This window comes from Ursus arctos, unplaced genomic scaffold (genome assembly GCF_023065955.2).
Source record: "Ursus arctos isolate Adak ecotype North America unplaced genomic scaffold, UrsArc2.0 scaffold_22, whole genome shotgun sequence".
NCBI classification, from domain to species: Eukaryota; Metazoa; Chordata; class Mammalia; order Carnivora; family Ursidae; genus Ursus; species Ursus arctos.
In genome coordinates, this window is record NW_026622897.1 from 52,053,967 (window position 1) to 52,196,462 (window position 142,496).

General features: G+C 49.5%; 2 protein-coding genes across 4 annotated transcripts; one reads left to right on the forward strand and one right to left on the reverse strand.

Annotated features, from left to right (window-relative positions):
• Positions 1 to 426: 426 nt before the first annotated feature.
• Positions 427 to 27,859, reverse strand: GVQW3 (GVQW motif containing 3). 2 transcript variants are annotated; one of them, XM_057316604.1, is made up of 2 exons: positions 26,842 to 27,396; positions 427 to 860 (listed from the first exon to the last, which is right to left on the reverse strand). In XM_057316604.1, the coding sequence occupies exons 1-2, from the start codon at positions 27,308 to 27,310 to the stop codon at positions 589 to 591; spliced, it is 741 nt and encodes a 246-aa protein (XP_057172587.1). In that variant the 5' UTR covers positions 27,311 to 27,396; the 3' UTR covers positions 427 to 588. The 2 variants fall into 2 exon arrangements, with proteins under 2 accessions (XP_057172587.1, XP_048073071.1); XM_048217114.2 differs by lacking the exon at positions 427 to 860 and having other exon boundaries at positions 22,275 to 27,859.
• Positions 27,860 to 28,051: 192 nt separating this feature from the next.
• Positions 28,052 to 50,812, forward strand: THAP12 (THAP domain containing 12). Of its 2 annotated transcripts, XM_026518129.4 has the most exons (5): positions 28,054 to 28,408; positions 38,966 to 39,086; positions 42,432 to 42,539; positions 46,348 to 46,384; positions 47,939 to 50,812. In XM_026518129.4, the coding sequence occupies exons 1-5, from the start codon at positions 28,320 to 28,322 to the stop codon at positions 49,870 to 49,872; spliced, it is 2,289 nt and encodes a 762-aa protein (XP_026373914.2). In that variant the 5' UTR covers positions 28,054 to 28,319; the 3' UTR covers positions 49,873 to 50,812. The 2 variants fall into 2 exon arrangements, with proteins under 2 accessions (XP_057172586.1, XP_026373914.2); XM_057316603.1 differs by lacking the exon at positions 42,432 to 42,539 and having other exon boundaries at positions 28,052 to 28,408.
• The last annotated feature ends 91,684 nt before the right edge of the window (positions 50,813 to 142,496 follow it).

A 142,496-nucleotide genomic window follows, 5' to 3' on the forward strand; every position in this document is an offset into this window, starting at 1 on the left:
AGAGCTGGGACTCAAACCCAGATCTGTTGACTCCAAATCCCACGCTCTTGACATTGTAGAGGTGACAAGGACACGGTCTCTCCTTCTTTTGATAAACATTTGCAGAAGGGCGCCCACGGCTTAAGCCCCGGTAAGGTGCATGGGGATCAGGCCCCAGTTGTTCCTCTCATGCATGTTTATCTGCTTATCTAGGGGTTTAGCCCCTCAAGGGGAAGGACCGGTCCTATTCCTTTATTTTGTGCCCCCAAAGCCTCAGGTCTTTGGCAAACCCCACACTTTTGCTGGGTCTTGGTTTCCGTGTCTGTAAAATGAGGAGGCTGAGCTGGAAGTTTAAATTGGGTCCCATTCCCACCAGCACCCACCACCTTCCCCGCGGCCGACTCCCAGCTCCAACACTAGAGGCCTCCAGGACTCCAGCTGACAAGCCGGAGTGTGTCCCCTGCACGGCGCGGCCTCTTCCCAGGCTGGCTGTGGAAACGGAGCCTCCTCCAGACAGCGGGGCTGCTCCGCTCACACGGATCAAGTCGGGAGCCTCATGAGTCATGACAGATGACATAGTTAACGCTCGGGGCCGGCCCAGCCAGTTCATCAAAAGCTCCTGTGTGCCTGGCTCCACGGGCACAGCCACGGAACTACGGTGTGTGCGGCGCAGGAGCAGCGCCAGAGCGCTTCCAAATTGGTTTTGATTAATTGCATAGACATGTCTTTAATTGGTGCCAGGGTAGCAGCCAGAGAACTTATGGGAAAGCAGGATGTTATGCTTTCATTCCCTGAAGTCCCATAAAGCCGTGAAAGATGAGGAACAGAATCACTGCTCGTTGAAAATTTATTGACCGTGCAGACCCAGAAAACACAAATAACTATCTGAATCGAAACCTAACCTCATTTTCCCAACTCATTGGAAGCCAGGCATGTTCCTCTCTGCACCCCTGCTTGCCTGCTGAGATGTATAACTGACCAAAAGGTGTGATTTCTACGAAATGAGTGCCCTCGTACAGAGACGGTATACTCAGCTTTCCCAGGTGGGCGCAGAGGTGATCTGGGAAGGCGCCTCCCCTCGGAAACGTCTCTCCCTCCAGCCCATTACCATCCCGTGAAAGTGATATTAGAGGCTGATTCACTTTGGGTGAAAGGTTCATTCATACGTTCATTCTTTCTTTTCCACCTCTTGGAGATTTAAGACACATGGACTGAGTAGGCATGAAATGCAAACACTGTGTTGGTGTCCGGAGGAATGTAGGAGGCAGTGACGCACAGACCCCTCTGTCGAGCACGTGGTTATCTAGAAGAAAAGAGAGGACTGGTCCACAGACGAACTCATGCGTGGTGAGCACATCACATAAAAGGTGAAGCTTTGGGATTTGGCACCAAGAGGACTTGGTTTGACTCCTAGCTCTGAATCGTATGACTGAGCCACCGCAGAAGTCACTTTGGGGGGCGCCTGGGTGGCTCAGTTGGTTAAGCATCTGCCTGCGACTCAGGTCGAAATCTTGGGGTCCTGAGATCAAGCCTGCATCGGGCTCCCTGCTTGGCGGGGAGCCTGCTTCTCCCTCTCCCTCTGCCTGCAGCTCCTCCTGCTTGCGCTCTCTCTTTCTCGAATAAATAAATAGAATCTTTTCTTTTTTTTAAGAAGTCACTTTGATTCTCTGAGTTTTAACCACAAAATAGGATAATAACACAGCACACGGCGATCATGAGGCTTGTGAGAGCAGAGCTGAAAGTCCCCAGCACAGGGCCTGGCACTGATCAGTAAGTGGTTGCTAATTCTTACTGTCACTAGAGAGGTTCTGATAGAGGACCATGTGACAGCTCGTTTATTCGAGGAGCAAACAAATGTTTCCCAATCACAGCCTCTGTGCCAGGCTCCGTGCTGGGCATTAGGAGTTTAGACAGGAAGCTCTGCCCTGGATGAGACTGAGCTCCATAGTAGCCATGTTATAGTATGGAAGGGATTGCAAGTTGTTACAGGTGTGCTGACAGAAGTGTGCTCAGTGACAGTGCGGAGGAAAGGAGACAGTCACTTCGACCTGGGGAAGTCCGGATACATTTGCCTAAACAGGTGATGCTTGAGCCACGTCCTAAAGACAAAAGGATTTTCACTTGCAGATAAATGCAAGAAAGTGCAAGAGAAAGCATTTTATACACAATGCCAGTTTCTGTCTTTTTTGCTCCTCACCCCTTGATCTTGGAATCAGCTGCTTTCTTTGTATGGAAAGTTCTTCCCTTAGATATTCCCAAAGCTGCCTCCTTCTTGACCTGATATTTTCTAATTTGTTCCTTTGTTTATTGTATGTGTCCCCCACTAGAATGACAGGTCCATGAGAACATGAGATCTGGGCTGGCTTTTTCTCCACTCTATTACAACATATAGAACATTGCCTGGGGGCGCCTGGGTGGCACAGCGGTTAAGCGTCTGCCTTCGGCTCAGGGCGTGATCCCGGCGTTATGGGATCGAGCCCCACGTCAGGCTCCTCCGCTATGAGCCTGCTTCTTCCTCTCCCACTCCCCCTGCTTGTGTTCCCTCTCTCGCTGGCTGTCTCTATCTCTGTTGAATGAATAAATAAAATCTTAAAAAAAAAAAAAAAAAAGAACATTGCCTGGCACAGTGTCGGTGTTGAATGCGTGTTAGTTGCATGAATAAAAAACAATAGGAAGCACGGGAGGGCACACTGAAATCAAGGGACTACGACCACCGCGTGTGGCGCACAGTGGGCATTGACTTTTTTTCTCATAAAGTTGAACAACGAGTTACGCTTGAAGCATAGCCCAGAGGAATCGAGGTGGCAGGTAATCGAAGAGGTGGCCTCCGAGCTTTGCCGCGAAGGCAGAGAAGGATGACAATGGGTGGGAATGTTGGGGAAGGGATTGGCAGGATGAAATGAGATAATTTACAAATCCTTTCCAACCTTGAGCCTCTAGGGATGTATCGCAAACAACTCGTCTCTTGCTACCTTTCCTGGTGCCCTCACCCCTATCCCTCCTTTCCACTCCACCCTGTCTGGAGGCTGTAAGGGCATCTGACACACCATTTCCTGCCAATGTAAATCATGGGCTGATGTGTGATGCTCATTCTTGGTTTTTACCATCCCCCAGGTGGAGATGGTCCCATAACTCAGGGTGGAGGCCCCAGGCGAAGCCAGCCTTTCCACAGGGTGGCAAATAAGGGGAACTGTTTACCCACCAGCACCTTCCTGGCCCTGCTCCAGATAATTTTATGTCCTCAGGTCCTGAATCTGCCCCGTAGCTGGATGCACCTCGGTTCACTTGCTGGAGCACTGACGTGTGACTGTTTAACTGCTGCTGCTCCCTGGCCCGGGGATCCTGGGCTTCAGGGAGCATGGGAAAGAGACAAGAAAGAGAGCTTTATATGAGGTGAGCTTTGACAGTAATAATAACGGCCCCAAACTAACTTACGCTTACATAGTGCTTAACAATTTACAAAGCCCTAGAGAACTCCTATTCATCCTTCAAGACCCTGTGCAAATGTTACCGCTTTTCACCAACCTTCAACTCTCCCAGGCAGAGCTAATCCTTCCCTCCACACTTTGTAAAACCTCCATTATACCCCTAACTACCTTGTAATAAATTTATTTGTGTACATGTCTCATTTCCTCCATTAAACCATCAGCTCCTCAGGGGCAGATCTCTTCTCTCCTAGTAAAACCCATTTCTTTCTTTCATAAAAAGTTATTTTCATGATACATATTTTTCTAATTATAAAATTAATACTTATAGTTACAATGATCAAAAATTGCATATATAAAAGTATAATGAAGAAAATTTAAGGGCGCCTGGGTGGCCCAGTTGGTTGGGGGTCCCATCCTGATCTCGGCTCTGGTGTTGATATCAGGGTCTTGAGTTCAAGCCCCATGCTGGGTGTGGAACCTACTTTAAAAAAAAATGTTATCAGTGTCTTTATCTGGGTGATGAAATTATAGGTGACTTTGTTTTTTAATTTTTATTTATTTATTTATTTATTTATTTATTTATTTGACAGAGAGAGAGACAGCCAGCAAGAGAAGGAACACAAGCAGGGGGAGAGGGAGAGGAAGAAGCAGGCTCCCAGCAGAGCAGGGAACCCGATGCGGGGCTCGATCCCAGGACCCTGGGATCAGGCCCTGAGCCGAAGGCAGACGCTTAAGGACTAAGCCATCCAGGTGCCCCTATAGGTGACATTAAATTTTTTCTTTCTTTTTTTTTTTTAAGGAGGCTCCACACCCAGCGTGGAGCCCAGTGTGGGGCTTGAGCTCACGATCCTGAGATTAAGACCTGAACTGAGATCAACGGTCAGATGCTCAACTGACTGAGCCGCCCAGGCGCTCCAGCACTGATACACATTTTAAGTATATCTTGAGCCTTTTTTTTAGCATACAGAAAGTCAATCTGGGTTTATATAATGCACGTAGTTTTACATCCTATTTATCACCTATTCTATTACGAACGTCTTTAAACATCATTGATGATTTTTCAAAATCATCATTTTAAATGACTGCATTATTTCATTTAATGAATATACCACAATTTACCCGACAATTTCCCCCACTGTGGGACATTCGGGTTAGCTGCTTCTTTTTACTATTTTGCAATAAAATGAATAGCTGCATACGTAAATCTTTGTCTCCGTCTTTGACCATTTCCCTAAGAAAGATACCTAGAAAGGGAATTTCTAGGTCAACTGGTTTCAACTCTTTAAAGGTTATCAACACTTCATGCCAAATTGCTCTGAGAAAGTGATAGCATTTATAATTTCACCAAAACATGAGTGGGCCCATGGCCCAGTGCTCTGACCTGCATTAGGCATTATCCCACTGGTATCTTTACCAAGTCCAGTGGTCTTCTCACCATGCCCCTCAAGGTGAGTATTTTTTCTTAAACACAGCAGAAAGTATACAGCCAAACTCAGTCTTCTTCCAATATTTCAACCTGGGAGGGTATATTTATCGCAACAGTGACTCAGCTACTTTAAACATTTCTGTTCTTTGCTTTGAAAATTGCCTGGGAAGCAGACAACCTGGGCTTTCATATCTAAATTGTACAATTCTGTCTTTGGAGAATGATTTTTTCTTACTTTTGGCAACGGTCAGAAGGCATTTGGAACTCACAGCAAATGAGATGACGAGCTGCCCCTGGAGGTAGGGCTGAAAATGAGGTATAATTTGACAGTAATGACTGAGGTCTTTTCATGACCTGCAAAGGGGTGTCTCACTGGAGTGCCGGGCAGTGGCGGCATCACTCAGGTGGAGGCATGGGGCGAGCACATGGAAGTTATGGAACCTCTTCTCATGACGTCACGGTTACTCCGTGTACAGCCCCGGCGTTAGGCACCAACTTATTTTAGAGCTGATCCCTTTCCACCTTCTCTCTTTGTCAAGCCCGCTTGGGCCCGATATGTCTCCAAGACCCAGAGCTTAAGGGCCAGTTTAGTGGAGAGGGAGTGCATGGCGTGGCAATGGAAAGAGCCCTCAGAATGCGGTCGGAAAGAACTGGGTCTGAGGCCTGGCTCTGCCTATTACCAGCTGTGTTAGGTCTCATTTGTAAAAGATCTTATTTCACAGGATTGTTACGGAGAAATGGAGAACGCATATAACCACACGCAGACACGGGTAGGCAGGCAGACAGACAGACAGACACACACACAGATGCATAAAATATGTATTGAGCACTTTTCTTCTGTCAAGTCTTGCTAAGTACCATGTTTTTTGTTTGTTTGTTTGTTAAAGATTTTATTTATTTATTTGACAGAGACAGCCAGCGAGAGAGGGAACACAAGCAGGGGGAGTGGGAGAGGAAGAAGCAGGGTCCTAGGAAGGAGCCTGATGTGGGGCTCGATCCCAGAATGCTGGGATCACGCCCTGAGCCTAAGGCAGACGCTTAGCGACTGCGCCACCCAGGCGCCCCTGAGTACCATGTTTTATACGGAGTTGGCCATCCAGAAGCCATTTCTCCTATGCTACCTCCCACCACCTCTCCCTTGTTGTTGGGGTGGTCGTGCGGCCCAGCTCTGGCCAATGAGATTTAGGTAGCACTCTGCTGGGAGTTACTGGGGGAGCTTTTGCTTTCCTGATGAAACAGGACTGCGGAGTCTGAACTGCCACTCACCCCCACCGCTTCCTGCCTTGAACTTGGAGGTGAAAGCTGAGCACTGCAGTCATCTTGTAATCAAGATGGAGAGGACAAAGGAGCCTCTCAGGATTCTTGGTATGTCAGAAAATAACTACCTGTTTGTTCAAGTCACTGCTCGTCATCATGACTTGCAGCTAGAAATATTCCAAGGCACACCCACAAAAAGTGTCCATACATAATATATGCTCAATAAAGGGTTTCTCCTTACACTCTTATTTACATACAATTCCTCCCTCTAAAGAGCTAATGATACTGATGATGGTTATCTCGTATTTATGCAGTACTTGGCAATTTTCATAAGATTTTCACATCCATCGTTTTCATGTGATCCTCACAATTCTGCAAGGAAGGCAACTTTTTATCCTGAAGACTCTTCTCAATTGCAAAAGGATATATCAAACGTATTCTAGAATGCTTATATGTTACATATAGGCTTGTCTTCTCTCCTCTCCTTTTCCCCTTCCTTCCTTCCTTCCTTCCTTCCTTCCTTCCTTCCTTCCCTCCTTCCTGCCAGTCCTGGGCCTGTTTTCCTCAGACCTATTCCCTAGCCCTCTCCTGCTCTGTTCTGTTCTGGAACACAGGCGGGCAGATCCATTTAGCCTGTGAATCCAGGCTCTAAGACATCTGGCTTCCAGCTGTTTGGCCAAAGGGAGGTACAAGCCAGAGACTGGGAGTAGGCGTGTGGGGGTGTTTCTTCTCCTTTCCAACTGCCTCAGGTAGCATCTCTGGCTACCTGAATTATCGTTTCTGATCTGGCAACTTCCAGAAACATGACCAGGTCTGCTAATATAGATAGGTTTCCCATCCCACTCCCTGCTACGGACACATAAAGATGCTGGGTGAACTATAACAGAAATGTTTTATTTTTACCGCCCAATTCGAAAAATGTAAAGAGAAATCCCTAGACGTCGGAAATAAAAAAGAAATGAAAATGCAAAGCCAGAACCGGGTACAGGTGACATGCCTTAGCAGAGCCCAGGGATTTCGCACTTAGCTACAGACCCTGAGAGCTGCAGGCTAGGGTTCCACTGCACGCCAAGGAGTACGAGATGGGGCTTCAGTCCCAGCCAGGTGAGGAAGCTGGAACGGAGCCCCCCCCCCCACCCTCCCCACCCCCCGCATAAAGCCCTGACATTGGAAGCTCCGCCCCCGTCCACGAAAAGGAGACTGGGAAAAGTGTACCCCAGCGTTAGTGAAGTCGCAAGGAAGCTTGACGTCTGAAGAGGACTTACGTGGGGAACAATGACACTCATGAGAAATAAAAACCCTAACCTCTGCCAAAAGCATATGGAGGTCTAAATTTATTTTGCGTGTATGCACAGGCACCTACTGAGATAAATTAACGTAAAAAGTGGTCCAGACCATTAAAAATCTTAGGTTAGGGCTGAAGTAAGACCTATGAAAATTCTTAGGTCAGAGCTGATGGTGTATTCAGAACAGCCCCGTAGGGATGCTTAACAAGCCAGAGCTTGAGGAATCCACGAGGAAAAACAACTCCTATTGGAGATGCTCACAAAACGTAAGAAACCACATGTGGAAAGAAACGACCAAAATGGAGCGTCAACACACACGGCTAACTAACTGGAAAAAGGGTAAAAACAGAACCATCTGAAAGAGACTATGAATTCAGGTGATTAAAATAGAGATGAGAGAAGGAATAGAGGCATTAAAAAAAAAAAAAAAACCCAGAATAGTATGAGAGAGTTGGGAGATTTGAAAAAGACCCATGTAGAACTTCCAGAAATGAAAAACAGCCCCTGAAATTAAAAACTCAAAGGATGAGTTGAACTACATATGAGAGCTAGCTGAAGACGGAATTAGAAGAGAGATGGAGGAAATCACCCAAAATGGAGTAAAGACAGAAAGGGTTAGAAGACCTGAGTAAGAGTTTAAGAGATATGAAGGATAAAAAGAGAAAGTCAAGCATATGGCTAATAGGAGTTCCAGAAAGATTTAATAGAGGGAAAGGTAGAAAGTCATTATTAAAAATATTATAGCTGTATTAGTAAGGGTTCTCCAGAGAAACAGAACTAACGTGTGTGCGTGTGTATATGTGTATGTTTGTATGCGTATGCACACACACACACACACATACACACACACACACACATAAATTCATTTTGAGGAATTGGCTTACACGACTATGGCAGCTGACAAGTCCCAAGATTTGCAGTCGGCAAGCTGGAGACCCTGAGACCTGGTGATATAGTTCCAGTTTGAAGGCCCAAGAACCAGGAGAGCCCGTGGTGTAAGTTCCAGTCTGGAAGCCAACAGGCTTGAGACCCAGGAGAAGCCAATGTTTCAGTTTGAATCTGGAGGCCAGAAAGGGCCAATGTCTCAACACAAACGGCTAGGCAGGAAGGGTTTTCTTACCTGTTGGCTGCAGGGAGAGTAGCCTTTTTGTTCTCATCAGACCCGATCGGATGAGGGCCACCCACTGAGGGGGGACATTCTGCTATGGGTCATCCCCAAACGCCCTCAGAGACACACCCAGAATAAGATTTGGCCAAATATCGGGGTACCCCCTAGCGCATTCATACCCGGGTGAAATTGCAAAACAAGAAAAAAAATGAAAGCTCTCAGTGAAAAGGGACAGATTACCAAAAGGGGGGGTAACTACAACGACGGCAGCCTTCTCATCAGCAACAATGGAAACCAAAAGACAGGAGGGTAATATTTTCAAAGTGTGGAAAGAGAATAAATCGCAACACAGAATTCTATACACAGTTGAATTCATAAGTGAGAGCCAGATTCTCGGACATTTTCAGGCAAGCAAAGCCAATGAGCTTACCTCACACAAACTTGCTGAAAAGCGCACGAGTGGACATACTTCGCTGAGAAAATTCAGTCCAGAAAGAAGTTACAAGGAATGTGATTACAAGTGAGATTGGGGCCACAGCCAGCTCCCATCAGCCCAGAGAGCCAGCTGCTAAAATTTCAGCAATTTCGAGAACTGGTTGTTAAACATGGTCGTTATTAAGCATTAAATTGTATTAACTTACAATTAAGTGAATTATTTTTTTAAAACAAGGTTAAAAAATCCTCACAATGCATCACTTCGTAATTATTTTACTACGACGTTGCTATTATCTGTGCTTTCGAGGTAATCCCTCTCTCCCATATCTATATGGTAGAAGTCATATAGAACGGTATGCTACCGGGCATTTGTTCCCATCTCTGTATTTCAGTGACGTCACGTTGGCAGTTTGAGTATTTACAACCAGACATCAACAAATGCTACAAATCAGGGCTCCCTTACCCCCTACCACGTAAGAGCTGGTTGTAAATATCAGCACACCACGGATGACAAGAAATAACAGTTTCCACTCCTAGGTGTCTATCGAAGAGAACTGAATATATCCACGAAAATACTTGTACACAAAAGTTCACGGCAGCGTTATACATAACAGCTAAAGGGTGGACACAATTTAAATGTCCATCAACTAATGACTAGTAAATAACACGTGGTTTATCCATACAATGGAATAATATTCAGGCATAAAAAAGAATGAAGTACCCATACATGCCCCGACATGGATGAACCTTGCAAACATCACGTGGCTTGAAAGATGCCAGAATGAAAAGCCATACATTACATGATTCAATTTATGTGACATTTCTAGAATAGGAAAATCCATAGAGACAGAAAGTAGTTTAGTGGTTGCTAGGGGCTGGGGAGAGGAGGGAAGGGGAAGTGACTGCTAATGGATATGGGATTTCTTTCCTTTTTTTTTTTTTTTTTTTAGATTTTATTTATTTATGTGACAGAGAGACAGCCAGCGAGAGGGAACACAGCAGGGGAATGGGAGAGGAAGAAGCAGGCTCATAGCGGAGGAGCCCGATGTGGGACTCGATCCCATAACGCCGGGATCACGCCCTGAGCCGAAGGCAGACGCTTAATGACTGCGCTACCCAGGCGCCCCCGATATGGGATGTCTTTTGGGGATGATGAAAATGTTCTAAAATTAGTGGTGATGGTTGCACAGTTTTGTGAATATACTAAAAACTATAGAATTGTACATTTAAAGAGGGTGAATTTCATTGTATGTAAATTATATATATATTTTTAAGATTTATTATTTTTTTAAACTTTTTTTTAAAGATTTTATTTATTTATTTGAGAGAGAGAGGGCAGGGGCAGAGGGAGAAGACTCCTTGCTGAGCAGGGAGCCCAACATGGGGCTCAACCCCAGGACCCCAGGATCATGACCTGAGCCAAAGGCAGATGCTTACCTGACAGAGCACCCAGGTACCCCTAAGATTTATTTATTTTAGAGAGAGAGAGAGAGAGTGGGGGGTGCGGGGTAGGGATAGAGGGAGAGAGAGAGAGAAACTCAAGCTGACTGCGCTGAGCACAGAGCTGGACGTGGAGCTTGATCTCATGATCCTGAGGTCAGACCTGAGCTGAAACCAAGAGTCAGATGCTTAACCAACTGTGCCACCCAGGTGCCCCATGAATTGTATTTCAATAAAGAAAAGGGACTGAAGAAAGAAAGGTAGGCAAAGAAATTAATATGCAGGCTTGTAAATCTAAATAAATACTGGCTGTTAAATCATCTAATGGGGGGGGTGGTTAAAAGTAAGTTGGAACCAAAAAACTAAAACCTAAATTACTTGGAAGATAGAAGGGGGTGGAGATCAGAACTGAAGAATTCTAAGGATCCCGAAATCTTCACAATGAGCTAGAGATAGTGATTAACTTAACAAAGGTAGGTCAAGTATGCACATTCATGATGTAAGAACATCCACTGAAGGAACCGAATTAGAACGTGTAACTTCCAAACCACTCGTGAGAATAAAAAGGGAGTGAAGAGGACAACTAAACCAAATACAAGACAAAAGAATAAAGCAAACACATGGTAACAGACAAAACAAAATAATGGAAAAAAATCCCAATATGTCATCATAATAAGAAATAGAAACATGACTAAGAAAAGAAAAATATTCTCAGATATTTCTTTTTAATCCAGCCGTATGTTGATTACAAGAATACATTCACAAGGTAACGACCCAGGAATGTTAAAGGCTGGGGGGAAATACACTGGGTAAACACTAAGTGAAGTAACGCAATATAACAGATTTTAAGGCAAAAAGCATTCTTAGAGATATAGCCATATCTCTTTTTTAAAAATTTATTTTTAAAAAAAATTTTTTAAATTATTATTTATTAAGATTTTGTTTATTTGAGAGACAGAGTGAAAGAGAGAGAGCACTCAGAGGAAGAGGGAGAAGCAGACTCCCCACCGAGCAGGGAGCCGGATGCAGGGCTCGATCCCAGGACCCTGAGACCATGACCTGAGATGAAGGCAGACGCCTAAGGGACTGAGCCACCTAGGCGCCCCACAGTCATATACTTTAGTGACAAAAGGAACAGTTCATCAGGAAGATATGACCCAGAACCTCTCTGTACCAACTGGAAACACTGCCTCCAAATACATAGGAGTATGAGGAGAAATGGACAAATCCACACAGTGAGAGTTTCTAACGTATCTCCCTCAGTAGCTGGTGGAGTAAGCTGATGAAACATTTGTAAGGCTATAGAAGATTTAAAGAACACAACAGTCCAGCTTTTTCTTTTCATCTTTCCATACACACACTCTTGGCCTCGGAAGTTCCTCTTCCCTATTGCTACACACTGAGTCCATTGCCAAAATTTGTGGATTCTCACAGTACAGTGGGTTGGTTCTGTGCCGACCCCCTTTCATCCTTAGCTAGTTCTTGGCTCAGGCTTTAGTTGCCTCTTCCCCGAACCGCTATAACTGTCTCCTAATTGACCACCCCCCTATATTTATGGAGAATCGCCCAAATGACATGTGGTTGAGTAGTTTCATTTCGATGCTATAAATTTTTGGATTAAGCCAGACTAAAGGTATTGCGAGATTTCAGTCACAGTGGACGCACTTTTACTATACTGAGCTCTAGTGTGAAGTTATCGGGTATTTGGAGGGATGGTAAAGATAAAATCCTAGCAAGCTCCCTCTGGCTGGTATATTATTCCAGGTACATACGGTATTCTCTTTATGAGGAATCCTGTGGGGGGGATATTCTGAAATCTGTACTTCTCCTGTCCAAACAATTTGTATATATTTTATGGACACCGAATCACGTAACTGATATTTCCACTTTGCTAGGGCCACTAGAAAACTCACAGTCAAATTTGCTGGCTGCTTTTAACAGGTATATAAATAACTAATACCTACTGAATACTTGTTTTGACCCAAGCACTGCTCAAATCTTTACATGTTTTAATCTATTTAACCCCCATCTCATGCCAATGAAATATGACCATTACGGGCCCCATTTTAAGATGAGGAAATTGAGGCCTGGAAAGGTTATATAATTGGCCCAGGATAACAGGTAGTAAGACAGAATTTGTACCCAGGCAGTCTGGTTCCAGAGTCTATACTCTGAACCACAATAAGACATTACCTTTTTAAGTCCTATGATATGCATGCCTGTGTGCTAATCATAGCCCCTGGCTCTATTTTTTTTTAAAGATTTTATTTATTTATTTGTCAGAGAGAGAGAGTGAGAGAGAGAGAGAGAGCACAAGCAGGTGGAGCAGCTGGCAGGGGGATAAGCAGGCTCCCCACTGAGCAAGGAGCCGGATGCGGGGCTCGATCCCGGGACCCTGGGATCATGACCTGAGCCAAAGGCAGCGTTTAACCGACTAAGCCACCCAGGAGCCGCAGTCCCTGGCTCTATTAATTTCCTATGCATATACTGTGGCTTCGGGCCAAGATGTAGTAGGGACTATACTTACCTCCCTAATCGAAGCAGCTACAAATTTGGACAAGACATATGAAACAGTGATTTTTAAGACATTGGATATCAAGCAACTAAAACCAGTGATCCCTGAGAAACAGAAGACAAGCGAGGTAAACCCTATGATTGTCCCTGCTTACCTCCTAGAGAGGGTTTCTAGGCCCTACGTAGTGCTGAGAGTAAACCCAGGTGGAACCAGTGGTTTTCCCGAGTTGAAGAGATGGAGGTCAAGGTGGCAAGAGTTCACAGGGAGGAGTGCCAAAGAGAAGAAAGCTGCACCAGAAGAAAGCTCTGGCTATCTGCTGAGCTTCCCCCTTGAGTCTTCAGCATGCAGGTGAGGAAAATACCTGAGACCAGAGAGCACCATCCAAAGGAACCAGAAGGAACACAGGTCCCGTTCCTGTTCCCAACATTCAGAGCGGCAGGCATATTTTATGAGGCATCGGGGGGCTTTGCCACAATAGTGGGGCAAAATTCGCCCCAGACTAATGTTGTTCTGGCCCCATCTAACAACATTGAAAGGTAACAGCCAAAAGCTATTTCCGAAAATACAAAAATCCCTCAATTGAAACTGACCAAGATAGGTAGAATGGATTGATAAAAACATTAAAACGGCTACAACTGTATTCTATGTGATCAAGAAGCTAGAGAAGGGGGCGCCTGGGTGGCACAGTGGTTGGGCGTCTGCCTTCGGCTCAGGGCGTGATCCCAGCATTATGGGATCGAGCCCCACGTCAGGCTCCTCCGCTATGAGCCTGCTTCTTCCTCTCCCACTCCCCCTGCTTGTATTCCCTCTCTCGCTGGCTGTCTCTCTGTCGAATAAATAAATAAAATCTTAAAAAAAAAAAAAAGAAGCTAGAGAAAGCACTGAGCTTGTTAGAGACACAGAAGATGTCAAAAAGGTTAAGTCACAGAAGCAACAAACACAGTCCACGCCCATCTCTTGGTTTCTAAATACCGTTCTCCAATAAAAGGACCCAGAGTTCTTCAGAGAAATGTTTGATTGCAGATCTAGAACAGGGAAAATACAAGATGACTCTGGAGCACGCTGTAGTATTAAAAGTAAGGAAGTGTTCAAAAACAAGAGAATGGGAGCGCGTCGAAGAGACACAGAAGCCAACCCGAAAGAGCATCCGATGGCCCAAAATGGAACAATCTGAGCAACAAAATAAATAACATAGCATTGGATTATAATGCAAAATATCAAATAAATATACATGAGTCCAAAATGATATAAATAATTGAATAAATAGACTGGGAAGGAAGATAATTAGTCCATACAGAATTCCAAACAACAGATGCAGATACTCCCCTTTTGCAGGAGGCGGAACTTAATCATTCCCCTTCCCTTGAGTGTGGGCTGAACTGGGCGACTTGCTTCCAAAGAACAGAGTATGGAAAGAAAAAAATTGTGTCTTCAAAGTAGGAAAATCTATCAAAACTACCTAATCAGGTGATTATAGTGAAGGCCACCAATGATGTGATGTGGCTATCATGTGTCCTTTAATTTGATGTAATAACAAGCACACTTTCCCTGGTCTTCTTTCTCAAAACCCATAACCCCAGCTAATCATCAATCAAACCAGAAAAACATCGGCCAAACCCAAATGAAGGGCTATTCTGTAACAGACATGACCAGTGCTCTTTAAAACATTCAAGGTCATGAAAAACAAGAAAAGACTGAGAAACTGTCATGGGTCAGAAGAGACTAACAAGACATAACAAGTAAATGAGACCTGATATCTTATTGATTGCTGGGACAGAAAAAAAAGACATTGGAAAGACTGTTGAAATCTGTATAACGTGTGGGGTTTCAGTAATCGTCGTGCCCAAATGTTTGTATCTTAGTTTTGGCATAAGTGCACCACAGTAAGATAATAACATTGGGAGAAACTAAAACTGGATGAGGGGCATTTGGGAATGCCCTGTACCATCTCTGCAAGTTTTCTGTAAATCCAAAATTATTCCAAAATAAAAAATATATTTAAAAAACCCAAGTCAAATTTCTTTTTTTTGTTTTTTAAAGATTTTATTTATTTATTCGACAGAGATAGAGACAGCCAGCGAGACAGGGAACACAAGCAGGGGGAATGGGAGAGGAAGAAGCAGGCTAATAGTGGAGGAGTCTGATGTGGGGCTCGATCCCAGAATGCCGGGATCACGCCCTGAGCCGAAGGCAGACGCTTAACCGCTGTGCCACCCAGGCGCCCCCCAAGTCAAATTTCTTGAGATGGAAACCACTGTACTTGAGATGAAGAGTACACAAAATGAGATTAAAATAGAGTAGACATTTCAGAAGAAAGCAATAGTAAATTTGGGGACACAGCAATAGAAAGTAAAAGAAAGAGAAAAAAAAGGGAAAAAAATTGAACAGAGTATCAGTGAGCTGTGGGACAACTTCAAGTGGCCTACTATACATGTAATTGGGGTCCCTAAAGGAGGGAAGGTGGAAAAAATATTTGAAGAAATAATGTCCATGAATTTTCCAAATTTGGTGAAAAGTTCAGGCCCACAAATCTAAGAAGCTCAATGAACCCCAAGCACAGGAAACATGAAAAATACTATACCAGGGCATACAAAATCAAATCACTAAAGTCAGTAATACAGAAGAGGCCTTAAGAGCAGCAAAAGAGGAAACAGTACATACAGAGAAACAAAGATAAGAATTACAGCAGAAATAATGCAAGCCAGAAGACACTGGAGCAAAATCTTCAAGGGACAGAAAAAAAAACTGTCAACTTATAATTTGAAAATATCTTTCAATAACAGATGTGACAATGGGAAAAGAGTTTTTTCAATAAATGGTGCAGGAATAACTAGAGATTAACATGCAAAAGAATGAAGTCAGACGCTTACTTCACGCCATATACAAAAACAAATTCAAAATGGATCGAAGACCTAAACATAATAGCTGAAACTACAAAATTCTTGGGAGAAAACATAGGGATACATCTTCATGACTTTGGATTTGGCAATGGTTTCTTAGCACAAAGCAACTATAAAAATAAATAAATAAATAAATAAACAAACAAACAAACAAACAAACAAACTGAACTTCCTCAAAATTAAAACTCTTCTGTACCAAAGGACACTATCAAGAAAGTGAAAACACAATCCACAGAATGGCGGAAGATATTTGCAAATCATATATCAGATAAAGGTCTAGTATCCCGAATATACAAAGAGCTCTTTCAACTCAACAACAAAAAGACAACCCAAATAAAAAGTGGGCAAAGGGGTTGTATGATAGACATTTCTCCAAAGATACACACATGGCCAGAAAGTTCACCAAAGCATGCTTGACATCATTAGTTATTAGGGAAATGCAAACCAAACCACAATGAGATTCCACTTCACATGCACTAGAACGGAGATATATATATATGTAGGTATGAACCCAGGAGAATTAAAAATAGGTATTCAAACAAAAATCTGTACATACGCACATTCATAGCAGCGTTATTCACAATAGCAAAAGGTAGAAACACAAATGTATATCAATGGATGAATGGGTAAAGAAAACGTGGTGTATCAATGCAACGGAATATTATTCGGCCATAAACAGTAAGGTCTGAAGCTCCGATACGTGCTACAACATGGATGAGCCTTGAAAACATTATGCTAAATGAAAGAAGCCAGACACAAAAGGCCACATATTGCGTGATTACATTTGTATGAAAATTTCAGACTAAGCAAATCCATAGGGACAGGAAGTTGATTAGTGGTTGGTTGCCAGGGGCTTGGGAGAGTGGGTGAATGGGGAGTGTCAGCTTAATGGATCCAAGATTTCCTTTTGGAGTGATGAAAATGTTCTGGAACTAGACAGCGGTAGTGATGGTACAACACTGTGAATATACTGTCACTGAAATGTACACTTAAAAATGGTTAAAATGGTGAATTTTGTTATGTGAACTTCGCCACAATAAAAAAGCAATTACCGTAAGTCTGTTCTTTTATTCATCTATCAAACATTAATTGAACAATTCCAGACCAGCTTTATTCTGGATGCAGGGAATACAGAGAACAATCAGATATGGTCTTGGCTTTTGAGGAGTTCACGGGCTGGTAGGGGAGGAAGAACATTCTGCAAACAATTAAGTTGAATTAAGTGTTCAAGTTTCTCTGACATCAGAGTGCATACGTAAACTGGGGGTGCAGAGAACAGCAACGGTAAGGTTAAGGCTCGAGTGCTGAGTAGGAGTTTGCTGGGTGGATGGCAGCAGCAAGTGCTTCCAGGCGGAGCGCGTGACCCGCGGCAGCTCAGAAAGCTGGGGTCCAAGAGCCACCAGTTTCCAGTAAACTAAACCATACGGCACATGTGTAGCAGTGTGGAGGATGGGCTTCAGGACACCGAGGTGACAGGTGGGTAACCAACTCAATCTGGTTGCAGTAGGTGATGCTAAGAAATGTTAGGGTAATGACATGTACCTCACTGAATGTGAGGGTCCAAGATTAGGCCACTTGGGGGGGGTGGACACTGCATGTCCCTAAGGTGGGTCTGCAGGACATTTTGTTCTCAGGACACATCAAACCAGAATTTACATCCCTCTTCCCCATCTGATGTATTCTATTTTTAATGATTTTTTTTTCATTTGAAACCTACTTCCCTTTTCCTTGGGCTTCCTCTGTTTTCCTGTTTGAAATATGTGTTACTATGGAAATGTCATGGCACAGTATACTGGCATTTACAAGTGAAGTGTAAAGAATTTTCGGAACATCTAGAAACACAAGTCTGTGGTTTAGGAATATAAACCCTAATGATGTGATAGCATTCACGCCTTTAAACACTGTGTCATAAATATAAACACACCCGGAAATTTGAGACAGCATAGAGGAGATAGTTAAGAACTTTATTAGGATTTATATGCCCAGATTTTAAAAATATATATGAGAAATATTAAAAACATAAAACCTAACACACTACTTGGAAAGAACATCTGGAAAAATGAATGACAGAATGCCAGCATTTACTTACGAACACACACCTCTGGAAGGACCAGAGGGCCTGGACACCCCAAGGAAACTTGGAAAAACCTTTGTCCTATTTCGATGCTATAAATACATTTCCTAAAAATTGCCTGTAAATCACCTGTTGGTAAATCTTATTTCTCAAATGTGAGGTTGACTGCTATTTTAAAGATATCTTAACAACGTCCGCGTTAATAAAGGCCATTACTACCAGTGGAGTAATGGAAAAAAACGCATGGGGCTGAGTGAAATTCAAGGTCCTTCATTATTATCCTGGCTCAGCCACCAGTTAGATGTGTGATTCAAGAAAAGTCACTCAACTTCCCTGGGCCAATTTCCTCATCTAAGCTGAGTTGTAATTCTGAATTTTCACTTATTAGGTTCTTAAAGCAAGGTACAGGAGGACTGGCCCACAGCCTGACATCCAGTTTCTTCTGAAAGGTACAACTTCACACCGAATCCTGGGGATGGTACAGCCACGGGCCAATTAACCACTGTTCTGTGTGTTTTGCCTCTTTAGACCCCACTTTCTCATTCCCACAATCACCCTATGGGAGCCCATTCTCAGTGGTCTCTCCACCTCTGGCCCTTTCCCTATGCCATGAAGCCGGGCAGCCTGAGGGTAAGGGCCCAACCCTCTGTGCCTCACGCAGGCCCAGACCTGAAGGAATTCATTAAATGAATGTTCACTGGATGTTCCTGGAGGAAGATGAGGCAGAGAAATGGGTCTGGTGAAATACCCTAGGGGTGAACTTTTGGCTGCTGTTTTCCACCATTCCTGAACCTTCCAAAATTTCCGCAATGGGGTAGAAATATAAACATACCACAAGCATTAAGCCCTCCTTTTCCCGGCTTTCTGCCAATGCCCCGGCCTCCCATAAATAATGCAAACTTTGCCCAGTTCACCAGCGTTGGGAATAGGACACGGGGCACACATCTTTAACACAAACAGCCATTACAGTCTCTGCATGTGTGCTGCTTAAACAGCAATGACACCACGCATTTGTTTTCGTGGACCTAACACCTGCCATCTAGCCCCAGGCCAAGACCCCTGCCAACTGGCTTCAGAAAAGGCCATCTATCAACAGGGTTTAGGCACCATCTTGATTCATCTGCCATACAGGAAATACAAAACACAACTATAAGAATTATTTGTCTTCTTGAGCAAAAACAGGTTTAGGCTTTATTAACTGGCAAGAGCTAGAAGGCAGTGGGTCAGGCTTTTTGGCGATCATTGCCATATTACAGAGTAATTCAAGAGCCGTTAGGAAGACTAAGGCAGCAAAGGAAGTCGCTATCTATTGAGTCCTTTGCTACATGGGGGTCTTGTGCTGGGCGCCACCTACGGTATTTGAAGTAAGCCTCATAGCTAATAATCACTATCGAACACGCTATATTCTTGCTCTTGCCTGTGTCCTCCACTTAAATGTGTGCTCAGGGGGAGGAACACTCTGTTGTCTCGTTCATTGCTACATCCTCAGTGTTTAGAACAGTGTCAGTTACACATAAGCAGTCAATAAATATTTGTTGAACCAACGGAACGAACAAATCTACAAGATAAGTGTTATGATCCTCCTTTTACAGCTGAGTCAACTGGAGTGCTCCAAGGGTGCAAAATGAGCTGCCCCAAGGCACGTGGTTCGTTAAGGAGCCAGTACTGACACCCACTCTCGCTCTTCTGTTCTTTCTACAGACCGGCACTTAGACTTTGAAGAACTATCTCAGCTTGACAGATCGACGTGTGCCTAAAAAAGATGTGCGTACTCATTTGAAACTTTGAAATTTTACCAAGAAGGTGGTATATTTGGCATTTCAATGATAAACATTTTGCTAGGGGCGCCTGGGTGGCACAGTGGTTGGGCGCCTGCCTTCGGCTCAGGGCGTGATCCCGGCGTTATGGGATCGAGCCCCACATCAGGCTCCTCCGCTATGAGCCTGCTTCTTCCTCTCCCACTCCCCCTGCTTGTGTTCCCTCTTTCGCTGGCTGTCTCTATCTCTGTCAAATAAATAAATAAAATCTTTAAAAAATAAAAATAAAAAAAAATAAACATTTTGCTAAAGCAACCACGAAGGACACATTTTCCCCAGATAACAACCATTTCATCTAGGGGTAGGCATTTTCTACGTCATTTCTCACTTTAAAATCCCGTAACATGATTACTCTTCAGACGTAAGCAAAAAGCGCAGCAATTCTGGATTCCATCAAAATAGCACTTGCAAACTTTAGTTTTGTAAGTTACCACAGTAAGATGACTAACGATATGCTGCGGAATTCTCAGTGTGGGATACCAAACAGTCCCATGTACATCCATGTTGCTCGAGTGTCCCAGTATGGGAGGAGGTAGGCTTGGCACATCAGAAGCCATTCCTATCCTCACAAAATTATATGGAAGGCTCAAGGAGCCTTCGGAGAATCAGCCGTAACAAAATCCATCTTGAGAATATTCCCTTTGTATGAAAGAATGCAAGAATGAGGTTAATTCTGCTTGGGAGAGCATTTTCACATCCTTTCCCATTGTCAGAACATACTTGATCCAGATGTGCTCTTTTATTTACCTGGGATTACATAACAGGAGCATGCCACTCATGGTAACATCCCATATCGCTTTGGCTGGGTTTTTTTGCAGGCATTCTGGTCCGTTGGCTTCTCCTCTGCGGCAGGCCCTTTTCCCTTCTGTCCCACTCTCGCTACCAACGCAGTAGCACACAGCCTCCATGTCCACCCAGCCAGTTAACCGTTCACAGACCAAGCTAGCGGTTTGGCCTGTCTCCATTGCCACTTTTTGGTGCTACTGTTTTATTCTGATGATAAAAGTGGTAACATTTTGGAGAAATTTTTAAAAGAGAAGAAACAGAAATTAAGAAAACACTTATCACCGAACCACCCAGAGTTAGTGCACCCGTTCCGGTCATTTAAAAAAACATTTTTGGATTTACATATACTATTTTTGTGTACCACTCTTTTCCCTTAACGTTATAAGCATTTTGCCATGCTGTTTTAACTGTGCATAAACATTAATTATAATGACTGCATAAGAGTCTATTGTACGGTCATACGGTAATTTATTTAACCAATTTTCTACTGTTGGACTTCTGGATTGTTAAGAATAAATTCTGCCCACATTTTAGACTATTTCTTTAGGACAGAGTCCCAGAAGTGGAATTAGAGGATCAGAAGATATAAACATGTTTAAAGCTCCTGACAGATACTGCCAAATTGCTTTTCAGAGAGCTGTTGCCAATTTATACTTCCAACATTCGCCAGCGTGTTTTTCTACCAATACAGATCTGTCTAAAGGATAATAAAATCTAAGTGGAACACACAGTCCTCAAGTTATTCATGCAGTTGGGAGAGGCTTCATGACGGCAGTGCAGAGGCCCATGGCAGGGGTCATACCTATTGCCGGGTACGCAATTAACAACGAGTTACTGTGAGCACGCGGAAGAGGAGTTCTCCCACAGTGAAGAGTAACAGAATTCGATTTCAGACTGTCAGATCTCAAGCCTGGGTCTGTTTCGTTCATTGCTGCACCTCAGCACACAGGACAGTGCCTGGCACATACAGTCGCTCGACAGAAATGTGTTGAATTAACACAGACTCTTCTTTCAAACGCATTTTTTTTTCAGCAGCTGTAAGAGTTAGTCACTCCTGGATTCAAGGGAAACTTGACTGGCTGGATTATAAATACCCTTGTAAACATCTGTCCAATCCTGAGATTCTATTTCAATTTTAGAAAATCGGTTTAAATGAAGGTGACCCGATACAGCTCTCTTTAGAGAAAAAACAAGTAAACACATCTGAAAGGGTACACCCTGGGCACCAGCACGCAAAAAAGTGTAGCATTCAGTGCATGTTGTTACCTCCATAGTAGTCACTTCCATAGGTAAGAACTAAACTCGTTCAAATGCTGCCCGTGGCTGTGGCAATTTTGGACCCACCTTCAGTTCATTCTGTTACCGCTGGTTGCAACTCTGAACTATTTGCAGAATTGCCCAAACTGTTTCTGATATATTATAAGGTGTAATATAAGTAGTTTGTGTAATATCATTTTTTGTTGATATGGTTAAGATAAACTGAGTCAATCATTCAGTTCTAGTTCATTCTCCTAGCACTGTAAAGATTCCCTTCAATATTCCACAATTTCTATATAATAAACTCAGACACCGCTGGATCTATAGGGCATTAACATTACTGTTGGAAAAGGATCAATCAACTATCATTTTATAAACATACTCTGTATACATTAGACCAGGGGTAGGCAAAATATGGTCCATGGGCCAAACCTGGTCCACCATCTGTTTTTCTCTGGTATATAAGCTAAGAAGTCTAAGAATGGCTTTTTACATTTTTAAGCAGTTGAACTAAATCAAAATAGAATTTTGTAACATGTGAAAATGATATGAAATTCAAATTCCAGTATCCATAAATAAAGTTTTATTAGGACACAGCCAAGTTCATCTGTTTCTGTATTAGCTAGGTCTGCTTTTGCAATAAATTGCTGAGCAGTTACAACACAGACTGTATGGCCCACAAATCCTAAGACATTTCCCTTATAGAGAAAATTTCTTGGCCCCTTCAGTAGACCCAAGGGTCCTTGGAGGTATTGAAGTTTCCCACTACGGATTTTTTATTTCTAGATATTAATACTGGGAAAAGGGTGATGCAACTGGGACAGTATTTGCAAGGATCTGATAAGGCAGAGACTAGAGAAGATACATACATGAAGGTTGCCTTGGAAGTATGCAAAGCCCGGTAAAATCTGAGAGGTCTGATCTAACCAAGAAGCAGTTGGAGAATGCAGGGTTGTATATACGGTTCCAGCAGCAGAGGAACCTCTTGCCGATTGAGCCACATGGGACCCTGGTTAGACCCAATCCCAAGAAGCCTAGTGAGCCTAGCTGACAAGGTGGTCTGCAAACAGCAGGCTGGCTGAGCAGTGTATGTGACGCAGAGACAGACAGTTCCCCAATAATAGGTCCCTCCTTTACTAGATGTCCTCAAGTCAGTTGGTACCCAGCTTGATCCAGGCATCTCCACTGGCAAATCTGAACTCTAAGAAATGCATCTGAAAGGAAGGCTCTGGAAAGCAGGTCCCAGGTACACATTCTTCCCAAACAATAACATTTCAGTGAGGATTCAGAGCCAGGGGCAGAATTCAGAAGACTGCAGAACTACCCATGTTTTCTGAAATCAAAACTTGGTGAATATTTTATTCTCCCTGTTTTTGCTCATTACCAGTGGAGCTGGTGGGAGTAAGGGAGGGGTGATGGGTACAGGAAAAATTAGATAAAATCACTGATGGGATGATCTGCCCTGGAACGTGTCTCTTCTCCTGGACGTCCAGCTGTGGAATATAACATTCCATGTGGATTTTGCACCAGAATGGGATGGGGAGGGAGATCAGCCTGAAAGCCGATGATTCATTAACCGACTGTATGCGGAGCTTGAGAATTACCGTCAAGCTCTGCAGATGGCCAGCTCCCCTCCTGGTGTCCTACAGAGAGCCAGGCCTCATCGTCTACGTTTAGGTGGAGCTTACCCTGAGAGAATGGGATTGGCATGTTGTATTTCTGAAAAACTTTCATGACTCCTGAATACCAGAGATAACCAAATTGCTTCCTTAAGAAACTTGTAACGCTAGTTGGGTCTGGGGAATGGAACCACTGGTGGCTAAGGGTGGGAGGGAGCTGCTTCTTCTTCCCAGTACGTCTCTTAGATAAAACAAAAACAAGAACCCATCCCTTCATGTTGTCCCACCCTGCTTCTTGAGGATAAGAAAGCAGCTTGGGGCCAATTTCCCTACTCAAGGCTAGAGGGCTGAAGTGGGAAGCTGGAAAAGGAATAGAAAATTAGAGTTGTAAGCTGAATGGAAAATTTTGACCAAAAGGGAGGGAGGTGTGATCCTGAACCAGAAAACAAAGCACCAGTATAACAGAGGAGAAAGAGCAAACTGGTAGAGAAGAAACAGGGGTGTGTAAGAAAAGCCAAGGACAGGAGCCTGGGGCATGATGATAGGTGGATTCTTGAGACTACAGGATCAGGACCTCAAGAAACCTGTGGGGTAGGTGGCAGTCCACGATGTAGTTCAGGGTAAATTTTGTGTCAGTGATAGAACAGATTTGATGGGCGGGCACATAGCGGTACTGTTTTATGAGAATTGTCCCGTCTGGGGATACTCCTAGGAGATCATGCTCTGGCCTGGGGCCTAGTGATTCTGAGCACCCACGTATGGGTAGTTTGCTGTGGGATGAGTGTTAGGGCAGAAATTTTACTTCCCCAAATCTGAGCCGTTTTAGGGTCTATTAACTTTTTTTTTAAAGATTTTATTTTTTTGAGAGAGAGAGAGAGAAAGCAAGAGAGCCCGAGCTGGGGGGAGGGGCAGGAGAGGGACAAGCAGACTCCCCACTGAGCAGGGAGCCCGATGCAGGGCTTGATCCCAAGACCCTGGGATCATGACCTGAGCCAAGGCAAACACTTAACCAACTGAGCCACCCAGGCATCCCAGTCTATTATCATTTCACTGGATATTTTCTGGGAAGCCTTGCAAATGGGCAATGGGCTTAGGTAGAGCCATAGTTTGTTTGGTTTGGTTTTAGTACTACCGACTGGTACTCAGCACATGATCTAAAGGAAAAAATTAAGTCCTTTTCATTACAGCTACTGGTAACAATTTGAATTCACATTCTTGATTACCTGCTTCTGGTTGCTGTGTCCAAACCCTGTCTGGGCCAACAATGCTTCTGGTACCCTACGCTCCAGCATGGTCTTGGTCCAGCATCTTTGGAAGGCTCACTCCAGCCCTGTTCACAGGACAGGAATAAGTCCAGAAATAAGCTCTCTCAGGTTGGAGGTGCTACTGTAGGATCCGGGCCCTGGCCAAGGAGCATACAATTTTCCAGCAATCACCACTGAGCCTAGCAAGGATCAAGAAGAGGCTCGGCCACGAAGTTGCAATAGCCAGCTGTGGGGGATTTGTTCCGGAAGTGCAGTGTCCCTGGAGGTAAGTGCTTGTGGGGAACCAGGGCATAATCTGATGCAGAAGATGTAATGGTCCTGAAGCAGAATGCCTACAAATGGCTAAGTAGGAAGAAGTCTGCAAGCTGTTGTTTGGTTTAAGAGTTCTTTTGCACATGACCTTTTATTTGTGGGATAAGGTCTAGGTTTCAGGGCGCTTCAAAACTGACAGGTATTAGCAGGGAACTTGTCATTTTTTGAAGGGGATAGAGACAGTGAAAGAATAGAACGAATAGAAAGAATATAACTATGTTGAATAAATAAGTGTTGGGCTTCTATCAACCAATATGGTTTACTAACTTACTAGTTAAGTAATAGGGACTGTCACACATAAAAATCCTTGGGTAAAACAGAGACATTGGCTAATCCCGTGAAATGCTGTTTGTTTCTTTCTTTTTCTGTTTCTTTCTTTCTGCTTTTTTGAATGCTGTTTCTAACCATCCCTCCCCTACACCTCCATCAGGCATTTCTGAGATATTTCCAGTCTAAGTGGCATTACTTGGAATCCACTTGAGAAAAGTTCCATTCCATAAATCCTGGCAGAGAGGCAGAAAGAGACAAAGGAGTCTAAACTTGCAGAACTTTTTTTGGTGGTGGTGGGGGTTGATGGGAAAACTAAATAATCAGTGAGTTATTATAAACCTATCCACAGATTCAGGGGAAGCAATTTATAAACTAATGGCATAGTTAGGGCAGAGGAGAGGAAGCAAATTATCCCAAATTGTTCCTCTTCTGCAACAAACACCATTACCTTTCTTCAGACTTTGCTATTTCAACCAGCAGCACCATCATTTTCCTATCGATGCAGTTTTGAAGCCTCATGCTATTCCACCTGCTTGGGAAGCTTTCCCTAATTTCCTAGCCTCCTGTCTCACCCTTCTTTATGGATCCAGTCAGGAATCATCTCATCTGTATGTCCACCCAGCCAGCCCTTGGTGATCTTGTTTTATACCTTCACACTGTCAATGCCCGGCAGTGTTCTAAAAACTGCAGGTGCTCAAAAACACCTGACAGTGTCGGCATTAGTTACTAAGAACAGGCCACGGCGTGGGAATCAGCACCGAGGCAGCAGACTCCCATAATTCAAGGTCTAGAGTATCACCTCGTCTTCCTCCTCACACATCACAGCTGGGCCTGAGTCCGCTGGCTTATATTTTGCAGAACCAAATCCTCCTCTTCCAGCAGAGGGGACTACCCAAATGAGTGGGGGTCCAGAGCACAGGACTCATGAAACAAATCCAGCTCTTCTGTAAGAGACAGGTCTGTGAGAAGCTGAGGATAGGTGGCCAACCCCTGAGTACTGACGGGTTCCCACTGAGTCATTCGGGCTGGATATGCCCTTAGCACTGCTCACTAGGTCAGCATGCCACTGCCTTCTGTACCATACCTCAGGTCCTGCCTGTGAAGCGGGCTAGAACTGTAGGCCTTCTTTTGGGGTCCTCCCAGAATATGCCTTCCTGGGCACAGAAAGACTCCGGGAGGTCCTGTTCCCACCTTTCAGTGGTATGATCCCCTGAGGCAGAATGTTGGGAACACAGGAACAGGGCAGCCACAACAAGCTATGGTTTGGGCAGCAAGGAAATCCAAACTTGTTAAGCAAAAGAAAGCAAGAAACAAGCATGTACCAGAAGTCAACACCCAAGTAAGTTCCTCAAAATTGGAAGACGGCCCAGTAGTCCAGCAAGGGTAACTAGGAGAGTGGTAACATATGGGAAGGAGCGGTAAAGACTGAAAATGGATGAGCCCCAAATGAAGGTGCCTAACTGTGAGGCAGCTTTCTAGCTTAGGCTCAACTCCCTCCCCTTCCTTTCACCAGGGGGGGAACCAATCCTGAGCTGCCCTGGTGGGAAGGCTTGTTGAGGATGAAGCCTGCAGAAGCTGGCTGGCAGGGTAGTGGTTTTGGGGATGGGATACCGACACAGGTATTTCCCCACCAGCTTCGCACTGGAGATGAGTCCACGTTTCAGAACTTATCTTTTTCCTTACACACGAGCTATTTTTCCTAGTTTCCTTTGAAAGATCAGAGTGAAAGTCAAATCTTCGAGGTTTAGATTCATCCTTCAAAATACCTGATATAACTTTTGCAGAAACTTTCCTCATATTCAAGTTTTCTTTCAAAATAAGTCTAACGGTTTCTTTATCTAAATTTAACTCTTCGGCCATCATCCTCACAGTCAACCGCCTGTTTGAACAAACCAAGTCCTTGACCTTCTGGATATTTTCATCTGTCCGGTGGGTGACTGGACGACCACTTCGGGCGTCATCTCGCACATCTTCCCGCCCTTCTTTAAACCTTTTGTGCCAGTCGAAAACTCGGGCCCTTGACATGACTTCATCCCCATAAGCTTCTTTTAACAGGTGGTGGGTCTCACTTGCAGACTTATTCAATTTCACGCAAAATTTGATACTAATCCTTTGTTCTAGATAGCGGTCACCCATTCTGGCACTTAAACAACACGGGAAAGTAAAAAGACAACTGTAAGGGGAAGAGAGTGGAACGAATCTCTATAGGGCTGCAGGTGTAATCATGTCGCTATTAATGATCCTCCAGAAGCCTCACCAAGGAAGAGTAATTGCTTTTCTGAGTTTTCGCCCCTCAGCTTCCGGTCGAGGCTAGGGAAGCCCGTCCTGAGAAGCTAATGGGGCCAAAGAGCAGCTGCAAAACTGGGGAAAATGAAATCTCCTACACGTCTCCGTTCAACTTGTGCACGCAGGTCTGCGGAGGGTGTGCAAATCCGTCAGCAAGGTCCTCCCGATTCCGCGGCCCTTCAGAGTTTATGGCGATTTCTGCAATGGAGGCCTAAGTGGTGGCAACGTAAGCAAGCAAGGAGACATACACAGGTGATATAACGTGCAAGCTCGCCCCAGATCTGCGGAAACCCGCGCACGCCAAACCTACCGAAGGTGCGCCGGGCCCGCCTGCTCTAGAGTCCCGGGAGACACGTCCGCATGCGCACTGCCATCCCCTCGCGGGGTAGCTTGTGCGCAGGCGCACTGCAGCAGCCCGCGCCAGGCCTCGCCTCCACCTCGCCACACCCGGGCCGGCGCGCTTCTTTGCGCGTGCCCGCCAGCGGAGAAGTCGGCGGAAAGGAGGGGGCGGGGAAGGAAGGCTGAGGGAAGAGAGGGCACCCCCGGGCGCCAGGGTGCATTGTGGGAAGGAGGCGGCAGCGTCCCGGGCGGGCGGGAGGTGCACCAGCGGCAGCGGCGGCGGCGGCGGTAAATCCTCCCGGCCGCTCACAGCACTGTGGAGCCGCGTCCCCAGCCCGGCCTCGGACCGCGGCGCCCCTCCTGCCCCTCGCGGCTTCTCGCCCGCCGCCCCTCCCCCCGGCGCGCCGGCCTTGCCGAGCCGGCCGGCCGGCCTGGCTCCCCTCCCCGGCCCCGACGGGCGGGCGGGCTGCCCTGAGGAGGCGGGGAGGGGAGGGCTGGGCCGGCCGGCGGGTGGGCGACGATGCCGAACTTCTGCGCTGCCCCCAACTGCACAAGGAAGAGCACGCAGTCAGACCTGGCCTTCTTCAGGTTCCCGCGGGATCCGGCCAGGTAAGCGGCGGGCGCGGAGCCGGCAGCCCGGGCCCACCTCCGCGGTGCGCGCTCTGCGCTGCCAACCGCGGGCTCCGGGGCTGCGTGGGGAGTGGGCCACGGTCGTCGACCCCAGCCTCGGACGCAGGTGGGGAACGGGCCTTGAGCAGCGGGCCGGTGGGCGCCCGGGGAGCTCGGAGCACGTGCGCCAGCGGGGGCCCGGCGCGACGGGCACCACCCGAAGCAAGAGGCAACCAGGGCGGCGCGCAGGCGGCATGAGCTGGGTCCTCGGCCTGGTTAGCTTTGTGGGTGACCTCGGGCAGGTCGCTTTCCCCTCTAGGCTTTAGTTTTCTCAGCTGTCAAAGGAGGGACTTGGGATTCTGTGGTTGGGGTCAGCAGAGCCCTTCCCTCTCCTTACCATCACCCCCGGGGCAGTGTTTCTTTTTGGAGTCCGGTCATCTTCTTTGATCTCGTCCAGTCACAATTACTTCCTCCCCCGGATTTTTTCATGGTTCAAATTCAGGCTCTGACCGTTACTCATTGTCTCACTTGGTTATTGTGGGGATAACGGAGGGTGGGTGGGGGGATTACACCTGTGGGCGTGGGAATTGGTATTGAAATCTCTTCCTTGAGGTAACCCGCGCGCTCTGACTTCTATTTAAAGAGTGACAGTAGGGACTGTGAAAGTCTGAAGAATTTTCCTTGGCCTCTCTTGTTGATTCGTTTATTTCAAACCAACACTGTGTCCTGAGCACTAGTGTTAGGTGCTGGAAATTCAGATGTGAGTGAGACCGTGTTGCTGCCTGCAGAGAGCTCACAGTCTGTTAAGGAGACAGATACAGAGGGCGATTATAATATAGCATCCTGTTTATTCCACAGACATTTACTGAAGGCCTCCTGTGTGCTAGGCCTTGCTCTGAGCGCTGGGAGTGTACAGATAAATCAAAGCCCCAGCTCCCTAGAAGTTTACATTCTAGTGGAGGAAAACAGACAAATATGTGTATGTAGTATGTCCTGTGGTGCTAAATATTATGGAGAAAAGGCAAATGTTGGGGGGTAGAATAAGGAGTAGCAGGGGAGGCACAATTGCTGTTTTAAATAGGGTGATCAGAGAAGGCCTCACTGAGAAGATGAATTTGAGCAGAGACCAGAAGTAGGTGAGCGGGCCAACCACGGAGATATCTAGAGGAAGAGCATTCCTTCTGTGGAAACAGTAAATGCAAAGTCAGGGCATGCATGATACAGGGACAGCCAGAAGTCCATGGACAGTAGACTAGATTAAGGAAGGAGGGAGAGGAAAAAATGAGACCAGAAGAGTCTGTGTGTTTGTATGGTAGGGGCAAATTGTGTAGGACATTGTGGGCCATGTAAAGCACTATGGCCTTTATTCTGAGAGAGACAGGAAGTCATCCAAGGGTTTAGAGCAGAGAGACTATACTTTCAACAGGATCACTGGCTTGTTAGATTGTAGGGAAGACCAGTTAAAGGTAATAGCAGTAATCCAGGTTAGTAGAGGAGGAGGTGGTAAACTGTTGAATTTGAGACATGTTTTGAAGGTGAAGCCCACAGGATTTGTTAATGGTTTACATGTAGGTTGTAAGAGAAAAAGGGAAGTCAAGAATAACTCTTAAGATTTTTTTAAACTGAGTATTCACTGAGCTATGGAAGACTGGGAGGAGCAGGTTTGGTGGGTACATATTAAAAGTTTGGTTTGGGACATGTGGAGTTTGAGGAGCTTAATAAATGTTCAGGAATATCCAGAAATGAACTCAAAATGGCCCATATTTAGATCAGTAATCTAAATATTTTAGAGCTAAAACCATAAAGAGATAGTCTGGAATTTAGAGACTTTTAGACTAGAGATTGTAAATGTGGGTGTTCTCAGTTTATAGAGGGTATTTAAAGTCATGCTCTGGGGTAAGTAAAGCAGAGTAAGTCTGAGGATTGAGGCCTGGGGCATTCCTGGTGTTTGAAGTTCCGGGAGGTAAGGATGAACTAGCTCGAAGAGTGGAGAATAGCCTTTGGGTTCTGTGGGAGCAGAGAAGGGGAACATCTGAATGTGACTGGGCCTTATCCCATTAAGCATTATCTTCCTATTTTAGCCCAAGGGCAATCTTGAGAGTATATTTCACTTGCATAATAAGGGCGATATTAGTTGATTCTGGACCACAGGTCACATGTGTCCGTATACTATAGCGAATGCTCTTTTCATTACACTCCTTAGAGGGGAGGGATTATGACCTGTAGGGGTGTACAGTCTCAAATTTGGAAGGCATTTTTAGATCTAGTGCAGTCTGTCCTGTTTGAGAATCTAACATAAGGATCTTACTTGAGAAAAGACAGAGACACAATTTTGCATTCCACTCTCAAGGTATTTATGGACCCTTTAGGGGCCCTGTGGATTCCGGACAGGTGGGCCTTTGCTAAAACACCTCCAATGACTGTCCTCTGCTTTGTGAAGGGACACTTCAAGATTTTGGACAGCTTTGGCTGTTGTTTCTTCCTTGTATTGAGTGGGAATATGCCTCCCTATAATTTATGCTTTGGGGGTCCTAGTTATATTCCTACAGTCACACTGAGCAAATCTGTGCCATTTTCCATGTCAGAGTCCTTTGACTATTTCAAGACCAAATTATGAGTTTTTCTTAACTCTTTTCTTTTAAACATTTTTATTGAGGTATAATTCACATACCATAAAATTCACCCATTTAAAATGTGTATTAAGTGCTTTAATATACATTATATGGTATTGATGTATATTTTACATTATTAATTTTTAAACATTTTGATAAAATATATAACATAAAATTTGCCATTTTAACCATTTTTAAGTGTATAATTCAGTGGAATTAATTACATTCACAGTGTTGTGCAGCCATCACCACTACCCATTTCAAAAGCTTTTTCATTACCCCAAGCAAAAACTAACCATTAAGCAGTAACCCCTTCCCTCCCCTGTTCCCTGCCCCACCCGCTTTCAGTCTCCATGAACTTGTGTGATCCGTGTACTTCACGTAAATGGAATCATACAATTGTCCTTTATATCTTGTTTATTTTAGTTAATATCTTCAAGATCCTAACTTTTTATCCAAACCAAATCTCCTCCTACTAAGGATTTCAAATTCTTCCGTATTTGACAGTTTCTTCTTTACCATGCTCAGAATTAATTACAATAAAGAAGTAGTTTTCAGCAGGGTGTATTGAATTAATAACAATATTTTTAGGGTTATTAATTATAATTAGTGTTTTTCTTTTTTTGGTAAATGAGTTGTAGGAAAGATTGATAAAAGGTGACATTGCCAACCTATCCTTGGAAAGGTAACTAATATTGTTAACTAAAAATAAAGATAGGATATTTAATGCTATTAAATAGCACATTTCCTTTTTGTTATATTTATAAATTTCATGGACGCTTTTGTAAACAACTATTTGAAGTAATTTAAAATTCAAAAGTGTAGTAGAGGGCACAGTGCAGAATTTCAAAATATAGTACCTTTTATTGGTTCAGAAAAAGTGACATTGGTGTGCTTTTTATATTTTATCTTAATTTTGGTTTTTTTTTTAATTGAAGTGTAGTTGACAATGTTCAGCATTAGTTTCAAGTGCACAACGTAGTGATTCAATAAGTCTATACATTATGCCATGTTCACCACAAGGGTAGCTACTATCTGTCACCATATAGTGCTGTTAACAATACCATTGACTCTATTTCCTACGCTGTGCTTTTTATCCCCATTGCTTATTCTTTCCTTTTTTTTTTTTTAAGCTATAAAATAATTGAATGAAGTCACTTTAGGGCAGTGGTAAGGAGGTCATAGATTACCTAAAATTAAAGTTAAAAGAAAAGAAAACCTGCCTAAGTCTGGATCACCCCAGGATGGCTTGACTAATGCCAAGGCTTGGCAGGAACCTGGGGGCAGCTCATAGTGGAGCTCATCCCCAGGTGAGGTGAGGGTACAAGTAGAGCTAATGAATTGCTCCTATTAGAGTGAGTTGGGTAATTGAAGCCCTCTTCCTCCTTCTCAGGCAGTTAGTTCTAACTCACCCCTAAGGTGTGAGGTCTTCCAGGGTTCTTTTGGCAATTTAATCAAAGTTAATTGAGAGTTGATGTGCTCTGCCTTGTAAAATGTACAACGGTGGTTTTTTGGACTCTCACGAAGGTCCCCCAAAACCCTTTCAAGGAGTCCACAAGGTAAAAACTGTTTCATAATAACACTGACATTATTTGCCTTTTTCATTCTCATTCTTTCAGCAGTGTGCACTGGAGTTTCTGAGGAACTCCATAATGTGGTAACATCATTGCTCTGATAAGTCATCTGTTATATTTTCTAAAATTTTCTAAGTGTGATTATATAGATGCTGGTGTTTGGTAGACATTTTCTCAAAAATGAATGAAAACCTGCTGCTTCAAGGGAAACAATTGACATTCAAACAAAAATTAGAATTTTGGAAAATTTATATGCACCACTTCAAGCTTAACAACTCTCTAAGACTTTTCTGTTGAGATTGGTGGTGATATTGATAAACGTGACTTTTTAAATAAATTGTATAATGGTGGTTTGCATAACTGACTGAACTGATATTTTCCAAATTGACCAATTCATAATTTTACAAAGACATGCACGGATAAAAGCCCTGTTCAAAGTATAAGATACTCCCAACAGATTTAAGTGTAATAGAGTGAAAAGCCCATTGGTCTGGTTTCAGATTCCACATCACAGCTCATCTTTAAGAAACCACCGCTTGTGGAGTTTTTGTGTAGTATTAAAGAATACCCACAGTAATGTGGGTAAGGGAGGAATATTTTAATTACGTTTTTTAACTGCGTAGCAGTGTGAGGCTAGATTTTCTTCATGTGCTTGAACCAAAACCACGCATGGCAGCAGATTAAATACAAAAGCATAGGTGAGAATCTAGCATTAAAGAGATTTGCAAAGATGGAAAACAGTACCATTCTTTTCGCTAGATGTTTTTTGTTTGTTTTGGAAAATGCAGTTATTTTTCGTTAAAATATTATGTATATTAACATAATGGGATTGCAGGTTTTAATGAATTAATAAATATTTTTAAGTGTATTTGGTTTTAATTTCCATAAAGATAAATATTGATAAACAAAAGCTCTTGGGTCCTCAATAAGAGTGTAAAAAGACTGTGAAGTTTGAGAGTCACGTCTATAAAATATGATCTTAAAGTGCTTTCATATCTCATGTAATTTTCCAGCCAGTGCTGTGAGCTGTAATAATAATACTTCTTACAGAATACTCATGTTCTATGTGCCAGGCAGTGTTCTATGTGCTTTATGTAGATTATTTCATTTAACCCTCACAATAGGTTTTGAGATAGTCCCTGGTTTCAGATGACCAAAGCAGGCACAGAGAAATTAACTAATGTGTTCAGAGTCCCACAGAAATATCTAAAACCCCAAGAAATAGGATAAAATATGTAATATTACCCAAACTTATTTGACCATGAAACTTTTTTTATTTTAATGGAACAGTTGACTAGTGTTCCTTGAAATATGTTTTTGGATATGCTGCAAGTAGGAGACCATCAAAGGGAAAAATAAACAAAAAGGCTGAATAGTATTGAAAGGGTGATTAAAATGAGGATTGAAAGTGACCATTGGATTTGGCAGGATTGAAATCATTCATAATCTTGGGGCGCATGGGTGGCTCAGTCGTTAAGCATCTGCCTTCGGCCCAGGGCATGATCCCAGGGTTCTGGGATCGAGCCCCGCATTGGGCTTCCTGCTCTGCTGGGAGCCTGCTTCTTCCTCTCCCACCCGCCCTGCTTGTGTTCCCTCTCTCGCTGGCTGTGTCTCTCTCTGTCCAATGAATAAATAAAATCTTAAAAAAAAAAAAAAAAAGGAAATCATTTATAATCTGAGCAGTTTCAGCGGAAAAGAGATAAAGCAGAAGTCTCCTCGGAATTAATTGAGGAAAGAATGTGAGATCAAGTGGAGATGGTGAAAATGGGCTCTAGTTTTGCTATGCAGAGGATCCAGGTTAATGAAATTTTTTAGATGGGAGATACTAGGGCATGTTTATACTGATGGTAATAATAAAGTAGGATAAATAAAGGATGTTGAGAGACCAGATACAGAGAGGAAGGGGAGTCTTTCCTATATGTGTGTGTATACATAGTCATACACACATATATACACATCTGAATCAGGAAAAGTTTCCTTCAAGAAGTGACATTTGGGGGCACCTGGGTGGCTCAGTCGTTAAGCGTCTGCCTTCAGCTCAGGGCGTGATCCCAAAGTCCTGGGATCGAGTCCCACATCAGGCTCCTCCCCTGGAAGCCTGCTTCTTCCTCTCCCACTCCCCCTGTTTGTGTTCCTTCTCTCGCTGGCTGCCTCTCTCTCTGTCAAATAAATAAATAAAATCTTTAAAAAAAAAAATGACATTTGAGGGGCACCTGGGTGACTCAGTCTTTTAAGTGTCTGCCTTTGGCTCAGGTCATTGATCCCAGGGTCCTGGGATTGAGCCCTGTGAGCTCCATATTGGGCTCCCTGCTTAGCAGGGAGTCTGCTTCGCCCTCTCCCCCCACTTGTGCTCTCTTATGCACACTCGCTTTCTCTCAAATAGATAAATAAAATCTTAAAAAACAAAAAACAAAAACATTTTCTCTGCAGTGTGGAGAAGGGGTTAGGGAAAGGCAAAGGACCAGTTTGGAAGTGGAATGGATTCAGAGAATCATTTCACTCTGCTAAGGGAAAAGGCTACAGAGTCTGGAGTACAGGGCCCAGAACAACCACAGGGTGAGCTAGGAAAGGGGAGGCAGTGGTCAATTTGAGAGATAATTATGTATATCCTTAAAAGCATTTAAGTATATATACATATGTATACATACACATATACATGTACACACATGTAAGTATGTAAAAAGCTTGTAGTCATATGTAACTTTTTTAACTTTATTGATATAAAATGTATATACACAGGCGATCACAAATCTTAAGTGTTGTATGGCATGTTGGATTTTCAGGGTGACCTGTTCCTGAAACTTTTGCCCAGATTAAAAAAAAAAAAAGAATATTACTAATATCTCAAACTCCCTCTCCCCTGAGGCTCTCTCGGTCATTATGCCACTATCCCTAGTGAGAGCCACTGTCCTACTTGATACAATTAGATTAGTTGGTTATTGAGAATAAGGGAGAGAGTGAGGGAATCTTTTATTGATATATGACATACATAGACAAGAGTGTAAAATTAGAAGTCTAGAACTTGATGAATTTTTATAAAATGAATACCCAGGTAGTGTTTGAGATATAAAACATGTTTCTACCCAGAGAAGCCCAGTAGAGATCCAGTGCCCAAAGTTTTTATTGTGATGTAGTCACATAGACACTCTCCACCAAACGTATGTGAAAATTCTAGACTCCCAGAAGAAAGGCAGATGTTCACTATAAATCATATTGTTAAAAAAATAAATCATGTTGTTTGCACAGTCTAAGTACAATGAACAACCTTATCAGTTAGGGAAAGTTGTTTTTTTTTTTTAAGATTTTATTTATTTATTCGACAGAGAGAGAGACAGCCAGCGAGAGAGGGAACACAAGCAGGGGGAGTGGGAGAGGAAGAAGCAGGCTCAAAGCAGAAGAGCCTGATGTGGGGCTCGATCCCATAACGCCAGGATCATGCCCTGAGCCAAAGGCAGACGCTTAACCGCTGTGCCCCCCAGGCGCCCCCAGTTAGGGAAAGTTTTATGTCAACATAGGGAACTGTTTGTCAACCAAGTTTCTTCCAGGCAGCAGCCAAAAGGCCATCCTTATAAGCAGGCCTTTCTAGGGATAGCAATCTCAGGCCTCCTATATTAACTTTTTTCCTGCATAATCACCATAGATGAGTTTCCTTATTTTTTTTTATGGCATCTGATTTTTTTTTAAGTTTATTTATTTAAGTAATCTCTACACCCAACATAGGGCTCGAACTCATAACCGTGAAATCAAGAGTTGCATGCTTTCCCAGGTAAGCCAGATGGGTGCCTCAAGTTTTGCCTATTCCTGAACTTCACATAAAAGGAATCATAGATGTACTCCTGGCTTATTTTACTCAGCATTATGTTTGTGGGATCTAGCTGGTTCACTCATTCCCATTGCCAAACAGTGCCACTTTCTCATCAGCATTTGATATTATCTCTTTTACATTGTAGTCATTCTTGAAGGTATATAGTAATATTTTACTATGGTTTTAATTGGTACATCCCTGATGACTAATGAGATTGAGCCCTTTTTTTTTTCCATGAACGTTTTTTTCATGTGTATCGGCCATCTGGATAACCTTTTTATTTTAAGTTGCTTGTTCAGGTCTCTGGCCCATTTTTACATTGTGTTGTCTGATTTATTTGTGGGAGTTCTAAATACATATTTTGGAGTCTGTTGTTGGATATATGTATTGCAGATACCTTCTTCCGTTTTATAGGTCGCCACTTCACTCTTCAGTAGGTTCTTTTAATGAAGAAAAGTTATTAACTTCAGAGTAGCCAGATTAATTCATCTTTTGCTCTAGAGTTTGTGCTTTCTTTTGCCTTCTTTAAAATATCTTTGTCTATGCCAAGGTAATGGAGATAGTCTCCTGTGTTATCTTTTAGAGGCTTATTGTTTTACCTTCCATATTTAGATCTGCAGTGCAGTTGGTATTTATTTTTGTGCACATGGTGTGAAAGTAGGAGTCAAGATTAATTTTTTTCATAAGGCCATCGAATTGGCTCAGCACTGTGTATTGAAAAAGACTTTTGTCTTCACTTCTGTGCATTGCTACCTTTGTCTTACGTGTCCATAGCTCTCCGTTTTGTTTCATTGTTTTATCCTTGTGCCAGTACCACACTGTCTTACTAAGCTTTTGTAATAAATATTAATATCTGATAGTGTACGTCTTTCAGCTTTTTTCTCAAGATTATTTTGACTATTCTTGGTCCTTTGAATTTCTATATAAAAAGTTTTAGAATTATCTTGTCATTTCTCCCTTTCTCTGTCTCTCTTTCACACATACACACAAAGAGACATGCACAAAAGAACATCTTGGGATTTGGATTATATGAATCAGTAAATCAATTTGAGAATTGTTATCTTTAGAATTCAGTGTACCAGTCCATGAACTTGTATATCCCTCCATTCATTAAAGTTATTTAAAATCTTTTTTCCATTAGAGGGTCTTGCACATCTTTCTCTAGATTTACTTCTAGATATTGATATGGCAGACATAGATGTAGTTATTTGGGCTATCTGCCCCATCTATTCTTGATCGAATCTGAATGCTTGTAGTATCAGAAAGCTGTTTCAACTTAGAACAGAGGTAATACAGACAGTAGTATTCTGTATGGAAGGTCTTCAGAGATCTAACAATTAAAAAACAAACAGCTGTAGCAGTATGGCAAATTATTTTTTAGTAAGACAGTTTCTGTACTAAATATCTGGATGTCGAAACATGAAATGTTTATGAAATCATATTGCACAACTGTGTAAAAATATTAAAATATGGACATCTTAGGTATCATTACTGTGCAGTAATACTCCTCATTTGAATGAAATGCTGTACAATTTAGGTGTGGTTTTAGTTTCAGTTAGATAATCAGCATTTCACCATGGTTTTGCATATTGAGAGTGGAGGAAATGAAGCGTCAGAGTGTGTGTGCGTGGAGGGGTGAACTGTAATATTAAGACATAGTATAGTATGATGCAATTATAAAATGAATTACGTTTTCAAATTTGTGACTGTGACAGCATTTTTATTCCTAGAAACTTGAGGAATGAAGGAAAGAAAGATCTAGCTGTAAGCTTTAGCAAATTACTTAACATTTCTGTGCCTTCACTTCTTCGTCTTCATACGGGGGATAATATACCCCTTTTGTAAAGGACTTAGAACAGTGTCTGGCTCATAATAAGTACTTAGTACACATCATCATCGGTGTTGTCATTATTATTATTTGTTTTTCTGCTGAGTTGTAAACACCAAAAGGGCATGGACTTTGTCTTCTTCACTGTCTTCAACACCTGTGTACTAGATGGTATGGGTACAACGCCTCAGTCATAGTGCTTGTAATCTAGTCTGTACATACTGTAGACAATAAATCGTGTTCGTAATAAGGCAGGTGAACACGCGCATCATGCTTCTGCAAGAAACTCTAATGATTTATAGAACATCTGTTTACTGATTTTTGGCAATGATAGTGTTGTTTCACATCCTTGTTTTAAGTTGAAATTCTGAGGGGAATGTTATGCAGTGGGTCTCATGGTTGTGCGACTTTTTGCTTGAACTACTGTTAAGTGAGTCCTCTGTGGTGCTAGGAGGTCCTGGGAATTGAAAGACTCAGATGGATGTTCTAGTTGTACAGGTGATTTTGTGCATGACTCTGGGCAAGTTACTTAACCTTGTCTATAACTGAATGTACTAAATGATTTCTCAGGTTTATTCTAGCCCTCATTTTGTTATCATTGAACTTCTCCGAATTATGTTCTGCAGGGAGAGGAGAGCAGGAATCCGTTGTCTATAATATGTATTTGCCTTATAGCTGAATGCTGAAATATAAATGTTGAGCTCATATTTCATAATTGTATTTTGGCTTTATTTATAGATGCCAGAAGTGGGTGGAGAATTGTAGGAGAGCAGACTTAGAAGATAAAACACCTGATCAACTAAATAAACATTACCGATTATGTGCCAAACACTTTGAGACCTCTATGATCTGCAGAACTGTAAGTAATAGAAGTGCTTGAGTTGTTTGCTTTCTCTCTCTCACTCAGTACCTCGTTGGAAATATAAATCTTTATTAATGTTGGAGTGTATCCTTGCACCCCACCCCTTTCTTTAAAGTTGAAGACAAATTCGGAGCTGCATAGTATCTGTTTTGTTCTTAAAAACCTGGGATTTTTTTAAGCCCCCCTGTTTCTGATGCCCCATTCCTGTTCACCAGAGGTTGCCACTTTTACAGTTCTTAACGCAGCCTTCAGAAAATTTTGGATGATTATTAAAGTGTTTGTTTAAGGTAGAGTTTGTGTTATGTGGAGTAGCTTCTCCAGAGCTTTTTTTATGAGTGAAATCTTCATTGAGAAATGGAGCTCTTTATTTTCATATTTTCATATGTACTATTAGAACCAACCCTTAATGTTTATGTGCAAGTTACAACAAGAAGCAAATCTTACATTTAATATGAAAAAAATTTTCCATCAGTAATTTTCAATTTCATATCAAGACGTGGATGTCTCACCTTTACTACTGTTAACTATGTAAATTTGGCCATGTCACTTTCCCTTTCTGGGCCCCAAATTCTAATAAGGAGATTAAACCACATAATTCCTGAGATCTTAAGATTTTTAACCCTCTGTGATTCTGTTGTTGCTGTGACTTAAAAGAGACACAAATAGGGCAGATTTGATTGAAATGAAACAGACTTGAAACACTTTAAAAACTCGTTAGGAAGACAGTTTTGTTAAATAATATATTCTTGTTTAGGTATAACTGATGTATCATCTCAGATATTGGGATAGACATAAACTTGATTTGAAGATACACTATATATTGTTATGCAGCAATTTATTTTGATATTTTTTTCAGATACATTTTGCAGAGGCATCAGAAAACTAAAGAATGATTGGGTTATTTTATTTCTCAAAATTAATTGAAGCAGATACTTGTGAAGTCATTGGGAGGTGAGCCAATTCCGGTTCAACAGTTTAATCACAAATATTTGAGGGATATTTTTGCCTTGCTTTGTTAAGAGGGTAAAATGATCAACCAAAATAAGGTATTTCTTATGTTTAAAAGGCAAACTACTTTTATGTTCTTGACATTAAGTAAAAATATCCCAAATTATTATTTTAAATATACAAGCCATATACATTTTTATTTTAGAAATAAATATGGTCTCTTTATTAGACAATTCCAGTAAGATTAATGTGAGAAATGTAAAATTATAGTTCACTCATATTCTTGTTTAGTCAGAGCACAGGACAGAAAGATGAGCTGTTTTTGCTTTTTAAATTTTCACATGATTCTTCCGTCTTGAATAAGTTAATGCAAATACGAGAAGATGTTCTTTCTACACATGTAGAAGAAGATACTGCTATTAAAAACTGGCTTATACGATACGTATATCCAAATGTTTGAGAGTTTTGACTTCATTAGTTTGGCGTTGAAGGTTTCATCAGTAAACATTCATGGCTACTTCAACCAAAGCCAAATAATTATCTTTGATGCGAGAGTGAGAACACTGCTTTATGCTCAAACCTTAGTTCAGCAGTTAAAGATTAAATCTTGAAAAACTGTCATGCACATAAATCGAATATAGCTCTTTTTTGCATGTGAACTTTTAAGTCAGTATTTATAAAAAGTAACATGTTTTTAATTCATGTTCTGCTCTTTGGTCTGTAATATCTTTATAGCAAATTAGTTTGATTTGAATTTAAGAAACACATTAGGAATGTTTTATCCCTCCTCTCCTTATTTAATAATTGGTAAGATATAAAGAGTTGACTGTGTTTGTGTATGTGTGACATGTTTGCTAAGCGGGAAAGATGCGATATTTGGGGTATAGTACAGTTTTTGCTCCCTTCAGTGATTGTTTCCCTAATCAATCTCTGATTCAAACTTCCTAGTAGACTCAGGATAATTGGTCCAGCACTAGAAGCTGAGTGTCATTAAGAAAAAGATTAAAAAAAAAAAAGTTTTCTTCTTTGTGTTTTCCATGAGATATGGGGTTGAACTGGAAAATATTGAATCTGAATAGAAACTCCTCCCAGATGTGTTTAACAACTCTTTAGATAAAACCCGAGATAGTATGTTCCCTTTAGTTATATATTTTTTCTTCATATCCTTCTAACCTTCCTTCCCTGGGTGAAAAAAATATAGGAGTTGTTGTTTGTGTTTGATATATACTTTGAACATGCTTTATAGTCAGCTTTGAAACAATCACTGCTCCCGAGTGAGCTTTTTAAAAAGAAGAGTGTTTATCTTTATCAGTGCAGACATGTGAAGAAGTTAAAGGCACTGTTTCTTTGGACTAGCTGAGGGGAATATATGCAGTTATTCATCTGTTACTCTTACTGTTAATAAACTTCTTGTCCCTACCTGACCTCTGGGTTGGCTGTTGAAGACTGTCAACATCTAAGTATGCATCCAGCTTCTAGCCAGGTTGGGTTAGGTTAACAGGGATTAGAATAGAGAATAGTCATCCTTCAGTGATAAGAACATTAGAATTAGAAATTTAGAAATACGTAGTTCAGTGTTTGCAAAAGTCCGATTATGTATATCACAGTTATGAATGAATTCAAGTGGCACATGAGTCAATTTTTATTTTAGGAGTTTCACAGTATGTCTTAAAAATATAACTAGCTCATCAGAAACATTATTTTATAGTTTGCATTGCCTAAGACAGTGCTAACTTAAAAAATGAGTGGATTATGTAAAAGTGCACAAGCATTATCATTAGTATGTGTATAATTTCATTTTGGGAAATACTGGTCTAGTTCAATACTTGAATTTTATGCAGAAGAGGAAAGTGAGGTCCAAAAAGGGAAAGTATTTGGCCAGGATCTCATAGTAGCTGGTAGTTTGGACTTGATCCTAGGTCTCCTGGGTCCCACCTAGCCCAATATTATTTCACTATACCTTGATGCTTCTCAGTAATAGTAGTGGAAGTGGAGTGAACAGCAGGTTAAGAAGGGAAGAATTATTAAGAACATACAAAGGGATAGCTTGAGAAGCTTTTGTGCCTACTGTAGATTTGTGGGCTCATTGAAGGGAGAACAGATGAAGTCACTGGGAGGATCAATTAGAAGTATATATGCAAGATGCAAATACATTTTATTTTTTATGCCTACCATCAATTCCATTCCTTTTTTAAAATAGTAAGATTGCCAGAAGGGCAAATGCAAAGAGTTAGAAATAACAAGCTAATCTGGACTGACATCGTCATTCTGCAAGTCTTTACACTTTAGAGCTGGAGTTGAAGGAGTCCTGGGGAAGTCATTACTGTAGCATTTTCTTTATGTGTAATACATTCTTATGGACTGTCTCTGAATTAACACATTTTTCTTTTTCAGAGTCCTTATAGAACAGTTCTTCGAGATAATGCAATACCAACAATATTTGATCTTACCAGTCATTTGAACAATCCACATAGTAGACACAGAAAACGAATAAAAGAATTGGTATGTCAGCGTGCTTTCGGCTTTCCCTGTAATACTGTGAAATCAAGTATAGATGCATTCATGTTAAAATTGAACCCAAGTTACTCTCTATTTCAAAGGTAGCATGGGAAGCGAATGCTGTAGTTGTTGAAGTAGCATGGATACAAGATGATTAGTTTTGCGCTTAAATTGGAAAATCTTTCTCAAATTTAGCCCATTGATACTTATTGATTTGGGCCAAAACATGCTGTCAGTTATAAACCACTAGCACATTCCCTTCCTGGGAAGAAAAAAAAAACAACAACAACACTACCTTTTCTTTTATAGTAAGGAAAGTGGACCTGAGGGATATTTCCAGAATTCAGCACAAACGGATAAAGAAAGGGAAAGTATAAAAGTTAAGACATGGATACTTTTACCTAGAGGTAATGGTTCTATCACTATTAAGTACTGACAGGGTTAGAAAAAGCTTTAAAGTCCTTTTATGCATGTTTTTATATTCCTTTGATTCCCTTAGTTCTAATGATTGAAACCTGGTTTTTTTCTTGACATTAGGTGAACAACAATGAATTACTGAGACTCCTCAGTCTATGACTTTCTGTCATTGTTTCCACCAGCAAGACCCTTATTTTATTTTTCTTCCTCCTTCTGCTATTACCATTCCCACTTCCACTCCTTTTGGTATCCATGCTAGTGTATTTAATATATGCCATTTCATTTTACCTACTGTGTGCTTTTTAAAGACAACATTTATCTAATTTTCCTCATTTTTTGTTTCTGTGTTTACCTTTCATATTTAGATCTTTGATCTATTTGGTGTTTGTATGTCAATGTCTTACTTTCAAATACAGTGATTTCTTAACTCTTCTTTTTTAAAATTGTCTTAGCTATTTGTGGACCTTTATCCCTCCAGAAAATCTGAGAATTCTTTTGTCAGGTTATAGAAATTGTATGGGGATTTTCATCATGAATGCTTTGAATTACCATCTTTGCAGTATTAATTAGTCATATCCATAAACAGAAAAAACCAGCTATCAAGTAATAGCAGTCATTGATAAAACTAAATACTAGTTCTTTGAAAACACTATTAAAATACTTTTAGGGGCACCTGGATGGTTCAGTTGGTTAAGCGTCTGCCTTTGGCTCAGGTCATGATCTCAGGATCGAGCCCCAAGTCGGGCTCCCTGCTCAGTGGTGAGTCTGTTTCTCCCTCAGCGCCTCCCCCCCAATCTTGGCTCGTGCTCTTTCTCTCAGATAAATAAATAAAATCTTTAAAATAGAGTAAAAATTTTAAAATACTTTTAGGAGTGCACAAAGTAAAAAATTTGAAAAAACTTCAGGGTTTTTGCTGCAATTCTTTAAAAAGAACAATATGTACATTCTTCCTTAAATTACTTCCTAAATACACAATGGTTATCGTTGATATAGATTATGTATTCTGGTTGAGATTGTTTCTAGCAATTTTGAAGACCCCTTTTTATTATCCTAATATTCCACCAAGTTCATCCTCCAAATTTGCCTCTTCTTCCAATCCTCATAATTTAAAATTTTTCTGTTGCGTGTGTTATTGCTTAGTCGAGATCCCTAAGAGTACTGTGTTGAACAATCCCAGGAATGTCACAGCTGGTACATTTGTCTGGTTGCATTAAGTGTGACATTTGTTATTACCGTTAGATAGTTTTTGTCAAGTTAAGGAAATTCCTTTTATTCCCTTTTAGTCCTCATAGTCAGAATTTTTATCGTAACTTCTTGAACTTATCAGAAGATTTCACTGCATCTGTTGAGTAGAAAAAGTTCATGATTTTTTTAAGGCAGTGAATAACATGGATGGATTTTCTAATGTTGAACCATCTTTGCATTCCTGTGATGAACCCTAATTGATTGCAGTATATCTCTCTTCATTTGTTTGATTTAGTTGGTTAATCTTTTATTTAGGAGTTTGCGTTTATAATTTTAAGTGTTGTCCTCTAATTTTCTTTTTGTGTACTCCTCTTATGCAGTTAGGATATCAAGGTTCTGTTAGCCTTATATAAAATTGTTGGATAGCTCTCCTTTTTCTAGAGAAACTTGTATAAGGTATATACTGTCTGTTCTTGAAAGTTAAGCCATAAAACCATTAGAGGGCTTGGGGTGGGTGAGGGACTATTTTGATTGCCATTTTGATTTATTTATTGGTTTTCTCTTCTTGTATTTCATTTGTTTTCAACAGTTTATGAACTGCAGCTAGGATTTTGGAATGTTTGTTTTTTTCTGAACCTAAGATTATCTTAATAGTCCTTGCAAAGAAATAGTAGTTAGTTTTACCAATGATTGCTGCAGTTGTGAGCTATTTTATTGTTTTTTTTTTTTTTCTTGATTTGAGGGATTTACTTTTTAGCTCTTCTTCTAGCTTCTTGAATGTTTGGCTCATATTTGTGTATACCCAAAGCTGTAAATGTCTAAGTGTGTTTTAGCTGTGTCCCGCAATTGTAGACATGTAGTGCTTTCATTGATTAGCCAGGAGTGTTTTGTAAATTCCCCTCTTTCTTTAACATAGGATTATTTTGTTTCTAGTTTCCAGGCATGGATTTATTTTTTTAAACCATATCATAGTTTTTATTTGGAGTGTTACTAGTGATACGTACAGGATATATACAGTCTATGTGATACTGATTCTTTCTAGTTTTTGCATCTGTTATTGCTATTGAAGTCTGAGGTCAGCCTGATTCTTGCTCCTTTTTAGATGATCTGCTTTTCTCCCTCAAGGTCTTTTGTTTTTTTTTCTTTATGTTTGGCATTTTAAATTTTGCTAAACTGGGTCTGGATGGTTTTTTTAAATTATCTGGATTGACATCTTTAAGTTCTGAGAAATCCTGTTTTTATTTCTTCATTTCTTTCCTTCTATTTATTTATTTGTTTTTCTGAGACTTCTCATAGATGCATGCTTGACACTCCACAACAGTCCTCCACATCAGCATTCTTAGTGATACGTACCAGGGGTGAGGCGCTCAGCCACTTCCCACCCTGTAGCTATCATTCCCTTGTATTCTGCCCCTTGGGAACCTCAGATACCTTATTGCAGACATACTCTTCCAGATCTGCCATCCTTGCAATTGCAGCTCACAGGATAAGGAGGGAATGTTCCAGATTGACTAGCCTGCTGACATTTCTTGTTAGCGGTATCATGTTCTCATGCTGCCTAGCAGGTACCCTGCTAACTCCAGCTGTCATTGGTACTGCCATTTGCCTGCCCCAGAATAGTAACGGGGTGGGTTGTGATTTAAGCATTGTGGGGGGTTAGAGGGAGAGAAGAGGACACAGCTGGGAAGTTCTTCCTTGGTCTAACCCTGTATATATGTGCCACTTGGCCCTCTATGCTGTGTGCATCCATTTCTCTTCCATACTGTCACTGTGTTCCTCTTCGCTTCCCAGGGATTTTTCATAGCCTTTATGTTAGGTTCTGGGATCCAGCGAGTCTCTCGTACATGGCATCCCCCGGGATTGGGTTGAGGGGCCATAATTTGTGACCCCTTGGAGCGCGTCCTGTACTTCTGCCTTTTATTAGCCGGCAAACACTTGTAACCCAGTTGCGATGATTTAAGTATAAAGGAAGTTAAACAATGTATTCTTTCCCCTCCAGTATTTCATTATGAGCTTGGAGTCATTAGTAAATTATAGCTTTGGTTTTTCTGTCATCTGTATGTTTGAAGAATGTTTTCCTTATAAGGAATTTATGCTCTTGAAGGAATTAAGTTTGAGTCAAGATATGCTTTCTACTTCTGAGTCTACAGTGATGTGCTGGAGTTCAGTTTTCTTTAAAGGTGTTTTTTTCTTTTTTCTTGTCATTTAGAGTGAAGATGAGATCAGGACACTGAAACAGAAAAAAAGTAAGTGATAGTGTTAATGACTCAACTTCTGAAGGCCTTTTAAAAAGGCCTTGGCCTGGTAAGGACAAAGAATTACGTTCTACGTCCAAAACCTACCGTGAGAATGATGTAAGCGTGTGCTAGGCTTCGTCCCATGGTCTGGAATTGTCTGTGAGACTAAAGTGTTCGTTGAGTTTCTTGATTGAGTGCTACCGTGCCCTACACTTTGCCTTCTCGCCACTAGGGCTGTGCTGTCGGTGTGGCAGGAGTGGCAGACGCACGGACAGAGTGTCCCAGGGTAGGGAAGGACAGGCGGCAGGAAGGACAAGAGCAGTCTTCATCCACCCAATGTGTGGTGCGCAATAAGTTCTTGATACGTTTTTAAGGACTAAATGCTGTGGGAACACTTATCCTAATAGAGAGTGGGAGTCAGAAGCCTTCCTGCAGGTACCGATGCCTGACCTCTGTCACCAAAGAACGAAGACTAGAAGTTGTTTTTGTTCTTGTCAGTGATTGCTATTTTTTCTCCTTTCTCTGTCTCCTCCTCCTCCTGTTCTATTATTATTAACAGAACTCTTTATGTGTTCTGTGTGCCGAGTCTTTATTCTAAGTGCTTTACTTAATTGACTTAATTCTCACAGTAGTCCTGAGGCAAGTACTATTATTTTCCCCCCTCTGTAGACGAGGAGACCTGGGATCAGGCAAAGGAGGGATGAATATTCTGTACAGAAGTAGAGTGGCTTGAAGCAGGGTGCCGGATTTGGGCAGTGACACTTATTTTGTTGTTGGAGCTTCTAATGTCCCGTGATAATTAGAAAATGAGCATAGAGGGGACCACAGGATCCAGGACTTGGAAGGTTGTGTGTATGACAGTGGGCAGGGCACTAACCTCAGAGCCTCAGTTTTCCTATCCAAATACAAAGAGATTAGGCTGATACTTTTAGTAGTCTAATATTAGCCTGAAAAATTGCCTGAATATACTTTATGTTTTATTGGCTTGTATAACTCTCCTCTTCCATATAAAAGTGTAGCTTAATTTCACAGAAGCTGCATCACCTTGGACCTTGGAGCCAAACAGGCTTGGATTTGAATTTTGCCTCCATCCTTCTAACCACATCTGTGACCTTGGGCAATTATTTACTTTCCTCATTTGTCAAATGGGGTTGATAGCACCTGCCTGTAGAGGGAGTAATGTGATACATATAAAATGCTAATAAAATGCCAATACAGTGCCTCATTAATATTAGTTCTCTTCCTTTTCTTTTTTCTGAGGGCACAGACTGTTACTGCTCTGTATATGTTTTCTGTGATGTTCCTTGTTAAGTTTATAAGAAATCATTTCTCTCTTACAACATTTACGTGTAGGATTAACATATATCTGTCTACGGTTTTTGTCTCCTCCTCTAGAGTGTGTCTTATTGTGACCTGTGTCCTAGTCTGTGGTCCAGTAGGTGCCCTGTGAATGTTGAATGGATGAGTTTGTGAATTTTAAATATTTAACCAATTAAAAATATAATTTTGTATTTGTATGGTTCTTCATGAGCCTGTTTATAAAATTAATTCTTTGTTTTCCAGTTGATGAAACTTCTGAACAGGAGCCAAAACATAAAGAAATAAACAACAGCAATGCTCAGAACCCCAGTGCAGAAGAAGGGGGTGAAGAACAAGATGAAGACATTTTACCTTTAACTCTTGAAGAGAAAGAAAACAAAGAATACTTAAAATCTTTATTTGAAATTTTGATTCTTATGGGAAAACAAAACATACCTCTGGATGGGCATGAAACTGATGAAATCCCAGAGGGTCTCTTTACTCCCGATAACTTTCAAGCACTGCTGGAGTGCCGGATAAATTCTGGCGAAGAGGTTCTGAGAAAGCGCTTCGAGACAACAGCAGTTAACACGCTGTTCTGCTCGAAAACACAGCAGAAACAGATGCTAGAGATCTGTGAGAGCTGCATTCGGGAGGAAACCCTCAGGGAAGTGAGAGACTCTCACTTCTTTTCCATCATCACTGATGACGTAGTGGACATAGCAGGGGAAGAACACTTGCCTGTGTTGGTGAGGTTCGTTGATGAATCTCATAACCTGAGAGAAGAATTTGTGGGCTTCTTGCCTTACGAAGCTGATGCAGAAATTTTGGCTGTGAAATTTCACACTACGATAACCGAGAAGTGGGGGTTAAACATGGAGTACTGTCGTGGCCAGGCTTACATTGTGTCCAGTGGATTTTCTTCCAAAATGAAAGTTGTTGCTTCTAGACTTTTAGAGAAATATCCCCAAGCTGTCTACACACTTTGCTCTTCCTGTGCCTTAAATATGTGGTTGGCAAAGTCAGTGCCTGTTGTGGGAGTATCTGTTGCGTTAGGAACAATTGAGGAAGTTTGGTCTTTCTTCCATCGATCTCCACAACTGCTCTTGGAGCTGGACAATGTAATTTCTGTCCTCTTTCAGAACAATGAGGAAAAGGGTAAAGAACTGAAGGAAATCTGCCATTCTCAGTGGACAGGCAGGCATGATGCTTTTGAAATTTTAGTGGACCTCCTACAAGCACTTGTTTTGTGTTTAGATGGTATAAATAGTGATACAAATATTAGATGGAATAACTGTATAGCTGGTCGAGCTTTTGTACTCTGTAGTGCAGTAACAGATTTTGATTTCATCGTCACCATTGTTGTTCTTAAGAATGTTCTATCTTTTACAAGAGCCTTTGGGAAAAATCTCCAAGGGCAAACCTCTGACGTCTTCTTTGCAGCCAGTAGCTTGACTGCAGTGCTGCATTCACTAAATGAAGTGATGGAAAATATTGAAGTTTATCATGAATTTTGGTTCGAAGAAGCCACAAATTTGGCGACTAAACTTGATATTCAGATGAAACTCCCTGGGAAATTCCGCCGAGCCCAGCAAGGTAACCTGGAATCTCAGCTCACCTCTGAGAGTTACTATAAAGAAACTCTAAGTGTTCCAACAGTGGAACACATTATTCAGGAACTGAAAGATATATTCTCAGAACAGCACCTCAAAGCTCTTAAGTGCTTATCTCTTGTACCCTCTGTCATGGGACAGCTCAAATTTAATACGTCCGAGGAGCACCATGCTGACATGTACAGAAGTGACTTGCCCAATCCCGACACACTCTCCGCCGAGCTGCATTGCTGGAGAATCAAGTGGAAACACAGAGGGAAAGACATAGAGCTTCCATCCACCATTTATGAAGCCCTGCATCTGCCAGACATCAAGTTTTTTCCTAATGTTTATGCATTGCTGAAAGTCCTATGTATTCTTCCTGTGATGAAGGTTGAGAATGAACGCTATGAAAATGGGCGAAAGCGTCTCAAAGCGTACCTGAGGAACACTTTGACAGACCAAAGGTCGAGTAACTTGGCTTTGCTTAACATAAATTTTGATATAAAACATGATCTGGATTTAATGGTGGACACATATATCAAACTCTGCACAACTAAGTCAGAGCTTCCTACAGGTAACTCAGAAACCATTGAAAGCACCTAAGAGACTTGTGAAGTAGGCTTTCTCTTATGTTTGCTATTTGGAAAAACCTGTAAGAAATTTGAAAGCATCTTACAGAAAAGCTGTCAGGTGTATGTAGGCCACTTAATCACTGAATATCTTGACCTGTCGACCTCTCATTGGGTACATTAGCCATTGATAATCTGCCTGTTTAAATGGCCCCTGTTTAAATTCTCATGCTTTGGAGACATACCTGTTCTTCCAGAAGATAGCATTGAAAGTGCCATATTACACTTCTATGGAATCTCTGCTAATGGCACTTGGGAATTGTTTTAGTTAAGTCATTTTAGACATAACATTTATTATCACTGGATCCAATTGTCGGGTATTGAGTTATCAGTTCTTAGAAGATAAAGCTTTGGAAGAGGTGTGGGAGGAAGGAATACATTTTATAAAATGTTACAATGAAGCTCAAGAGTGACCTTTGACTAGTAGGAGCGTTAGTATGTTAAAAATCTGTAACAGACAGTTAAGGGAGTTACCAGACAGAGAAACAGGGAGCTTGCCAGCAAGGATTGCAGTAGAGATTCTGTCTTTGTCAAATGAACTTAAAGGAACAAGTTACAGTTTGAGTGGGAGAGCCTGCCATTGTTCCACATTGGGTTGTTGCTGTTTACATTCCTTCGTTGAGCCTACATCTTCACAAGCTCTTTAGCACGCGTATGTTGAACACCTCTGTTCATGGTCAAGACAGGATCAGAGGCCGTGGATACTGACAGCTGATTTGTCTGTTTTCCTCTTTTTCCATGACTATATCTACTGCCTCGTCTTGATTTATAAACAAAACCTGGAAAACCTGCAAAAATGAGTGTTTTGTGGTTTATCTAGGAATAATACAGAAAATATTGCTGTTATTTTTGGTGAAGAAAATCAATTTTGTATAGTTTATTTCAACCTAAATAAAATGTGAATTTTGTTTAAAGTTCAGGTACATTATTTTTGGTGGGGGACGAGATGGGTTCTTGTGGGAAATTTCTTTTATCACCTTCACAATTGAAGATGGGTCTTTGGGGGGTGGCGGTGGTATATGGTTTACTATCTGGGGTATAGAAAAGACATTTTAATTAAGAAATTTCTAAATAATAAAGTCTGTCTAACTGATGTTTTTAAATTTTATGTGCTGTATGACCCCGTTACAAATTTTCAGGGCTTGCGTACTTGTTAATAGCTAAAATGTAAACGAATTAATAGAATTGCCGAGATGTCCTTGAATTATTTTATGTTGGGATATGTTAGTGTCACTTGAGTTACAGAAAACAGAATGGGGTGCTTTTGCAGAGTGCAGGTCTTAGCGATAACTGGCAGTGCTTTTCCCTGTCAGGGGCAAGGCTGGCAGACGTGTCAGATCAACATTACCCATTCAGGGGTTAGGAAAAAGATAACAGTTTATCTTATAGCCAGAGCTCTAAGAGGTGCCTCTGTCTTGTGCAGAGAGCTGATCAGGTTCGTGGTGGCAGGGTGACAATGAAGGAGACAGAGCTGGCCTTCTAATACCTGCTTCTAGTTCTTAGGACACTTAAGAGTGGTGTGACCTTGGGGCCCCTGGGTGGGGCTCAGTCAGTCAGACATTGGACTCTTGATCTCAGCTCAGGCCTTGATCTCAGGGTCATAAATTCAAGGACTGCATTGGAAAAAAAAACCAACCAAACAAACAGTGGTGTGACCTTGGTAGATTATTTGACCCGGCTATGTTTCCTCAGCTATAAAAACCACACTAGGGTTGTGCTATGAAGGGTAGATAATTTATCATCAATTACCTATGACTGCTTAACAACACCCCAAAACTTCGTGGCTTAAAAAAACAGTTTATCATTCTGTTTTGTGACTTGGTTGAATGGTTCTTTTGCCAGTGTCATGTGGGTACTCTGCATTCAGCTGGCAGATTGGCTGGGGGCTGAGCGGAACAGCTGGGCCTCTCCGTGTGGTCTTTTATCTTGGGCTTAGGGCATAGTGGTCTCAGGACCAAGAAGACAGAGGCAGTAGCTTCAAAGCCTGAGCTCGAGAACCCACAGAACATCACTTTCACCACATTCTTTTGGTCAAAGCAAGTCATAAGGCTGGCCCAGACTCAAGGGGTGAAGAAACAGACTCCTCGTCTTGATGAGAGGAGCTGCGAATACAGCCCTGGGTGCTGTCCACCATAGTGATGTATGCAAAACAGTCCTGCAACTAGCATTGGGTATGCTTTTAGGGTGCCCATTGTTTGTTTTTATAATCTGTATGTGTTCTCTAAATTTGGGAATTTATTGAAAACCCCCAAACCTTAATTTATTAAGGCATTTTCACAAACATGTTTGAAGATTGAGTCATTGGTGGTGTCCCCACACATAAAACAGATTGTTGCTTTTGCAAGATTAGATAGAAAGTGGTAGGTGTTGTGACTGTTTATTCCACAAGTATTAGATGAATGCCAACTGTGTGCCAGGTTTAAGTGCTGGCCATGGCAGATGCACTTTCTTACTAGAGCCTACAGTCTTGAGTTGGCCCGCAGGACCACAATTGTCCTTCTTTGTAACTATGCATATACACACAAACTTGATAGAGTCAAGTGAATCAGATTTACTAAAATTAAAAAGACATATAGGGTATCTATAAAAGCCTGTGCAGTTTTTTTTTAAATCTATATTAAATCTAAACAGTTCGTGAAATATGCTAGGAAGTAGATTTAAGACTTAGCAAATCAAATTGGAGAAGTTTTTGCTTTTGACATAGCCACTCTCATTTTTGGGAAAAGAAAGTTACACAGTTGAAGCCTAACATAGGATTTGTTACCTGAAAAAAAAATGAGAACAAATCTTATAAGTAATTTTGTGTAATTTTTATTTAATTCCTAACAAAAACCCTGAGGTAAATAGTAATTGATTGAGTTGAAAGAGACCCCTCTTGAGGCCAGTTCCTCTGCAGTAACTTAATTGGATCTGGTTTTTATTTCATTTTAGGGACAGTTACCTTCAAAGTGCTATTTAAAGTGAGTGATTCATAGAACAGGAAAATTGTACTTGCAGTATTTATTAATATTTATATGATACTTTAGAGCTTACGGAGCACTTTGGATATATCATTCAAGTTCTCTGAAAAACTCAAGCAACTATTATCCCCATTTTTCAGTTGAGAAATCGAGCTCACAGAGGTGAATGATTTGCCCCAAATTATATAGCTAATAAGTGCCAGAGCCAGGTACTTCAATCCTTCAGTCTTAAAATTGATTATGAAAGCCACTTCATTCTTACGGTTTATAAAAGAAATATTTGCTTTAGAAAGAGGCTCCTTTTATGTTCCTGCTTTATCCATTGCCAGCTTTCAGCACAGCATCTCTAGAATGTGCTCATTATAGTCGACGTGGATTCTTTGGGGGAAAAAAAAAAAAAAGCCTGAAACTTCTGAGACTTCACAAACTGAGTGTAGAAATGCTGCCACCTTTGTTTGGCTGCCAAGGCACTACCACAAAGGACAAAGATCCAGGTCCATTTATTTCACGAGAGTGGGTGCAGCCGTCTTCTTGCCGTAATCAAATGCTCCTCTGTAGCCAGCTTTTTGTGGCCAGAAAAAGCAAAGTAATTTTTAGTACAGATTAGCATAAAAATCTCTACTAGATCAGTTTCAGGAAACAATTACTAGCTTAGAAACAACAATAAGTGTGATCTATAGGTTGGTTAAGGGGGCAGTTAATTTCCAGACTTTTTAAAATGCCCTTTATTTCTCACCGTGAATACTGTATAAATAGAATACACTACCTGCCGCTGTATTTGGTTTCATAAATTATTTGGACAGGGTGAACAACAGACTTCAAAACTAAGTAGAGGTAGTAAATCTGCCCTTTTTAATGAGTTTGAATTTACGGTAGTAGTTTAAACATCTGGAAGTTTAAAGTCTTAATTCATTCCAAATGTTCAACAAGGATATACTGCAAAGAGGATATTGTAATTGGAGGATCAAGAAAACTATTGACTCAATCTGAAGCCTTCCTAATTTCCTATATATACATTAATCACTTAAAACCTGAGAGGCTGACAGTTTAAAACAGTAGAGATGGACCCAGATATCTAAGTTGGCATGCTCATAGAAGAGTAACTTAAAAGAGGGCATAGTTCTAACACGGATAAGGTTCAAATGCTGTTAGCACATCTAAGATACGGCCAGATAGTGCTGCTGCGTTCTGCGCTTCTTTACTTATGGGTATGTGGTGGGCTTTTTATAATTGTTCTTAAAACCGGACTGAGGGAAGTCAAACCTTGTGGCTTAGAAACTGTAATTTTGATTAATGCATCTTGTAATCCAAGAATCTGGTCTGCAGCCAGCACCTAGCATGAGACCAAGCATTCATTTAATACACACTTACTGAGTCCCTGCTGGATGTCTGTTAGGTGTCGGTTTGGTTTTCCTACAGCAAAAACGGTTGTGGTAACAGGAGGAGTGGTCATCCTGTCTGTGGTAGCTGCTGCTGACAGTGCTCCCTACATGCTGGGTGCTGTGCGAAAGCACTTTACCGGGATTGTCGCATTTAAAATTACCCACCCTGTGAAAAAGAAGATCTCCTCTTTTTTGCAGGTGAAAACCAAAGGATTAGAAGGTCGTGCGGCTAGTGAACTTTGGAACCAGGATTTTAGCTTGATGTAAAGATTTAGGAATCTAATCTGTTGTCCCTTGTATTTGTTTTTCGTGCGAATTTCAGATATTGTCTTGAATGCCTGTAGTGGTCAGTCTGTTTAGCCACAGGCATGAGGCTAGGTGTCATGGATATAAATATGAATGAGGTAGAGCCCATGCCATGGATGCCAGGGTAAATAAAATTGAGCCCATACTTCTGGGGAAACCAGACCTGCAAGTAAGGATCTGCCAGGAACTGGGCTAAAGGTAGAGTATTGGTATCAGCTCCTTCCAACCAGGGCACTTTTGAGAGTGTAAGGAAGCCCTTTTAACAGTTATGCCAGAATAACAGACAAACTGGGACTATCCAGAGCAAAGCAGGACTTAATGGTCACCCTCGCTAGAGGAAGACCCATGGTGTGAGTGGAGCTGACTCAAAGGAGGTGACGCCCCAGGTACACTTGTCTCCAGTTATTACCCTTCCACCCTAGCTGTTTGCCCTCCAGACCTCAGCTTGGTTGTCACTTTTCTGGAGGCTCTCTGTCTTTGAAATCTGAGTCAGTTGGCCCTCGCATGTGCTCCCAGGCTTGCCTCGCTCTTCACTGGATGTAAGCCCTGGTGAGACTCTCGTGTGGTTTCAACATGTCTCCCTGCTTGTAGCTAAGAGTAGAGAGTAGGCAACAAACAGCCTTGCAGAAACCTATAAAAACAACAATATTTCTTTTCCCATGTATTGCCTCATTTAATTGGCATTGGTATATAAAACTAAGCCAGATTAGCCAACAATTGCCAATAAGTCCAGTTGGAATAGGTTTGAAGCCACTGAGAAATCAACATTTGTTAAGAGTAGATCCACTTTTGAAAATTGCATGTACGTGGGACTTCATGACCCTAAATGTTTTTAAGCTAGTCTCTTGCTTCTCAATAAAAATGTGACTTGGTACCTTAGTATTAGAAATGTACCTATAGGGGCGCCTGGGTGGCACAGCGGTTAAGCGTCTGCCTTCGGCTCAGGGCGTGATTCCGGCGTTACGGAATCAAGCCCCACATCAGGCTCCTCCGCTATGAGCCTGCTTCTTCCTCTCCCACTCCCCCTGCTTGTGTTCCCTCTCTCGCTGGCTGTCTCTCTCTCTGTCAAATAAATAAATAAAATCTTTAAAACAAAAAAAAAGAAATGTACCTATATACAGTTGGCCCATGAACAATGCAGTAGGGGCACTGACGCCCCTGCACAATTGAAAATCGCGTATAACTTTTGACTCTTCAAAAACTTAACCAGTAGCCTCCTGTTGACCAGAAGCCTTACTGATAGCATAGAGAGCTGTTATTATAATAAATTAACACATATTTTATATGTTTTATGTTCTTATACACTTTATTCTTACAATAGTACCTAAGTGTATCTTAAAATTTGGGGTATTTCTAGGTTATAGTTCATCTATGAATTTTTTTCAAATTGTTGCAAATCTTCAAAAAATTTTCCAATCTATTTAATGAAAAAAAATTCACACGTAGATGGACATGCAGTTCAAACCTGTGTTGTTCAAGAGTCAACCGTCATGTCATTCATGTCCCCTCCGAAACAGTACATCATCATCGTGATCTTCAGTATCCTATTTAAAGACAGGGTTTTTCTTCATCTAACCACCGTTACACATATTAAACCGTAAAATCTACATGGCAGTAGAGTTTTAGAGCCAGAAGGAGTTTTGGAAACTAACATAGACACATAGACAACCTCTCATTTTACAGAGGACTGGACAGGACATCTTGCTCAGGATGATGCCGCTCGGCGCTGGCAGAGGCCAGGGGAGAACGGAAGGGGCCCGGCACGGCTGCACTCTGTCGTACCACACAGACGTCACTGAGGATGGAAAGCCCGAAGGAATCGCTTCTTGGCAGGTGAGTAGTGTCCACCGTTTAAACTGGTACTAACGTGAACGGTAAGCCCGTAAGTATGTCAGCTCTATAGGAGTGAGATTTATTAAGCAGGCCAGGGCCTGGGGCTAGTTCTTGGCACATTTCTGTTTTGTGTTACCATAAAATTTTGGTTTTAAAAATGTTTGGGATTGCTTACATCTTATTTGGCAAATTCCTATTCTTGGTACGATCATTTTTCTTTAGAAGAAGACATGTGGTTAGATTATGGATTTGCAAAGCCTTTTTCCTAAAAAAATAAAATGTTGAAAGCTTTCCTTATGATTACATCTTGTGGGATTTGGACTTCCTTTTACTACCAGCAGGGGCTCTATGTTGAGCGCTTACTATGTACTATGTCCTGTTAGGTACTTTGTATGCCTCAGGTTTTGAGGTTCGCCATAACCTGAGCAGTAGCTCTTGCTATCCTCATTTCTTGGATCCAAAAGTGACTTGTCCAGGGCCGTTCAGTGGCGCAGTGGGATTCAAACACCAACCAATTGATTCGGGTCAACCAGTTTGCTCCTCCTTAGAGTAGAAATATCCATCTTTTTAAAAATGTGTATCAAAAGACTTGGAGGAAATTACATCAAAATACTAATGAGTAGCTCCAGGTGGTGGGAGTATGAGGATTTATAAAATTTTCTTCTTTGACATTTCTATTTTCCATATTTTCTATAGTACATATATTTTTCCTATCTTGGAAGAGATTAAATAGCATTCTGAAATAGAAAATTCAGATTTCAAGATCAGGTACATGAAAACATTTTTCTTCCGGAAGATTTGTTACTACTTTTCCAGTTCCATTTAACACACATCGTGCCAGACATCCCGCCAGGTGTTTTTGCTACAGAGATAGGACGTTGACCCTGGTGGCAAGTTGTTAGGCTGGGAATTCCTAAGGCCCAGCTCATGTCTGTCACTAGTGCACCCCACCTCTTGCCCCCAGTTCCTTCTTAACCACCTCTTCTGTTGCCACTGCAGTTCAAACCACTGCTGTCTCTCTTTACCTTTCCCTCCAAGTTTATTTTCCAACTAATAGCCAGAGTGATCAGGGACCTCCTCTTCTCAGCCCTTCCCAGTGGTCTTAGACCAGAATCCAGGCTCTGACTGCCACTCTCTGGACGTCCATGATCTGGTCCATGCCAGGCTCTGGCATCTCCTAGTCTGATTCCTGTTCACCCTGCCCAGCTTTTATGGGTTCCTTCTGGTTTCTCCTACTTACCAAGCTCATTCAGAGAAGCTCGTTCAAGACCTTCATACCTGCTATGCCCTGAAATCTACCAACCCAGTCATTCACCTTTGCATCATTTGATCTTTGCTTAAATATTATCTCCACAGAAAAGCTTTCTCTGTCTCCCCTTTTAAAACTAGCCTACCTTTACGAGAAATGATTGGGCTTTGCATACTGGTATGTAAGTTCTCTAAGGGCCGAGACCGTGTGTTCACTGCAGTTGTGTCCCACTGCCTGAAACAGTGCCTGGCATGTCATAGGTGGTTTGTATTTATTGAGGGAAGGTCCGAGATGTGTTTTAGGACCATTGGGAAATTCAGAGCGGCCGCAGGGTTGAGGGGAGGGCAAAGCAACTGGAGATGAGGATGGAAAGGCATCTGGAGCTGTCCAATCTCTGAAACCTGCTGAAATCCTGCTCAGAAATTAACCATCACCCTCTGGTCTGGGCTTACTCCAAGAGATCCTAAGCCTACACTCCTGGCCTACGTGAACTGCCGTAGGAGCAGAGTCCTTCATAGGCGCATAGATGTGTATGGCAGACTCCAGACTGCAGTTTCTGGGCATGTTTAGAAAATGAGAGAACACAGTTGAACTAAAAAGCAAACTCCACGTTGGTCACTGTTAATCATAATTAATAACATCTGTGATTTGTATAGTCTTCCGAAGCGTTCCAAGTCTTGAGACATGATCCCTTTGGTCCCTCCAGGCCCTGCCACAATAATGACCTTGGCATGTGACTCACCACCCTCCCCTGCCATATAATACCCTCTTATTTATCACCCGTCTTACCCCTTCCTTTCCAAGTCAAGTAATTTCTGCCTTGTTTTTTCTTCTCTTCCTTCCCTTCTCAAACCACAACCCATATAATTTTCATTGCCCTCTTTAGAACCTGTTTGCGTCTCGGCTCCAGCCTTTTTACAGAGAAGGGGAGCATACCTGGAACAGTGTGGAGGGAGAGATGTGCACTTTTAAATTACCCCCATTAATAGTGGCATTTTCCTCTGGGCTGCAATTCCCTGTCCGGCTTTGCAGTCTCCCTGGGTGATAGATGGCTAAACACAGAGGTGGCTGCTGGTGCTTTAAAATCATTAGCGATCTCAGTGCTCATTCAAGGTTTAAGTCTCTACCCATAGTATGAGATTGATCAGCTTGCTTAAATAATAGAATTAAGGTAATGGTTTCTTCTATGTTTCATGTAATGATGCTTAGGAAGGAATTTAATACTTACTGAGTGACTCCTGTATGCCAGGCACTGTATGAGATCCTTTATGTATACAATCTCATTTAAGACCCACATTTTGATGAGGTTGTTACATTATCCCCATAAGAGAACTGAATTTCAAGGAAATTATTTGCCTGAAGTCACATGGTCCATGTCTGTCCAAAGCCAGAGCCCGTGTCCTTGCAAAACACTGTGCAGCTAGCCTCAACTCCACCACAGTACTTGACAGTGTACCAAGGGTCCTCACAGACATTATGTCATTTCAGTCTTCATGACACCCTGTGAGAATGGCGGTGTCGTCCCCAACTGACTTGCCAAAATGCAGCACCACTGGAAATCAACTTCACGTCTCCTCTAGCTCTGTGGCTCTCTGACTCGGAGCCTGGTGTTCGGGGAAGGGTCCCGTGCACATCACTCTGCTAAATGAGGGATTTGAGGCCAGCTCTAGAAGAGTTCGAGCATTGGTGGGCTATGCCAGAGGGACCAGACCACAACCCCCGTGACATCAATGAGAGCAGGGACGTAGGTGTTCACTGGGGAGGTCTGGATGAGACTGCCGTCGCTTTCCTGCTGGTGAGAGAGGAGGCAGGCCTGGCTGGGACCTGAAAGCATCAGAATGAGAGAAGGGGCAGGGTTGGACAGACCAGCAGTAAGAAGCAGAGGTTTGGGGGCGCCTGGGTGGCACAGCGGTTAAGCGTCTGCCTTCAGCTCAGGGCGTGATCCCAGCGTTCTGGGGTCAAGTCCCACATCAGGCTCCTCCATTATGAGCCTGCTTCTTCCTCTCCCACTCCCCCTGCTTGTGTTCCCTATCTCGCTGGCTGTCTCTATCTCTGTCAAATAAATAAATAAAATCTTTAAAAAAAAAAAAAAAGCAGAGGTTTGGTGTGAGGACAACCAGTCAGTGCTGCTGCTTGGGAACTGTGTGGCATCGGGTGAACCATCTCACCTCCCTGACTTCAAATGTCGCTCTGTTGATTGGGCAATCACAGGCAACCCTCAACACAGCTTGAATGCCGCTTTGTCCAAGTTAAGGCTTGGCTAACCTGACTGCTGGTTATGGGAAACTCCCAGAACAAGCAGGAAGTACTGATGACATGAAGAACCTAGAGACTCACTTCGCTTCCGTGCCCTTAAGAGAGAGGTTAGGCAAGTTACTGCCCCTCTCTGGCCTCAGTCTTCTCATCTGTAAAGCAAGGATGCTAATATCTCCATAATTAAGGAGATAATGTTTAGTCAGCTATATATGCTCTCATGTCACTGAAATGCTCCGATAGAAAAAAAGCTCCTAGATGAAATTAGGAAAGGATGAGCTTCACGCCAAAGGACCTGGAAAGATTCCTGGAGGAGTGTGGTATGAGGTGGATCCTAAGAGCTGGACAGGGGTCAGCAGGGAGGGATGCAGAGTTTGGGAGGACAGTCGGGGCAGCAGACCTGGCATCCTCCCAGGCAGGCAAGGCTACTGCTCTGTCTCTTCCCTTCCCATCTGACTCCATTAGCGTCTTCCATGTTCACAGCTCTGGCCCTCAATTCTCAATTCCAAGAGGCTATTCGTTATGAGACACACTTTTAATTAAACAGCAGCTTTTAGGGGAATAAAAAAATATCTCCACTATAAACAGACATTGGTTTTAAGTTGCATCTCAGTTTCAAAACCATTAAGTTGTGGGGAGAAAGTGTATCTTAGAATTGAGAAAGTACTGAATATGTCACTTCAGAATAAATACTACCCACAAAAGTTCGTCATGTGGACCCCGAGACCGATATTCCTGTTGCCGTTCTAGCACATCCCGGCTTTATCCTTCAGGGCAAGTTGCTTGATTTCCCTGAGCATCAACTCATTTTTTAAACGTCTATAAATTGCCTGGGCATAGGAGGTGAGCAGTTAAGGTTCTTTGAATCTGAATGTCAACTCATTTTGGAAAGAGGTCTGTAGAACATGTTTTGTCTAAAATCAGGGGTTGCCGTAGTTTAAAAAAAAACCTATATATTGTCGTGTTAGGACAGTATAACACAGTATAACACAGTGGTTCTCAACTGGGGGCGATTTTAACCCTCAAGTGACATTTGGCAGCATCTGGAGGCATTTTTGGTTGTCACAACCGCGGGGGACAAGCTACTGGCATCTAGCGTGTAGAGGCTAGGAATGCTGCTGAACACCTTCAGTACATAGGACGACCCCCCAGAACAAAGGGCTTTCTGGCCCCACATGTCCATAGCGTGAGGTCAAGAAACCCAGACAGAGAGATTAAGAATGTCGGTTGCGGAGCCCAACTGTCTGGATTTGAACCCTGGCTCTGCCACCTACCAGCTGTGTATCCTTGGGCCACTTACTTGATCTCTGTCATCTGGGGGAGAATGATAACAGTTCCTGCCGCATGGGGTGGTTGTGAGGATTACTAGGACTGAGTGTGGGTAGAGAACTTCCAGTGGACACCGGCTTCTAGGAGGCACCCAGTGAGTGTCAGATGTTAGGGAATTGAATCACCGTTAGACTGTGAATATACCTGGTGACCAGTACTAGGACCTCAGATAAGCAAGTTAACTCCTTGTGCCTCAGTTTCTCCATCTGTTAAAAAAATGTGGAGATCAAATGAAATCAATATGATAGCACACTGAGAACAGAGGAAGATTTTGCAAATGCATTTGTGTCATTATTATTGCCTCAAACTCCAGTAAGACAATGTCCTGGGGTGAAGCAGTGAACTCTCCTGGGCCCGACTGTAACTCAGAAGGGGCAGCAGAGAGAGGAGGCGCTCAGAGCAGCACGTTGCAGGCCCAGCAACGGACTGCACCTTAAGTACATCCTCAGCTGTGAGTCCAGGAAGTTGCCTTTATTGCAAACTGCGCCCCGGCCCCACATACCACTTTCCCCGGAGGAGTGCTTGGCGAATCAGCATGCACGCCTGCGCTGCAGGCTCTAAACTCCGGGAAAACAACAGCTCCAGTGGAAAGAAAGTCCTGCAAACCCTTGGCCAGGGATCTGTTCCTCCTCCGCCTGCGTCTTCTCTGGCACTTAGATGAAGGAACTGGATGGCTGGCCTGGACTCCAAGGTCTGCCTGAACTCTAACTCCAACCATACAGGATTGAGTGAAGATTATTATCTTTAACAATTACATCAGCAAACGATTTAGCAGAATTGTGTCAAGCAGTTTACATAAATAAACGCATGTAATTCTCAGAACAACCTTGTGAAACATTGAGCATAATGTCCATATTACTGACAATATCGCTGAGACTCAGAGATATTAAGTAACTTGCCCAAGAATGCATAGAGCCAGGTCCACACTACGGTTAACTAACACACAAGCCAGAATGTGCGAAGGGCCTGGAAAACACGAGGCACTTAATATTTGCTCATTGAGTTTAATGAACGAATGCCCAAGGGCAAATCACAAAGTGGCTTGTCCTTTCTCCAGCTCTGTCCATCCCTGGCTCTCGTCACCTCATCGCCTCTCCTTGCCTGGGCTCCCAGTTCCTGCTCACTCTGGCCAAGAGCTTGGCACCCACTGGGCAGTAAGTAAAATTGTTCTTTCAGGGACCTTCAGTGGCAGTGGCAGAAACTAGCCTTTCCCACTATTCCATCTGGCGAGCCCACTCCTTGCCAAGCCTGGGAGTCTTGAGAACACAGAGCTGAGTCATCCTTCGTACCTGATCTGCGGGGGGGCCCCCATGTGTGGGAGGTCAGTGAGGCCAGAGGGAGACTGTTGAGAATACCAGCTAGTTACAAGCAGAATGCTAAAAGCAACCCTTGAAGGGGAGAGGCTCAGGGAAGCCTTCCCTGAGGGGGAGGCTGCTTTGAAGTTTGCATACCTGTATTTCAGATAGATTGGGCCACACCCGCCTTCCCAGCCATCCCAGTTTATCCTCCATTCAGTGTCCTGGCACCATACAATTGAAAACTAAGAAATAGTCTCTCTAGCAGTTCCGAATCTGCGCTGGGGAAGAAGGGAGAACGAAACTGCGGCTAAGTACCTACCCTGCCAGGTACTTCCACCGACTTTATACTCCTGAGTGGCCACTGAGGTAGACACACCCATTGTAGAGTTAGGGAAAATGAAGTCAAAGAGGTTAGGCAATTTGCTGAGGGTGCCAGAGGAAACTGCTTATAGGGATAAACAAGTCAACTGGCCTCTTCCCATTTTGGATCCCTGTGCAGTCCACCCTCGTACGGCTCCGAGAGGGGCAGCGTTGGGGTGTCCAGTGGGCTGCAGAGTCTGGCTGGGGAGGGAGGATAGCTCCGTTTCTGCAGACCCCCACAACGTTCTTTGGTCAAAACAACTCGGGGCAGTGCCCCCTTCCCTGGAGTGCCTGTGGGGACAGTCTAAAGGGCAAGGGCACATAATGTGGCAAGGCACCTGGAGATCCACATCGGAGGTGGGCATTTTTCTCAGTGGGGCTTTGCACAGGGACGAGAGCCTGAGGAAGAGGCTTAGGACAGAGGGACCTCTCCGTCACCCCTGGGACTGCCCAAGATTGGGCCAGGAAGCTGCTTTGGGACCCTCAGTCAGACCTACAGGCTGGAGGGTCTGCCTGCACCACCCATAATGAATGGAATTGTGGACACAGGCATAAAAAGCTACCGCGTCGCTCACTATTAACCCAAGCACAGTCACCCCTATTAATGTAATCTCCCACCCTCTGTCCCTCCCTCAGTCATTCCTCTATGGCACTGAGTAATTCCTTTCTTTCAGTAAAGGTCTGGGGACACTTGTCAGGCATCTGTAGAATTTTGCCAGGATCCAAGAAGCCTTCATCATGGTGCAGAAAGCGTTAAGATCCAAGCCTTGACGGATGAGTTGGAACTTTGGAAGGTAGAAATGGGTTAAAACAAAAAGCAGTCAGATGGAAGGGATGGTGTGAGCAAAGACAGAGAAGCAGTAAAATCTGGGAGAAGTGTGAGCTATAATCTGTCCTCCACTTAGACAGACAGTGTTTCCCAAGAATCTTTGACTGTGGAGCATCTCACGAGATGAGTGACCTGAGGAGTGCACTTCAAGAAAGACTGCAGCAGAGAGAGAGAGTGAGTGTGTGTGCGCGCACGTGTGCATGTGGCAGAGAATAGAATAGTGAGTGCGGTGGCGTCCGTGCTTGCTCCCAGGTGGGGATTCTCAGTATCTCTTCCACAGAACACTGGTCTGCAGAGGTTCTCTGTGGTCCTGCAATAAGCATGGGAAGGGCCACATACAGTGTCCTCCTCCGGATTGGATTCAGGATTCGTGAGGCAGTAGCGTATTAAAGGCCACTCCCCCACCCCCTCCAGTCCTGCAGCAAAGACACTTTAACTTTGCTTAACCCTGCGTGGACCAAACTGACTTCACCAAGAATCCCTTTGTTTCAGGGAACATCTTTATTTGGGGGACTAGGGAGCTAATTTTTGTTTAATATTAACATGTACTTATGGCATGAATACATTTCAAGCGGAGCAATGGGGTATGCCGTGAAAAGTTTTCTTCCCAGCCTTGGCTCCCTTAGACTCCTAGTTTTCTTCTTCCACAGGGTGGCTCTTCTGTATCTTTCCATCCTCGGGACATGAGATACGTGTCTAGACATTCCTCTAGTGATGGCCTCAAGATTGTTTCTAGCCTTTTGTTCATCTGAGCTGGGGGTTGGTACACTATGGCTTGCTGGCTAAATCCAGCCCACTGGTTCTTTTTTTTTTCTTCTTCTTTTTCTTTTTTTAACAGTGAACCCCTATGGTCCTCAAGCTAAAGGCATCACTATCTTGTCCTTAATAGCTTCAAACAATGCTGTTATGAATATCCTTGCCCATTATTGCAAACACGTGCAAGCAGATCTCTCATAAATATATCCTATTTGGTCTAAGCCAATCTGAGGGGCATAGCTCACTGTTTAGCTGATTTTTCTTTTGTTTTGAGTGAGGTTAAGCATCTTTTCACAGATATAAAAATGTTTATCTTTCTCTTTTTTGTAAATTTTATTTCTTTCTAATTGGATAAAGAATATGAACAAAGGTATTTTTCTTATTGCTTTATAGAAATATTAAAGGAATTTGCATTTTGTCTGTCTCATGTATAAATGCTTCCTCCACTTGTCATTTGTCTGACTTTGTTTATGTTTTTTTTAAAAGATTTATTTATTTCTTTCAGAGAGAGAGAGAGCGTGAGCAGTGGGGAGAAGGCAGAGAGGAGGGAGAGAAATCCTCAAGCAGACTCCCAGCTGGACACGGAGCCTGACGCTGGGCTTGATCTTGATCTCATGACCCTGAGATCATGACCTGTGCTGAAATCAAGAGTCCGATGCTTAACCAATGGAGCCACCCAGGCGCCCCTATGGTTTTTTTGTTTTTTTTGTTTTTTTTCTGTGCAGAAATGTTCTCAGTTGGGGCACCTGGGTGGCTCAGTCATTAAGTGTCTGCCTTCAGCTCAGGGCGTGATCCTGGCGTTCTGGGATCGAGCCCCACATCAGGCTCCTCCGCTAAGAGCCTGCTTCTTCCTCTCCCACTCCCCCTGCTGTGTTCCCTCTCTCGCTGGCTGTCTCTCTCTCTCTGTCAAATAAATAAAATCTCAAAAAAAAAAAAAAAGAAAAGAAAAAGAAACGTTCTCAGTCAAGTGAAGGTGAGTTTGGGTGGGACAGCATAGGGGGTGGGAGGACCTGGCCCAAGCAGGCAGTTCTTGTGTCGCAGAGCCCCTGTTTTGTTCCAGGCCCTGGCCAGGCACTGGGAATGCAGTGGCGAACGAGATAGGCAGAGGCCCTGCATGGTGGTGATGATGGGAGAGTAGGACAGTTCTCAGTGAGAATGTCACAGGGACACCTCCCCCAGTGGGACTGAGGAATGAGGGGGGACGACCCAGGGGTGCAGGAGGCAGGAGGAGAGTTCTGAGCAATGACTCCTACAAGGCTAGACCTCAGCGACGTGGCCATTTCAGAGTTCAGGTTCCTGGAGCCTAAGCCATTCTGGGTTGTGAGGAGGCACCGCCATGCCTGGCTGCTGGGGAGCAGGGACAAGAGTCCAGGGAGTCTCCTTGAGTTCCTGAGTGGACAGAAAATTGCCCTATCAGGGCCTGCCCAAGGGAGGAGTTTTGTCTCTTTGTAAAGAGGAGGAAAGTTACTCTCAGGACGAAGTAAAGACTAAACCGAAGTCTGAGTGTCCAGGACTGGTTGGGGCAGTGGTGAAGTGTTCCTCCAGGAGCAGCAGAGGATGGGAGGGAAATGCTGACCTCTCCTGGAGGGAAGTCCTCTCCCTGCTCATCCACAGTCCCGGCCTTGTTCACACCTCTGCAGAAGAATCAAAGAGACAGCGAACCACATGGGCAAGACAGGATGGCAGCCAAGGAGGGGAAGACGAGGCTGGAAGGAGAAGTGATGAGAGAGAGGGGCTGACTCTCGGGCCTTGAATGCCAGGCTAAGGTGGCTAGAGGCTGATGGAGGTGATGCGGGCCAGGAAGCCTGGGAGCTGCTTTCCTGCCTGAAGCCCCACTCCCTGGGCTCCTTGGAGGCAACGACAAGGAAGGGGGGGGCCTGTGGGGAGAGCCAAGAGCTCACAAAGGTTCCGCTGTGCTTGGCCAGGGCTTCCGCCAGAGCCCGCTTGCCTGCTTGCTTGCTCTGAGGGAAGGATCTGATTCAGAAAGGTGGTTGCCCAGGGCTCAGGGCCAGACCTGCTGGCTGCCAGCCCAGCACAGCACCCTCACGCCAAGCTCCCCATCCTGGGGCCTCCTCATCCCTCTTTCTTTTGGTGCTCCCTGTTAGACCCCAGTAAAATTCCACAGCCTCGCACTGAAGATATACTCAATGCTGGTGGCCAGTGCTCACCTGGGGAGCTGGGGGGGGGGGCGGTGCACATGCCCAGGATGGTCCAGTGGGCACTTCCTAGGGAGAGAGACACAGGGAAGCTGCTCTGCATTGAGCACCTACTATATGCCAAGCACCGGGCATTTGTAGGGTTCATATTTAATCCTCCCAACCACCCAGCAAGGTGGGTTTCATTATTTCCATTTAAAGATAAGAAAAGAAAGTCCCAGAAAGGCTAAGTGATGACTGCAAGTCAATAGCAGGGCTAGAATTCTAACTCAGGTCAGTCCTGCCTGTGAATCTAATCTCTACCTAAACCCTGTAGTGCTTTGTGCAGGAAATGGCCATGTCTTGCACGTGTCTGATGCAGAGTGAGGTTTCCATGCAAGTTGCCTTTATCAAATACTTTCTCTGCTGGACCTTGTGAACCTCAGGGCAATTCTTGAGGTCAGTAACCTTCCTCTAAATGTAATGATGGAAGCTCAGAGAAGCCCAGCAACTGGTCAAGGTCACACAGCTTGCAGCAGAGGATGGGGGCAGTGCAAAAGAAGTGAGGGGATGGAGGAAGCTAGCCCAAGTAATGACAGGAATTTTCAAGATGTTCAGGGTGCCAACTGAAGATGGGGAGTATCCCTGGGAGCTGAGTGGTAGTGCTGCTCGTGGGGTATTTGGCCCTGACTCTCAGTGGGCTCTCACTCACCAGAAGGGCAGTGGTCAGGGCGCCTGGGTGGCTCAGTCGGTTGAGCGTCCAACTCTTGGCTTCAGCTCAGGTCATGATCTCAGGGTCCTGAGATTGAGCCCTGCGTCAGGCTCCATGCTCAGCAGCAGTCTGCTTGAAATTCTCTCTCTCCACCTCCCTCTGCCCTGCCCCCCCTGAAAATAAATACATGAATCTAAAAGAAAGAAAGAAGAAAGAAAGAAAGAAAGAAAGAAAGAAAGAAAGAAAGAAAGAAAGAAAGAAAGAAAGAAAGAAAGAAAAGAACAGTGCTCAAATGGCTGGGCTCAGGACACCCCCCTGGCCCCTTGTGTTTCCTATGATACTTGCAGCAAGAAAGGGCCTTAACTGGGCCTATTTCCCCTTCTGTCAGATAAGGGCAGCTGGACTAGGTCTTTGATTTTCTTTTTTAAGCAGCGGTACTTTTCTTTAAAATAGTCTTAAACTGAACCTCCATATTCTTTCATCTGCTCAACAAATATTTATTGAGACCTTCCAGGTGCCTGGAACGTATAGTTGACTGGATTTTCTTCCTACTTTGAGGCAGTCTGACATCTGGTAGAAAAATTAAGGGGCCCCACCCCTCTGCTCAGGATTAGAATCAGCCACCTGGGCTACCAGGGGTCCACATCCTCATCTGGGAGCCTACCCATCAGAGTTGACCTGAGAGGCTCACTGTCTGTGCTGACAGGAACCTTAGAGATACTCACATACTCACAACCAACCACATCACAGATTAGATGGCAAAGGCCCAGAGAGTAGACCAGGCCATGGGTCCCCTGAAGCAGTCTCTTCATGGCATCATTAATCAAAGAGTCTTTGCAGAGTTGTTAGAGACCAGGCACGGCTGCGAGGAGAGAGAAGCAGGGAGGACGCATGGCCTGGGCAAGACCTTCCAGGTGGGAAAGAAGCCGTCTTGCAGAGGCCAAGCACCCCACCTTCCCCGGCCTGGCAGAGCCTTCTGAACAACCTCCCCCTCCTCTCCCCACCCCCACCACCCTCTGCCCAGAGCCAGGGTGCCAGCTTGGGTTTGGTGACAGCAGCCCCAAAGGAGGTGTTGGGTGGCCGAAGCCCTCCATTGTAGAAGCTCTGGCATCTTCCCCAAGCCCAGCTCACCAAGCTGTCCTTCTGCCAAGCTGGAGAGCGGCTGACTCCTGAAGGGGACCCTCTCCAAGCGGGTAACTTGATCTTCTGCTGCCCAGCACCAGCCCATCTCTGGCTACCAGAGCTGGAGCCCTGGAGAGTTAATGGCAACATGGCAGGACCGGGGAGCGGTTTTCAGGGTCAGGAGAAGCAGCTACCAGGAGAGCCAGGGTGAGTGGGGGAGGAGATGGGACTGACAGGCCAGAGACCCGGGTTCTAGCCCCAATGCTTCACTGACTTGCTGTGTGAGTTTGGGTAAATCACCTCCTCTCTCTAGGCCTGTTTTCTCATAGGGGGTCTGCTAGAGGAGTGGTTCCCAGAAACTTGCGGATGGACTGGCTTAGGGCTCTGATGCCGTTTCAGGTAAGGGTCTGATTGCTCTGCATTGGGTGCCCAGGGTCCTGCTGGCTCTGTGTCCCACAGTCCTCAGCCTCTCTCAGCTCTCATGGAACATTCTAAAATCAGTGGAACTCCATTGGGTGTGGTTTCCATTTCCTTCAAGATAACCAAGTAAAACAGGGTTTTCCTCCACAACTGCAATAAAGCCTAAGAGTAAGCTGGATATAGAACTCGCCCTGTCTGAATCCCTAAATTGACAAAACCAATGTGTGAATAATATTGTGAAATAAAGCTTTGATTGTTTCTCCCCTGGAATTTTTTTCTATCATATCATTTTTTACTATCCTATCATATTTATTTTTCTACTATCATATTTTTAACATATCCTTTTTTTTTTACTACCATCATATAAAGTATGCTGTTGTAAGCTCACCACTGTCCTTTATTGAGATTACGCTTTTCCCATTTTATGTGCCATTTATAGCATTGAAATGTCTTTTTTTTTTTTTCAAATGAAATGATGGTGTGATAGTACATGGTAGTTCTCTGAGTAAATTTTTTTATGAGACCCACTGAACACACGGGGTAACCACCACCCAGATCAAGAAACAACATAGTTCTTTTTTTTTTTTTTAAGATTTTATTTATTTATGTGACAGAGAGACAGCCAGAGAGAGAGGGAACACAAGCAGGGGGAGTGGGAGAGGAAGAAGCAGGCTCCCAGCGGAGGAGGAGCCCGATGTGGGACTCGATCCCGGAACGCTGGGATCACGCCCTGAGCCAAAGGCAGACGCTTAACGACTGCGCTACCCAGGAAACCCAGCATAGTTCTTTTTTTAATGTCCTTTCCCCAGCAAAATGAGAAGTTGGCAACTTTACATTGTTCTCCCACTATTTATTTAAAATGTACCCATCTGTGAAACCTAACATTCGGGGACCTTCCGGGCCGGATGATCTAACGTCCCCGTGCAGTGTGAGCACTCGGCCGCTCTGTCTGAGCCCTTGGACCAGAGTCTCTGGAGCTGCACCACCAGAGGGAAGTAGGCTTGCCTGGAACTCTGCCCAACCAATGCCAGGGGAGAGGGAGAATCTGGCCAAATAGCCCTCCAGATGTGGAACTCGGCACTGCTGGCTGCTGCGAGCCAGGGCCAAGGGACAGTGAAGAGGAGTGGCTTTGGGCAAGAGATGCTGGGGGATGAATCACTTCTCCCACTCTGCCCTCCCACCCGCCCGCCTTGCTGGACACCTAAGAATCCCTAGGGGCTCTTCTGTGCACCAACGTGGCCGTCCCTTCTACCACAACCAATTCGCAGGTCGCGCTTCCCAGACCCAGGAGTTCATTCTCGACCTGTTTTATCTCTTCATTGATACAGGAGGAAATCCTGGCACCTTTCTGAAAGGTTAAGAAATTTGTTCAAAATCGCACAGCAGGCCAGGAGTCCAGGAGGCCACATCCGCTCCACCAAGGTAATGCACATTTATCAAGGACGCGCTTTGTGCCAAAAACACAGGAAAGGGTGACTGTAAGTAAGGAAAAAGAGCCTTTCTGTTCGATAAGTATTAAGTATTATTCTGTTCAATAAGCATGTACCCAGCCCTCACTGCATACTGACCATTCACACATTCAGCAAATATTTACGGAGCAGCTCCTCTGTGCCACTTGGCTGCCGTCACTAGTCCTTGGGGAGGTCACAGCCTGGTGGAAGGGAAGGCCAGACAAAATATGTACAGATGAAGCTAGACAGTGACCACAGTAATGAGAGTGGGATAAGAGACGGGGGAGAGGAAGTGTCACAGGAGGTGGCAGCGACTGTGGAAATCTTCTGGAAGGCATGGTATTCGAATTTGCTCTCACTAGATGAACTACATTCCACCTACTCGGCTCCCCAGAGTCTCCCAGAATGTTCCTGTCCTGCTAGCATTTCAGTATTGGTCACTATTAGACTAAGCCTTCTGCTAAAAATGACTGCCCTCCTGCCACCAGTGGCCTTGGCTTAGGGGCTTGTTGTCACTCACTTAAAAAAACGGAAGTTAGGGCGCCTGGGTGGCGCAGTCGTTAGGCGTCTGCCTTCGGCTCAGGGCGTGATCCCGGCGTTCCGGGATCGAGTCCCACATCGGGCTCCTGCGCTGGGAGCCTGCTTCTTCCTCTCCCACTCCCCTGCTGTGTTCCCTCTCTCGCTGGCTGTCTGTCAAATAAATAAATAAAATCTTAAAAAAAATAAATAAAAATAAAATAAAATAAAATAAAAAAAACAAAAGTTAGTTGCACACGCATGTAGTTCAATTTAGAAAGCCTACAAGGCTTGTAATGGAAAGCAGCAGTCTCCCTGCTTAAAACACACACACACACACACACACACACACCCGCACACGCATTTTCTGTTCTACAGAGGCAACTGCTCTCAACTCCATTTGCTTCCATTGCTACCTCTTGATGTTTTAGTTTTAGGCTTCTTTCTCCTTGCTCTCTCTATACCCACATATCCATTTTGTGTCTCCCACCGTCTGTCTTGCCCAGGATAATTACATCGCAAGCTTGGTTGGAAGAGTACTACTCCCCGTTTGCATTATTAGGGCCATATAAATGCTGCTGACAAGTGCGCTGCGTAATATTCTGTGATTACTTTTCCTTTCCTGCAAAACAATTACGGTTATGTAAGCTCTCAATATGTTTAAATGTGTTGGATAGTTTACCAATTTCATTTCTTGAAGAAATCTCTTCCAGAGTCTTCTGTCCTGTTCCAGTTGGGATTAGTTGCTTTCTATCGCAAACCATTGGCCTGGGGACTCCTCCGCCCCCTCCTTTATGGCACCTTCTCTTCCTTAGATACCATGTGCTCCTCTTTCTCGGGTTACTCGCTCATTCCTTTGAAGCACTTCCTCCAGCAGCTTCTTGAGAAAGCGGGCAGAGACCTCACATGACTAAATGCGTCTTTATTCCACCTTCACTCTTTATAATAGTTTGGCTAAGGCATAGAATTCTGGGATGGAAATAATTCCCCTCAGAATTTTCACGGCACCTTGCCATTGGCTCCTAGGTCCCATCTTGCTATTAAGAAATCCAATGCCAGTATGATTCTTAATCCTTTGCATGAAGCCTGCTTCTTTTTTTCTTCTCTCTGGAAGTTTTTGCCATCTTCTCTTTGTTCTCAGAGTTCTGAAATTCTGATGTCATGGTAGCTATCTATGTTCATCCAAAGTGCTGAGTCCTCAGTGGGTCTTTCAGTCCGACACTCATGGATTTCAGTTCCAGGACATTTTCTCTACTGCTTCTTCCTAGAATTCCTGTTATTCAGATGCTGAGTTCCCTTAAACTAGCCCTCTAATTATCTTGTCTTTTCTGCTTTCCATTGCTTAGCCTTTTTGCTCTATTTTCTCGAATTTATATCTAACAGTGCTTTTGAGTTTTTCATTTTCTGCAATGATATTTTTAATTTCCAAGGGTTCTTTTTTTGTAGCCCCCCCGTTCTTGCTCATGGACGCCATACCTCACCTCTTAGGACATTAATGATGGTTTTCTCTTTCAAGCCTTCTGCTTTTTGCATAGTTGCTGTCTTTCAAGTACCCCCCCCGCCATGTGTGTTCTAAGCTCTTTCTTACCAGAGTCTTCCTCACATGTTTACTCATCCTTTGCAGTCGGCTCATATTTAAAAATGGGACTCTACAATACAGACTTGATACCATATGGTCATGACTGGGGCTGAATACATGGAGCTGGTTGGGCCACTCCTTGTCTTTTCTGCTGAGCTGGTCAAGAAAAAACTCCTTCAATCTCCTGTCTGGGGGGTACTATCCTGGCAGCCAGAGTTTGGGTAGCTGAATGGAGAAAAAAGACTGAAGACCTCAATATTGAATACACAAGTCATTACTTGATTCCCATTGTCACAGTGCCCCCAGAATATAGATCCTCTGCTACTCTCTACTGAGAATGGGCCTTTACTAGTCTACCATGTAAGGAGGGTGTCTGGGAGTCTAACTGCTGCTGCTTTTTTTTTTTTTTTTAAGATTTTATTTATTTGTTAGAGAATGTGAGAGAGAGAGCACGAGCTGGGGAGGGGGCAAAGGGAGAGGACAAGGGAGAAGCCGACTTCCCACCGAGCAGGGAGCCCCATATGGGGCCAAAGGCAGCCGCTTAACTGACTGAGCTACCCAGGCACCCCAGGCTAATTGCTTCTTAAATAGATTTTCAAGCAATCTTCCTATTTTTCAGCCTCCCCTCCCACCCAATTTCCAGAAGTACCTGGTACAGCCAACTCCTGAGCCATCTGGAGGGTTCACAGTGTAAATTGGGCTGCTTTTCAACTTTCTTTGTTGCCTGTTGAGGATTCAATCAGTTACTATTCTTTGTTGGCTGTGTCTAGTTTCTAGTATTTTGATAAATCCCTCTACTGTTGGTTTCGTTGGTTTTAGGAAAGACCACAGTGTGTGTTCGACTTGCTATCCTTATCCTATTTCAATTTTTCAATGAATAGAAACAACACATTTTAGAGCAGGAATTCTCTGCTACCGATTTCTAGAAGTAAACGGAAGAGAGCCTTCCCCGCTAGTTCTTTACCTAATAAGACCTTTCCTGGCTCTCAAAGCCCAGGCCAGAAACCATCCTTTGTGATGTCTTCCTCAGTCTCCCAAGCTTCTATCTGGTTTTACCCAAGTTGGGTCTACTGAGTGATAGACGTTGTATAGAACCTTACAGACATTATCCCATTGAAATCTTTACACTTTATACCTGTAGAGATTCGGGGGGGGCGGGAGGGTCCACAGACCAAGATCCCACAACTAGTGAGTGAAAGGATTGAGATTTGAACTCAGGTCTGTCTCCACTACCAGACCCCTTTGACGTTATTGTTAATTCCGAGGCGCCCCAAAGGAGGAGCTCACGTTCTCGTGGGGGGGGGGCATTAGGCACACGTACTGCACAGTCAGCCCCAGGCACAGGAAAGGAGTACCAAAGAGGAGGAAAGATGTTGAGTGGTGTGCAGTTCAGAAGAAGGAGGGCTTCATCCCAAGTGACTGAATCAGGGTGGGCTTCACAGAGGAGGTGGCCCCTGAGCTCATCACCACATCAGGCCACCTTCTCTCCTTGCCTAGAGGATTGGCAGTGACAGTGAATGATAAAGATGGTAGTGGTTTAGTTGCAAAGCCCTTTTATGCAAATCTCTTTGATATTACAGAATCTTGTGGGCTGAATGTTATCTCCATGTTTGGCAAGAGAAAATCAAGGCACAGAGAGGTTAATCGCCAACTCCTGGTTACCCAGCGGAAAATCAGAATTCAAACCCATCTCTTCCAAGTGCAGGCTCTCTGCTTCCCCTACCCCTTCCATGCTTGCTTTATCCTGGCCATCAGTCGAGGGAAGACTTCCTATTCTAAAACACCTCTTCACCAATATTTCACAATATATGTGGTGTGTGGCCTGCCTGTTTCGGCTCCCACTCTAGGCCTACCTAATCTCTGGGAGATGGGGTCCTAAAAATCTGCATTTTAACAACTGTCCCCGTGATTCTTGCGCTCACCTAAGAGCGAGTTGCCCTAGGCTTACAGTGACGCCAAATGGCGCAGTGGTCAGAGCGCGGACCCAGCAGTCAGCACCACCCTTCTTGGCTCTGTCTCAGGACTGCCTCAGTTTTCTGCCTGTGCAGTGGGCCGAGTCACACGTGGTCCGCTCACCCCGGTAGCACAGCGAACTCCACACCTGCCTCCCTCCCCAGGCTCCTTCCCACCTCCATCTGGCCGCCCCGCCCCGCCAGAGTGGAAGGAAACAGCTGGGGACTCTCTGCTTCCAGGCTGCGGTTGCCTCCTAATGGGCTGCGGACCCGCCCTGAGATTGGGGCGCTGGGCCGCTTTCCGCACGCGCCGATCCCCCACCCAGGAACCACAGGGAACCCGAGTGCACGGCGCATCCCGCCAGCCCGGCAGTCGCGGCCCCCACCTCCCTCCTCGCCTGCTCTCCAGCAGCCCATAAATATTCCCTGGTCCCAGAGGGCGGAAACGGACTTTCCAGCGCGCCTCCTGGCGCTGGCCCACCTTCCCCCCCTTTCCCTTCCTCCCGCGCTCGGAACCCTGCTTGCAGAAGCCCGGACGCGAGTCAGCCCCTCTCCACCACGCTGCCGTGGGGCGCATGCGCGTGCGGATACCTGGCGAGGGACCTGGGACCCTAGCGCTCAGGGTGCGGTGGGCTCGGGCAGCTGAAGCAACCACACCCACCACAGGAATCTGCAGGAGGGCCCCCCACTCGACCCAGGGGTCGGGGAAGGCTTCCTGGAGATATTTAAGCTAAGCTCTGAAAGATGAAAGAATACTACGGGCAGAGGGAACAGAGTATGCAAAGGCCAATAGGGCAGCATTTAGAGGAAATTACCATTATTGTATGTCTCAGAAGTATTGCGTTCAAGGCAAAGTGTCAGGGGCAGAAGAGACTGTCAAGGGCCAACGAAGCAGGGTCTTATAAATTATGGTAGGCGGGTACTGTAGGGTTCTTAGCAGAGCATGTGACTTAACCAGATTATTTGCTTTTAAGAACGACCACTCTGGCTTGGTGTGGGAGGTGGAATTGGGGGGTTGCAGGGACATGGGTGAGAAGTCTGTAGGCAGAGGTCATGGTAGCCGGGCCAAGGTAGCTGCAGTGGGAATGAAGAAAAAGGGATAGACTGGAGAATTTCTTTGTGGAATGAGTAGGACTCTGTGATATGGTAGACAGGATGTGGGGATCAGGAAATGAGTGGTGGGTGGATAACCCAGGTTTACCCCAGTAGGAAGCAAGAGGGAGGATGGTGCCTCCTCCCACAATGAGTGCCTCCTGGAAAATCCTCCTTCCCTATCCATCCATCTTGGATTCAGGGCCTCACTCAATGTCCTACCTCACCACCTCCAGGAAGCTTTCCCTGCTCACTTATGGATCTCAGAACGTCAAAGCTTGTATTTGGTCATTTCTGTTTTGATTAGTTCTAGAACTAATTTGTGTGCATCAGTCTTTAAGGGAGCCCTGCGTGGTGGTTAGGATCACATTAGAATCTTAGCTCTCCTGCAGACTTTTCTCTGTGACTGAGAAAGTCAATCAATGTACAATGGGGATAATAATCCCTCCCTTGAAGGATTAGGATTCTATGTGACTGGCATATGGTATGTGCTTAGTGAGTGAGTGAGGGTTTGTTGTTTTTTTTTTTTCCCCCTCCACTGGAGTTGGTCAGCGTGAAAAACAAACAGCGGTCTCTACAGTGTCTCCTGAAACTTCTTGTCTGGGGGCTTTTGGATAGAGGTTAGTAACAGAGTGAGGTAACAGAAGGATTTTAAGGCCAGGGATGGGAAGGCATGAGTTCCTGCTGAGGACTTCCTACTTAAGCAAGTCAGGACCCCTTTGTCTACCTTGGACAACAGGGACTGGGCTCAATGGCCCCTGAGATCCCACTGCTGCCTTGGTCAGTTTCTGTGGAGTTCGCTAGCTCCCAGAAGGCACTGAGCCCTGTGGGATCCCGTCCTTCAGTCCAGTGGGATTTACTAGGTCTGAGCCGGGCCCCTGGGACTGGTGACGTCTTCCCAGGTGGACAGTAGGTGGCGCTGAAGCTCTGTTTATCCAGCCTCAGGGGCGGGGCTACCTGCCCCTCACCTAGCCGGGTGAGACCCCTTCTCCAGCTTGGCCCAGGTGCTTTTGGACCCCATCTTCTGCTGATAGGGCTCTGAGAAGGGCTGGGCTAGGCTGGGCCTGGCTTTGTTCTCCCTCGTCCAGAAGCTAGGAAAGACACCTGCTTTGCGTGACAGAGCCACAGGGTGTGTGAGCAGGGAGAGCCTCCAGGGCTCTTCTGGGCCCTTTCACTGAGGCCGAGAGGGAGGGGCTTGCCTGAGTGGGTTTATTAACCCACTGAGGAGTGGTTCCAGCGTGCTACATACGGCAGGTCATCCTGGCCTTTCCTCCTCCTAAGCCCCTCGCCAGTTCACCTCCTCCTTGCCATCCCCGCCACACTTTCCCATCCCACGCAGTCCTCAACCATCTGCCTGGCCAGGATCATTTTCCTAGCCTCCTCACGGGTTCTTGCCCTGTGGGTTTCTTCTACGGCTCCCTGTGCCTGCCCCCCCGCCCAGTCCAAGGATTTTTCTCACACATAGATCCAACATCACCCTCCCCTGCGGAAGCCCTTCCCTGCCCTAGCTCTTCCCTGCCCTGACCCCCTGGAGGTGCCTTAGTCCAGCAGTCCAGGCCTTGGGAGCAAGGCCCTCTCCCTCTCCCAGGCCTCAGCCATGCAAGTGTGGTCTGAGCCCCTCACACCTCGCCCATGCTGACCCTCCCTTCCCTGTCGTACCGTCAAACTCCCCCTCATCCTCTACCACTCAGTGGGCCCTCTGAGATGTGGAGGCCCAGGTGCTCCTCCTAGGCTCCCACGGCTGTGACTGCAGCGTGTGACGGGATGCCCCTGTGTCAGTCTCCTCTGCTGGGTGGGGACCCTGGCACAGGGTTGGCCTGCTGTTGGAGCTCAGTCTTTTTGGGTGGATGACAGAGGATAGGTACCAAGCACTGTCAGATGATTGCACGCTGCTGTGGGCCAGGCATTGTGTGCACAACAGCCTCACGGGCACAACACGGACGGGTCAGAGACTGCAGTTACCTCCCTTTTACGGGAGAGGAGACGAAGGGGCTGAAGGTCACATGACCAGTGAGTGAGAGAATGGAAGCCAGCTCAGCAGGCTGGGGGCACAGTGAGGCCTCAGGCCATAGCTGAAGGGGACACATGTCCTCGAGGATGTGAGTAAGGCCACTCTGGAGCCATCAGGAGGCCACTTGGGGTGCCTGGGACAGAAGGCCCTTAAGAAATAAGGCTTCCACCCTGTCTTAGAGCGTGGGGAGCTCCCAGCTGTTCTGAACCAGGCAGGGACCTGGGACCTGAGTACCAGAAGTGTTCACGTGACTGTTATGAGGCAGAGACCGGTGGCTGGAAACCCAGGAAGAGGTTGACCTGGTGATCCAGGGAGAGGCAAGGCCCAGCTCGGCGGGTGGCTCATGGTCTGGGATCAAGCTGGGCCAAAATAACAAGACTTTCCAAGGAGCCCCGTGGTCAGCAGGATGGAAGCCGGGAAGCCAGAGGTAAGGCTGCCTGCAGAAGGCAGGACGTGGTAATAGCTGCAAATATTTGCTGCAGGGAAACCCAGAGGCTGGGGATGGGCAAAAGGAAGGGCCTCTAGAGTTTCTCAGGTTTCTGGGTCACAGTGTCAATAACGGGACTGTCTTCAACTTGCTGCATGACATTGGTGTGGTCTATGCACCAATAAGGAAAATTCTAGCCTGGAGTCCCCCAAAGGGCCCCTGTGTCTGGGTGCCTAGTCTTGAAGTTACACAGAAGTGAGAAATAGAAGGACCCTGGTGCTTATGCCTGAGCCCTTCATTATCTGAAGGAGAAACTGAGGCTCAAAGAGGGACTGTGTTTGCCCCGTCCCACAATGAGCCAGGTGCAGAATCCAGGTCTCCTGACTCCCAGTCTGATTTGGTGGCGACTCAAAGCACATTCCCTCCTGTTGTTCCAAGACCTGGCTCACATTCTTTGGGGGAACCCTGGGAGGTCATTTGGCACAACCCCTGCAGCTGGGCAGCCCTGCCTTACCCCGCACCCCTTAGAAAGGAGTGTTCAAAATGCCTTAGTGGTTGAAATTCATTCCTGATGGTGCTGGAGAACTTCCCTCTAGCTGCAGTCATCTGCTTGGAGATGTGTTTGGGGCAGGGCAGTGTGAGGAGGTGCTGGCTAGGAGTGGGGTGTCTGCCTGGTGGCGACACCCAGCTCAGCCTGACGCCTGCCCGCCCGCTGGCATCACAGCGGCTGATGAGATCATCCTCTCTCTGGGAGGCTTGCTCCCAGGGGCTCCCACGGGATCCTAGTCAGGTCTGCCCCCTGACTCAGCCAAGGGGTCCAGCCACTTCTGGAAGGTAACTCTTCTCCTGGGTCATCAACGTCAAGATGGATCACCTCTTCTAGACACCCAGTTCTGGATCCTAGAGCCTCTGGTCACTGCTCCCCAGCTGCCATGAGCTTGCCTCAGGGGACATGAGGGGCAAAGCATCATCCCACCCCAAGTAGGGAAATCAGGCCAGTCTTAACCTGCTGCAGAGCCTCTGTTCCTGGCCTCCTGGCTCTTCCTCAGGCTCGGCCTCATCCCTGAAACACCCCCTCCCTTCCCAGGGAAGGGCACACTGAGGGTACTCAGCCCATGGTCAGGAGGAGAGGAAACAAACATTTCCTGAGCTCCAGCTGGTGCCTGGTGCGAATACCTTCTCCGGCGGTCCATGTAGCGACTCTGTGTGGTGTGAGTGTCACTAGCCCTGATGACCAGCTGAGACCCCAAACTGCCAAGCCACTAAGTGGGGGAACCGGAACTTGAATGTCCCTATTTGTGTATGGGGAAAGATCACTCTTGTTTTTTTCTTCAAGTGATTGTCACTGGTGAGAATAACCATGCATTTCAGCTAACACACAGTAGGGGCTCAATAAATATTTGTTGAAGGAACGAGTGAGTAAATGAACTAGTTCTCAGTGGCTAGGGGTGCTGGATGAGCCCCTGCCCTTACTGGCATTCAGGCCCCTGGCCAGAGAGGAGGTGCCCCTTGGGGACCTGAGGGCAGAGCCACCCTTGTCCCTCACAACTAGCTGGGGTGTCATTTCCTCTCCCTTTGTCCCCCACCATTGAAGGGTAGGCATGGCAAGTCTAAGGAGGGGAAGAGGACCAGGATTTGGATAGAGGCTGAATTAACAGCAGGGTGTCCCCTCCATGGGCTCCTGTGTCTTGCCCTCCTGCATGGCTCTCCTGCCTCCGTCCTCTGTGCTCAGCTGGGAATACAGCCGTAGGAAGCCCTCTTCTCCTACAGACTCGACCTGGCACCAGAGCCTGCAGTGGGCCTCTCCCTGGGCTCCCCCAGCCTTGTGAACTGTCACGCAAGCCGCATGTTGTCATTGACTAGTTATGTGGTTGTTGCTCCATCAGACCAGGAGTTCCCCGAGGGCAGGGCTTGTCTGCAGCTCCCATGACAAGGCCAGGAAGGAAGGTTGTTGAACCAGTGAAGGAATGAACGAATGAAGAAATGAATGAATGAAGAGACAGGCAGCACGAATATTCCCAATCGGCAAGTCTGGGGCCTCAGTTCTGCCACCAGCTGGCTGGTCAACACTGGGCAAAGCCGGGTTCCACTTCGGTTTCAAACATCCCACCTGTCCGTTGGGGTCAAGGGACCTCCCAGCTGTCCCTCAGAAACCAGGAGTGGGGGCAGGGCTGAGTGCACCCGCAGGTGCTCACACGAAGCTGCCCTGCTGTCCCTGCCCGCTTGGCCCTCGGCCCCACTGAGGGAGGGTGGGGGAAGCTCTCATCACACTGCTTGAGCCCCACGCGGCTGCATACCGCCTCGTCCCAGAAATGCGCCATCTCGGCTCTGCTGTCTGCCCCGAGCAAGCCTGCTCGGCCAGCAGACCCGCTGACATCAGCCAGGGCTTGCTGGGGACAGGCCCCACAATCCAGCCCCAGGGTCAGAGAGCGTCTGCGATGCTTTGCAGGTCTCCAAGCCTGTGCCACTCCCCAGCCACTCTCCCCACAGTGCAGGGGGCAGCCTCTCAGTCTTCATGGTCACCCAGGAAAGTGGGAGCTGCAGAGGGAGGGGCCGGACCGGCCCTGAGTGCTCCATGCCCGGTGGGCTCGCTGGGAGTCTGAAATCAAGCTGTAAACTCCAGACTGCTTTATTTTAATCCCCAGGGCTGCCTGAAGGTGTGAATTTGAGCAAGTGGGTAATTTCCTTTCTTTATCTGTTTTGGGAAGATAACTTGCACGGTAGCCCTGAGGGTGCCGGTAGAGATGGAGTGGCCGCTTGTGGACTGTGGGCCTGTTCCTCACTGCCCCCATCAGCCTCCTAGCCAGGGTGGTGGCTGCGGTGGAATCCTGTGCACCTGCCACTTTTCAGGCCCGGGCTGTGGGCATCACAACCTGAGAGAGTCTAAGCTGCTTTCATCTGCCCAGCAGGCTCGCTGTCCCAGGCCTCAGCTCAGCTGTGATCACAGAGCAGACCCCCCCAGACCTGCTCACAGTCCATCTCCAAGCTGCCCCCCCCATCTCTGTCCACGTTCTGGACATTTCTTCCCAGATTCAGATTCCTCTCTTTCACGGGTGCCTGGGCTTCAGCGCTGGGATGTCCCATGGGCTCCTCAGACGGGAACACTCGGGCACCACCACACCCAGCCTCTTTCTCGTCCAGCTTTCCCCAGGCCCCTGAATGACTCCTGCCATCTCGGCATCTTTCCAGGCTCCCTTCTCCCTCTCCCTCACCTGTGACACCTCAACAAACCAGCAGTCAGCTCGGAGGGTACCACCTCTAAGTGTCTGCTAGTTCCAGTTTTCTCCAGTTCTACCCCACTACCCTCGTCGAACCCTCATCTGTCAAGTTTTCCCGGGATCGGGACAGTTGCCCAGCTGGTCCCTCTCCCCATCTTGCACGTGGCAGTGGCATATCTTTCCAAAACGCAGACCCGACCATGTCTGCTTGAAACTCTTCCAGGCTCCGCATGCCCACAGACGAACACCGTGTTCTGGGGGTCGGTGCCCGGCCGTGCCACCTTCCAGCCTTGTATGGTGCCTCCTTGCCCTTCACACCTGGCCTTCCTCCAGCTCCTCAAGCTCCTGCCTCAGAGCCTGTGCCTTTCTGCCCCCTCCACCCTCACCTCATGGCATCCACGGCTGGCCAATTTCCTCCTTCCGTTGCCTTCCTGGAGCTGTCTTCCCCGACCTCCGGAATCTAGTTAGGTCCCTCCGCGTACTCTCTGCCGCCCTCCCTAAGGCTGTGATCTAGTCTCTTGAGGGCCTCTGCTGACCATGGGGGCTCTAGAACTAGGAAGAGCCTCTGCGTTGCCCCAGTCTGGGGTAACGGTGGCTGGGCAAATCGATCGGTTGTTGATAAAGCCTGGCCCTAGGAGGGGGTATGACCTCGGGCAAGACAGTTGTCTTCAGCAGAGCTAGTCTCTCAAAGGGCTGACAGCTGAGGCCGCATTCCTGACCCTTCAGTCCTGTGTGGGGACCCGGCAGGCCAAGCACGGTCCATGACACATGCGGAAACGAGCTCATAGGGGTTCTGAGATTTGCCTCTGGTTGATCTGTGATTGCACGGCTTCTCGGTCTCAGCCTGTCTACTCCCAAACATCCTGTCTGCTCTTGGCATCGGCTTTACCCTCGGGGCACCGTGAAGGCAGCCGCGCTCCAGTGGGTCTTAGGGGTGCTTCAAGTAATCCAATGATCCAGCACACGGGAGGGGAGAGGGTGGTCCCTCCACCACATGGTCTCACCTGGCGCTCAGAGAGGCGTTGCAGAAGTCACCTCTGGGGCACGGAGGGAGGGGGGAGATCTCAGGCCTCATCACTGTCCTCACTCGGGCCTCAGCGCCACCCCTGGCCTCCCGTATCCCTCGGAGGCACAGCCTGGGGACGGGCTGAGAGCCAGCAGGTGATGTAAGTAGTATGTTTCAGGAGAAAGATAGGCAAGCCAGAGCTGGGCCCTGCCATTCCCCAGCTCATGGGTTAGACAGGCTAAACAACAAAGAAAACAAAGCACCCAGTTCCCCAGCCATCTGGAAAGATTCATCAAGAGCTTCGCCTGTGCTCTATGTGCATTGCAGATAGTTCTCACAACTCTGGGAAGAGGTACAGTTCATTCCCCCATTCTAGAGATAAGAGACTGAGGCCGGCATTGCTGAGCTATGGTGACTTGCACGGTGGTGCAAATCGATGGTGCAAATCGATGGTGGGTAGTAGGCACCTGGATAGGAGACGAGAATTCCAAGTGAAGGGGAGGAGTCGGAGCCGGGAAGGAGTCCCTGACCTGAACCACTGCTACCTTTCCGGAGCCCTGGCGGCCATCCAGGAGGGTAGAAAGAAAATCCCCCAAGCCCAGGACCAGCCAGGTCAGCTGGAACTCGCACTGGGAGGTGTGCTGGAGGTAAGACAGGTTCAAGTTGCCTCGGCCACCAAGCCCTACGTGCATCTTGCCTGACCCTCTCCTCCCGGCTACCGCGGAGTCCTGGGAGTTGAAGGAAGGGAAGAAAGGAGGAGCAGAGCCACTTTCCCGAGCATGGCCACTGGCTACAAAACAAAAGAAGTTTCCTCTTGGGTAACAAGGAGAGGGGCCTGATTTCCAACCGCTCTGCCCCATGTGGGCATCTTCTTTCAGAGATAGATGAGGGGACGAGGGTTTATTATCAGGAAGACTCTTCTTACCTGAGGTTGGGGCTTGTCAGGCGCTGCTCGTGTGTTGCCCTGTCTCGGCAGCTCTGGGGCTGAGTTTAGAAGCTGCTTTACCTAGTGTGCGCCTCCTGTGTGCCGAGCCCTGTCAGTGGCCTCATCCAGTTCGCACAGGGGCCCGTGGGAGACAGGCTGTCCCCTCCATTGCTCTGATGGGGAGACGGAGGTCCAGGAAGGTGAAGGGACTCACCCAGATCTCCTAACGCCCAGCCCAGCATTCTCTCGATTTTCCCAAGCAACATCCCCCAAAGACAATACCTGTCTCTTACAAGCCCTGAATTCGGGAGCAGATTCTAATGGGTTTGGGTTGGGTTTCATGCCTGTTGGGGAGAGATTTTAGTTGGACCTGCCACCTCTCACTTTCCCCATTTATTAAGTGGGTATTAATACTAGAAGTAGTGTGACTAAATACTGTGCCTTTCAGGATGCCATGTGATTCGGGGGTGAGCACAGGCAGAGGGCCTGGAGCACAGGAGGGCCCTACAAAGGTTGGTTGGTATTTCAGGGTAGGTAAGGGAAGAAGCAGGCAGACCAGTAAATGCTTAGCCGCCCCACCCCCTTTAGGGCCCGTGTCCCTCGCCTCTTCTTGACAAGGTCCTCAGCAGGACCCGGACCCCCCTGTGGGTGTGTGGTGCGCACACTTGCATTCATGCGTGAGTGTGATGCTTCTGCCCTCAACGAGGGCCCCGGGGGCCCCCAAGGCCATGTCTCCCCTCCAGATTGGGGCTCAACCCAGAGGGTTCTGTTCATGGTGCCTGATTGCTTAATGAGCTTGGCATCAGGGTTTGAATAATTGCACCATAAAGTATGTAAATCTAATCATAACAACACCACGCTGGGCAACCTGCATTCTCTCAGCTCTCAGGTGCCCTAATCCTGGGACAAAAGTTCCGTGGGAACCACACCGCCCAGCTCCCTCCCACTTTTCTGAAATTATAACTGCGGTGTGTACCTTGGCCTGGGCAATTACAGTTGCACAAAGGGCTCCCTGCCCCCACACCACCCGGGTCTCACAATAACAATGAGCGAACACTGACGGAGTGCTTGTGATGGGGAAGGCATCGTTACATCTATTAACTCATTGAATCCTCCTAATAACCCCCGGAGAGAAGCCTTCTTGGATTCCCTGTTTTGCAGAGAAGGAAACTGAGTCTCAGAGGGGCGGAATAACTTGCCTAAGGTCACACAGCTACTAAAGTGAGAAATTCTGCAGAAAGGGAAAGAAACTGAGGCACGGAAAGAAGAAATGGATTTATCCAACAACTTATGGTAAATCAGGGTTCACCCAGGTCTCCTGGGACCCCTCAGCCATCTCTGGGGTCTGCGAGGGCCGAAATGTCACCCCAATATGTGAGTCTAGCTGCAGCGTGTATGTATTGGAGGTGTGGACCGGGGCCTCATTCTGGGAAAGTCAGGGGATACAGCCAAAGTAAAGAGCTATTTTAAGGCCTCCCTTGCCTTCCCTGCTCCCCACATAGCCCCTCTGCTGAGCCAGGCGGCAGTGGCCGGGGGCCTGGGCCAAGCGCGGAGAGTTTGTTCCGAGAGCAGAGGGAAGTCTTGGCTCCGGGACATTCACACCCAATGAATTACTTCAACGCTAGATTAGACTTGCAGGCTTGGAGCAAAGTGATAATAGGGCTCAATTAAATTAATTTATATGGACTCTATGCTCCGGGCCCCTCCCTCAGTGTCGGGGCAGGCCTGACCCACCGCACTTGGCCTCAGGCTCAGCCCACGCTGGGGAGTTTTGGATAGCGGTCAGCGTTGGGTGTGGGGGCCACTCCTTCTGTGGTGGGAAAAGCAGGGCTGGAGCTGCGGGGGGAGAAGAAGCCGGGATTGTTGTTTTTTGTTTGTTTTTGGTCTGATGTGCAGGTTGGGAGAGAAGGACCCTGATGAAACAAAGACTTCAGGGAGCTAACTCCTGGTTAGAGAAGATGAGGACTGGCAGGTCTGGAGGCCTGATTCCCAAGGTCCTTGGGAGGAACCTTGAAGACATCATTTGGGGAGGCCCTTGGTCCACGACCTGGCCTGTGTCCCTCCATTAGCCCAGACAAGGGGACATGTGGCTCTTTGTGGTGAGTGGCTGGGAACAAGGGAGGGCCTGGCCCCTGGGACACAGGCTGGGCTCTGCTGGCAACTTGCTGTGTGAAGGAATCACAGGGCCCTCCCAATCCAGCCCCTGTCCGCCTCTCCTGCTTCTGTGCAAACTGCCTGCCCCCCTGCTCTTTAGATGCCCCGAATCCATCTGCCGTTCAGTGGCTGGCCCGCTTTGCCATTCTGCAACCCCCTCCTCCCCAGGGCCTTTGCACTTGCTGTTCTGTCCAGGATGGCCTTTCCCCCCACTTTTCCTAAAGAGTGCCTGATTCTTTCCCTATCCCTGCACTTAACACTCTGAATGTGGGGATCTGTCTCAGAGCCTGTCTCTCCAGGAAATGGCCTTCTGGAGGGCAGGGGCAGATCTGATCACCCCTGTGGCTCCAGGGCCAGGACAGGGCCTGGCACAGAGGTGGCACTGGGGGAGGTTAGATGATCTCGAGTGTCCCCTGCAACATTAATGTCGTGACTCTATCTTGGTCTCTAGCCCAGGCCCGGGGCCATCATTCAGCTGTGTAGGTGGCACTGGATAAAGAACCAGGTGCCACACTTGTGAACCGTCTGTCTCATTCACTGGCCTGAGATGAGTTACTCGCTTGTCCTCAGTTTCAGTTTCACGGTCTGCAGAAAGTGGGACTTGCTGGCCTGCATCTGGTGTGCAGGGACTCCAGCAGGTTTTGCTGTAGGTCTTGCTGTGCCAAGGAGAGGCCGGCGCTGATGCCGTGAAGTGGAGGGGGGCGAAGGTGGGCCCTCTGAAGTGGGTCTCAACCTATGGACTGCTGGAGGGCTTGCACAGGAGCTGGGCCTCTCTTGCTGTCTTTTCTCTGGCATACTGGACCCATTCCACAAGTATTTATCGAGTGCCCCGTATGCTGGTCCCGCCTCCACCGCTGCCACGGACCCTCCACTTCGGGGCCCTGGCTGCATCTGCGGGACCGGGAGCTTCTGCCAGGTCTGCATGGCTCTGAGCCCCAGAGAGCCCCCAAGGGTCTGGGGGTAAGGAGTCAATCAATCCTCCCTCTTTGCTGACCTGACCCCCTGTTTTTTGAATCCGGATGAAGGAGTTTGGACTTCACCTAAGAAATGTGGGAGTCTGGGCAAAGCAGGAAATGGCCTAGTCAGCTGGAGGCTTGGGGGATAAGCCTGTCCTGAGCGGCCTCCAGGTGGGGTCCCTGTGGGCGGGCTCTGCTCCCCCCAGGGCAGGCCCATCTCTTCCTCTGGCATGGACGAGCTAGTTTGTCTTCCTCAGACTTTCCAACAGGGCATTTCCAACCACAGAAACCCACCCCCACTCTCCCCAACTCCACCCCCACCCCCCAAGGATGCCAGGCCTTTTTGGGGTTGTAAATTTATGGCGGAAGCTGAGGGCCAGGCCTGCTGCAGGCCGACTTTGAACCTCAGCCTTACACTCAGCACCCACCAGGGGCCTTTCCTCCAGCCAGCGGGAGGAGCAGGCCTTTGGCCTGGAAAATGGAAGTCCTCTGTGGGGAAGCGGGAGCCTGTGTAACTCCCCCTGACCCCCAGCTCACCCCTCCAGGGCCCCCGAGGCAGGCCTCGCTAGCGGAGCTGCAGGAAGGCCTGGCTTGAAAGCCTAGAGCCAGCTTGGGCCCTCCACATCCACAGGCCTCCTCTGCCTCTTTCTTTGGTGAGGACAGCTGATGGGATGGAGACTTAGAGCTGAGAGTCCCCACCTTCCAACTCTGTCTTCTCTGGGCCTCAGTTTCCTCTTCTGTGACAACAGGGGGTTAGATAAAGTCATCTCCAAGTTTCACTGAGGGTCTAATGTCCCACCGCTTTCCACTTTCTGAGCCCCTCTTTTGTGCCAATGCCAAGGTCAAGAGAGATGCCAGGGCCTGCTGGTGAGTCTGAGTGGGGAGGGGGACAGGGAGTGGGACTGAGGGAGTCCAGGACCAGCTTGTGTACTCTGGAGGCAGGAGGAAGGAGGCCAGCAAGACTGGCCACCGTGGGTGAGAGCTGAGTGGAGGGCTGGAATTACTGATGCATTCATGTATTGATTAGACAAGCATGGAGCTAAGTGCAGCCGCTCCCACTGCTGTGCGTGCGTGCGTAGAACAATGACCAAGAAAGACCTAGCCCTGAGAACAAAAGTTTCCAAGTGGACATGGAGGGAGGGCATTCCAGGCAGAAGGAGAGCTAGGCAAAGGCAGTGACTCATGAAAGCGCATCACGGGTTCGGAGAAGGACACAAGGCTGTGTGTGGCTGAAGCAGGAGAGCGGCGAATGCTTTCTGGTGTAAATGGCTCTGGAACCAGAGAGACGCAGGATCAAATCCCCGCTCTGCCCTTAGTAGCTGTGGGACTTTGGGGGTTGCTTGATTAGTCTGAGGCTCAGAGTTTGTAGAGAATGGGCTATAATTCTTACTTCTCAGGGGCGTGAGAATTACGTGAAAGGAGGTAGAGAAAGCGCCAGCCCAGCGTCTGGCAGAGGTCAGTGCAGGGATAACCAGTGTGAGTACAGCCATTCAAGTTTGCTATCAGTCAGAATCTTCTTACTGTGGAAGAAGCTGCAGGGTGGGGAGTGAGCTCCCTGTCATGGGAGGTATGAGAGCTGGACTAGGGTTTATGTCAGGGAGGCAATGGGAGGATCTTGAACCAGAGATCTCTAAGGTCTTCTAGCTGTCTATAATTCCACCAAACACAGATAGCCATCTATCCCAAGACATCCTTATAGAGGTCTGGGACTAGCACCCTTGTCCCAAGTTTGCTTTTCTCCAGGTTGACCTGGCCCAGAAACCTCAACATTCTCCACATGTTCTGGATTCCAGAACTCTCACCTCCCTGGTTACCTCCTCTGACCACACCGTTCCTCGCCCACACGGTCACCACTCTCTCAGAATCCAGTCAGTATGGAGTAGATTAAGAAAATCACCTCCCTGGATTTGGGCACAGTCTCTATTGATGTGACCAACGAAGTCAGTGGTGGTTTGGCAGCCTGCCTTTCACTCCACTCCAGCAGGGAGACCCCACCCACTTCGGCTAAATGCTCTCAGACATCTCTAAGATTTGTAGAAGCACAGAGCATTCCAGGGAAGTGATAAATCCTTGTGGGATGAATGAATGAAGTGTCTGACTTTTGGCTCAGGCCAGCCCTGAGGAAGGAAATCCAGAGAATTAGGGGGCGCAGAAGGATCCTGGGCTGGGGACCATGTTGCAGTTTTTCCTTGGGAGCTCAGAATGCTTCCTGTCTCCCCATTCATCATCACCCCACCCTGCTGGTTGCTTTCAGTCTTCACAATGCCCCTCTTTGGGGGATGGAGTGGCAGGCTGATAGACTCATAGAATCACAGGTTGTCAGTCTTGAGGGGCCTCCACAGAGGGTCCGGTTCAACCTCCTCATCATATGGATGGTGAAACCAAGGCCGGAGTGGAGGGAGGCTGGGGGGAGGTGCCCCAGAATCACCCAGTGAGTTCCTGATGGAAGACGGCGCAGGCAGGTGGTGAGGACCATGTGGATGATGTAAGGTGGGTGGCCCCTGACTCAGGGGGATAGCTGATTCATCCTGTTGGTGAGGTCTCTAGGTTACCCCCATCTACCACCACCAAGAACCCTGCCTGAACTAACAAATCGCAGCTCAGTGACCCTGGCAGAGTCCCAGACCCCAGACCCCACTGGAGGAGCCTGGCAGGGGACCGTCGGAAAGCATCTATCCTGGGGTGTGATCACAGGGTTGGCACAGGAAGACAGAGCCTCCAGTTCGGGTTCCGGTTCTGGCTTTGCCCTTGCTCTCTATGGGACCCTGCGCGGGATCTAGCCCTTGCTGGGCCTCAGTTTCCCAACTGTGAAAGGATGGTGCCAAACTGGACCCCAGGGCCTCGGAGCTCTCACCGGCTGTTTATCTGAATGCTTTCACAGGGAGGAATCTGAACTTACCTTGAGCATTTCCTGCCTTGGCACACACCAAGCCCCCTATCTAATCCTGGGGTCCCAGGCCTGCCCTCCAGGGAGAAATTGCTGTGATTTAAGGTTCCAGATTTCCTGGACCATTAGTGTCATGATACCTTATATCTGGGCCTCAATTGCTTTTTAATTAAAAACGAATCCCTCCCAATCCCTGGTTTTCCGTGCGTCTCTGGGAGCCCTTGGAGACTCGAACAGCCTGATGCTTTGTGTAGCCCTGCTTTCTGCTCTTCTGTTTCCTCCGTTGTTTTAGGAAGAGAAGGCTCTGGGACCATTTATGGACACCTTCTTTGTGTTAGGTGCTGAGGCCCCAAATTGTATACCGCAGATGCCTAGCACCCCACATTTGAAGGCATCTATGCAGGAATGCAAAAAGAGATGGTCCCAAACTAGTTCTGTGACGGGCACTCACCTCTAGCCTAAGTATGAGATGAAGCCGGGGCTGGAAGGACAGGCCTGGTGTGCAAGGAGGCTGTCCCCTCCTCATGGCAAGTCCTGGATTTGGGGGGCAGGGAGATGTGTGTTCGATTCTCACCTAAAACACCATCTGAAGCCTTAAGGCTGGAGGGAGGGGACAGCGGACTGCGTGGTCAACCCTGCTTTGCCAGAGTTTGGCAGGCAAAGAAAGAAGTTTCCTGTGGGCCAAGGTGGACACTCTGGAATGGAGTGGGCACAAATCCTTTAGCATGACCAGTCCAGGGGTCTGCTGCCTGCCAGGGACAGGTGACCACCACGGAAAGTGTCTGTCTGGGGTTGAGGGAAGGGTGGAAGACATCAGCTGGGAGAGGTGTCAACAAATTGTTTCTTAGCAAGGAGGGAAGTCACTCAAAACTCCGCAATACACCCCAAAGAGAGAAAGCTGGGTTTTGGACATTGCCACCGGGAGAGGATGCCTGGGCCAGATTCTAGCAGCTCCGGGTAAACCCTACTGTTGTGTCCACTCCCCCAACCCCCAATCTAAACCTGCCTCTGGAAGTAGAGAGCCACATAGAGCAGTGGAAGGAGGGAGGGAATAGAGGAAACCCACTACCCCTCCCCTTCCCAGTGGCTAAATTCGGAAATGTGCCTGAGCTGGGGTGGGGGGGGGTACTTTGATTTGGGTGTGAGGGTGACCTGCTGAGGTCAGACTGGGTGCACCTGTTACCACCTGAAAATGAGAGTGTCCTTTAATACCTAACATAGAGCAGGAAGGCTGGGGTCTACCATAGACCCCTTCCAGGGGTCAAGAGGGAGAGCCAACAGGGCGGGTTTGAGAGACAGTGGTGAAAAATAAAGTGTGTTTATTTGCATGCCACAGAATCCAGCCTGTTCCACATGCCATATGTATGTGTGTGTGTCTATGTGTATATATATATAGAATTTCAATGAATCTCATAGCCAGCTGTGGGGTCAATTTTATCACTTCCAAATTACAGGTGAAACAATGGAGCTTTGGAGAAACCCCCTGCCTTGCCCAGGGGCCCTTGATTCGGGATTTGAGTGGACTCCAGCATCTGGGCAGGACTTCCTAGTCTAGCCTCTCTCCTCAGCCTTCAAGCTTCTCAGCCTTCAAGCTCAAATCCCAGACAGGAGATCAGGAATGGGACCAAGGACTCTGCATTTTCTTTTCTTTTTTTTTTTAAAGATTTTATTTATTTATTTGACAGAGAGAGAGAGGGAGAGCACGAGCAGGGGGAGAGACAGAGGGAGAAGCAGACTCCCTGCTGAGCAGGGAGCCTGATGCAGGGCTCGATCCCAGGACCCTGGGGTCATGACCGGAGCTGAAGGCAGACGCTTAACCGACTGAGCCACCCAGGCGACCCTCTGCATTTTCTTTCTTTCTTCTTCTTCTCCTCCTCCTTCTCCTCCTCCTCCTCCTCCTCCTCCTCCTTCTTCTTCTTCTTTCTTTCTTTCTTTCTTTTTTTTTTTTTTGCTGGATAAAATATCAGCAAGTATTTTGATTGCATAATTGAGTTTCAAAAATGTCAAGAAACTCCGCAGAGGCTGAAAACATGAGGGCTACATACAACACCCGGTGCTCATCACAAGCACACGTCTCAGTGCTCGTCACCTGTCTCACCCATCCCCCACCACCTCCCCGTCCCTAACCATCAGTTTGTTCTCTGTAGGGACGAAGAGTCTGTTTCCTGGTTTGAAGGACTCCGTATTTTCACAGTGCCTGGGAGACTCTGGGGCAGGTAGCTGCTCTGCAGAGCGTGTACTGGGAAGTACCAGCCTCACCTCGATGTCTTCGTGGTCAGAACAGCCCTGCAGAGGCGCCTGGCTGGCTCAGCCGGCCGTCTGACTCTTGATTTCGGCTCAGGTCACGATCTCAGGGACATGATGTCGAGCCCCACGTTGGGCTCCATGCCGGTTGTGGAGCCTGATGGAGATGGTGTCTCCCCCTTTGCCCCTCCCCTCGCCTCAGGAGGAAAAAAAAGAAAAGAATAGCATTGCAGGCTATTGGGGTGGCTCTGCAATGGCCAGGCCAGAAGACAGCCTTCTTGTCCCCATGTTCTCTGTGCCCTCCAGTCCCCATTCATGGCTCATGGGTGAACGTAGAGTGTGCGCCAAGAATGGCCATTTTGGGCTCTGGAACCAGACTTCACAAGCCTGAAGCCCGGCGCTGCCGCCTCTTACTTGTGTGGCCTTTGGGCAAGTTACTTCTCTCCGTGCCTCAGTGTCCTCCCCTGTAACATGGGATGATTTTGGTACTTACCTCATGATTTTGGTGCTTACCTCATGATTCTGGTACTTACCTCATGATTTTGGTGCTTACCTCATGATTTTGGTGCTTACCTCATGATTTTGGTGCTTACCTCATGATTTTGGTGCTTACCTCATGATTCTGGTACTTACCTCATGATTTTGGACTTACCTCATGATTTTGGACTTACTTCATGATTTTGGTGCTTACCTCATGATTTTGGTACTTACCTCATGAAGCTTCATGAAGGTGGTAGGTGTAACTCAGTGTTGCGTGTAATAGATAGGGAGCGAGCAGTCTAGAAATGCTAGTTATTATCAGTGTCACGATCCTTCATAGTAGTAGTACTAGTAACATTGCCCGTGTAGCAGGAACACGTTGGATCCTTCAGCACCAGGGGAACTGGAGGGCAATGGCTGGGCTACAGGCCAGGTTCGGGAGGGCCTTGAAAATCAGGGTAGAGGGTTTGAGGGGGGCTGTTGGGTATGGGCAGGGGACAGTGGAACTGGGGCTTCTGTTGGAAGATCCTTGGAACTCCAGGAACAAGAAGACCGTTGGCTGGATTGGGGTAAGCCCTAGAGGGACGCGGCCTTGGTGACGACACATTGTGCCCAACCCTTGGGGCAGTGGTTGGCACCACCTTGCCTGGAGGGCAACGCAGGAACAGAATAATAGCACCTGCTGGGCACCTTGACCTCACTGGGGCCCCACAACAACCCCATGAGGGAAAATTAGCTGCTCTTATTATTCCCATTGTAGAGATTAAGAAATTGGGAGCTGGCTTGCTGAGGTGCCCTACTCCTTGGCAGAAATAGGGTCCAAACCCGGGGCTGACTCTAAGGCTTGAGTCTTTAACCACGGCCCCCTACAGAAGGGAAGCAGAGGGGGGCCTCTGGCTCCCGCCCTATTCTAGCTCTCTGAGGACCACACGGGGGTCAGTCCCGCTTAGGATACAGCTCACCCAGCACCAGACGAGCAGTCCCGCGGCACCTCCTCCGTCAGACTAGCGGGGTGCAGAGCCATTCCCCCGCGTCTCTCTGGCCACAGGGCAGCGAGGCAGGCAGGGGGATTTATCTCGGTGGTCCAGTCACATGGGCCTGGCAGCTTCCCTTGGGTGAGGGGGCGCAGCTGCTCCCTGGAGAGCTCAGGGTTCCTGGGGCAAGGGGACCCCGGTGGTCTCAGGGCTTCCAAGCCGTCTGCAGTGACTTTATGGGGCAGCTGTGTTCGCTGGGCCCATAAAACACGTGGAGTTTGAGGCCCTCAGAGTTTCCATGTGTCCCAGGCCGGAGGCCAAAGAGAAAGCAGCGGGAGCCCCAGGTAGCAGCGCTCTGTGGGGAGGCTCCCAGCGCTGGCGCCTGCCCAGGGCCCGGGGGCGGCTTTCCGCAGGAGCAGGCCCAAGGCCGGCCTCCCCCGGGTGCCTCCGCCCTCGAGCCCCTGGGGCAGCGGGGACCCTTCCGTTTTCAACACCACGTTTTAGCCTGTTTTGGTTTAGTAAAATAGTCTAATATCCTCCTCTTACAGGAGATGAGGCTGAGGCTCAGAGAAGTGAAGAGACCCGAAGAACGAGGGGGCTGGGGAAGATGGGCACGGGGAAGACAGAATGACCTAGAGCGGGGCCTGTCCAGGGGGACGCTCCCTCCCCCCACTAGAGGGGGGTTCTTGTCCCTATGAAGTTGTATTTAAAGCAGAGTTTATTTTTTTCCCTCACTGTATGTAAAAGAAATAATGTGAACAAGGTTTTAGGCTACGTGACAGGTGGAGGGGGTGGGGGAGTAGAAATTGGTTTGGCCCCCAGAACAGCTCTGAGAGCAGACAGGGCAGGTGAGGGCACCGAGGGGATGGCCCTGCTCAAAGCCACATGGTTAGCTGGTGGCAGGCTGGCCTGGGCCATTTGGGCGAGGAGGCCATCTGATGTGGAGGCCTCTTCCCCCTTCTGGACCTTCAGGGAGGGCACCTGTCAGCTGGCTGATCTCTGGCCTACGAGCTCTTCCTAGTCCTGATGGGAACCAGCTCCTTCCCAGTGGAAAGAATCTCAGACCCAGACACACCAGATCTTCAGGAGGGAACCCTGGCTCCAGCAATCAGCCACGTGTCCTCGGCAAAGGGACTCTTCCACCATCCTTGATGGGGAGCTCACTCCTCCCGGGACTGCACCTCCATGGGGCTGTCCTGCCTGGGAGAAGGTCCTTTCCGGCACTGGTTCAAACAATTATCTCCCTGTGCTGCCTTTCTCTTGGCCCTCACTTTACCCACTGGGACCTCACTCTCTCGCTCCTTCCTTTCCTCCCCCCCCCTTCCTCACTCCTCCTCTTCCTTTCTTTCTCCTGCAAATATTCGCTAACCTAGTGTGGGTGGAGTCTATGTCTGCCTTTCCCTCTGCCTGTCAGCCCCGCTGGGATGAATGGCCTGACTGGGTCCTCTGGAGCCTGCCTCCCACCCTCAAGACTAATCATCAGTTCTTTCTCTGCCCCTACCTTCCTGTCACCCAGCTGCCCCTCTGAGCAGTTATCAAGGACCCCCAGGAAGCTGTGGGTGGCGTACAGCCCGGAGCCCCAGGTGGGGTGTGAAGGGCCTGGTTACAGGTGCAGCTCTGGGTCTGCTCCCCATGTCCCCCTGTGATAAATGCCTCTCTTCTGTATAATGGGGAATTGAAAGCAGGTGATATTGAGGGGGTCACCTTTTCTCCCTGACCCTCAAAGCTCTGTATGAAGGCCACCTCTAGCCCCCCGATGCCCCACTCATACTCTTTCAGTTCCTTCTCTAGGAATGGTTATCTCCTCTTAGTATTGTCTCTGTGTGAATCTAACGTGCCCGGGCACGTCTATCCTCACCCCTGCCCCAACACCAGGCTGGGGACAGAGGAGGGTTTGCTTCGCGTGGGAGTGAACTGAGAGGTGGGTGGCACCCGGCAGGGTCACAGCATACATTTTGGGGGCGGTTGATAGGCTTGAACCCTGACCGCAGCACATGCTCTCTCTGTGAACTTGAGCAAGTTTTTAATCTCCCCAGCCTCAGTTTCCCCACCTATGAAATGGGACTAATACTCAGAGGCAGAGTTAAATAATATAAATATGCCATTATTATAGGCATTCAATAAATGATATTGAATTCTATCATATAACATATATCATTTTATTTTACTTTTCTCATATAGGGTCAAGCGTTTCTTTACAGAGATATCTGTCCATTCTATGGGAATGTGTCCATAGAACGTAATTGTATTGAACTCACCCAGTTTGGGCTGGGCACCCACTGTCTGTCCCGCCTGTCATGCCGGGCTCGTCACCATGCTTCCCAAGTTGCAGACTGCACAGGGTGGGCAGCCAAGCAGGCTGTGTGGCCAGACGCTGGCTGGTGGTAGTAGCCAGGCCTTGGAACACCCTGTTGTTGGAGGCCTGGCCGCCAGCACGGGCAGGCTCAGGGGGGCCAGGCCTCCTGCCAAGGTTGGGCTGGCTTGATTACCTCCACCCACCCTCCTGGCCTGGCCCAGTTAAAAGGTTCTGCCCCACTGGACTTGGAGCCCCTGGGGCGGAGGAACTCGTGGGAGAGGGAAGGCCCCAGCTCAGGCCAGGCAGTGCACACAGCTGCCCTCTCCCTTTCCCAGCTGCTTCAGTTCATTCTCTAGCCCTTTCCTGAGCACCGACTGTGTGCCGGGCCCTGGCTGTGTTATCTCACTGCTTCACTGGCCTTCGAGGCAGGGGTTATCATTCCTAGTTTACGGATGAGACTCAGAGAAGGGAAGTGACTTACAGGGTTACCCAGTCTGCAGGCTGTGGAGCCAGGACTTGAACTTGGTGTGTGTGATTCTAGAGCCCAGTGCTCTCCTGTCGCTGTACCGTGAGTGATGGGTTATGACATGGGGCAGGCCCCCGCCCTTCCTTCTTTCTGTAAACATGTCCAGGGAGGGTGCTGGGTGGGTACATAGGGCCCCTGCCCTCAAGGAGCTCATCGTCTGGTGGGGACAACAGACAGAAGCTGACAGTGCATGAGGAGGCCGGAAAGGAGCGAGAGAGAAAGGGAGAGGATCCTGAGGAGGCCTGGGCTGGGGGAGAGGACATGTTTTCAGGACTCTTCTTTCAACAGACTTTTATGAAACCTTCAGATTAATTTATTTTTGGTCCACCTCATTGCAAAAGGGAGGTGGCCTACAGACGTATGTAGAAAACAACCAGTTTTTAAAGGAAGAAGGGACAATAAGGAGAGAAAAAATACCAGTATATAGGGGGTGAGTCAGCTCACAAAATGCCAGGTGGGAGAGTCTCTCTACTCATCAAACATGAGTCTGGAACACAGCTCTGTCCTTCTGAGAACCCACATGAGGCAGGAGAGACACCAGTGGCTTTCCATCTAGTTTTTAGCACTGTGTCTCATTTTCCAGATGAACTCTCTTGCAGAACCCCAGTGACTATGACTTGGTTGAAGGAAGATGAAGGAACCCCAACCACTCAGCCTTCTCTCAACCCTCTCGGCTGTTCCTGGGGCCTCTCTGAGGATCTTGAGGGCTCAATTTAAGACGACTAAGCTAGGGACCCCCGGGTGGCTCAGTCAGTGAAGGGTCTGCCTTCGGCTCAGGTCATGATCCAGGGGTCCTGGGATGGAGCCCCACATGGGGCTCCCTGCTCAGTGGGGAGCCTGCTTCTCCCTCTGCCTGCTGCTTCCCCTGCTTGTGTGCTTGTGCTCTCTCTCTCTGACAAAGAAATAAAATCTTAAAAAAATAAAAGACCCCAAGCTATACTCTTCTTTGTCCATTAAATGAAAAGTGAAGGAAGCTAGGGTACCCCAGTTCTGGCTGACACGGAGCCAGAGACCGAGTCTTCCCGTGGGACCTCCTCCATGCCAGGCTTGTCCTGGGCCCTGAGGACCCAGATGACTCAGGCCATCCTTGCCCGGGAGCCTCTCCTCTGGCGAGAGAGACAGATACGTGGCAGGGACACTGGCTGGCTGAGCCAGCATTGCTCCATGTATATGTTTGTCATTGCAGTATGGGTAAGGGATGTTGGGTTCCGCAGTGGGAGGAGGAGGAAGACTTTGACTGGAGTCCTGGCCAGGATAAGAAGACCAAGTCAGAAATTTCCAACACGGGGGCACCTGGGTGGCACAGCGGTTAAGCGTCTGCCTTTGGCTCAGGGCGTGATCCCGGTGTTGTGGGATCGAGCCCCACATCGGGCTCCTCTGCTATGAGCCTGCTTCTTCCTCTCCCACTCCCCCTGCTTGTGTTCCCTCTCTCGCTGGCTGTCTCTATCTCTGTCGAATAAATAAATAAAATCTTAAAAAAAAAATTTCCAGCACGTACTGAGCCCTTACTAGGTGCTAAGCAGGGTCAGATCCAGATTTGGGGAGCCTGAGACCTATACAATTTGGGGAGCCCTCTTTAAGAACAACAATACAAAATCAGTCCCCAAAGTGAATATTTACTTAGAATGAGAAAAGAATTCACAATCAAGTCTACATTTTCTGGAGTGGACCAATACCACAAACATCACCAAATTCAGAAAAATAGTATTTTCCCCAAGTGCTGTAAATACCTTTATAACATCTTTTTCTTATCACTTTGGACTTTATCTGCCCCTCATAGTACAATAACTTTCGTAATATGTTCGCTAGAAAAACTAGAGAGACCATTGAGTCTTTCCTCTTGTATGGTTATTCGTTTATTGAATACCCGTTTACTGTTAGTGGTAGCTGGGATGCGTACAAGATGCCACTTCACACACAAATATACTTGCTGCTTGTTCTTCTGCTACGGACCGTGCCCCGCAAACGCAAAACTTCTGGTAAGTTCTGTTTCACACCATTCCCATCATGGAAAAAAGGACGTATCCCTAATTTCTAATTCCATTGGCCTGGTCATCAGTGACATGACAGACAGACGAGTTTCTGTTTTGATGAGGCCTGAATTACTTGCCTGCCATTCGGCACATCTGATGCTTGAAAGAATATTCCCCCGACGAACTTACAGCTCCATGCATTTCAAACCGTGTTTCTCTTCCACTCCCCACATACCTCCAGGGCCGGTCACAGGTGGTGCTCGATGAGTTGGCACAGTGGGCAGCAGGGATCTTGGTTCTGGAAGCTGTTCCTACACCAGGACAGCTGGCACTAACTATGCCCATAAGTGACTGTGCAACATAGAACTATAAACGAATAATCCCAAATTCCTGTAAATGGGCCAGCTTCCCTTTAGCTAGAGTTCCAAAAGGCCTTAGCTCACAGCACCCCTCAACTGGAAAGAACGATGGAGGGGATTCGGGTGAAAGAAATGGTGCTATCAACCCTTTATGGCCAAAATATCTTCTATTTTACAAAATTTCACGAAGTCGTATATGGCCACATGAACACATTTTGAGAGTATCTCTCAGAAAAGGGACAAATGCAAGCAAACGGCCTTGAAAAGTAGACCTCGTTACCTTCTGGGTGAATCTGCTTCTGCGCCAGGCACTGCTCTAATCAGCTTACATGTATTGTCGCGGAGAATCTCGTAACTACCCTGAGAGGTAGGGTTTTTAACAATGAGACTGAGAGAGACGGGGAGGGAAGCCAAAGGTCATGCAACGTTGGGAGGACACTTTTGAATTCAGAACCATGTGACCCCAGAGCCTGTGCTGGTATCTTTCCTGCCCAGAAGGGGATGGGACTGTTGTCAAGAGTTGGGTGGATGGGTGGATGGAGTCCTGCCTTATCTTCTGGTGCATTGAGTACCCAATTGTTTTTACTGGGAGTTGCGTAAACTCTCCAACGGCAAGACGTCCCTGGCCCCAAGAGCTTGGCACCGGGCAGGGTACGGAAGAAGAACTTTGGAAAGGGCCAGGCCAGGGACAGAGGGCTGAGGACACCCAGGTCCCTATGCTCAGGAGCTCAGCAACAGCGCAGGCTGAGGCGGTGTGTCATGGAGCCGTGCTCACGGGGCACCAGGGCAGGGGTCCGCCGAGGGGGCGGCATACGGACGGACCCAGGTCCTCCCCAGGGGAGTCTTGCATGGACTGGGTGGGGGTGGGGGTGTGAGGGCACATTGACTTCTCAGGTTCCGAAGCCTGGCAAACCCATCCTTGTCCACTCCTCTGCTCCAAGGGATTGCCAAGCCTCCCTGTGGAGTTTTCCAAGATGTCTAGGGAATGAGCTGCCCACCCGGGTGGCCCATTCCAAGGTTGAAGAGCCGGAACGGACAATGCCAGATTGCTCCAAGCCGAGCTCAGTTCCGCTTGAGGCATTTTATGGGCCCAGCCTGGGTAAACACGGACCTCATTAACGTGCGGGGGCCTCCACGTTTGCTGCCCGCGGTCTCACCTCCCAGAGCCGCGGGCGCTGAAGCATGAGGCCCAAGGGCAGCGGGGAGAATGCACAGCCAGGGCCGAAATGGCTGCATGGCAGGGACCCTCACTTTCGAGTCTCCGTTCATACACTGGGGACTGAGGCTTGGGGACGGGAGGGCACAGAGACCCACTGAGGCAGAGCCCACGCTTGAACCCCACCAACTCAGGCCACACAGCCCACTGTGTACCATCCTCCCACAGGCCCCGAGCCCTCCCATAGATACAGATGGTGCTTTCCAAGACAGCAGCTGGGACACATGACCTGGCAGTATCCGGGTCCTTATGGGAGCAACTGGAAAGAACATGTGAAATCATCATCACGTTGACAACTCCAGGACTCTCTCTGCCCCCATTTATCACTGGGTCCCCCCACTTACTCCACACACCTTTCCTGATGCCAGCTCCACTCTAGGCCCCACGCTGGGGCTGGGGACCCCAAGATGAGTCAGACCTGGCCTTCGTCCAGGATGAGGTCACAGTCTGGTGGGGAGAAAGGTGTGGACACAGGCCATGACAATGACAAACTGGCGTGCTCCGTACTAGGACACAGGGAAGCTCAGGGGCTGTGGAAGCCTTGAGGAGGGGCCTGTCGCATAGCCTGGGGCCGGTGGGGGTGGGGGGGCTCCCTAGGAGGAGAACGGAATTTTACTTTATTTTATTTATTTTTTTAAAAAGATTTTTATTTATTTATTTGACACAGAGAGAGCAGAAGCAGAGGGAGTGGCAGGCAGAGGGAGAGGGAGAAGCAGGCTCCCTGCTCAGCAAGGAGCCCAATGCGGGGCTCGATCCCAGGTCCCCGGGAACAGGACCCGAGCTGAAGGCAGACATGTAACCAGCTGAGTCACCCAGGCACCTCAAGAATTGGATTTTAAAGATGAGTTAATCCGGCACTTCAGCTATGGGAAGGCCCCTAGGCCTAGGGAGTCGCACCTGCGAAATAACAGTCCTCTAGAGGGCACGGTGTGGTTGAGGAAGAGAGCCTGGCGCATTGTAAATGCTCTGTGAATACCTTTGAATAAATAATGTTAAGAAGTTTGGTGTAGCTGGAGTGTGGGACTTTGGGGGGCATGTAGGGTTGGAAGAAACTGGAAAGGGACTAGACATTGAGAGTCTTACAGACCATCCTAAGGAGTTTCAGTGGGTCCTGTGGCCAGAGGGGAGCTGGAGGAGGGGGGAAGGGATGTGGCCAGATCTGCCCTTGAGAAAGGCCACTCAGGAGGGTAGGGCTGGAGATGGGCTGGGGTAGAGTGTCAGAGGAAATACAAGACACCCAGTTCAATGTGACTTTCAGATAGGCAAGAAGTCATTTTTTTGGTCTTCGTGTCCTTGGCAGCCCTAATCTGGAGCAGGGGTGGAAGGAAAGGGAAGGTAGGCCCATGAGGAGAAGTTCTGGCAGTGGTGCAGGGGGAGGTAATGAGGGCCTGGTAAGGTGGGCTGAATGACGGCGGGGGCTGTGGGAGGGGAGGAGGGGCCAGCCAAGAGGGTGAGGCGTTTGTGTTAATGAAAACTTGGTAGTGAAGCCTACCGTGCAGGGGGGGGAAAGCACAAACGTTAACGGCTCCATCAATTATCAAGCGTGAGCACACCTGGGGCGCACGGCTGGCTCAGTCGGTTGGGTGTCTGCCTTCGCATCGGGTCATGATCCTGGAGCCCCGGGATCGAGGCTCGCGTCGGGCTCCCTGCTCGGCGGGGAGCCTGCTTCTCCCTCTGCCCCTCGCTCTGTTCTTGTGCTCGCTCGCTCTTCCATCTCTCTCTCAAATAAATAAAATCTTCAAAAAAAAAAAAAAAAGAGTGAACACACCCGAGGAGCCACCAGGTAGGTCTAGAGGCAGAACAGAGCCCCGAGCCCTGCCCAGTCAGGACCTCCTTCCGAAGTGCCCACTGTCCTGTCTTTGGTCACTTGCTGCTCTGGGACCCCTTAGGGATGATGTGCCCGCGTGTATCTGGCCGCTTTGGTGGAGCACGATGTCCGTGACGGTCGTCCGGGGCTGCGTGTCACGGGGTGTCTTGGGCACTCCCGTTGCTGCGTGCCGTTCCGCGGTGCGACCGAGCCCGGCTCAGGGGCCCTTCCTACGGCTGAGTCGTGCTGCTGTGAATGTTCTCGTCCATTTGTGTGGGCTCTATCCTGCGATGTGCGGGAGGCAGCCCCCCACCCCCCGCCTTCCAAGACTCGTTTCGTGCACCTGCTCCCAGCTCTGCGCCCAGGGCCATCGCGCTGAAAGTCTGCACGGGCCCTAGTGGGAGTCGTTGTACCACAGGAACCGGCAGATGCCACCGCTCAGGGCTTGTCTTTCCCCCAAGAGCTGGTGGGTCGGCATTTACCAGCCCCCCACCGGGGACACCCCTAAGAGGGGATTACTGGCCCATTAGGTATGTTCAGCTCCAACGGCAGCACAGTTTTCCAAACCGCTTGTGCCGATTGGCACCCCCCAGCAGCGTGTGAGAGTGTGAGGGGGTCCACAGGTTCACTGTGGAGAGGCTGTCATGAGGTGGGGTCGCCAGACCGTGTGGACAGGCTCACGGAGGGGAGGGAGGGCAAGGCGGGACCCTGGGGAATGCCCACACTCTGTCTGGGCTCCTGGAGGGTGGGAGAGAGAACACAGGGGGAGACCGGGGCTCGGGGCGCTTTTGCACCTGCAGGGCTGGGTCTGGAGGGCCTGTGGGATGTCCCGGGGCTGCTAGATGTGTCAGCAGCCAGCACAAGGTCTCAGGCCTGAGAGAGAGTGTGCTTCATGCCGCTCCCCACCGCTCCCCCATAACCCTTCGACAGCGCCCCAGACTTCACACCGGTGCCGCTACCTGGACTGAATCCTCTGCATGGCTTCTCGCTCCTTCCCCTTCATCTAGGGATGTGGGGACCTGGGGTCGGTGCCCCCTCCCATCCCAGCCACTCTGAGCCACACTGACTCAGTATGGGACCGGAGACAAGGACCTCATGGGAGGTCCCACTGGAGGGCTGGAGGACCCCATGGAGGTAGTGGGGGGCAGACCTCTAGGTTCCCACCCCTGGGGGTTCTGGGCAATCTCATCCCCTTGTGAAGCTCGTCAGCCCTTCCCAGAGCGGGTCGTTCAGCTAGCATCGGGGATTTGTGGCCCATTAGCCTGCTGACGAAGGCCTTATAGGGTTTTACAGTGCACAGGTCTTGCTGGGAGCGCCTCGTTGCCTCGGTTGTCCCCCACAGCTCTGTACTATCTGCCCGCAGGGAGGGCATCCAGGGCTTTGCCAGGGCCACACAGCCTCGGGAGTGGCCAAGCCACTGGGATTACGGGGCCCGGCTTTCTTCCCTACCTCAGTGTCCGCATCCAGGCTGGCAAAGTCTTAGGACGGGGCCAGGGCATACTTACCCATCACCCCAGTGCCCAGCCCAGGCCCCGGCATGGAAAAGAGGCTTGATGGAAGTCTACTGAATAAAAGAACATTCTGCACCTGCCCTCAGTCCTCTGTACAGGGTTCCCCAGACAGGAGTCCTGGGATCAGGCCTATGGATGGGCTGAATATATGCGTCTGTGGGGGGAAGTGTATGCGTGGGGGGTAGAGGATGGGGGGAGTGGGCAGGGGAGAGGAGAGAGGGCGGACACATCCCTGACCAGCTGGGCCATGGGGGTGGTGGTACACAGACTACTCTGAGACCATGGCCCATTTCACCCGGGCAGTTCTCTGCGAAGCCAGGAAGTGGCTTGTATTTTCAGAAGGAAATGAGTGGGTTTTACTCATGGGGAGCAGACAGCTCTGGGAAACAGCTCCAAGGGAAACAGGCCATGGGATGGGGGGTAGGGGGTGAAGGCCAGAGCCAGCAGCTCCCCTCCTCTGCGAGGCGAGTGGGGGGCAGGTGTGGACCAGCAGGCTGACAAATGGGCTGCCCGTGTCCCTTCCCTGACGCTGTTGAGAGATGCCTTTCCCGAGGGGCTGGCTATCCTGGAGACTCTCAGAGGTGCACAGGGACCAAGCAGGAAGGGGAACGGGGCCCCGACTCTTTTCACCACCTTGGGGACCCCACAAATCTGAGCTGGTGACAGGAGGACAAGGCCTCTCTTGCCTGGGAGGCCAGCACAGGGGTGCCAGAGGAGCCCGGGAACTAGCTGGAGGCCTTTTGGAGGCTGGAGGTTCCTCCAGTCACTGCGTTTACCCACCATCCTTCCACCAGCCAGCGGGCCCGCCAGCCCTGCACCCAGAGGAGGTCCCTGAGCCGGGACTGGGTGGGGTGGAGACGGAGCAGGCTCCAGCCCTGACATCGAGGGGCTGCAGACCTAATGTGGAGGGGGGTGCCCATGGTAGACAGCGAAGGAATGGTCTGGGGGCACCCTGAGGCGGCAGTCAGCAGTGGCCTCAGGGAGAGGGTAACATCTGAGTGGGGTTTTGGTGGGAGTAGGAGGACGTCAGAGGGGAAGGTGGGGACGCGGCCCTCTCGGGCACTGTGGGTGGAAAGTGCTTAGATCCTCAGGCCTCAGGGAACTCTGAGGGGAAGGGCAGGGGCAGGAGGGGGCTGTGAGTACATCCCTGGGCTGGCCTGGGTTCTGTCCTCCCTTGGCCCCTGGTTCTCCACATGAGGCCCACCGGGAGCCGCCCCTGCTCTGCTCAGCCCCTGGAGGCCCATGAGGGACTCTGGGAACCGCAGGCAAGGACTCAGTGAGGCTCGGCTCCCCAGCCTAGATGGGGACCCTGAGCCTTTACAGGTCCAGGTGAAGGTGGGTGAGGAGTTACCCTGGAGGAGAAATGCCAGGGAAGTATGGAAGAGGCTCAGGCCAGAGTTTGAGAAGCTCCCATGAATTAGTCCCTTAGTCCCTCCACAGTGGGGCTCAGGCCGTGGCCCCTGCCCTTTCCTGGGCCTCCAGCCTTGCCCCTTCCTGTCCATCTCCTGCCAGCAGTCAGAAGGGTCCTTGTCCCTCCAACCAACTTCATCCTTCCAGAAGCCCTCCAGTGCCTGGCCCGGCCCGTGGGCCCCTTTAGGATCCAGCCCCGTGGCCTCTCCAGGCCTCCCGTTTCTCCCAGCCCTTCCACCCTGCGCTCCTCAGCTCTGGTGGTGGTGTCGGCCTTTGGGGTTTTGCACGTGCTTTCCCACGGGCACCCCGTGTCTCTCTGAAGAACTGTACTCATTATGCAAAATCCAATTTAGCACCACCTCCTCTGAGCAGCCTTCCTCCATCAGCCCCTTCCTCGCCAGAGTTAAGCCCACTCCTCTGGGTGGCCCCTGGCCTCCCGCAAGCTCAGCTCACTGTGTTTCAGGGGGTGTCCTAAGCCCGTCTCCCCAGCAGACTGGGGGCAACCTCAGGGCAGCTGACGGAGTGGGAGCTGAGCAGCGGAGCTGAATCGTCAGGCGGGCGATGCCTCTGTCGAGCCAAGCCTGGGTATCGGGGCGAGGGGTGTGCGTGATGTTAGGTCCACGGTGGGCACTCGACCTAGAGACTGAGCAGAAGGGGATGTCAGGGTTGGGAGAAGTCAGTGTGGGCTGGGCTGGCCCAGCAAGTCTCTGGGGGAGACAAAAGTTATCAGAGAAGCACACCAGGCAGGAGACGGTCTGGGGAAAGGCAAGCGGCAGGACCACATGGAGAGTCAGGGATGGGGAGCAAAGAACGGCAGGAGGTGACGCGCTGAGAGGGACTTCGGGAAGGCTCCATAGCGATGGCCGTTTCCCTTCGAGCTCACTGTGGCCAGGCATGTGCCCAGGCCTTGGGGGGTCATAGCTTATCTAACCACACAGCCACCTGTGAGGTAGGTGCTGCCATCATTCCCATTTCACAGAGGAGAAAACCGAGGCATGGGGAGGCCTGACCGCCTGCTTAGGTCAAAGCCAGGATTAGGGATTCCAAAGCCCAAGCTCGCGACCACCATATCCTGCTGTGTCTGCTCCACTTTACAGATGGGGAAACTGAGGTTCCAGGAGCACAATGGCTTACCCAAGGCTGCCCAGCATATCCGAGGAAGAGCCTGGCCTTGGGCCCGGGTCGAGCAAACCATCCTGGCCAGGACTTCCTAGCTGCAACCCCCACCCCAGGGCCCTTCCTCGGTGCTGCTGGAAGAACTTCAGAGGGGCGACGCCTGTAGAGCTGGGAGGGGAATGGGAGGGACATGTGGCTTGGCCCCTCTGTCCAGACAGACCCTAACCCCAGCGGCCCCTTTGAAGGAGGCTGAGGGCAGGGGTGGGGTCTGCGGAATCCTTGGAATGTTCATTGTCTCCAGAGTTCCAGGCCAAATGCTCCCAGGGGAAGGGCAGAGAACAATGGGGGTTTGGGGGTGGGGGCTTCTGGGACCAGGGAGGCAGGGCCAGGAGGGGAGGGCTGGGCATGCCAGGCAAGGTCCTCAGAGTCTGGTGGCTCAGACGAAACCACAGAGCAGACAGGGAGTAGCCCTCCTTTGTCCTCGAGCAGGTGTGGAGCGCACAGGGCGCCAGGGAGGGTGCTGGTCCTGACATCCCAGCTTGTACAGGACACTTGGAACCCCCACACCTGCCCCCACCCTACGGTCTCCGCAGGGCCCAGGCAGCCTGTTGGACAGACTGGGAAACTAAGGCTCAGAGAGGCAAGAGTGACCCCCCAGTCACGTAGCGTGTTTGGGACACACGGCCCTGATGTGGTGTTTGTGGGCACCGCACAGGCCTTCCCTTTGGACACCTCCATGACCAGCTCTTCCTCCTGTGCTCCCCTCAACTCCAAGGAACCTGGGGCGGAGACCAGTCACCTCAAGGCAGACACCGTCGGCCCCCTGAGGGTGCGGTGGGCTCCCTGGACCCCTGTCAGAGTGCCAGGCAGCCAGGTGCCCCCGCCCCTGCACTCCTGCTAACTCCGGCTACCCCACCGCCCCCCTTCCTGAGACGATCCATTTCTTGGGTTGCTCTCAAGGCTGCAGAGTGAGTGGCCCCAGGGATCTTGTGATCTGGCCTCTCACTTTCCCTTTTGGGGAAGTAGTCCAGAAAGAAGGAAAGGGTGTGGTTTGGGGGTCAAGTCCACGTGGGTTCAAATCCCAGCTCTGCCACAGTGTGACCTTGAGCAGATCCCTTCACCTCTCTTGCCTCCCTTGACAGGGGTTGTGAGGACTTCACTGGATGCCGCCTGTGAAAGCCCCAACACAGGAGTCCTGCTGGTGGTCTCTCTCCCCATCCCATGTCCTGCCTCATGCCCTCCTCTCTACCCCCTCTGCCCCCAGGGAAGTCAGCAGAGTTGGGCCAGCTGAGGCAGAGAAGGAAGGGTCAGCCCCAGCACAGGCTTCTAGTTTCTGCCCCTAAGGGGCCGTCGGCTGGGGGTCCTGCCGGGGTCCCCAGTGTGGTCTCTGACACCGAGACGGCTGTCATCACTAGCCCAGAGCCTGTCTTATGCTTCCTGGGGATTCTAATGTGCCGGGAGCTGAACACACCTATGTCTCCTTCTCGCGGCGCACCCTCATGACCTCACACTCCTGAGTGCTGTCACTCACTCCCTTGTCCCGCCCCGGCCAGCCGGCCACTAGCCTGCCTGCGTGAGTTGGAGTCTCAGCTCCGGGCCCGGTGCTGGGGAGGGGAGAGAGACGAGTCACACCCGGGAGTCCCAGACCTCACGCTGACCCCAGGCGCACCGGGCGATGGGTGCGGACTCAGCACGATCAGAGCTGGCCAGCCCAGGGACTGTGGGACTCCAGAGCAGGGGAGTCTCAGGGGGGCTGCCTGGAGTGGAGGTTGTCAGTGTGAGTCTTAAGCGTGGAGATGAGTTCTGGGGGGCTCTGGGGAGGAGGGCTGGTTGGCAGGAGACTTCTGGGTATTGGACCAGACAGATGGGGCCAACGCCGACACACTCGGCCCAGGGCTGGGGAGACAGGGGGCTGCCAGCAGAGAGAGAGCGCTTCCCAATGCACACTGGCCAAGCTCGTCTTGGGGTGTGTGGGGACTGCTCCTGCTCCAGGCCCCACCCCAGCGCACTGCCCTAGACTGCGGAGCCCACCCCCAAGGCTGAACTGGGCCCCATGGGCTGAGGCTACTGAACACCGAGCCCCTCCCTGCCTCTGCCCCGTGATGGGAGACCATGGAGCCCAACAAAGCCCCCATCCAGAGGTGTGGGCACCCATTCTCTGGCCATCCTGAAACTTCTGGAAAGGCTCTGGAATCCCTCCCTCCTCTCCCAGCCATACACTCCAGGCCCGCTGCCCCCAGCCTCTCTGCCTCCTCTCTTAGCTTGTGCCGTGCCCTCCACGCTGCGGACAGAGAGCTCCCTCCTGGAGCAAATGGGTCTGAAGGAGCAAATGTGTCCTGTACAGTGGCCTCTCATCACCAGGCCTCAACCCAGCATTCAAGGCCCCCTCGATCTGCCCCCAATGCCCTCCCCAGACCTGCACCCTGCCACTTCTGTCCCCACCCCATCGCGGTCCTTGAGCCACACCAGGGATACCCTGGGGCCCAAATGGCCCCAGTCTCTTCAGGCTGTGAGCATTCTGCATACTGTTCTCTCTGCCTGGATCCTGCCCTTTCAGTGAACACCTCCCTGGGGGCCTCTTCTGTGCCAGGCACCCGCAAGAGACCTTCCCTCGAGGAGTCCTGTTTGTGTGGGGGTGATGCCTGCAGCCTCTGGCAGGAGTGAGACAGACGCAGGGAGGCAGGGAGCCTGCGGGATGACATGGCACAGTCCAGCTGACAGACATGGCAGGTGGAGGCCACGGTGGGGTGAGGCTGGAGGGAGCCTCGGAGCCTGAGCGAGTGGCCCCAGCTCGCTCCTAGGCCTGATTCAGTCACAGAGCTCTTGGAACATTAGCCCCCAGCCTCAGTCAGGATCACACATCTTGGAAAAGCAGAGTCAGAAGAAAACCCTGTGTGGTACCAATAGGAATCCTAACGTCCAGGGGGGGCCAGACCTCCTAGGTCACAGAGACTGGGGTCTTCCTTGCTCAGGCCAGCCCAGCCAAGCCCCCTTCAATGCTCCAGCGACTCACGCTCACCCCAGAGGCTGATCCTAGGGGAAGGCTGGGAGCACCGTTAGCTGAGACCAGTCCCCCGCCCAGGCTCTCCCAGTGAACGTCCACACGGAGTCCCGGAACTGGCCTTCCCCAGTACCCCCTGCATTTGTCCATCTGGGGTCTCTGACAGCAGGAAGGAGCAGCTGGATTAGTAATCTCCTGGCTCCCCTAACTGTTAGGGTGGCCCCAGTAATCACTCTGTGGTGTCCCCGCCATCCTGTTAGGGAGCCTGGGGGGCCCTTATCTGAGCAGACCGCACCTGGAGCCCCCACCTGGAGCCCTGCTGGGATGGCACACGGGTGCCCTGAGGTGACCTACCACCACCAACAACGGTAAGAACCCCTACCACCAATGGGGTTCGCACACATTGTCTTGCTGGGCACTCCTGCCAACCAAAGGGCCAGCGGGCAGAAACAGGCTCTCGGAAGGCAAGGGGCTTGCCCAAGGTCACCTCCCAGATCCCAAGTTCTAACACTCTTGGCTGGCACCCTTGTGTCTTCCCCCAGCCCTCCATACACCCACTCTGGGGTTCCTCTGGATACAGGCGCTCCCCCGGAGCTGCTGCTGTTCTTCCCTGGCCCTGTTCTGGAACCATCTTGCCCAACCTTTTCTCACTTAGATGCAGCTGCAACTGTCATCCCAGCCTTTGATGGCATCGTCACCTGGACTCTGTTGTTTAAGTGTCCCATCTGGCCCCAGTCTTCTCCCTCAGCCTTTGAACTTGACCAGGGCTGGGGTTGGGTCGCCCACTGTCTGAGCCTCCCCGCAGGTGTGAAGATTCGGGCAATTCCTTCAATGCCTTCGCCAGCACTGCCCCCTGTTTCACCTCCCGAGCACGCAGACACCTGCTGAGAGGTCTTCAGGGACAATGTATTCCCTCAGTCAGCAAATATTTGCCGCCTCCTGCTTCAGCCCACCTGCAGGCCACCCAGGGTAGGAGCAGAGGGGTCTGTGGCTGCGAGCCAGCAGTTCCAGGCTTCGGGGGATGCCCGCAGCATCTCGGGCTGCCTCGCCGAGAAGCTCAGGGGCCAGGACCACGGAGAGGATGCCGTGCTTTGGAGAACTGCCCCTCTGGGCTCTGCGGACAAACTGGAGCTTGCCCAGAGGAGACAAAGTTGACTCGGGCCTCAAGTGCATCCTGGGGCATCTGGCTGGGGTGGTGGGGATGCCCAGCTGGAGAAGGCAGACTGAGAGGCAAAGGTGGGAGGATGGAAGGCCCCCCCTGCCAGCTCTCTCTGGATGGACCGTGAAAAACGACTTTCTCCCAGATGGAGCCAGCCCGCTGTGGGAAGGGGGCTTCCCCGTGAAGGTGAGCTCCCTCCACGGATGGTATGCAGGTGATAAATGCGAATTCCTGCCTCAAGGTGTTGACTGGTCATGGCCGGTGAGTCCCAGCGGGCAGCTGGGTGGGGAGAAAGAGCACCAGGCAGGGAGTCTGACATGTGGCCTCCAGGTCTGGCGCCGTCATTGACCGTGGGATCTGACGTAGGTCCCCCGGCCTGCCGAGCCTCAGTTTCCTGTCATGTGGGCACGCTTATGCTAACCTCCAACAGCTGTGGGGCGGTGGGTGAGAGGGGGCCCAGCACACAGTAGGCTCTCTGGAAACGTCCGTTTCCCTCCATCTCGTAGAGAAGCTGGATGTGGGAAGAAATTATTCCTGTTTTACAGCACACTTTGGTTTGGTGATCTGTCTTCGAGTACCCTCGGGGGCACTGCTGCTGGTGCTGCCTGCCTGAGGGACACGGAAGCCGCGTGCTGTGGACTGGCTGGGCCTCCCTGGGAATGGGCAGGGGTGCTGCGCCGGGGTGCCTCCAAACACCCTCTCTCCTCGGAGGGAAGTCCCAAGCTGTCAGATGGACACGGAGCAGGAGGTGAATGAGCCACGCTTTCCCCACGCCGCTTGCCTGATTCCCCACCCGCCATGTGGCCGGCCACTGCCTGCTCCAGAACCTTCTGTGGCTGCCCAGTGCCCACAACATTCTTATAAACTTATAGGCTATAGCTATCTCTTCGGCCTGGCCTCCCTCTCCTGCCTCACTCCCACTGCCCTCTGACTACAGCCCCCACCCCTACTCCCCACCCCCCGCCCCCCATTCTCGCTCTTGCTGCTCCTTTCGCCTGCAATGCCCTTCCAGCCCCGTGCAATGCCCTTCCAGCCCCGTCTCGGCCTGTTGAACTCCATCACCTGGGACCAGAGAGGCGTTGAACGAGCTGCTGGGGATAGAGTAGACATGAGCTAACTAGGTCAGCGTCTTTGGAGTTTGGATCAGCGTGGACTGTCTGTGGGCGTGGATGAAACTGAAAGCCGTTCGCCCCGCTGTGTGGCTTTCTCCCTTCACGGCACCGGCTGTTTGGGTCTTGGCCTTGAAAAGCGGTGTTGGGCTCCTCCACGGTCAGATGCTTTTGAGATTTGGTACAAAGGAAAAAGGCAACGGGTTTGGGGTATTAGCAGGACTTTGGGATATTAGCATTGGAATGATGGGCTGAGGCTAAGGAGCGAAGCAAAGAGGAGGAACGCCCTGGGGGAGTCAGAGCGGACAGTAGCACAGACAAGCGGAGGGAGGGTGTCTGCAGTCCTGCTGGGGTGTGGACGGGTGATCTCACAGGTGGTCGTTATGGGTGGTGACAAGGGCTGAGGTGAGGCTACAGGACCAGGGACGAAGGAAGTGGAGAAGACAGTGGGAAGTGAGAGGCAGGTCCCAGCCATCACCCAGGATCCCCCCAAGGCCAGGGCGGGACAGGACAGCTGGATCCTGATAGCAAAGCTGTGGGTGTGCAATGGAGGGTGAGCCGGTGAGCGGGACATCGGCACAGAGGCCGGCAGACGTTCTCTCTAGAGGGCCGATGGTGGACGTGTTAGGGTTGTGGTCCGTGTGGTCTCTGGGGGGCCAGAGCAGCTGCAGGCTATAAGTGGGTGCATGGGCTGGGTCCCAATAAATCTTTGTTTACCAACCCAGGCAGCAAGGCGGATTTGGCTCGCGGAGGTAGCCGGACAACCCCTGCGTTCCAGGGAAATAGTCTCGAACTGGGGTTTGTCCGGCCTTTCTCGAAGACTGTTACATACAGCGGGCAGTGCCTGGCACGCTGTTGGCTGATCCATGAAAAACCTTACAAACCTGAACTGTGGCAAATGTAAACCTGTACAAAACTATAGAAAAGAGTATCATGAAATCCCACGTCCTGATGAAGACACATCCCATCACCTGCGCCTCTGGCATGAAGCTTTCACTCACCCCCAGCATTCTGGCCACAGCGTTGGCTTCCCCAGGGACCCTTGAGTTCAGGGAAAGCAGAGACTGGGACTGGTCCGTGCGTGTCCCTCACCCACACCAGGGCCTCGCTCATTTTAGGTGGCTTCAAGGTCACCTAGAGGAGGGAAAGGAATATCGTCTTCTGAGGACCAACTCTGGTTAGGGACTCTTCCACGTGTCATCTCCCCAAGGGGAGGGCTATTACTATAGATGGGGAAAAGGGGGCACAGAAAGGTTGACCGTCTTACCCAACATCACACAGGTAGAAGAGGCAGGTTGGGAACCCAAGTTTGGCCCCAAACCACACTACAGTCCTCGCCAATCTAGCCCCGGAGAGGAAGACTTTGCCATATTTTGTTTTTAGAAGGGAGGTAGATTTGGGAGCCGTTTGGGGTCCCCCAATCCTCATCCTCTTCTCATTGTCTGAAGGACAGAGCCTCAGTCAGCTGGGCGGTGACACAGTACACACCCACCCACAGCAACTCCCCTCCACCCCTGCCACTCTCCCAGTATCCTCAAAGAGACCTCCTTCCTTCCTGCCCTCCGGCAAGGAGCTCCTGTCCTCAGCCCTGGACCTGCGGGTCACCTGTAATCCTACACCAGCACTTCCCCCAGTGGGGGCTCGACAACGAGGACATGGGTCGGCTAAATCCTCAGGCACTTGGAGACTTACTAGGCTGACCCACTCACTTTGCAGATGAAAGACTAAGACCCAGCAAGGGGAAGGGATGTTGGAAGTGATTCTAGGGGAACCCTTCTGGTGCAAACGCTGCTTCTTTGTTGAAAGGAGACCTAGCTCTTAATCCCAGCCTTGGGCCTGACTCACTGCTTTGTGAGGGTTAGTGGTTAATTGTGAGAACAACCTTATGAGGTAAACATTGATATCAGCTATCAAGATATTGCGTCTCACCTGGGACACAGAGAGGTGAACCGGCTTGCCCAAGGTCACACAGAGGCGGCTGTGATTTGAACCCATTCATGTGGGTCCAGAACCCCCATGCTAAGCTATTCAGCTCTTGCTAGCTGGAACCGACTCCAAGTTTGCCTGCTGGCTTCTCAGGGGGCTGGGGAATGCTGTGGTTGGCCTGACGTCGCCCTGGTCCCTCCAGTCCCCTTCCCCCCGCCCCCTGCCTGGCTCGCCACCCGTCCACCTACCCCAGCAAAGTCGGTTTGATGGACTATTTGCTCCCACACTCCAACAAGAGGAGGGGGAAGCAGGAGGGTCCGGGTGGTGCTGCTGTCTCCCCTAGCTCTGCAGAGAGCCCCCGACCTACCCGAGGTGAGAGTCCCGGGCCTGGGCCTGTCTAGCCCCAGGTGGGCCTCCCAGTCCATCCTGCTCGCAAAGCCAACAGACCGTGGCATTGGCAGACCGTGACCTCCTCCCAGCAGACGGCAGCTCCGTCGTCATCGGCAACTCCAACGCCTCAGTGCGCTTGGCGGGGCCCAGCCCCCTGCCTCCCTGAGCCCACCGTGTGAGCCAGATAGGGGCCGGGGGTGGCGAAGGAGGCCTGGGACAAAGAAGCAGGCTGGTGTTCCTGGTGTAGCTGGGTCGCAGCGTGGCTGTGTGACCTTGGGCAAGTTACTTGAGCTCTCTGAGCCTCCCAAGCCTCACCCATTCTTTTGTAGGTTCAGTGAACCAAGGTATGGAAATAGGCTTTGCGCGGGTAAACCGCTGTGCAGATGGGAGGGGCTCCCATTATGCTCGTGCTGTCTCCCATGACCCATTTCTCCCGCCCTTTCCCAGTGACCCCTGTGGTCACGTCACATTGACGAGGAATGCTCCCGTGAGCTTCAAGGACCATTGCTCTGGCTCGAGGGCCAGGTCTGCACACACTCCCATGCAGAGAACCCAGACCGTCCAGGCAGGCAGGGGCCTTGGGGATCCCTCATCCAGTCCCTGCTTATTCAGCAGAGGCAAAGAGACCTGGATGGGGAGCTCCTGGCCCGGGATGGGGGAGAAGCAGGGACCAGAAAGGGTGTGCGCTGCAGGGAGAGAGGTCGGGGCCATGCAGCAGGGCGAGCACAGCGAGTCAGAGAGACCTCGGGTCACATTTTGGCCTGGGGACACGGGGCACGGGAGGGCTATACAGCTCCGCAGGTTGGCCCCGTGCCACTCTAGGGTTCACCCTTTCCATCACAGTCATTCCGTGATTGGTATATTAAGACAATTTTCTGCTCTGAGGAAGGGACACCTTTCACATTTGTACAAAGATGCCAGCTCCCTGCTTTTTGTCATCTATCTCTTCCTGCATTTCTTTTTTTTTTTTTTAAGATTTTATTTATTTATTCATTTGACAGAGATAGAGACAGCCAGCAAGAGAGGGAACACAAGCAGGGGGAGTGGGAGAGGAAGAAGCAGGCTCATAGCAGAGGAGCCTGATGTGGGGCTCGATCCCACAACGCCGGGATCACGCCCTGAGCCGAAGGCAGACGCTTAACCGCTGTGCCACCCAGGCGCCCCTCTTCCTGCATTTCTTGCACCTGCCTGGGATGCTAGAAAGCAAGGACTGGGTCTGATCACCAGTACAGGGCTTGCCACGGAGAAGACTGTTTCTAAGCATTTGCTGAGTGGCTGAGTGACCCCCTGGGTGTGCCCTGCAGCTGAGAACCCTGTGAGGGCCTGAACCAAAAAGAGGTCCCTCAAGCCCCAGACAAATGAGAGAATATCAGAAATGCCCAGGCAGGAGAGTACAGAGGGTCAGGAAGGGTGTTTCCCCCAGCCCAAAGCCCAGTGTGGGTGACATACAATCTGCCTTTCCTGAGGCACTTCTGCCAGGGCTATGTACAGGTGTTCAGGTTGTGCACTGCACAAAAGGCCACCCGAGGGGCTGGGAGCTGCAGTCCATACTGAGCTCGTGCACCTTGGAGAGAGGCTGCACTGCCAGCGGGAAGGAGCAGGTTGCTTTAATTTATACTGAGACACCACATGGGCCAGCAGCAACCCTGCCCCTGGCCTTTGTCCAGGCCTAGACCTTTCTCCAGACACTTCCAGGCCTCCCCATCATTCACTTGAGTCTGGGTGCAGCAAATTGGGATAGGGCTGCAGACTTGAGGTATGGGTAGAGTCACTATGATGCTAACATGTGACATAACAATATGCAAGGGTCGTACTTGGGGGCTCTGTGCTCGGACAGATGCAGTTCCAAGTCCAGCTTTACCACTGGCCAGCTGTGTGAGCTTGGCAAAGTCACTTAACCTCCTCGAGCCTCAGCTTATTTTTTTTTCTATCATGATATTTTAAAAAAATGGAAGTGCAATTGACAGAGTAAAGTACACCAATCTTAAGTGTATATCTCAATTGCTTTTTCCATGTGTATACACCTGTGTAGCCACCACCTGATTTAAGATCCAGATTTTCATCCTCCTAGAAAATTCCTTTGTTGCATCTCAGTTGCCTCATCTACAAAATAGAACCAAGAGCGTCACAGAGTGTGGTGCAGATGACACAGTGAAGCTCGTGGAGCATTTATTTTATATATTTGCTCATTATTTTTTATAGTAAGAGAGAGAGCATGAGCACAAGTGGGGGAGGGGCAGAGGGAGAGAGAGAATCTTTTTTTTTTTAAGATTTTATTTATTTATTTGACAGAGAGAGACAGCGAGAGAGGGAACACAAGCAAGGGGAGTGGGAGAGGGAGAAGCAGGCTCCCAATGGACGAGCCCGATGTGGGGCTCGATCCAAGGACCCTGGGATCATGACTTGAGCCGAAGGCAGATGCTTAATGGCTGAGCCACCCAGGCGCCCCAGAGAGAGAGAATCTTAAGCAGGCTCCACGCCCAGCACAGAGCCTGACACAGGGCCCTGTCCCACAACCCTGAGATCGTGACCTAAGCCGAAGCCAAGAGTCAGACACTTAACTGACTGAGCCACCCCGGGGCCTTGTTGAGCACTTTCAGGGGGCCTGGCAAACAGCGTGAGCTCAGTCCCGGGCGGGCTGTTATAATCTCCTTCCCACAGTCAGACACTGAGCTATTTCTGCCTCATCTGGGCTTCTCAACAGGCCTGTACTTTACCCCTGGGGAAACTGAGGCCTGATGAGGCAGGGGCCCTGGCTTTGCTGTGTGACCTTAGGAAAGTTACTTCCCTTCTCTGGGCCAAAGAAAAAGTCAAATTAGACGCTCCCCCGGGGTCTCATCTGACCTCTTGGAGTTTGTGTTTGGGTTCTGCCGTCTGAGGTTGGGGGCCCTCGACTGCTTCTACTCGGTCAGGGGCTCTAAGCCTCTGTGACTGGTGTGTGCTGGGGGTTGGGGAGGCAGCTGGCTTTTGGCCACGCCTGCCCCTAGGATGCATCTGCCGAGCCCTAGCTGAGCATGAACTCCCTTCTCAGCCCCGGATTGCATGCAAGCCACTTTTAGTGATCTGTTTACCTCCCCCGCGGTCCCCGACCCATTTCACATTTGTCAGGGAGAAACTGGAGGAGCCAGAGTTGCCCTTCCTCCCCTCAGCCACCCCCGGGACATTCCTGGATCAGATGAGAGTAGAGGTGACAAGAGAAAATAAATCCTGAAAGACAAAACTGTGCTTTTTCTCCGTTGGATACAAAGTCGTGCATTCCAGTCCCCACTCGGTCCAGCTGGGGGAGCTTGGAGCTGGAGACGCAGAGGGGAGCAGAAGTCTAGTTGTGGATGAAAGGAACTTGCTCCCCAAGAGTGGGAGATCTCAGCCTCATCCCCAGCATCCAGGCAACCTCGTCCTTGATTTATTGCTCACTGACTGGCCCAGAGGACATTCCAGCTGCCACTGCCCGGGTGTCTATACGTCAGGACCACGCAAGGGAGCGAAGCCAGGAAGGAGCAGGTGGCCTCGGCAGGGCGTGAGCCCCTGTCACTGCAGGATTCAAGCAGACCCTGGGCAAGGAAATTAAATGCGGACCCCAGTGTGACTCGAGGCCAGACGGACAAGAGTTTGAATTTTGGCCCCCTCTCCTACTAGCGGTTTGACTCCGGAACGTTGGCAGTTCCTGGAGCCTCAGTGTTCTCAACCCCGCCGTACCGATGATCCCACCCATCCCCCAAGATGGCTAGGGGACCACAAGTGACAGTGTCTGTCAGGTGACCAACCAGAGGCATAAAAATAGGATCCAAAGGAGTATTGCGATAGTGGGATTTGATGTCTCACTCTCTGTATTCGTTTTCTGTGGCCGCTGTAAAAAATAACCACAAATCAGTGGCTTGGAACGACACAAATTTATCTTATGGTTCTGTAGGTCAGACACCCAAAATGGGTCCCACGGGGCTAACAGGAAGGTGTCAGCAGGGCTGCGTTGCTTGCTGGAGGCGCTGGGGAGGACCCATTCCCTTGTCTTTTCCAGCTTCCAGAGGCCGCCCCGTTCCTGCGCCCATGGCCCCTTCTCTCTCCAGCAGTGGCCGACTGAGTGGGTCTGGCATCCCCGCCACTCAGACACGGACTCTCCTTCGGCCCCCCTCTTCCACGTCCGAGGGCCCTTGGGGTTACAGCGGGCTCATCCTGTCGTCCAGGGCAACCTCCTATACGGTTGGTTGGTGAACAACGCCAATTCCATCCACCATCTTAATTTCCCTTCTCCATTTAATGTGATCTATTCATGGCTTCTGAGGGTGAGGACAGCTTTGTGGGGGACATTATTCTGCCTGTCCCTGCACCCTAGTCCTGGCTTCCCGCCTCGGGGAAAAGGAGACTTGGCCACTCCTGTTCAGCAGGAACCCACCAGTGCTGCGGACTGGCAGGCCCAGGGTTGTTTTCCTTTCTTTCCTCTTTCAAATGGGCATTGATCTTGCTGTTGCTCCGCGGGGCGGTCTCATGGGGGGTGGGGCCCACGGCACGGGGTCTCCAGGACACATCGGACTCCGAAGGAGAAGAATGTAAGTCACCCAGAGATTCTGAACGCAGCACTTATATGGGTCTTTCCTTCGTCTCCCTTTCGGGGAGAGGGAAGACAAGGGAAGGTCTTACCTTGCATTTGAAGACGGGCACGCGTGGACGCCAGGCCATCACCGGGGTGGACGGACCTTATTTTTCCCATCAGCGTCATTTCCCCTTTTATTCTGGAAATGGCACTCTGCTTTCGCTTTAGGGCGATCGTTCCTCTCACCCGCTCTCCCACACCCTCGTTCATGTATTTCTGAGACGGTGGTCCCCCTCCCAGCTCCATGAGACACGGGCCGAGCCATCAGAGCGTCCACCTTGCCGACGACGGTGGGATTCACGGCCTCAGAACCAGGAGGGTGAAATACTGGGATAGTTACGGGAACTACTGTCTCTCTCTGTTTGACTGGACCTGGATCTGGAATATATCTCATAGTTCTCTTCCTGCCACCTGGAGCCTAAGAAGAAGCCAACATGGAAACCAGGAGAATCCAGAGGGGGGGCAAACAGGTCCGGGGGACAGAATTAGAGCCCCTGAATTAGAGCCACGCCTGAAATCATACCCTTGGACTTCTTTTTAGTTACATGAGGAAATACTTTTTTTTTTTCACTGAAGCCACTTGCGGTCACTTCGTATGGCAATGGGCCTGTGGTTATAAATAGTACCCTTACGATGCTCTGTCATTGACAAGGAACTTCCATATCCATGACTCCATGGAGCGATCGCGGAGCTGAAGGAGGACTGGCCTAGCTCAGGGACAAGACAACTGAGCCTCAGAGAGCGGATTTGATTTACTGATCGTTGCGCGGTAGTCACACGCCAGGGTCAGGTTTCCTAAGGTGAAAACGTACCCTTTTTCTCCCCGCTCGTGTCACCTTCCCAGAAGGTGAGGAATCAGAAGCGGTCTGGGCAGAGGTGGAGTTTGCACTGAGCCTTGACGACTGGGTAGGGTTCCCAGAGAAGAAAGCAGGAAGGACACTGTCGGGGAAGAAACGGGTGGGCTGAAGCCTGGAGGGGGAGGGGCACACGGGTCAGGACAGGCCGCCGCGGCCTGGTCCCCCCCCAGCCCCCCGCAGGGAGATGTAAGGGACAGAGACGTGCACCGCAGGTGGGAATTGAGGCCCCTGATGTCGAGAAGACAGACTGTGGAAGAGGCAGCAGGGTCTGACCCAGGTCCCACGGATCACACACTGTGGAGTGATGCCACTTTGCTCAGTTTGCCAAGGTGACGCCTCTGTTTCAGACCTGGGCAAAGGGTCTGCTGTCATCTTCGCTTGAGCAGGCACGCCGTGGCGGCGGCTGTTAGTACGATTATCCTCATCCCCACCATCGCCACCATCACCATCACCATGGCCCACTCCTTGCATTCTTTCTCCCAGCGCAGCTGACCGACCAGCAGCCCGATTCCTCTCCCTGGTGTCTTTCGGGCCTGGATGTCTGTTCCCTGCAGGCTGGAGCGTGGAGTCTGACTCCTAGCCTGTAGAACGAAGTCTCCAGTGCTTTGGCTCGGGGACGTTGAAAGTCTTACCACAACTGCAATGCATCACGTACCCTTTCGCGTTCATCCCCCTGTTCCGTTCACTTCTCACAGGACGAGCCTGCGTCTGTCTTGGTCAGGGATCTGCTTAGTGCCTGGTGTATGCAAGAGGCTCCCTAATATTTGCTGAGAGAACGATCGAATGAGGGACGCATGGCTGAACTCTCAGAGTGAACAGGCAGGGGCACCCGGGCCACGGGCAAAGGCCCCAGCCTCTGAGGTCCCTGGGAGGCCACCCCTGGCCACTCATGAAGGGATGGTGGAGTGACATGGGCTTCTCCTGGCAGCTCTCTGAGACAGGTAGGATTTATCCCCATGTTAGAGTTGAAGAAACTGAGGTTTACAGAGGCGTGGTCAAGATCAGCCTTCCAGTGCGGGGTGGGCTGGGACCTGATCCCAGATCTGTGACCAGGGCCTATCTCTCAAGGCCCATCTAATGCTAATTTCAGTGCCCACAAATCTGGGTGATTATTTTCATCTGAATGTTTTATTTATTTCACCGATGATTTCTGTTTCAATAGAGCTTTTTTTTTTTTTTATAGTAGCCTCCATGCTCAGCCTGGGGCCCCAACTCACGACCCTGAGATCCAGACCTGAGCTGAGATCAAGAGTCAGATGCCCAGCTGACGAAGCCACCCAGCTGCCCCTGCAATAGAGCCTTTTTGTTCTCAAAATGCTATTGAGCAAAACTAGCAAAAGGGGCAAGCGTTCTCCAAGTGTTTTCCAAAGCCAGTCATGATGGGGGACGATATTAGGATGCCAGCTCCTACTATTGTTCTCAAAGGCCCTAATGGAAGTCATTACACAAGCAAGCTGCTAACCTGTAAGCAAATGTGTCAACTTACCAACAATCAAGTAATTCCCTGATCCTTGTTGGATATTAGCCAGGCGCTGGAGCTCAGCCAGCCGAGGGAGTTGCACAACACCCTCTCCGGAGGGGGATTGTTGGATGGGAGGGATTTTCCAGCTCGTGACTTGGATGAACCTGGAGTTATTTCCCCATTGAGCAGCCCCAGCCTGAGAGGCACCAGCAGCCTCGGCTGAGGGTGACTGGGACCGAGGCGGGGAGCGGGCCAGCCCCGCCTGTCCACGCCTGGCCTGATGGCGTAGCCCTCCGAAGTCTCAGTAGGATCTAGCCTATCGAGCAGCCCAGGAGAGCCCCCAGGAAAGCCAGGAGCTGCACTGGGGAGGGGGCTGGTTTCCAGGGAGACGGGGTACCCGCTGCCCAGCAGGCAGAGGGCAGGAGCCCGAGGAGAGGCCAAAGCCGCAAAGGGGGAGACCCCGGCCCTTGGAGCTGAAGGGTCCAGGGTGGGGGAGGAGGACGCCGTGTGGGAAGAGGGCAGGAAGGGGGATTTGGCACAGGCCTCTGCTGCCTGGTCTCAATTTACTTGTGAGGAGCCTCCTAATAGCCGGGTGAGAGCTGTGCACGCTTTCCTGAGAGCCTGCTAAGTGTTTATGGAATGATTTGTGAGGAGAAGTTTCTTTGGAAGCAGCTTGGGGAAGGTATGTTATTAAGAGCTCTCTCTCCAAGTTCCCGTTGGCCCGCTTCCCCCAAGGCCCCTGGGGTCTGGGCAGCCCATGGTCACAGCAGCTGTTTGCTATTTTGTAGGCCATGGGGCCGGGAGTGTATTGGGGCCGGGGGAAGTCAGGGAAGCAGGGCAATTTCCTCCTCCCTGAGGTGGCGTCATGCAGCAGAGAGGACCAGGGCCAGGGCAGGAGCCTGCCTCTGCGGGAGGTGCCCTGGCCTGGGAAAGTATGGGGTCTGTCACAGGGGCTGAGAAGGAGGGAGGTCAGCAGGGCCAGAGGCAGCTGAGAGGCTGTAGACGATGGGGACGGAAGCATAGCCATTGGCCATCTGATAAGATGGAAGCCACTGGGGAGTGATATGGACAAGTCAAAAGGGTGGGGTGGGGCCAATGACCCAGCGATGAGTTTGCTTCTCCACTAGACTGGAGGCTCCCTGGGCTCAGAGACCGTCTGGGTTATCTTGATATCGTCAGCATCATTGGCCATCAGGGCTGGCCCCGTGCAGGGGCTCAGCGTGGTGAGTGGTGGGCCACCACCCAGCCAACCATCCCACCCACCCAGCCGAGGGAGGGCACAGGGAAGGCATTGGGCCACCCCTAGAAGTTAAGTCCCCATGACTCTTGGTGAGGGAGGCTCAGGGCTACCTTCTAATTGTCCCATCAGTGGAAATCAGCTCTACCTGGTCTCCACAGAACGGCCACTTTACTCAGGAATCAGCAGCCGGCCCCACAGGTCTACTAGGAAGCACCAGGGACCGGCCCTTTCTGATTCTCTGGGGCCCCTGCCAGCATATGTGGGCCCATCAGGAGCTTTATCCCAATTTATCTGTACATCAGCCGTGGAGGATTGGGCTTTTTACTTGCCCTGATTTTATGGCTGAGAAAAGCTGATGGTCCAAAGAGCGTGGTCACTTTGCTGAGATCACACAGTGAGTTACTGCCCAGGGAAGGATCGAACTTTCTGTTCCAGACCAAAGCTGGTGTTCTTGCCTATGACCTGTACTGGCCCAAAGCGCTCACCTGTATAGCCTTACCTGGCATGCTGTGATCTTGATGTGACGTCTCTCTGTTTGGTTGTCTCCCTGCTTACTCGGGAGCTCCCTGAGGAGAGGGGGCAGTTTGGCTTCATCCTGGGTCCTTAGCTCCCAGTACTGGGCCTGGCCTGGGGGAGACGGCGGGCTGGCTTGCCAAACTCTAGGTCAGAATCTGGTGGGGTCTCAGAGAGTGGCCGGGCCGGGGGGGTGCGGGGAGGGGTATATGTTTGGGGCAGTGGGTGTCGAAGGGTGCCAAGTACCAAGCCAAGGGGCTGTACCGGAAATGTGCGGGAATGATTTTTGGATGTCACAGTGATTGGGGGTGTCCACTGGCATGTCCCAAGGGGGGACATTCGAACATTGGGGTGAATGAAAAGCCAATGCCTCAACCCTACCTCTGTTTTCTGTATAAGCACAAAGGATTTTTTTGCATGATTCTGCTACACCCCGGATTTTCCAGGAATATGACTGCTTTGTAAATTGAAGGAGGATTGTCCTTTGTTCAGAACATTATGGAGGCCGGGTCACCATTTCAGAAAAATTACATCGCCGACGAAGGGCAGCACTACTCGCGACGTTGGAGTGACCTACAACTCGGCCAGCCTACATGCAGGCCTTCTATTACGGCTTCTTAGGGGAGCTGGCCCTGAGCAGGAAAATAATGAAATATGTATTTTTGTTATAAATTACTCTCCATTCATTTCAGTTCAGTTCTCTTCAGTGGTGGGCGGGAGCCAAGTCACACGACAGCAGACTGCAAGTGCTTTTCTCCCCAGCCCCGGGGCTCAGCGTCACCACGTAGTAGTTTGAAATTAGCCGTGCTGGAAGTATTTACACCATGCAACTTGGCAAAGGGTATAAATCAAGGTTGTTTTTTTTTCCTTCAGAGATTTGATTGTTAAACTTTTACCAGCCCACCACTGGTGACATTAGCTTTCTTCGTTGTGTCTGGAGGCAGGCTAAGTCATCGAGGAAGCCCATTTCAGCACAATAAAGGAGGCGTTGGACCCCATAGGTGGAGAACCACCGATGGAGGGAAATAAGCCTCAGATGCTTATAGGTAAGGACATCCTGTCCAGGGCAGGTAAGGAGCGGCCTCCTGCAGAAGAGAGCTCAAATCCTTGGGAGGAGGCCTGGGTGGGGGTATCAAGCCAACACAGGACGCTTCCCTTCCCCCTCCAGGGAGACCAGAGCCAGACCAAAGGCAACCACAGCTCTCTCCCTGTGCGGAACTGTTCTGTTCTCTGTTTTGACACACAAAGCTGGTCAGAAAGGAGAGGCCAGATGGCCTTGATAGTGGCCAGCCCTTGACTCGCCCTCCTGGGAGTTTTGACCCTTCATCAAGTCCCCGCTAGTGTCAGCCCTAACCTTCCCCTCCCTGTCACACCCCAGCCCGCTTCCCAGGGCTCAACATCCACCTAGTAAGAGGAACGCCCACTTTTTGAGCCCCTGCTGTATGCTGAGCACGGTGCTAAGTGCTTCCTGCTATCCCGCTCCCCGCACCTCTCAGGGGAGGTCGTCTTATTTTTCAGATTAGAAGACAAGCTCAGAGAGAGGATATGACTTGCCCAGGGTCCCCCAACAGATGGCAGAGCCAGAACCAAAAGCCAGGCTGTCTGACTCCCTGCTGGACTCTTAACCCCACACTCGAACTTTCAAAGGGAAGAGGGTATCTGTTCAACTCCTCCCTTTGATGAGGTCTAATGTGTAGATCAGAGCTGGAAGGGACCAGAGAAATGACCTAATCCTATGATTCTCAACAGTTCATAAATCCACCCCGCCCCCAACATACACCAGCTTCACTATCAGAGAAACTGCTCCCACCGTGAGAGACGCAGGGGCCTCTTTTTCTGCGAAGGGATGTTTCTGTTGGTCTGTTTACTGTGTAGGTAAGGTCAGGCTGAATAATGGTGATTTCAGCGGCATCGCAGAGAGCCAATATTATTGCTATGGCTTTAAAACACAAACAAAAAAAGAATCTATTAGTCACCAAGGAGTGTAATAAGCCCGTTGAGTAATCGGCCTGCCGGCCATGGTACCTGTAAACCGCACAGATGATAAATGAAACACCACAGCCAAGTTCCTGGACACTGGTGGGTGGGTGTGAGGCCTGGGGGCTGGGAGGTCACGGGCCTTGTCCTGGAAACTCTGTTTCCTACCAGTGGATTGAGGACCCCCGCACAAGTTCAATTTCCCATTACATAGATGAGGAAACCAAGGCCCGGAAAGGCAAAATGGTTTACCCAAGGTCACCCAATGAGTTCAGGACAGAGTCAGGGCTAGAGGCCAGTTCTTGCTGGCTGTCCACAGTCTGGGAGGACAGCAAGTGCTTTTGAGCTGAGGCTGCGGTCACATGGGGTGTTCTCCATCCCTCTCAGACCTGCTTTCCTCCTCCATCTGACATTCCCTGGCTGACCTCAGACCCTTTTCTCACCGCCCCCCCCTTGGCAGATAAGGCTGCCAAAGTTTCCAGAGGGACTTGGGGACAGGGTGTGGCTTCTGGAATGTCCAGCCTTGGGGACGGGCTGGAGAGAGACCAGGATTCGTGACTGCTTTCCCCTTCCCCGGGCCTGTCCACTTGCAGCTGTGTGGGGGGATCCAGACACTCGGGGACTTGCCAAATGGACAGAGAGACCAAGGGTTCCCCAAAATCCAATCAGAGAGGGCCTCCTTGGACGGAAGAGAGATTGGAAGGGTTTGGCCAAAGTTTTGGCTTCTAAGTATGCTAGATATTAGCCACTAGTGTGAGCCAGCCATTTCCCTTGCCTGGCCTCAGTCTTCCTCCTCTGTAGAGTGGCTCCAGTGAGCGCCCAGTCATCAAAGTTAAAAATTCAGTACTTACCGTGTTTCGGGCACTGAGCTCATCACTCTCCACGAGGTCTTGTGTCTCAGTCTCATGGCACCCTTCAAGATAGGTTTTTTATTTCCTGTTTCTATGACAAGGTAACGCGGGCTCGGAGAGTTTTAACAACTTGTCCAGGATCCATACCCAGGGCCCAGTGGGAAGAGCCCGTGCCACATTCTGAAGGTACTTTAAGCTGGGGGATGGTGTCAGCTGGAGCAGGACTCTTAGGCCAACCTTGGAGAGATCGAGGCAACAACCTGCAGAGAATGCTGGGCACTGGGCACAGAACCAAGCCCTGGGGCCCAGCCACTCCGAGTCTGAGAGGAGGGTATCTGGCAGCCGCCACATGACATCACCGACAGGCTGCTGGTCACCTGGCAGCTGGGGACCCATCAGCAGAGCTGGAGAGGCCCAGGGCTCTCCCAGTGCCCATCCCCTGGCTCCCTGAGTAGCAAGTGCGGATCCTATGAGAGCAGCTGGGTTCTAAGAATGACAACAGTGACAAGGCCGGCCATCAGGAAATGTCAGGTCTTTCCAGACAATTGCTGATTTGATCCCCCAACGGTCCTGTGAAGTGGGGATTATTAGCCTCATTTACAGAGGAAGAGACTGAGGTCCAGAGTGGGGAAGTGGCTAGTTCGGAGTCACCCGGAATCATGATTTTGCCCAGGGTCTGTCTGCCCACAGCGCAGGGCTTTTCACCGACCCCAGCACCCGTCTTGTTTGTTGTAGCGCAAGCCTGAGTCACCGCAGCTCCCGAGGCCTCGGCTTCCGTGACCCGAGAAAATCCATTCCTGCCCTTGTTAAAAAGTGTTAGAAGATTTCAGTGAGGTCATAGATGTAGATAATGTGCTTTCAAGTTCTGCCCGTGATCGACGCTTCGCTATGATGTGATTTTAGGAGTATTGGTGACTCCATAGCCTAGAAGTGTCATCTCCTCTGGCCTGCCCCATGCCTGAAAATTCCACCCTTAGAGATACGCGCCAGGGTCTGATCTGTCCCCAGGAAGTGCCCTAGCAGAGGGCTATTTTGGGGGCACGATCATCCACCATCACCAGACAGCAGGGCCTTTACAACATGGCTGTGTGATTGGGTCAAGTTCGGCGATTCCCAGGAGCGCAGATGGTCGGGAAAGATGAGCAGTTCCGCTGGACCTGGATGAAGTCCTGTCTAAGCCCAACCCCTTCCCCTTAGAGGCGAATATACCCCGTTCCATGGAAGGCAGGAGCGGTCAAAAGATTCTGCGGCCACCACTGCTTTGGGCCCCAGTAGGTCTGGTGAGGAGGTCTGGAAGTCAGAGAGGTGGGCTCTGGGAGGCCCCGCTGGGTGGAATCTAGCCCCACAGAAAGCACTGGGGGAAGAGGGACAGCCCCAGAGATTAGACAGGCAGAGATTAGAAGCCAATGTGGGGGGCGCCTGGGTGGCTCAGTCGTTAAGTGCCCGCCTTCGGCCCAGGACGTGATCCCGGGGTCCTGGGATCGAGCCCCACCTCGGGTTCCCTGCTCCCCTGAGAGCCTGCTTCTTCCTCTCCCAGTCCCCCTGCTTGTGTTCCTTTTCTCACTGGCTGTCTCTCTTTCTCTGTCAGATAAATAAATAAAATCTTTAAAAAAAAAAAAAAAAAGAAGCAGCCAGTGTGGGTTCTGCCAGAATGGACAGGCAGAGTGAGGTCAGAAGCAGGATATGGGGGGCGGGGTGTCTCACCCTTACCTGCAGGATTTTGATTTACTGACGTGACTGAGTGTCTGAGGCGATGTCATCTTCAGTAGTGAGCTTCTGGGCCAGGGCGATGTCGTCTGGGATGCGGGACTGGGGTATGCCTCCAGGTGGGTCCCCATGGAGCTGATGGGGGTCCCAGAGCCTGCCATGTTTGCTTGTAACCATGACTTCTTTGGAAGGTTCGGGTCTCCAGATGGTAAATCCATGAACACACCCAGACCCACAGTCTTTTTTTTTTTTTTAAAGATTTTATTTATTTATTCGACAGAGATAGAGACAGCCAGCGAGAGAGGGAACACAAGCAGGGGGAGTGGGAGAGGAAGAAGCAGGCTCATAGTGGAGGAGCCTGATGTGGGGCTCGATCCCATCACGCCAGGATCACGCCCTGAGCCGAAGGCAGACGCTTAACCGCTGTGCCACCCAGGCGCCCCTCAGACCCAGTCTTAAGACCACAGTGACTAGAATGGTGTGTGGCTGCACTTGACAGGTTTTTTATTTTGGTGGAAGTTTAGGTTCTGATGGGTCCCAGAGCAGACGAGCCATTGCCTGGCCTGTGGGACAATCTGTGGTGAATGCGTCCCAGAAAAGGGTGTACCTGAGGTTTGGCCTCCAGCACTTGTGGGGGAGGGGCAAGACCAAAAATCTATAAAGAAGGGAGCCAGGCTGGCTCAGTCGGTCAAGTGTCTGCCTTCGGCTTGGGTCACGACCCCAGGGTCCTGGGATCGAGCCCCACATCGGGCTCCCTGCTCAGTGGGAAGTCTGCTTCTCCCTCTGCTGCTCCCCCTGCTTGTGCGCTCTCGCTCGCACGCACTCTCTCTCTCTCTCAAATAAATAAATAAAATCTTAAGAAAACAACAACAAAGATTTATAAAGATAGGTTAAGGCCTGGGGCAAGATAGAAACTCATTTAGGGGTTTATTTGCTAGCTTGGAATTTTAAAAGGAGTTGTTCGAGGAGACCAATTATGTTTCTCAGTGACGCTGGCTGCCTGGGATCTGTTAGGGACCTGAAAGTTTCATTGAGTGCTTCTTCCAGAAGGCCAGCATTGTGTATTTCGAAAGTGAAAATGGTGTCTCGGTGACTACCAGCAACGTCTGTACCCCTGAAAGGAATGAGGACTGTCCTGACAAGGCCTGGTCCTGTGGCCTTAGTACATGTGGAAATGTGTGACTTCTATTTATACCGCGGGCATCTGTGAGGCAGGAGAGTGCCAGAGTTCTTTATCTTGCAAAGGACAGTTTTTAGGTCATGGCCTAAAAGTGAAGATGGGACCACTCGTTGGTCAGAGCATCCAGTGCAAGACAACTGATGGCCCGAAGTTTGGCCAACCGTATTGTTTCTTGGGTCCTACCCTTTCTCATGGATGGTCAAGCTAAGGGATGGAAATCAGCAACATTCCATCGGTTTCTGTTGTGTCAGATGCTGGCTAGCTGTTCCACTCTCCTATACTGTTTACTCAATTCATCCCCAGGGGCTTCGCAGGGAGCCAAGGGGTCTGGGGGAGGGGTAACCTTCTCCAGCACTATGACATCCGGCAGGGACCGAGGACAGGGGAAGCCACCTCCTCCTACAGGGGGAATATGCCAGACGGACCAGGTTTGGCTCCATCCTATCTTGAGGAGGTCTTGGTAGCATTGCCAAGGTTTTGGGGTACAGTTTCCATGACCCAAACCATAATGGGCAGCTAGCCGGGTCTGGAGGGCCACAGGCTCAAGGTCTGTGAGAACCTCTATTTCCAGGAAAGCCTAGTAGGTAGTCAGACCCGATGGAGGAAGGGACCTGGCCACATGGGTGAGACCAAGAGGGTCAGCCAGGATCCAGAGAGTGGGACCACAGTGGGGGAGGTGCAAAGGGCCAGCGCGCAGGGCTGAGCAGTAAAGCTGCTGCCTGCCTCTCACTTTGCTCCGGGAACTGGTTTCTGTCCGGCCCCCTGGGAAGGCCAGGGCAGACCAGCTTCTGGGAAGGGCTCTGCAGACCAAGGTGGCCGCACCACAGTCCCGGGTTTGCTTCAAGGTCTCTGACCTGGCTTACACCATCCGCACGGTGACCTCTGCGCAAAGACAGGACTCTTTGATTTCACCCCATGTGGATGGGAGTGTGAGAATGTGTGTCCATTGCCACGTTACCAGGAAAAATTGCATGTTAGATGACGAGTCTCAACACATTGCAAAGCTCAATTATAGCATAAAATGATTCTTTATGTGGCCCCTTCCTCCGCCTCAGGGCATCTGTCAACCAGATGGCGTACCCCTCGGACAGGATGGCAGCACTCCCGCCTCTCTGCGCTCCCTCTGCCCCAGCGGTCCTCTGTGTTAATATTTAAATGGTTTTGTTTTTTGTTTTGATATTGAAATACTTAATTCACAGGGAGTTCATCTACACCTTTAACCCAATTCCTATCAAACTCCCAGCAAGGCTTTTTTTTTGTAGGTATAGACTCGATTATTTTAAATTTATAGGGAAGGGCAAAGAGATGCAAATCAAGCAATTTTGAAAAGGGATAACAAAGTGGGAGAAATCGCTTAGCTGATTTCAAGACTTAGTATAAAGCTACGGTAACCAGGACTAAGTGCTATTGACGGAAGAGACATAGATAATTGGAACTGAATAGAAAGTCCACAAATAGATCTGCACAAATATAGCCATTAGATTTTTTTTTAAAATATTTTATTTATTTGAGATAGAGGGAGAGTGAGAGAGAGAGCATGAGTGGGGGGCAGACGGAGAGGGAGAAGCAGTCTCCCCGCGGAGCAAGAAGCCCGATGCGGGGCTCGATCCCAGGACCCTGGGATCAGGACCTGAGCCAAAGGCAGACATGTTTTAACCGATGGAGCCACCCGGGCGCCCCTAGCCTTTAGACTATTTAAAGAAAAGAATCTATTCTGAAGTAATCATAGATTCACAGGAAGTCGTAAAGATAGTACAGAAGGTCCTATGTACCCCTCACCCAATCTCCGTGGATGGTCACATCTTAGGCTGGTATAAAACAGTATCAAAAGCAGGAAACTGACCTTGATATCATGCGTGTGTGCGGTTCTGCGTCCTCTCATCACATGTGGAGACTCACGGTACCGTAACCACAGTCAGGATACGGACCTGTTGCATGGCTGCAGGGGTCCAGCGGGTCCGGTCGCATCCACCCTCCCCCCGCACAGCCTCTCTGCACTCCCCTGCTCCTCTGGTCTCCCTTTCGTCCACCCCTCATGCTCCCCACACCTCTGGGCACCTGGCTGCCCCTCCTGTCCCACCTGTGTCACCAGATGCCCTCCATCCAGCCTGACCGTCCCTAACCCCTAGCAATTATTGCTCTCTTCTCCATCTCTGTCATTTTATCACTTCAAGAGTTTTATGCAAATGGCACCAAACAGTGTGTGACCTTTTGAGACTAGCTTTTCCACCCAGCGGCATGCCTTTGAGACCCATCCAGGCTGCTGCTCGCATCGCGTTCCTCCCTTTACTGCCAGGCGGGGTTCCATGGTCCTTTTCCTTCTCCCACACTTCTCTTCTCTTCCTGGCCTCTGAGCCAGGTACTCCCACCTGGTTGCCCCTCCTCTGGGCTGTGAGTGGGGACGGGGCGGGGTTCACGGGCTCGGGACTGCAGGTACCTGGTGGGCACGAGGGTCACTGTGGTTTTCTCCTTCAGCCTCAAAAGTGTGAGTGAAAACATGAAACATGCCAAGCGTACAAACTACCCCAGGGCTCTCTGGACTGCTTTTGTTGCTCGACTTCCGTGCCCTCTCCTCCCCTTTACCAAAGATGGTTCCGTTTGTGCCCATCTGCCATCTTGGCCCGGTGTGGCCAGGGCCTCAGTGGTGAAGGTGTGGGTGCGCCTCTCAGGGCTCAGACTGGGCAGCCCGCCAGCCATGGTGGCCTCTACCTGGCCCCTGGGTGTGAGACAAGGAGACACGGACAGGATCTTGTGACCGAAGGAAAGGCCTTCGAGCTGGGATCTGGGCCAGGGGTACCAAGGAGCGGAGGTTTCCAGAAGAGTCTTACTGTTTTGCCAGGGCCTCCTGTGTCCGAATCTTCAGTGGCGGGGGCGGTGGAGGGGGTGCTGACAGGTCTCCTAGCTCTGAGCTGCCGCACTGGGTGGTTGTGAGCAATCGTCTCTGGGCTTTGCCTCCTCAACTGTGCGGTAAGTGTTCGGATCCCACGAGCTCAGGCCCTTCCTCTGCGACCTTCTCAGGGTGCCCAATGGCCTCCCTCTACCAACGAAACCCATTCCTGGTCCCCAACTGCCCTCAGAGTGGGGTTCAAGCTCTTCAGCATGGCGGTCAAGGTGTCGCGTGAGCCGACCCCTGATGGCTCAGTTCTCCAGCTCTCACCACTTCCTGCCTTCTCCTTCTGGCAACAGCCACGCGGAGCCAGCTGTGACCCCCGGCCTCACAAGCACCCTTCCCTCGCCGATCTGCTGTCCTCAACTCCCACTGCAGAGATGACCTTCTCTTGGAAGACCTCCCCGACTGCCTTCATACCCCATACTCCTTTTCTCAACCAAACACCCCACTGTTCTCATCGGCCTTGCCTGTCCCTGCGCTTGGCTGGCCACTCCTGGCATGGCGAGTATGGGGACCAAGGAAGAGTGACACAAGGCCCTAGTGCCCCACACAGTGCCAGGCATGACACAAGCCCCTGCACTGGCCACCTCCAGCCTGGGAGGATGATGCCACCTCTTCCTCCTCCCCTCCTCCCCCCTCCAGCTCCTCCTTCTCTGGCTCCGTGGGCTGTCCTGCCCCAGGGGTGGGTGAACTCACACTCTGATGTGGCTTGGCCAAGCCCAATGCTTTCCTTTGAACGCAATGCAAACCAAACAGCACATTGCTTGTCATTGTGAGAAAAGTCAGTAGGATGGAAAAGCTGCCTCTTTCCCCTCCTCCCTCCGCAGTCCCACTCCAGCTGGATTTTCCTATTCCTCAGAGCCCAAGCTCTCCAGAGAATGTAGAATTCTAGGATATCAGAATCACAGGATAATGGAACCTTAGACTAATGTAACACTAGAATCCTGTAATCACTGCATCACAGAAAGCCACTAGAACGATATCTTAGTATTATGTTATATTAAAGCCAGAGTTTCCTTTTACTACATGGAATCTTTGTCTATGGAATCCTAGAATCCCCAGCACGTTGTTGCCAAAAACATTGGGTTGGACCCAACAGTCCACCTCTTGCAATATCCATGTGCTATGGACCGAATGTCTGCCGTACCCCCTGCCCCCCACATTCATATATTGAAGCCCTAATCCCCAGCGTGAATGGTACTAGAGGTGGGCCTGTGGGAAGTAATTAGGTCTTGAGGGTGGAGCCCTCGTGAATGGGATTAGTGCCCTTGTAAGAAGAGACACAAGAGAGATGATCTTCCTGTCGCTCGTGTGAGGGCACAGCTAGGAGGTGTCCTTCTGCACACCAGGAAGAGGGCCCTCACCAGCCACGGAATCAGCCAGCACCTTGACCTTGGGCTTCCCAGCCTCCAGAACTATGGGAAATAAATGTGTGTGTTTTAAGACACCGTGAAAACTCCTCTGTCTGGGGTCACAGCAGGTGAGAGGTGGGGAAGGCTGTGGTCCTCCCAGCGGAGACCCCTGCCCTACCCAAGACCCGAACGTCCGTGGGGCTAGGAGGAAGACTGTGGTGACTGACGGACCCGAGGCTGCCCCCGACTCCACGGATCCTTCGGCATACAATTGTGGACAAGGCACTCAACCTCTCTGACCCCCAGTTCCATCACAGCAAGGGCAGGGTGCCTGTAGGTGATCAATAGCTGTTAGCTCGTGTCTCATCAGGGTTCTAAGCTTTCTCCCAATGTGAGGCCCTCGGCATCTTGAACAGTGCTGGGCTCTCTGAAAAGCTTTGGTGACCTGGTGGGATTCAGAGGTGCAGGGCAGGAAAACCAGGTTCCGGGGACAAAGGCGGGCTGAGGCCGTGAGCCACACCGAGGACACTGATCTCAGGTCGGCTGGGGAAGCGCACCGATGAGCCCTCTGGTTAAGCTTTTCTTCAGTGTCCGCTCCCAACCACAGAGCCTCCCCGACAGTAAACCTGGGACATTCACTTCCTTGCCTGAGCCTCAGTTTCCTCAGCCGTGGAGTCCAGAGAGCCACAGTCTTGGCTCAGTTCCCAGTTGCCCCAGCAGCGCCTGGCCGTGTCTTTCCTCTCTGGGGTTCAGCTTACTCATCTAGGACTCGGTCCCCAGACCTACAGTTTCCCGTGGGCAGGCTAAAATTTACCCACTTTTTAACCTGCAGCACAGTGTGGGCCAGAGGGCCCGACACGCCTGACAAACACAATCTCTTCCGTGTGCGTCGGAAGGGACAGCAGTGCTCACCCGGCCCATCTGTCATGTGTGTCTTCTCGCAGGTCAGGTACTCGGGCTGTCATTCCCGCCCCCCCCCCGCCCCGCCCCAGAGAGGGTGGTCTTCTTCCTCCCCGTCACATCGCAAGAGATTGGTCAAGAGGTGTCTGGACCCCAGTCTTCTGTCTCCCTAAGGCTGTTTTCATTTTTTGTTTTCCTCCACTGGGTGGCATTTGGCTCCGCCCCCCCATCTCTGACTTATTTACATATTAGGGAAGAGGCGGTTGAAGCTGGGGGGGGGGGGGCGCCTTTCAGGACATCAAAGTCAGCTGGGCCTCCTGTGCCCTTGGTGGGAGGTCTGGAGATCCTGCCCTGTCAGCAAGTCAGCAAAGTCAAGGCCGCTCCAGAGGGGCAGGGATGTGGGGGCAGTTGTGGGGTGGGGGGGGCGCTGAGTTGGGATCAAGTTGCCCTGAAATGGAAACAAACTCCAACCCCAAACCAAACCCAAACAGAGATTCCAGGAGGAACTGGGTGTCTCAAGCCGCCCCAGGCTAGGCTGGGACAGGGAGGGGTCAAAGGATGAAACCAGGGCTCCCCGAGGGGCGTGCGGTTCCCAGGCCTCTGCTGAGCAGCCCTCCCTCAGAGACCCAGGCAGATGGAATTTCTCTGCCGTGAGCCTGCAGCCAGCCAGTGCGGGAGAGCCGCTCCGGGCCTGTGTTTACATCGGCCAGACACACATCCACAGAGGGCTTGCTGTCTCCCAGGGGCCACCAGAGAACGCTTCCAGATGAGTCACGTGAAGGCTGTGGGCACATTGCGCTGATGGCAGCTGGACTTCCGGGGGCCCTCAGCGCTGCCTAGGGTGCCGGTGGAGGCACGAGGAATGCTCAGTGAGGGACCCCTGGCCAACAGTCTGCTCTTAACCAGGCGCTTCTGGCATCCGAGGGAAATAGCAGCTGAAGGAAAACCAGGCCCTGATACTCAGTGAGGAGGCAGGAAGCACCTCACGTTGGTCTTCACGAGCGGGCAGGGCCTTTACTCCACGTCCGTAGGACTCTGGCGCGGGAGGGAAGACGTGGAGAGAACTAGCAACCGCTGAGTGCTTCCTGTGTGTTGGGCCTGGCCCTTCCCTCGTGAGAACGCACCCTCGCCTGCAGTCCTGACGGCCACCTGAGAGGCCGAGCAGTGCTCCCCCCTTGGCAGATTGCTGGGGCCCGTGCTGAGCAGGACAGGCAGGGGTCACCGCCACGGGTGGCGGGTCCCCACTGTGCTGTCATGCAAGGCATCTGCTCCCACTCCTGTCTCCTCCACCCCCGTCAGGGAGCGCCAGCTGATGCGAGGCCTCAGCTGTGGGCCCCGCTGCCCTTGTGGGGAGACCTTTGAATACGTCTGACGCTTTGGCTTCAACTTTGCATTCCCTCTGTGCCTAGGGTTTCTCTTTCTTCAGGTGTCATTTATCCTGCTTTTGTATCGCTGTGAACTTGTTTTATCCTTTTCATTGATGAAGCTTTGATATTTGCGGGCAGGCAGGTACCTTCCAGGGCAGGCTGAGGTCTCTGAGAACTCCTCACGGGGCAGGCTGGGGGGGGGGGTGCAGGCCGCCGGGCTCACCCACCTGTGGGCCTGACTCCCGAGGGGGGCAGCTGGACACGCGTGACCCACGCCGGCCCGACGACGTGCGCTCTTGCTGAACTTGGGGTTTGGGCTTCAGAGGCAGCCCCAGCCCTCAGTCTGCAGGGGTGGCTGACACCGCGGGACAGATGCCGGGAGACCTGAGGGGTGTCTGTCCTCCCCTGTGAGTCCAGGAGGCCAGCTGCAGAGAGAGGCCGTGATAAGCACTCTGGCCCCACCTCCTCAGCTCTTGGCTGCTTTTCTAGCCCTCAGGAGACCAAAGCTGGTCCTCACCCCTGCCAGGGGGTCCACGGAACACCATGTCCTTAAGGTGAATACCAAGTTGGCCTAAGCCCGCCTGAGAGTCTGAACAACGGATTTACTGCAAATGAAAACCGGAGAGCCACTTAATCCCACTGGGCCTTGTCTCCGAGGTCACTGCAGCATTACCCACCCTCAGCTTTGTCCACAGTTTCCGAGACCTCCCCACAAATAAAACCCTCCTCCTTGTCTTAGTGCTCTCTCCCTTCAGGGCCATGTCCTCTAGGTCCACGAATGTGTGTGCACGCACGTGTGAGCGCACACACACACACACCCCTGTGTCCGTTGCCCTAAGCTCTTCCACCCAAACATTCTACCCCCACCCTTCCAGAAAGCTCCAAACTCCAATATCACCTCCCACTGCCATCCCCATCTCCCATCACTCTTGAAATTCTGGGTTTTATAGGATACATGCCTTGCCCAAGGTGAAAGAGTAGACTTTCCTTTTAATTCCATTGGCATTTTTATGCCCTCACCTTCAGTAACCAGGCTCCCCCACCCAGGCAGTCCTCCCATCCTTCCTCTCCATGGATGTCACCACTTCCCTGTCCCATGTCCCAGATGGGGCAGCCTTAGAGGACACCATGGCCCCTCTCTGTCCAGGGCAAGGAGAACTGAGCAGCAGGGATAGTGGAACAGCTGTGGGCTGGAGGGTCCAGTCCCCTGTCTCTTGTGGGTCCCCGTGCGATCTTGGGGAATGTCTCTGTCCTCTCTGGGCCTCTGCTCTGGCACAGATAGAAGTCAGATCCGGATGACTTCGCCTTCAAGGCTGTAGAGGGGAGACTAGGGACCTTCCAAAGAGACCCCTCCGTTCCTGTGACCCTTGGGCAGCTAGGACGATTGGTCAAAGCTGCCCAGAGGGACCCCAGCGACTGCCCATGGCTGGCCTGCCCTGTTCTCTCTTCCCTCACTTGGCTTCTCCCTCCTGCCTAAGCTCCCCCTGCAGCCAAGTTTCACTCACCCTCTGAGATCCTCCCTTTCCAGGAGCTTCAAAGCCGCCCCTCCTCCCCATCCGACCCTCCACCCCAGCTTGGGCCTCGCATCCCCACCGTGAGCTGTCTCAGCAGCGGCCTTTCTCCTCGCTTGCTGGTCAGAGCGTGCTTTCCCTTCTGATTCCCTGCGGCTTGCAGAGTCTCTCAAATACTGTGATTGTTCACAGTGCTTCCAACCAAAAGGAGAAAACGTTCCTCACTGAACGGGTCCTAGGATCCAGAGCCCCTGGGCTCCTCGATGACCAAAGGACTGAGGACAGACGGGCACCAGGGGGCCTATTGTACGCTGACGTGCACCCTCCCCAGAGAAGTTGAAGTCCTAACCCCAGGTACCTGCGAATGTGACTTCATTGGGAAGCAGGGTCTTTGCAGTTAATCAGAGAAGCTGAAATTATCCTGGAGTGGAGCGGGCCCTAAATCCAGTATGACTGGGGTCCTTCTAAGAAGAGGAGAGGATGACGAGACAAGGGGCCGGCAGAGGCCGAGACTGGAGAGAGGCAGCCGCAAGCCAGGAAGCTGCCGGCCCATCAGAAGTAGGGAGAGAAAAGGAAGGCTTCTTCTCTAGAACTTTCAGAGAGAGTATGGCTCTGCTGACCGTGATTTTGGCCTTCTAACCTCCAGAACTATGAGGGCATAAATTGCTGTTGTTTTAAGCCGCCCAATGGCGGCAGCCCTAGCAAGTGCCTACCGGGTCTTTTGGACCTACAGGCCCGACCCGCGTGCTCTTTCCAAAGGGGGACTGGGATCGTGCCCCTCCCCAGCTCACACCTTTTCCATGGCTCCCTGTTGCCCTGGCATCCGCGATGCCTCCTTTCCTGTTTCGGCCACCCAAACCATAGTTCCGATTCTCCCCTCCATGTCTTCGCTCGTGCTATGCCGGAACACACACCACTTTTCCCGGTCCGCTCCTACTCATTTTTTAAAACCTCTCTTGGACAATCATCTCTTCCAGGGATAAGAGCAAACATTTATTGAATCTCACGGTGAGCCAGGCGCTATGCTATGTGCTCTGGGATCTAGGTATCCTCATCCCCATTATACAGATGGGGACACCGAGGCCCAGATAGGGCTCCGTGAGCTTCCACGGTCGGAAAGGGCATTGGCAGGGTCAGGGCCAGGCCCGTGGGGCCGAGGCAGCGCTCTGCTGCCGCCCCGCCGCGCCCCCTCCCCTGCCTGGGGAGCCCGCACTGCCCCAGGAACATCTGCTCCTCTGGCCTCCAGCTGCTGCACGTTTCAGGATAACAAATTATACTGTAACAAGAGGTGAAATCAAATGCAGGCCAAATAGTTTTCCACGGCCATTTAATGCAAAATAATTCCAAGGCATCTGTCTTCCTCCCCACGTGGGGCTAGAACACATGGTGCCGCGAAGGCTCGAGGAGCCAGACCCCGACCTGGCGCTCACAAATAAATAAACAAGGTGCGGGTGACAGCGCGGCCGGCAGGCGGCTGTGGCGTAAATCAGGGCTTTTATGGGGCAAGAGGCCTGTCAGGGCCCAGACCCCCTGACTGGCCTCTGAAAGAGAACACCAGTGGACAGCCTTGCGATAAAGCAGAGACCGCTCGCCAGTATGCCCACCCCGGGTCCCCCGCCAGGCCCTGGCCCCACTGGCAGCCAGCCCCCCGAGGTTCGCCAAAGGCCAGGTCTCAGGGAACACCCCACCCACGGATTTTCCCGCTCATTCGTTCACTCAGTCCTTGGCGTATTTTTAAGCACTCAGTCAAAATTTCTTGAATGAATAAATTCACTCATTTCTTTCCTCCTTGCCCGCCCCCACCCTGTCTCTATAGCATGGAGGTCACCTCAAGATGAGGCCCTGGTGGGGCCCCTAATTCGGCCGAGCCTGGGTCCCAAGCCAGCCCCTGAGTACAAGGAGGGGTGAGGCTGTGGGGAGAGGGAGCAGCCCAAGGCCTGGAGCACTGCCTCCTGCCAAGACTTCTTCCGGGGACAATTCCCCCACACACACAGAAAGGGGGCCTGTGGGTGGGCAGCCAAACAGCATAAGCTCCGTCTGTGCCCCAGAAATACCATGTTGCCCGCCCCTCCGAGCAGGAGCCTTCTATTTGTGCCTCACTGCCCTTCCACTGCTTCCAGGAAACTGCCCCCCCTTTCTCTTAAGGGCTCGAGGTTTGCGGACTAGCCCAGGGGTTCAGTTACCCCACACCCCCTGCCCCCTCACTGTGTGACCCCTGCCCGCGGTGGCCCCTGGGTGCTCCAGGAGGGGAGGTCATTCCTGCCCCCACTTCCTGTCACAGTAGTCCTCACCGCTCTGTTGCCACCCATCCATTTACTTAGAACATCTTATTTTTGGAAAATACACAACACAGAAACACTGCCGTTAGTGACATTCAGCACGCTCGCCGTGCTGTGCAACCGTCACCGCCCTCTAGTTCCAGAACATTTCCGTCACCCCAGAAGGAAACCTTGTACCCAGGAAGCAGGCACTCCCCCTTGCCCTTTCCCCCCCCCCCCCCCGGCCCCTGGCAACCTCGAGTCTCCTCATAGTGTTTTAGTGATGATTCTAGTAAGGGCCAAGCAGGACGCATTATCCCCAGGTCGCTGGTGGGGAAACTGAGGATCGCATGTGTGCATGGCCGGTCCAGCTGGGCCCCGCCCCCTTGTAACTCAACGCCCCCGCTCTCCGCAGAGCAGCCCTCGAGAGCCGTGCGTCCGGGTGTCTGGGGGCTGCAGCAGATGCCCCCTCAGCAGACTGGGGACCACTTTCATTGGTAGGTGAGAAGCCAGAGAGACGGTGCTGTAAGTTCAGAGCTCAGGCTTGGTCACCCAGTAAATTCAGGCTGTTGATTGATGGGCTGAGAAGGCCTCAGGTGACGGAGGGAGTTAGGGCGGGGAGGTGACAGGCAGGGTGTCGGCTGCACCCCTATTGCTGTTGGCTTCAGAGCAGAAGTTCACACGTTTGTCTGGGGCTGGCCGCGGGGTCTGACCACGTACCCCACACCCAAGCCCTCGTGCGCACAGCTCGCGGCCTTGCAGACGGTTTCCTCTACCTGGACGTCCTTTCCTCCCTCAAACCTCCCCGGACTCTTCCTCCTCCTCACCCTTCAAAACCCACTCAGTGTCCCCTCCGGCATGAGGGAGGGCCATGGTCTCAGTGTGGGGAAATCAGCAGCCACAAAGGTCGGATGACTCAGCCTCGCAGCCAGGGCTGAGCGCCCCCGTTAGGGGGACCCTTCTCTGTGCTTCCCAGCGAAGCTGCGTCCTCCTCATTTGGACAATGTCTGTTCAGGGGTCTGTTCCCCTCACTGTACTGAGAGCCTTTGAGACAACAGTTTGCAGAGTGTCCTGGATAAGAGCCCAAGACTTTTGTAGAAACAGTTTGAGAGATAATTCACATATCAGACAAATCACCCATTTATTTTTTTTTTTTTGAAGATTTTAAAATTTATTTCAGAGAGAGAGAGAGGGAGACAGCACGCACACAGCCTGGGGGAGGAGCAGAGGGAGACGGACAAATAGACTCTTTGCTGAGCACAGAGCCCAGCGTAGGGCTCCCATGACCCTGAGATCATGACCTGAGCCGAAATCAAGAGTTGGTCGCTTAACCAACTGAGCCACCCAGGCGCCCCACAATTCACCTATTTAAAGTGTACAGTGAGTTTTGATATATTACATTATTAATTATAAAAATTAATCGGTAAAATATATATAAGCACAAATTTGCTATTTTAACCGTTGTGGAATGCACAGTTCAGTGACATTAATCATATCCACAGTGTTTGCAACCATAGGAGCCTAAGACCTTGGCTTCAGACAGATCCTGGTTCTCCCACTCCTCCTGAGGCCTGGCTTACCCATCTGGAAACTGGGGATACCAGGAACTGCCTCAGTAGTCGTCGTGAAGGTTGAATGAAGCAAGGGGGGTGAAATGCCTTACAGACTGTGAAACCCCGGTGTGTCTGCCCCTGTTGTGTGACATCATCACACATGCGCTGTGTGGCCTCAGGCACATTCCTGGCCTTCTCTGGACTCAACTCCCGACTTGAAAAGGCAGAGTTTGGATTAGGTGAGCCCAAGGGCCTGGGAGCTCTGACACCCAGTACTTACTGGTCTGCCCCATCAGCGGTCCTGTCTTCACTGCGATGGTAGCCCTGGGACTTATGCCCCCTCCTCTGAGAATTTCCCCACATCCCAACGGCCTTGGAACCATGATTGGACCTGGGAGGACATGTGGCTCGAGAGTTTGGACCTGGGATGCACACGCTAGTAGGGTCACGGGCGCTGGAGCTGGAAGGTAAGATGTGCAAGAGGCACGTGGGGCTTAGGCCTGCTCGAGGGGAGCTGGGGGCGGCAGCTAGGGGAGACCCGGTGAGAACGGATGACAGACCAGATCCTGACGTGCCAGGACTTTATACCGGGAGCAGTGGGAGGCTCGTGGTGGAGCCGCAGAGGGTTGAGCTAGGGCAGGAGGGCTCGGCAGACGGGAGGGGAAAGAGAACAGGGTTCCCAGGCCACGTGGCTTTGGGCCAGCGTGGGCCCCTCCCAGAGCTTCGGTTTCCCCTTCAGGTGGTGGGCCTGGACTCAGGGGTGCCCAGGTCCCTTCCAGCACTGACTTACCTGACCCAGTGTGAGACCAGGCAGAAGCAGAAACACTCCCTCACTGAAGCTGTTTTTGTCCACGTGGGCAAAGCTGGTCTCCGGGAACCAGAGGGATGGGGCTCTGGGTGTGCACTCGGAGTCCCCCTGGGACAGGACAGGGGCCTGGAAACCCCAGGATCCTCAGGGGCAGCTCATGGGCTGCAACTCTCCAAGCTGAGGCCTTGTGCCAGGTCCAGCAGGGGCTTCCCTTTCTGTCTTTAGGACTGCAGAACAATCCCCAGACTTTGAGCCAGCTGGGTGGGCCTCTGTGCGGCTTCCTAGCCTGAGCGCCAGAATCCAGAAGAGAGTCCGGCGTTGGCTCCGTGCTGTGTGAGCCCCGCAGGGCAGGGCTGGCCCACCTGCTCTGACAGTGGGACACCCGGGCCCGTCCAGTGGGCCACGGTGGCCTGAACACAGGATGCCACGTTCCTTAGGAACAGTGTGCTCTTAGCACCGCTTTTGCCAAGTGTGGCTTGAGGCAGTGACTTAACCTCTTTGGGTTTCTGTTTCCACATCTATAAACTGGGAATAAAACCACCTCACAGAGTTTTTATGAGGCTTCAATGAGATGATGCGTGTATCGCGCTTAGGAGCGGGCCTGCTGTGGTCTGTGCTCTCAAGATGGCAGCCGTGGCTCTAGCACCCAGACTGGGCCTCTGGAATCTGGGGTGTGGACAAGGTGGGTGGCTGGGAGCCAGGAGGTCCAGAAGGGATGTCCTGGAGGGGGCAGGGCTCCCCAGAAGTTATGGGAGAAAGTGCCCCCATTTGCACTGAGGGATTTCTTGCCCCCTGAACCCTCCCTGTTCTGGGTCCAGGCCCAGCCGAGCTTCCCTACCACATCCTTCCCGTGGCGGCAGGAAGATACCTGGCCCTGCTCACAGCGGCCACCAGGCGCCGAGGGGTGGGAGGGAGACAACCTCTGGCTCCAGGAGCAGATTCCTTCACTGCCTGCCCACTGTGTGGTCTTGGGGCCCAGTTTTGGAGCCTCAGTTTCTTCCCCCGTCAAGTAGGGCTAACGCCCTCTGCTTAATGAAATCGGATGGGGTGAAGGGGGTGAAAGGTAAGGGATTTGGGTCTGAGGAAAGACCTGGGCCAGGCCTCAGATACCATCACCATGCAGACGAGGACACTGAGCTGGAGAGGGGGACAGGGACGCGCCGCTGCCAGAATGACAGTTGAGGCCAGGCCAGACACCGAGCTCTTCCCCCCCGGCAGGCCTTCGTTCCCACACTGCCTCAGAGGCAAGCACGAGGGTGGCCACTACCTCGTTGGCTGCCTCCCCTTGCAGATGGGTCATCTGGGCATTGCCTGCCGGTGCCCAGCATGGCGGTGGCAGAACTAGGGGGCAGGGCCGCCAGACCTGCCCTCACCCGGCCAAGCCACCCAGCTCTGCATGGGGCTACCCTGTGCCCGTGTCAGCTGGGGACCTCAGAAGCAGCCAGGGCCTCTGTCACAGCCCCATTTCCTCACGCTGGCTTCTCAGCAAAGGTACATCTCCCCTCCTTGCCCAGTGGAAAATCAGGTTGTGTTTTGAAAGAGAGAGAGAGAGAGAGAGCGATGGGCCCAATTAGGCTCCTGCCTTCTCTGCTCCTGAATTTGTCCCAGCCCCCCCTTAAAGATTTTATTTATTAGAGAGAAAGAGAGCATGAGCAGGGGGGTTGTAGGGGAGAAGCAGAGGGAGAGGGAGATGCAGACTCCCTGCTGAGCAGGGAGCCCGACCCGGGCTCCATCATGACCTGAGCCGAAGGCAGATGCTTAACTGACTGAGCCACCCAGGCGCCCCTCCGGGCCCCTTTTGCTCTCCCATGGCCTCAAGGCCCCACCAAACCTCTATGGTGCTTTTGTGAAAGTTATAAAAAGATGCCCTGTTTGCACAGATGCGGCCCCATGCCAGGATTTCACCTCCCACTCACCCGCTCAGCCAGATGACCTTGTGCAGTGAACACCCTGCACAACTGGGACCTGCCCAGCCCCCTCTGCACTCCCCACCTAGCTGGGTCCCCACTCTATCTTTGGGCCCCCCCCAGAGTGGCTGGCAGGGGCACCCTCTCTCTAATCTCTTTTTCTTCCTCTCCAGGACCAACCCAGAGTCTCCTCCTATGTTAGGATGATGCTCTCTGGGACGTGGGCGGGGGGAAGAACAATGCTCAAGTTTATGATCTTCTAGAATTCTCCAGCTTAACTCCTGGCTTATGGCTCCAGATACCAACTCTGAAGGGCCGCCAGAGTTCCCCTTCATCCACTGATGGGACTCAGTCCTTACCCTCAGGAACGTCATCTTCTTCTTTGTCCCCACCAGCTACCTTGCAGATCTGGTCCTATGAGTCCCCACTGAAAACCCTTCCTCTGCTCCCCGTCACCCATAGAACAAAGTCGGAGCTCCCTCACCCATCCCCCAAGGCCCTCCCTGCCCCACCCTGTCTTCACCTCCAGCCTCACTTCAAGGTCCTCTCCTCCTCACCTCTGGGCTCCAGACAGAGTGAATCCTTCCCTTCCCAGAAGGCTCCAGGTGGCTTCGAGACTCAGAGTCCTGGCCTCCCAGCGCTGCCCTGCCCTAGAAATGAGTGAGAAGCCTATCCCGGAGCATAGACCATCCTGTGTTCATGGCCACTTACACAGAACACACAACCGTTCACCTGTTTGAACCTCGCCGCAGCCTGGTGAAGGGACAGGGCGGAGATTTTGCGAGCGATGCCACTCAACTTTCGTATCTAGTCACGTACCGTCTTCTAAATGCTGGATGAAGGGAGGATGGGGACAGCAGGTGGATGGGGGATGGATGGATGGGTGGCGAGCAACTGGATCTGGACACAAGGTAGGAAAAATTTGAAATGTGATCGAATCTGCAGCCCAGGGTGGGGGTCCCCTGAAAAGTGTTCTAGTCTGTGTGATCGGGTGGCCTGCGGCTGGGGAAGGGGACAGCCAGGGATTTCTGGGTCCCGAGAAGGGGAGAGAGGGCCTCCATG

Bases quoted from the DNA above. Each gene is read 5' to 3' on its own strand.
- THAP12 (XM_026518129.4), top strand. From the start codon at position 28,320: ATGCCGAACTTCTGCGCTGCCCCCAACTGCACAAGGAAGAGCACGCAG. The intron at 39,087-42,431 runs GTAAGTAATAGA...TTTCTTTTTCAG, and splicing joins CCTCTATGATCTGCAGAACT to AGTCCTTATAGAACAGTTCT. The intron at 46,385-47,938 runs GTAAGTGATAGT...TTTGTTTTCCAG, and splicing joins GACACTGAAACAGAAAAAAA to TTGATGAAACTTCTGAACAG.
- GVQW3 (XM_057316604.1), bottom strand. From the start codon at position 27,310: ATGGGTGACCGCTATCTAGAACAAAGGATTAGTATCAAATTTTGCGTG. The intron at 861-26,841 runs GTTCTGAAACGT...CGATTCAGATAG, and splicing joins GTGTGTAAGGAAAAAGATAA to TTATTTGTGTTTTCTGGGTC.